Source organism: Manis pentadactyla, chromosome 2, assembly GCF_030020395.1.
Source record: "Manis pentadactyla isolate mManPen7 chromosome 2, mManPen7.hap1, whole genome shotgun sequence".
NCBI classification, from domain to species: Eukaryota; Metazoa; Chordata; class Mammalia; order Pholidota; family Manidae; genus Manis; species Manis pentadactyla.
In genome coordinates this window covers 175,193,928-175,314,946 of record NC_080020.1, presented here as the reverse complement: position 1 = coordinate 175,314,946, position 121,019 = coordinate 175,193,928, and the positions used below count along the sequence as shown (strand labels likewise).

The 121,019-nt window shown below is 47.5% G+C and overlaps 1 long non-coding RNA gene across 1 annotated transcript; it reads left to right on the top strand.

Moving 5' to 3' along the window:
* Window positions 1–3,569: 3,569 nt before the first annotated feature.
* On the top strand, window positions 3,570–88,839 carry LOC118923925 (uncharacterized). Its single transcript, XR_005029389.2, has 4 exons — window positions 3,570–3,727; window positions 3,993–4,077; window positions 80,362–80,413; window positions 88,429–88,839. It is a non-coding gene; the product is annotated as an uncharacterized LOC118923925 (long non-coding RNA).
* The last annotated feature ends 32,180 nt before the right edge of the window (window positions 88,840–121,019 follow it).

The following is a 121,019-nucleotide window of genomic DNA, read 5'->3' as shown; positions in this document are numbered from 1 at the left end:
CATAGAATTAAACGGTGGCTTCTTGCAGTAGGATCTCTAATCTTACCCCCATGAAGTTCCTGTGTCTTGGGCTTGGGCTTTAGCCAGTCCCTGCCACTGATTGGGTTTTGCAGAGTTCTGGGTTGGGCACAGAGATGGCAATTATTGTTCCAGTCTGAGCTGAGCCCCTGTGATCAGTGAGGTGGATGACGAGCATGGCTTCGGTGGCTAGGAAATGTCCGTGGCTCGGGGCCCAAGCAGAATTAGGACTGCACCAGGGATCTCTCACCTGGGAATATGTGTGAGACCAGGCACACCCCCACCCGCCCAGACCTTGCTTTCCCCTGCTCTGTGAGCTATGCGTGAGTGTGCTCAGGGGCACTTTCAGGAAGGGAATTAAAAATATTTAACTCTGGTAGGCACAGAGGTGGTTCAGTTAGAATGGTCACCAGGCAGAAGCTGTTATAGGTTAGCGCTGGGGCACCCTTTTGCTCTCCCTTCCCCACCACTCTTTCCCCTTCTTTCTTTTTCTGGGGTGCCACTGGTTGGGTGGTAACAGTGTTCTACTGCAATTGCCCTTCTATAGGTGGATATGGCAGGACTGGGCACTTGTGAAGAGGGGATGGAGACCTAGGCCATTGGCCAATGGGGGTATTTGAAGGACCTGAACTTGGTTTTGATGCTGGTCCTCCAACAGAAACCCTCTTTGGAAGTGACTCAGTGTGACCAAGGCCACTCTGCCACACACCTCTAGCAGGATTCTGAAGGGTCCTTGTTCTTGAACCATGTGCCCCAGGGTGGCTGAGCAGCAGAGTGGGCAGGGAAGTGGCTGGGACCTGACCCATGGCAGGATCTTGTGCCTGGCACTTTCTGCTGAGCCTTGCTGGGTTTCTCCATGTGTCTGAGTGTGTACCCCAGTGCATGTTTTTCCATACGCACAAGACATAGCCTATGTGGGCAAGCGTGTAATATATGCATGCATGAGTGAGTGAGTGAGGGGATCATGTGCTGTGCGTGTCCGTGGTCATCCAGGAATGTGAGTCTGTGTGGGGATTCCGTTCCTGTGTGTGCACACAGACAAACAGGAGGCTTGGCTGGGAAACCCAAATCTCCCCTTCCCAGGCCTCAACCCCTACTCCCTGGGGCCGTGATAGAGGAGAACAGAGAGTCCCCAAATCCTGTGATGAGACGGTGGCTTCTATCGGATTTCCCTCCTCCCTTTTTTTCTTGACACAAATAGCCTGTGGAACAAAGGGAGCTGGGGATTTCGATTATTTATACAGTCAACATTAAGCAACTTGTGGTCTATTTAAATTCTTCTTCATTAGGCCAGGAAATTCCATGGCAAACACTCAGGCAGTAAGGAAACCTCCAACACGGCAGCCCCCAGCCCTGGCCACTGCCATTGAATTCTTCATCTCCTGTCCCGCTCCTAACCTCTGACCCCGGCTTCTTCCCCATGAGCTCCCTGAGGCAGTGTCCAACACCCGCTTCCCATTGCATTCCCCCCTGAACTCTCTCCTTGTCCCTCCCATCCCTCTAACCTCCATTTCTCAAACCAACATCCCAGATCCCCCCGCCCCTATCTCCCTCCCCCATGCTTCCTTTAACTTTGGAGGGGTGGCCAGACACCAGGTCTTACACTTGAGAGTCCATTCTGCAGCCACAGTATTGGGGGCAGGGAAAGGAAAGACCAGGAGGAGGGCAGCCTCTGTCAGCCTGGTGCCTTTCAACAGTGTGCCCAGGAGCCCCAGGATGCCTCTACAGGCTCTCCCAGGGTGCCTCTACAAACCTTTGAGTGGCGCAAGAAAGGGTCCTACCAGCAGGAGGCGCCACTAGTGAATTCAAGCCAGTGATGACCTAAGACAAGTTGGAGGACCTGATGCTTATTCTGAAGATGGGGGACTCTGCTGTCACCTGAGCCAGCACTTGGGACCCTCTGACCTGGGGCTGCAGCAGAGGATTTGTCTGGGCCAGAGTGAGGGAGGTGTGAAGTGTTAGGTCAAGGGCAGTGAGGAGCCTTGGGGGTCAGGGTGGGGCTACGGGGCAGCCTTAGTGGGCAAGCAGGGGGACCCCAAGGCAGCAGGGCTGGGTGGGAGCAAGACTCCTGGGAAGGGGTCTGCAGCCTGAGCCCAAGGTAGCTGAAGCCATATTAGCCATGCTCTTCAAGATTTTTTCTATGAGTCCTCAGAGCCTAGAACTGGGACCTAGGGCTGAAGATTCAGGGAGGCAGATTCTGGCTCCTGCAGAGCAGGAAAGCTCTTATGCTCGCTCCTTCAGAGCTGTCAAAAGAGCAGCTTCTGGATGTCTTCAGAGCAGGTGCCTGTACCCCTGCAAGAGCTCCAGCAGCAGTTGGTAATGCCCAGAGGGGGCTCCTGGCATGGGTGCCATTAAACCAGACAGCCTTGCAAACCTCTCACACCTTCTGGCATCTGCAGTTTCACATGGAGCCAGACACGGTCTGGGACAGAGGAGGGTCTGAGGGTTGGGGGAGTGTCTTAAGGACTTCAAGGTCCCATCAGAGGCGACAGCCTCCGGGCAGAGGGTCTGCAGGGCCTGGCCTCTTCTCCCCTGTCAAGGGCTCTCCATCCTCCCTCCCCAGGAGGCCTGGCCCATCTCTATAGCTCTGAAGGCTCACCTAGAGGCAAACATGAAGCTTGGGAAGGGGGTGGTGAGAATCCTGGAGGACCCCAGTGGGCAGCTGGTGTCTCCCATTCCCGGCAGGGCCCCTCACCTAGCCCTCAGCTCCAGGAGAATCTCTTCTCACTGAACTTGCCTCTGTTGACATCTCATCATTCCTGATTTCTCTCTCCAACTAGACTGTGAGCCTCATGAGGACAGAGAACACATTTACCTCTTCACCCAGTGCCTGGTGTATAGGTAAACAGCAGGAGCTTAATCAATGCTTCATGAACTCAATGAAATGACACTTTAAGGGGTTCTGGCCTAGCCCAATCCTTGACCTTTCTCTCTATAACTTCAGCCACAGAACCCCTTCCCTCTCATGACTTTTCCAGGGGACAGAGCCTGTGTCCAGATGGAGAGGCAGTCCACTGAGGGTTCAGAGGCTTATCTCAGAACCGCTCATGATGGCAGGCTGTGTTTGGGGAAGGGAGACAGGTCCCAAAGGTTTGGGGAGGGCTGTCACCTGAGAAGGGGATTCCAGGGGTGAAGGCCACTGCACCCAGCTCCATCCTCTGGAGAATGGGTCAAGACTTCAGCTATTTGAGCTGATGTTAGGGTTACAGATGAGCAATGTGTTCCCTCCCAGGTAGACAGCACAGGGTTGGATAAGCTGCCCCTTTCAGATTGCAGTGTGACAAGCTCTGCCTCCAAACAGCAGCCAGGACAGAGGGAGGAAAGACAGACCTAGAGTTTGCTGCCACTTATCACCTCGCTGTTGGCCTGCCCTCCAGGCCTGTCCCTGCTGCCACCTCTGGGCCTGTGTTTCTGATTAGTGGGCCCCAGCTGTGCAGCATTAGTTGCATTTTTCCAGGATGAATCTTGGTTGTGACTTCCTGCCACGGGTCTGAACCAGCTGCTTCCCTTTGCCTCCTGCTTCTCATCCCAGTCCTTTGGGCTGCCCCAAATGCCCTCACTCCCAGAGGGCTCCTCCTGGAGGGGACAGGGAGGCCACCCCACTCATGGGTTTCTCTCCTGGGGCATAGGGAGAGGTCCCTCAGCCTGCCCAGGGAAGCTCAGGACACTGCCATTGCTCACCAAGCAGAATCCATTCAGTTTCCTGAAGGTGTGGCTGTCAGAGTGGGTCAAAGGGGCCCAGACCTTAGCATACATGCAGTTGCCAGCAGGCTAGGGCAGAGAAAGTCAAGGCCAGGATGGTGTGGGTGGAGGGCTGTGGGAGTTGCACCGGGAAATCTCCTAAGGCAGAGAGCATCCCCTTCTGGCTTTCTGGGGGCTGTCCTCTGCCTGATCGTGATCTTGATTTAATGGAGCCACGGTCTCTAGCTGAAGTCTTAAGCCAAGTCAGCCCCCTTGTTTCTCTGGTTTTCCAGTGTGCTTCTGATGAGCTATCCGTGAAGACACCAACTCAACACACTCAGCACCCACCTGACGGGTAGTGAGTTCCTTGTCCTGCAGGTATGTAAGTGTGAGCTGGGGAATAAAATATTTCACTTTCATAATGGCCTTTAGATCTCATGTGATCCTCACTACATTCTTATAAGGGGGCAGGGCAGTGGGGGTTCCTTACAGTTTTCAGAGGAAGAAACAGGCTGGAGTGAGTGAGGGAGTCCTGGAGTCTAGGCCAGAACCCAGATGTGAGGTCCACTTAATTCAATGTGAGTTTGGTCAATAAGCCCCCGAAACCCAGCCAGACTCAGAGAGAATTAAGCCCAGAGCCCAGCCTGGTGTATCCTCATCCCTCACTCCCTGCCTCCCAGCTTCCTGGCCAACACTCCCAAATTGTCTGACAAGCCCGGCCCTGACTGTCCCTCCATGCCTCAACAGCCAGCCCTTAGCCAAAGGCTTTGGTCGCCACCAGGGTCTGGGACCTGGGACGGGTCTCTGGAAAACAAAGCCTTAAGAGGATGCTTGAGGCCATGAGCAACCTGAGGCAGCTCACTTCTGCATCACCGGTTCCCAGGGCAGGCCTGGCACACAGCACAGCTTAGGCTGGGCCATGCAGATGGAGAAGTGGCCACAGTTGGCATTGGGAAACCCAAGAAGTCGGGGAGACTTGCTCACTCTGGGCGGGCGGCACAGGCTGGGGGCGGCAGTGGGAGCTCTCCCTAGGGAGAAGAGGCCTGTGTCCTGGGACCACCTGGCTCTTGAAAATGCTGAACAGAGAAGTGCTGGCAGCAGCGCTGGGTGCCAGACACCCCGGGTGGGATAGCTTCTGCCGTGACCTCAGGGTCAGGGCTGCTGGGAGGGGACCAGATGCTTCTGGGAGCTGGGGACTGCCACAGGCTGCCTTTTACTGGGCCACTGTGTTTCCAGTCCATAGCCCCTTTCAAGAGCCCCCCTTAGCAGCTGGCCTCCTGGGAGGTGAGCACATCACCTCCCTCAAAGGCCTGCAGAGAGTTTCCTGGCCCGGTGTGGTGAGTGGGGTCAGGTGGAGGACAGAGACTCTGCCCTGGGGAAGCCTCTGTCCCAACAGGGAAGACTCTGCCCCTGGCTCAGGGACCCTTTTGGTTTATAACATGTTGACATATAACCCCCAGGGATGGTTTTAGTCCCTCAATCCTTTAGTTACTTTTGGCAAATGTGAGCTGTCTCTTTAATTACCTGCAAGGAATTGCCAACAGCTACATTGGGCTAAATTGAGACTATGAATGGAACTTGTCTCTCTCACAGTCTTGGCTGGTTTTAGCCTTCACTGTCCCCTGGGTGGTTGGTGGCAGAGTGCTTTGTGTGCAGACTGGTCAATGGGAGCACAGCGTCTGTTTGCCTGAAACATGTCAACAGGGATCTTAGAGCAGGGTGGACCCATGTCAACCTTGCAAGTGAGAAAGGAATTCCCCAGTTAGAAGACAATTCCTTCAGCCTCTATCACATACCTGTGGACACAGGGAGCTAGCTGATTTTAGGCTCTGTCATCTGCTCGAGGGCTATAGGCCAAGCCAGGGGTCACTGAGGGTTCTCTTCTGGAAGCAGCTCTCCCAGGGTCCCCCGGAGCCCCCTGGTGGTCACTGTGAAGGTGTGCTGCTCTCCCCAGGGGCTCTCTGGCAGCCCTCAAGTGGACAGAGGAGCTTCTTGCCTTGGCAGGGGTCCCCTAGTGCTGGGTCTGTAGTTGGCAATGGCCCCAGAGATAGATTTTCCTTGCTGTCCACCAGGCATAAGGTCAAGGGTCGAGGTTAAGGTTTTTCCCCAGGGTGACTTACTTTGGGGCACCTTTCCCTGAACTCCTGAGCCCATCCAGCTAAGTCCTGGCACACACAGAACCAGCAGCCTGCAGAGAGCTCAGGGAGACCTGTGATTCCCTGCCCTGAAGGCCCCCTCCATTCTAACAGAGGCCCAGCCTTGTTTGCAGGGAAGGAGACAAGACCATCCACTGGGGAAAGACAGGGAAGGCGGGAAGCACTGCAATGTGGTCCTCACCCGTCATCAGGCTGGGGTCTCTTCCGCTATCTGACCAGGTAGCCTAGCTAGGAGCAAATCTGCCCTGGGCTGAAGAAATATCCTGGTCCCTGTTGGCCCAAAGGAGGTGAGGCCCTTTTCACACCGAGAGACTGGGGGAAAGGGCATAACTCCCCTAGTTATAACTGGGCTTGGAACATGGCTGCCTACCTACAGTTCCAGTGTGGGGGCCTGAAGGAGGACACTCTGTATCCCCGTCACCAGCCGCACCACTGCGGCCATGTCCGCCGGCCTCTCAACTGAAGCCTTCCAAAGCCACACCTGGGTGGGAGTTACAGGAGGCAGCTCCACCATGTAGTGGATTCTAGGCTGTGACCTTAAATTGAAACCACTGAACAGTGGGGGAGAGCAGAAGGGAAGCAGGGGCCAGTAGTCCCCTCATCCCTCAGGCCAGTTCTGTGAGACCAGGGCATTCTAGCCAGCATCTGAAGCTGTCCCCGCACCCTTGGCCTTAAGAGCACAAGGATGGTCTCGAGACCCCCGTCACGTCCTGTGTTCTGTGCCACCATAGACAACAAGCAGTGTGGGCTTGTGTCCTGGCTGTTGCATGGAAGAACTCCACGTCCATTCAGTTTGGGCTTTTCATCCTTTAATAACACCATGGTAGGAAGTCTGCGGGCCTGTCTAGTTACTTCATACAGCTTTCCCCAGCCTGTGCCGAAACCCCCGCCTGGAAGTCTTCCCTGCACCCCTTGGGGTTTCCTCTTCAGTCTTCCAGCAAAAAACATTCCAATGAAAACCTCCATAGCTCCCCAAGAACTTACCATAATTTATAGGCACAAGGCAGCCCAAATCCATGCAGAGAAAAGTAGCATTCCTCTTCCAGAAGCAACTCCGCCAGCTGAGGGAGAGGGAGGGAGGGGGAGAGACTCTGCTGAAACATCCACGCATTTACCAAGTGCACTGGGGAAGAGGATGGGGAAGGCAGGAAGCCAGCCACGTCCTTCTCATGGCAGTTCAGCCCAAGGGTGAGTGGTTATCTCCAAAGACAGAGGCTGCCTTAGGACAAAAAGATGGCTACTTGTTTCTACTTCTTCAAATGGTGGTTTTCCCAGAACAGAGGGACACTTTTTTCCTCCAAGGCAAGTCCAAGCCATTTCCATTAGAGAAGCCCAAAAGATCTGCAGCCTTTTCGTGAGCCTTTCCAACCCTTAGGCTGTTGCAGTGTTTAACCTGTACCATGAATCCAATCCGGGAGATCAGGTGCGATCAAAACCATTTTATGATAAAGAAACTAAGGTTTGGGGAGGTTACGTCACTTCCACCCTGAACGGTCACAAAAAGGGGCAGAGGCAGGGCTAGGTCTGCAGCCACGAGAGCCCCTGCTGGGGGCCGGGGCTCAGAAGAGGGCCCCCCAGAACTTAGAGGACATCAAGTGGAGAAAAAGGCCAGGCAGGGCCACAAGGGAAGGGGGGCTAAGCGCCACGCTGTGAGGCAGTCGTTTCAACACCACTCCTTCCCACTTTTCTCTCTTCCTTTTCCACTGAGTTGACCTTTAAATTATGGCATGTGCTGCCGCGCCAGACACGTTGTGATCTCCCCTTCTTCCATCTGCCTAGGCTTTCTCCTGGAGCAGTTTCTCCTCTTCCAGCTTTGCCTTCTGCGCTTCGTACTCACTCCTTTCTCCACTGCCCTGGCAGCTGCTTCCCTCTGTGTCCCATTCACAAATCCCAGCACCGAGGGAGGCGCTGCTGCAGGTGGGCACCGCCGTCATTCCTGCTCACTGCTCCAGCCCTAGCTCTGGGGTGCTGCAGTCAGGAGCATCACCTCTACCTGGTCCTGCTCCTGCCTCCCCTCCTCTGGCCCAAAAATCTGCACACCAGCACCCTCCCCACTGCCCATCCTGGCCCCTTTGCTCCTCCATCTGCCCCCCACCCCCACTCCCCAAAGCTTCCTGCAGCGATATACCCTCTGCTTAATGTTCATTTGCATTTGGCCCAACGCCTAAACGATATTTTTTTGGCCTACCACTATAGAATACAGCAGACATTAAATCTTATCAGTTTAATTTTCTTCCAGATAGTAGTACAGCCTTTGATTTTTTTCAAACTATGGAAAAAGTGTCAAAGAAAAGTGGAACATTAATCAAGGGACTTTGATGAAAGGAATGAAAGTGTTTCCCTAAGAGCCCGACATGTGGTGCAGCTGCTGGTGGGTATTTAAATGACATTTTTCATATGTTGCTGTAAAAAAAAAATCTCTTTGAGTCGATTCTGGAAATATATTCTAATTTGCTACAATGCCAGTGGTTTTAAAATTATTTAGAATAAAATGTGTTTATGATTTCTGCTCTACTTTGTGTATTTGTCTGCTGCAGGCCTCTTTCCTTTGGGGGGAGCCTAGCCTGTCTCTCCCAGAAGCTGCGGGGCGTTTTAGGACAGAAACATTCATGCTGTGGACCCTTCAAGGGGGGAACCATATTTTCTTCCACTGCGGCCTTTGGCGCCATACAGCACTCAGCCCCAGAGGTTTAAACTGCAACAGGAGGGATTACAGGTGAGGAAGATAAAAAGGGTGATGGGAATCCTCATATGACTAGGAAGGTCTGTGGAAACCTTATAAAAGGTGTGATTTCTCCTGTAAACGAGAAAGGAATGAACTCACAACTCCTCGAGCTCCTTAAAAGCCTGGCCACCTGAGCCAGGGAACCCCGGAGGCCTGAAGGCTGGGTGAGGCTTAGCGCAGTCATCACAGGAGCCTGAGGACACCTGAGTTGCAGCCTCATTTTTGGAGGTGACTGGGCTGGAAAATCTTCAGGAGGCTGCTTCCCTCCAACCCTGCTGTGATCCCTTCCTCAGAAGATCATTTAGAACTTTCCAAAACTGAAGGACCAACTTCTTCTCTCTTAACCCTGCCATCTTGGGAACTTTGCCGACCTTGATACAGGGGCGAAAGAGATACTTGGGAGAGGCCCCCTTTTGAGCACGCACATAGAAGCCATCCTCTGACCCCAGGGGCAAGGTCTAGGCAGCGAGTGGGGGCACACAGACTCGATCCTAGAGAGGGAGAGGCCCCACAGACCCTCCCCAGGGCCAGGAAGCCACATGGCCCGCAGGCTCACAGTCTTTCACTAAGTCTGGGCCACCCTTGGGGGAGGTGGACTAATGCCTGAGGCCTCTCTGGCCTGACCCGAGGGCCTGGCATTGGCAGCTGGTCCTGTCCTTGCTGACCAGTGGGGGGCACACTCTCCCTAGTTTTCTTGTCTCCACTGTAGTTGTCGTTTGGACCTGTGGGAATGTGAGGGTGCTGGTGCCTCTCCCCTGCCAGGGCTTTCTAGGGGGCTGGGGGCATGGGTGGGGCCCCTCTCCTTCACAGGCTGGCCAGCACCATCTCCAGACTCCCAGCTGGTCCCTCCTCCTGCACGGGCCTTTGGCTTCCCCACTGTGTCCTCACAGGGTCTCACCTGGAGACAGCCTTTTGTGGGATGCATGTGGTCTGGGTGAGGGAAGACCCTGCCCAGGTGCAGGGCTTGGATGAGCACCACTGGACGTCTGCAGCTGTGAGCTCAGATCCAAACCCAAGCCTTCCCTCCTTTGAGCTCTGCCCTCCCCTTTCCTCCTAATCTCATGCTCCCCTCTGGTCCCACTTTGCTCAGTTCCCCACTGTTCCACAAGTGTCCAGTTTATTCCTGCCTCTGCCTTTTGGCTGCGGTGAAGTGACTTCTTGTAGGCCCAGCTGAAGCCCTACCTTCTTCCTATGTCCCTTCTTGTCCCCATATCAGCTGAAGCTGGGAAAGGAACCAGTCAGGGTTCTGCCTAGCCAGGTGCCATCTAGATTGCTTTTGTCTTACATTCTTGTTATAGGGTGAGCCCCAGAGGCAGGATGGGGGGCTTCCTTTGTTTTCCCATAACACTGCTCTGTGCAGGGTGGGGCTGGGAGGAGATGCCTCTGGGTTTGGAGCAGCAACTTACAGAAAGCCTGAAGTGCTTACGGAGCCAGGGTCCCAGCTGGAGGCTTTCGGTAGCTATCATGATAATCCCATTCTCTTGCTTGTGGCTAATGTAGGAACAGGGTACAAGGAAGTCTGTTGGGGGCTGCCAGGAAATGATTCTTCATGCCTAAGGCAGAATCACAGGAAGACAAGTCCTTTGCCTTCCTCTGGCCATATTCATACCTAGATGGGATGCCAGGAATTCCTGCAGAATCTGGGGTTACAGCCCAGACATGGGGGGAAGATCAAGAACATCACAGAAAAACAGAGTGGGAGCCCTGGTGAACCTTCTCAGGGTGAGCAATAATCACCTGTTCTCATCCTTCAGTCTGCTCGGAGACAGGATGGCATGTTATTTATAGCTAAACAGCAGACACCTGGAGGGAGAGAGCTGGGTTGGTGCCCGGAGAAGCTCCACTGCTATGGCTGGACAGGGACTGTGTGACACCAGAGCTGTTCCCTCTCCCTCCCTCCTCCTTTCCAGAAGGAGAGAAGAGACCTGAGCTCTGCCTAGGACTACCTCTGAGACTGAATGGGGATAGCCAGGCCTGCTTCACTGGCCCATTCTGAAAACTCTCTAGTGTGACAGAACATACTCATGGCTCGTCACATGCTCCTGCCCTTCCCAGACCCCTGCTGTCTTGCTGGCAGAGACAGTCTGCATGTGTCTTCCTTGCTGCGCACTGAAGGTAGTCATTAATCTAGAAAGGAGAACTAGGGCTTGAGTAGAGGAATCCTGGTGTGTCCCCTCAACCGATCAGATCCAAGGGGCTTTCAACAGGGAAGCAACATGACAGAGCCTCACCATGTCCTGACCGCTGTATTTTATGGTTTAATATCACTGGGAGATGGATTGCATTTCACAGTAAACCTGGGAATGCAAGGGTTGCCTCTGCAGAGGTGCTGCATGCCTTGAGGATGGTCCCAATAGCCCATGCCATGCTGTGCTAGGGATGGGTCCCAGCAGCCCATGCCACGCCCCAGCAGTTGCCCTTGAGAATACTGGCTGCTGAGGGCCTGGCTGTGCCTGGTGAGAGCATGCCACGCAGGGTGAAGGGCAGAACCCAGGCTTGCCTGTGCAGTGCTCTTGGACTTCTGAGTGTTAATTAGAACTCGGTATAACTCAGAGCTCCAAAGAGTCAACTACCCCCTGTGGCCTTGCCAGCCAGAGCCAAAGAATGAAGAACGGCAGAAGGGCCCAAGTTTCACTATGAACTGGCAGGTAGAAACAAACAGGTAGCTCAAACTAAAGCCAGGAGGGTTTGGGTGAGTTGCAAGACTTCGGAAAAAAGTGGTTGGGCCACTAGTAGAAATGGGCCACCAGTAACATTTTCTCTGTTTCTGTTTTAGGCGTAGGTATCCTTGAAGGCAGGAGAGCTATCCAGGAGACAGTTTGGAGTCGGTGCTGTCCTCGGAGGCTAGGGCTAAGTGACCTCCTGCCCCTCTCCGGGCCTGGAGAGGGACACATGCCCCCAGTCTCACTCCTGAAACACAAGGACTGAAGTGTCCTATGGCCTGCCTCTGGTTGGCTGGGACTTTTGGGAAACCTGAATGCAAAGTAACTGGCGTGGGACTTAACATTCTTCAAATGAAAACATTTCCCAGTGGATAAATTCCTTTGTGGTGTAGGGTTACTTGTTAGCACTTTTCTATCCCCCATTCTTGTTGACAATTCAGTCATGCAGTTTCATGAACACACACATGTAGGATGAAAGTGGCTACAATTCTAGGTGTGATTCAATCTCTGGCAGGAAGGCTGAGGAGAGGACTGGTGGTGAGTCTCCAGTGAGAGCTGGACTCTGGGAGAGAAGAGAAGGGAGGCTAGCACACAGCTCAGGGTAGGACTCTAAGGTCAGAGAAGGGCAGGCAGATCATGTCCACCTCAGCCCCACGACTGGGGCTCTGTGTGGAGAGGTCGTCAAAGTCCTGGTTATCAAGGAGTGGCCAGGTGGTCTCTGGACTTGGGAAGTTTCATGCCCTTTGACTCAAATGTAAAACAGAGACATGACTGTAAGAGAATAATTTCAATATGTAGTACAACTAAGGATCCTTAGATTTAGGTCTGAGTGCTTGTGCAGGGCAAAGAGAAAAAAAAAAGAGTTCCTTTTTCCCAGGGAGCTTGAGCAACGGGGACTTGAATTCCTGGATCCTCATCTCCAAGCCCTGGCATCCTAGAAGTGGGTTACTGGGTTTTCTGGGGGGAGGGACATCTCTATCTCAATTCTCAGTAACACTACGAACAAATCTCTGTCAATTCTAGAGCTTTCTTTTGCTAAAAAGCATAGCCACTTAGCCCCCTGATGTCCTTGGCTTCCTCCTGAGACATCCTGACTGTGAACTACTTTAAGATGATGTCTTTGTTTGGGTTTCCTAGAAAATAGAGCCCAAGGCAAGGCTTAAATGGTAACGCATTATTTGGGAGGTGCCAATCCAGGGCAGCAAGAGGAAGGCAAAGTGGAAGTGAAGCAATACAGGAGAGGCGGCAACGCAAGATAGGGTATTATTGCGCTGGCGGTTGCTTCTTGACAAGTTGGAAAGAGACACAGATAATCAAGATGTAGATGCAGCCCATCAGCCAGGCAGGACCTCTCTGGATGGACTGGGAAGAAAAGAGGGTGCCTGAAAACAGTACATTAGAGGCAGAAAGCAGAGAGAATTTGATCTAAAGTTATTTTCCGTATTCCTTCTTTCAAAATCCATCTCATAGGAGCGGACTGATCTGAATCACTCAGCTCCTTCAGCAGCTGCTTAGGAGGTCAGATTCCATTTTGAGGAAGTCTGAAAAGGAGCCTGAGACTCTGGCAGGGCAGCTGGCCAACCTCAGATGCAGGACCATGCAGGCATGTAAGGTGTCTGTTGACCTTGGTGGCTGCTAAGGTGGAGAAAGCAGCTGAGAGTCTGAGAGAATCTGAGAAGCTTCATAGGACATGCTCAGTAGAAATGGAAAGAGCCCCTGGAAAAGGAGGATGGGAAGGGGTCCTAGCAGAGAGTCAGGGTCTGTAGAGATCAGAGAAATCAAAGAAGAAGGAAATCCGAGGAGAAAAGATAAATTTGGTGAGTTGAGGATGTCATGGAAAGTGAAGTGCACAATGTGGAGGGACTCAGTGATACTGGCTGGGACGTTTCTTCGTTTCTGGGAGCTTCTCCAAGGGCATTCCTCTGGATATTAAGGTACATTAAATTAGAGACATTTTAGCCACTGTTTGCTCTTGGTTGTAAAGAATAGGTGTCTTTTTTTTCTATGTCCACTTGTGTGGTAAATTGTGAAACAGCCATAAATTCTTCCCCTCCTGAATCCATGCCCTTTCAATGCGACTTTACAGATCCTCCCACCAGGAGGCAAAGTCTGTCTCCCTGCCTCTTGAGTCTGTGCTGACCTTGTGACTTACTTTAGACAATGGGACATGAGCAAACATGATGCAAGTAGAGGCTTGGAAAGCACCCTTGTGCATTGGGGCTTGCCCTTTCGCTAGGCTTAGTACCCGGAGCCCATTGTGTGAACGAGCCTGAGCTAGCCTGCTGGAGGATGAGAGGCCACATGAAGGAAACCTGAGGTGCTTCCTCACGTGTGGGTGAGGCCATCCTTGTTCATCCAGTTTATAGCTGACCTATCAGCTTACTACAGACACGTGAGGAAGCCTGGTGGCGATCAGCTGAGCCCACTCATACCAGAATAAATGCCCAGCTGAACCAAGCATCATATGCTAAATAATTAAATGGTTATGGTTTTAAGCTACTAATTTTGGGGGTCGTTTATCATGCAGCAAAAACCAACTAATTCAACCTGAATAATCCATTGTGTATTGAAGTCATAGACTGTGTTCCGTAAAGATTTTCGACTACAGCTGAATTTCGTAGAATGCGGTACACAGAAGGTCAACTGAATAAAGAGGGTAAGTGATGGGGATAGTGATGCTGTGTGGTGGTAACGGGTGTTGACATGGGCGATGTCACTGATGGTTGGCATTGATGGAACCGTCAGTGACAGCGATGTTGATGGTGTTGGTAATGTGTAACGATGTTTGTGAAGGAGATGGTGATGAGACAGTCGTGATGCTTGGGGATAACGGTGGTGGTGATGTTTTTGGAGGAGTTGGTGATTGTTGTGATTGTGATAAAATCATTATTGTTATAAAATGTTGCTGATAAAACTAGTGGTGAGGATGATGTGGAAGTTGGTGATGATCTTTGTGCAAGTTCTTATGACAACGGCAGTGCCTGTAGTGGAGATGTTAATGACAGTAATGATGATGGGCTGGTTGTGGTGGTGGTGGTAATGGTGGTGGGGGATCATTCATGTCAATGATGAAGATAATCGTGGTAAAAACACTGGAGAAGGTGAGAAAGATGGGGGTGATGATGAGTGCTGGTGTTTACTGGATGGCGGGAATGGTGGCAGGTTGTGATGACCACAGTGGTGGTGATGTTTTGACGGTAATAAGTTGATGTTGCTGGCTACTGATGTGTCCAGATCTTTATGGTGAGCAAGCCCCCTGGGCCCAGATTTCTACTTCCTATTGTAACTCAACGCCAAAGCCTAGCTCCCAAGAGAAGAGGGATTTTCTGAGTAAACTATTCTGTGAGCTGGGAAAATTTGAATCCCTGGCTTCAGTTCCTTTTCTGACAAGAACGGATGAACTAGAGTCAGGCTAGAGGTAGAAGAATGATGACAGACCTCCACTGTCAGCACCAGCTCCCACATTGAGGGCAGAATGGGAGAAAAGACATGCAGGGGCACACGAAGGCCTGTCAGCTGGTGGAGGGAAGGGAGCACATTTCACACCATCTTAAGTCGGAAGCCGTAGATCTGGGTGTCTAGGAGCTTGAAGAGCATGCTCCCTCTGTATGGGAGAGAGCTGTTAGCTATAAAGAGCAACATGGACAGCAAGAATGTCCATAGGCTGTATGTCGGGACAGCAAGAATGTCCACGGGAATGTCATATGGCCAGACTGGGTCACTGTGGCAATGTGTAGAAGGCCTTGAGGGACTGAAGGGTCTTGATTGGGCTTGGAGTGCTTATCATCTGCCGCCCGAGTTGGGAGGAGCCCACTGTGACTTTGCTGTGTCCCTGCCACTCTGGGAGTATGAGCTGTGGAGCACATTGTGAGCTGGAGAATGGGGAGAGAGTGAAATAAGACGCTGATGACAGACTGCTGGCTTGGGGGGCAGTGTGATCCTTGGGGCCATGTGGAGGTCAGACACAGGGAGGACAGGGCGGGCCAGAACTGTCCCAGCTGCAGTCCAGCTGCTCGCTGACCGGTCATCCAGACCTTGCTGAGGACTGGGAATGCTGTAGTGGTTTTATTGCCCAATGAGGGCCCTCCTTCTGGTCGGTTCGATGCAGTCCTGGCTTCTCTGCTTCTTCCCAGGTTCCTGCCCTGGGAATGCACACCTATGTTTCCTCCTGGCTGAGTGGACCCCTGCCTGAGCACTGTCATGAAACACAAAGGCACAGCTGGGGTTCAGTGGAGCACACAAAGCTGGAGGTTCCTTGTCCACATGGCCTCAAACATGACTCTGAGCAAGGCTCATGACAGGTGTCAGCAGAAGTGGGGAGAGGGGAGTGGGGGGGAGAGGATGGTGAATCACTGACTTGGGAAGAACCAAAGGAGGGGGAAGGGGCCAGAGCTTGTGGAAGGCCCTGAGATATCTACAGAACCAGAACCAGACTAGGAAAGAAAAGTCTGAGAGAGCTTTCAAAGGCCTGTCGAGTAAAAGGAGACACAACTTCTTGAACTCTAACTGGATCTTGAGAAAGCTACAGAGTTTCAGAACACAGCTCAGGGTCTTTGGCTAACTTGAAAATTAGCTAATTTCTGTACCTGGGTCTTAATCAATGTATGTCATGTAAAAAGGCACTTGCCCAGAGGGAGATGGAGCTGAAATGTCGCCAAGCCGCCTTCCACTCACCAGGGCTCACACCCTGCCATCAGGCTGCCCCTCCCAGAAGAAGGAGCATCTTTTCCTAATCTCCGGAGGACGCTGTACGGGCTAGTGGGAGCCCTGGTCTAAATGCTCCTGGCACTTTACCTCCAACCCAAATCGGTTCCATCCCTATTGCTCTGATACGGCACACAGGCATCATCAGCTGATCGGTTAGAAGGAGGAATGGACAGTGTCCTTTGAGCTCTTTCCCACAAGGCCTGGAGTTAGTTGGGTCAGCCCAATATCTGGAGCCAACATAGACAGGGTCCTTCTTTCAAGGTGCTTATTATAGTCAAGGGGAAGAGAGCATGATTACATAAATAATGGCTGAAGTGTCCTGATGTAGGGGTGGTGATAAGAGCATATCACAGGGCATTTAGTTTACCTGAAGGCCAGGTATGATGTTCCTTCCGGCAGACGTGACACTTACATTGAAGTGTGGATGATGGGTAACATTTGGTAAGAAGTGAGAGTGGGGATGGGGAGAAGTGTGGTGGGCAGGGGAAGAACACGTGTAGAAGTTGTGAGAAAGGCACATGGAAGCTGGCACATGGCTGGGCTGGAAGAAAGCCAGTGTGGCTGTAGTGAGAGGATGAGATGGGAGGATAGTCAGGGGCAGGGTGGGCAGAAATGTGTACAGCATGAAGGATGTTGATCACAAATCAGGATGTTGATTTAATTTGCATTCTGAAAAATCTCCCCGGCTGCCAAGTGCAGGTGGATTAGCAGCTGGAAGGTGGGAGGCTGGCTGGTGGTGGCTTCGTTGGGTGCACTGAGGCAGTAGAAAGGCAGGTGTCTGCCAGAATTCTAACTCAAAGGGGGTTCTGGGAACTGTCTCCTCTCTGTACACCAAACTCTGCACCCCACTCAGACCTGGAATGGATCCACTTTATCCTTGATCAGACCTCATCTTGGGCTGGGATCCCTGGCTTTACTTGGTAATCACTTTTTAAATGGAGAAAGAAGACAGAAAGTACCCAGCACTTTGTACATTGCAGGGTCTTGATCAGTATTTAGCAAATGAAGGAACACAAGATGGAGCTGGTGAAAAACAGCAGTAGAGAGGCCCCACCTCTGTGCCATTTAATGAAGTTCTGAAAAGATCACGGGGGTAGAGATATAAGGTCAATACGGAGAAGGGAAAGAAGGGCCTAGCCTTTGCAGAAGAGCTTGCATTAAAAAAAAATGGTTATTTATTTATTTATTTTATTAAGGTATCATTGATATACACTCTTTATGAAGGTTTCACATGAAAAACAATGTGGTTACTACATTCATCCATATTATCGAGTCCCCCCATACCCTACTGCATTCGCTGTCCTTCAGTGTAGCAAGATGCCACAGAGTCACTACTTGTCTTCTCTGTGCTATACTATCTTCCCCATGACCCCCCACACCATGTGTACTAATCATGATACCCTCAATCTCCCTCTCCCTCCCTCCCCATCCACCCTCCCCACCCCTTCCCTTTGGTTACCGCTAGTCCCTTCTTGGAGTCTGTGAGTCTGCTGCTGTTTTGTTCCTTCAGTTTTCCTTTGTTCTTATACTCCACAGATGAGTGAAATTATTTGGTATTTGTCTTTCTCCACCTGGCTTATTTCACTGAGCATAATATCCTCCAGCTCCATCCATGCTGTTGCAAATGGTAGGATTTGTTTTCTTCTTATGGCTGAATAATATTCCATTGTGTATATGTACCACATCTTTATCCATTCATCTACTGATGGACACTCAGGTTGCTTCCATTTCTTGGCTATTGTAAATAGTGCTGCGATAAACATAGGGGTGCATCTTTCTTTTTCAAACTGGGCTGCTGCATTCTTAGGGTAAATTCCCAGGAGTGGAATTCCTGGGTCAAATGGTATTTCTATTTTAAGCATTTTGAGGAACCTCCATACTGCTTTCCACAATGGTTGAACTAATTTACATTCCCACCAACAGTGTGGGAGGGTTCCCCTTTCTTCACAACCATGCCAACATTTGTTGTTGTTTGTCTTTTGGATGGTGGCCATCCTTACTGGTGTGAGGTGATATCTCATTGTGGTTTTAATTTGCATTTCTCTAATGACAAGTGATGTGGAGCATCTTTTCATGTGTCTGTTGGCCATCTGAATTTCTTCTTTAGAGAACTGTCTATTTAGCTCCTCTGCCCATTTTTTAATTGGATTATTTGCTTTTTGTTTGTTGAGGTGGTGAGCTCTTTATATATTTTGGATGTCAACCCTTTATCAGATCTGTCATTTATGAATATATTCTCCCATACTGTAGGATGCCTTTTTGTTCTATTGATGGTGTCCTTTGCTGTACAGAAGCTTTTCAGCTTGATATAGTCCCACCTGTTCATTTTTGCTTTTGTTTCCCTTGCCCAGGGAGATATGTTCATGAAGAAGTCACTCATGTTTATGTCTAAGAGATTTTTGCCTATGTTTTTTTCTAAGAGTTTTATGGTTTCATGACTTACATTCAGGTCTTTGATCCATTTCGAATTTACTTTTGTGTATGGGGTTACACAATGGTCCAGTTTCATTCTCCTACATGTAGCTGTCCAGTTCTGCCAGCACCATCTGTTGAAGAGACTGTCATTTCCCCATTGTATGTCCATGGCCCCTTTATCATATATTAATTGACCATATATGTTTGGGTTAATGTTTGGAGAAGAGCTTGCATTTTTAAGAAAATTACTATTATTCCAACAAAATCCCTAATAGGGACATTTTCCCCCCAGCAGTTGGGGAAAGGGAAGGGAAGGGATCGGGGCAGGAAATGAGGTGTTTGGCACTCTGGCCACCTCTGGGGTCATCTTGCCCAGTATTTGTGCCACAGGAGCCTCAGGATCCCCCTCTGTGCCCTCCACACCTCCTGACAAGCTCCAGGCCTTCCTCTCCAGAGTCCGTGGTCACCATACACAGGGGAGGCAGGGGGTAGAGGTCATTCAGGCATTGCTGGCCATTCTGGAGTCAACGTGCGCTTGGGACTCCTCTTTCAACCCTTTGCAGCCATTGTAGAGATTTGGACCTGTCTCATTAGACCAGGATATATACAGATGGGCCATGACTTAGCACATTGAGTTTCATAAGGCCACATGGGCTCAGGGACAAGATAAATATGAAAAAAGTGACATCCACACTTAAGAGAGACTCAGAGTGCTGCTGGGGATCCCGGTGAGGGTCCAGGGGGAGCCCCATGCAGACCCCAGGAGACCTGTGTGGGAGCAGAGTGTTAAGAGAGACCAAAGAGAAGAGCACAGCTGTAGAAGGGACAGTGCAGAGTAAACCGTGGGCAGCCTGGTGACTGATTAAGGGCATGGCAAATAGTCTATCGCCCTCCAAAACCTTGGCACTATTGGGGCTGCCATCTTGGGCCTTAGGGCTGTTGATGACAGTGGACCCAGATTCTAGTGAGACAGGAAGTTGAACTGTCCCCAAGGGCAACTGCTACCATCAGCTTTGTCTGCACACTTCATATAAGCCAGAGGGACCCAGAGAAATGGGCCCAGGATGAGTGCTCTAAGGGCTCAGGACCAGAAACCCCTCCTGGTGGCAGATGAGTTTCAAAGAGCAGTGAACTGTGGGAGGCCAGCCCCTTCCCATCCATCCAAGGTGTGCTCTGAGCAGGGTCCCCTGAGGCCTCAGACATCTGTTCTCTCATATGCCTCATCTCCCATACCTGAGGGTTGGCTGCAAGGGCCTGGGATCGCTGTGAGGGGACAGTTGGTGGTCCAATGAGAACCAGAGTTATGGATTGATCTGTGTTCAGGGTCGGGAAGCCTGAGGCTAAGGGGACAGCCCAAGGGAAGTCAGTCTGTGACTGGAGTGTGGTCTCCCCACCAGCTTATGGGTCTGCTGTGCTGGGGTGAAGGGGACAATGTAGAGGTGATATCCCTTAAATGGGGGCGGTGGGGGTGGGGGTTACAATTTGGGGCTCCAGCTTCTTTAGAACTTTTCTCAAATCTCTGGGCCAAGAGGATGTTTTCCGGGACAGGAAAGGGGAATGACAGGGACATAATAGCCTCCTGGGTGAGTGGGAGTACACAGGGCCCTGACAGAGAGGGAGGGGATAAGGTGGCCTTGGAGAGGAGGAGGCCTGGAAGGAGGGCTTGTAGAGATTTGGGCCAAGACTCCTGCAGGAACTGGACCCTTGGGAAGCCAGCAAAGGGGGAGTAGGGGCAGTTGCTGAGGATGTGGATAGAGCAGGGTGGTGGGCTGGGAGCACACATATGTGAGGGGCTGGAGAAATCACTCCCTGTGTAACAGTCATTAGGTTTTAGGAGCTGGGTACAGCCAGGACTCCACCACTGACAGCCCCCCAGGACAGGGGTGAGCTCTGAGAACCCACACCCCAGGTGGAGAGGACAAGCGCACCAGATGGATCCTGGTGTGTTCCCTGTGACTGGTGAGCCTGTAGCTTGAAGGATCAGGGGACCATCCCTAAGGCTGTGATGACACTGGGCAATCAGAAAGAAAAGAGGAACAGGAATTAACCTGGCAATGCAATGCAGAGCCTCAGGACCTGGGCTGGCAGAAGGAGGTGGGCCTCTGTGTCTGGTTCACTTTGGACAGGCAGCAAATTATGGGCAAGGAAGGTGAGCAGGTGCCCACCCCACAGTGGCTTCTTTTGTATCAAGTTTTAGGCTCTATTTTCTCACCAATCCTTTTATAGGGGGTTCAGGCCTCTGCACGTTCATTCAACAAATATTGAGTGTCTCCACCACGCTAGCACAATTTGAGGGTGAACACACAAGTGAGCAAGATACACCAAGGTCCCTGCCCACAAGGGGTTCACATTCCAGTGAGAGCCCAGGCAGTTGGCAGGAGTGGGGGATGGGAGATATCGGGAGTCTAGGAGCAGGGACGGGGTGCTGGCCTTTGGACTGGGTACTTGGGAGGAACTGGATCCCCTGGGAAGAGAAGCAAGAGCGAGGCCCAGGCCTGGGCTTCCAAAAGGTACTAATAGGTCCGAAGGCAGAGATTCAAACTTGGGGAATGGGTTTAGGTGATCCCAGGTCTCAGGTACAAGCTAGAACCTATTTATCTGGCTGCAGGTCCAAGGTCAAGACTGCTGGAGGATGGGTCTGGCTCTCCCCACGCTCCTCCTTCCTCTGGCCCCTGGGGGGCGGGGACAGACAGGTGTGTGCTGAGCTGCCTGGCTCTGCCTGGAGCCTGGGCTGCGCTTTCATCTAGGTGGGCCTCACACGGAGAAGTTGGCACAGGTAGCTCTGGCAGCCTCCTCTCCGGCTGGTGACGCATTCAGCATGCTCAGCAGAAGGTCCCGAGGAGAGGTTCAGCTCCAGCAATACTTCAGATGCTTCAGTTTGCTTCCTGTGTTCTCTGGCAGCTAGGGTGTCCTGTTAGCCCCACTGTGAGTGAGGTGAGGGGTCGGAGCTTGTCTCCAGTTTGCAAACGGGCATTCTGAGTCTCTGACCATTCACAGTGAGCACAGTGGCACAGACATGGCAGCTGGGGAGGACTGGGCCGGGCTGCTTTCTTCACATAGCTGGGGCCCAGAGTGCAGCTCACCGCGGACTCCTCAGATGCAGACAGAAAAGGCGATCCCGGGGGGCCCAAGCCCTGCGGTCTCAAGGTTATGGCCGTGGTTTGGGGGACCCTAAACGCGTAGTTGGGAGGAGGAAGGAGGATGTGTGAGGAAATCCCACAGTCTTTCCTTGCTGCCTCTGCCCTGGTTCCTTGGGGCTGAGGTGAGCTGAGAACCAAGACTGGGGCCCGGGCATGGCCCCCACCGTACGGCCAAGAGGTGAGGGTGAGCCGCACGTGGGATCCCTGCACAGGTCACTGACAGAATAGCACCGTGGTGCATGCGGGCAGCTCTGGCCTGTCAGAGGCCCTGGTGTGCTCGGGGCTGGACAAGCTCTGCGCAGCCTGACTCTGTCCACTTGGTTCTTGGCCTGAGGCTGGCTCCCCTCCCTGGTCCTTGGTCTACTCCATGGGAGCCTCTTTGCTATCTGTGTATCTGCTTCTGACTCCCCTTTTCCTCCTGATTATGATCTCCCTGGCCGATCAGTGGCCGATCTGTGTGATTATTGCTGCATCTATGTCACAAAGCTGGCCTCCACAGGACACTGGCTGGACTCCTTTGGAGGACCGTGACTGGCTGTGTGGAGGCGTGCTGTTTCTTCATGCTGCGGACTCTCCCAGCCTTGGAGCACAGCTCTTTGCCCTTCCCTGCGGATGGGGTGGCAGTCGTCCCCCGGCTCCAGCCCCTTTCCTCAGCTTTCTGCCTCCGGGCCGCCTGCACCCCTCCCTCTGCAGGCAGCCTCCTGGCTGACTTCACTCCCTGTCACATTCCTGGCTGTGAAAGGGACCTCTTCCAGGGCTCTGGGGAGATGACACGAGTTTGTTTGTTTTCCTCCTGTCTCCACTTCAAGGGCTCCACTGGCAAAAACAACGCCCTGATGACTTCCAGCTCTTCCCCTTCTTTGCCCTGAACATGGGAAAGATGGACCCCACTCTCAGACATGTCAGCTGAGGAGGAGGAGCACAGGGGCCAGCCTTAGGGTGGTTACTTGCTCCCACTGCCCTTTTGGGGAGCAGTCACAGAGTCACAGGGCACCCACAAAGCTCCCACTCTGGGCCCAGCCCCAGGAGCCCCTCAGGGGAGGCAGGAAGACCATTGTTTAAAAAGAAGGGTCTAGAGAAGGCAAGCTTCCACCCAAAGGAATGAACCTAACAGAAAAACACCGAACCAGACTTGAGGATCAGAATGCTCTCCTGACACCTCTTATGCAAAACTGTGCACAAACAGGCCTCCCCACTCCACAGTGCGGGTTCCTGTACAGTTGAACCATGCTGAACCTTTTGCCCATAAGAGACTTCCTTCCAATGGGACGGCTGTCACACAGAACCAGTAAGAAGGGACTATACTTGCGGCACGGGGCATACAGCCCTCCAGTTTCCAAAGACGAGCTGCTGAGGACCAGCTTTCCTTTCACAGGACAAAGAGAACAGCTGCTGTTCCCTTTAAGAGATAGTATTTGAGTCAAAAAGGCTGATGTTGAAAGTACAGTGGAAGGACAAGGCGAATAATGAAGACATCACTTTCCATAATCTTGGCATTAATGGGACCACCACCTTGGGCTTGAACCTATTGTTGAGAATGGCCTAGATTCTAGCGAGGAAAGAAGTCAAAATGTCTCCAAGGGCAGAGCACAACTTTGCTATCACCGGCCTTGTACATGAACTCCAGACAAACCCAGGGAGCCACAGAGAAAGGGGCCTAGGGCCAGAGAGCCCTTCCTAATACAGGAGTGTTGCTATGAAGCAGTGATGCCAGGCTAGCTCAAGGGCCAATTAGGAACTCTGAGAGCACCAAGTCAGAACTGTAGGACTGCCCAGTCCATCTCTCATGGATTTCTGGAGAGCAGAGGAAGACAGCGGGCTCAAGGTGGTGAAATAGGAGCTGATATAGGAAAAGACAGAGCAGTGGAGGGGAGATTCAGTTTCTTCAGATCCTCAAGGTCCAGGCCTATGTCCCCCACTTTGCCCAGGACCCAGCCACTTGCCCTGGGAAGAAACTGTTGCATAAAGCCCACTTTTGGTTGCAGAGGAGAAACAGTGTCATGGTGAGCTCTCTTGAGCATCTGCTTTGTGTCTGCCCTGTGGACAAGAGTTGATGAATTGTTCCCATAAGATCAAGATATCATAGTCCTTCCCTTACAAGCCTTTTGCAATGATAAGAAAAGAAGCTGGCCTTTGGGGAGCACCTACCTGTCCTGATTAGTAAAATAGAGTTCTTGTCCCTGGAGAGCCCAGGTCTTTTGGAGCCTCATCCTTGGGGATCGACTGATCACTCTGAAGGAGAAAGCCAAGTCATGGACATGAGACATATGCCTTGGAATCCAAAATGGGCAGTGACCACAGCCACCAAATGGAGCTCCTTGAAACTATTTTGTTTTGAGGGATGCCGGGCAGATCATGGAGAGTGGGACCAGCTGGAGTTGGTCAGGAGAGCCTTCTCGGGGGTTTGCAAGGACAATGGGGGGCATGGATTGGCAGAGAGGTGTAGAGAGGCATCACAGAGGAGAGGCGGGTAGGAATAGCAGTCCTGCGCAGCTATACACCAACATAATGGTGCTGTTGAAGGACACTGGCAACAGCATTCTAGTGTTTCAGCACACAGAAAGGCCACCCTGCCTACATGGAGTTGTCCTCTCTGTCTTTTCCTGCAGCATGTTTTCTCCTGGTCCCTGTCTTCGGAACATGCTTCATACAGGCATCTATATTCCTCTTGACATGTGGTGTCCAGGACTTACTCTGTCATCCACTCACTCAATCCACATGTATTTAGCCCTTCTATGTTCTAGGCACTCTGCTGGGTGCTAGGGGTTCAGAGATGAAGAAGACCCAGTCTGGTCCTCGAGGAGACCTTTGTCTGATGCAGTGCTGTTCAGTAGAACTTTCTGCACTGACAGAAATGTTCTGCATCAAGATGTCTCATATGGCAGTCACTGGCCACATGGGGCCATTGAGCACCAGAAATGTGGCCAAGGCAGCCGAGGCACAGAATTTTTGTTTTATTGAGTTTTAATGAATTTAACTTTAAATAGCTGCATGTGACTAGTGTGAACTATAGACAGCATGAATATAAAGGAAAAGAGAGACAAGTAACCAGGGGGTTACATTTTCAGGACAGCACCATTCAGGGCTGCCATTGTGGTCTGGTCAAGAAGGTAGAGAGGGGGTACTGGATGTACCTGGGAGTTAGGAAGGCTTCCGGGATGAGGTGACCTTTGAGCTAAGTCTGGGATGATGAAGAAGATGTGTATGGTGATGGGGAGGGCTGTGGGTGTGGGCAGAAGACTCAAACTAGTGATTGCTGCATTTTTCGCAGACTTCCCGGCTGGGCTTTTCCATAGATTAACCAGCAGAGCTGGGCTTGAACAAGGAGATACAGATGTGTTCTGCCTGCTGGCCTGGCTCTCTGCCCTCCTCAGTTCCCAAGGAGGTAGGTGATGACAGATGGACTCATGACTCTCCCTAGATTGAGGGATCCAAGGGGCTGAACTGACCCTAGGAATGATGATTGCACTCTGGGGAGAGGGTGCGGGGTATCTGGAGACCATATGGGAAGCTGGGAAGCATTTAGGGGAAGAGGATTGGCGCAGGGGGAGGAGGTTTCTGGGAGCCAATTTCCCAGTAGAGGCCAAGAGTCACTCCTAGGGTCAACCCCCAACCCCCTGTCCAGATGGAAAAATGGGGGCAGGGGACTTGAGGCCCCACGGGGCTGTTGGAGAGCACTTATCATAGAGCTGGGGCAAAGAGTGGGTGATGACATCTTCCAGGACCCTCCTGTGCACAAGTCCTTGTGCTGGCAGAGCCCACACCACCCCTATCAGACTAGGGTCTCCCAGGGGCAAGGCCCAGCATGTAGACCAAGAGAAAAGCGTTTGAAAAGTAGATATTTAATTTCTACATGCCTGAAATAGAACTCTTGATTTATCTTTTTAGACTCACTCCTCCCCGAGCCTCTCCCATCTCAAAATGGTATCACCATCCTACAAGTTGCTCCCTCTAGAAAGCTGGGAGTAATTATGGATTCTCTACTCTTCCTTACTTCTGACATTATCTTCATCAGCAGGTTCTATTGGTTCTCCTTCCAACACACATCTCTAGTTTACCTCTCTCCATTTCCATCGACACCATTCTAGCCCATGTTTCTGTAATTTCTCATCTCGGATTTTCTTTCAACTAGTTTCTTATTTCCTACGCTGCCCTTTTCTATGTATTTTACACATAGAAGTTAGAATGATTTTAAAAATCAAATTACTTTATTCACCTACCTAAAATATTTTCAATGGCTTCACATTTTACTTAGATAAAATATATACTCCTTAACATGGCCAAAGAGGACCTGCTTGACTTGACCCTGATACTTCTTCAGTGTCATCTCACATGAGTCTGCCGAGCCAGGATGCTCCTGCTACACTGGTCTTCCAGGTCCTTGAACAAGCCAAGCCCTTTCCTACTGCCAAGACTTCACCCATGTTGTGGTCTCTCTCCCTCTTCCCTAAGATGACTTCTTCTCAACCTTGATATCTCTATTGTATACCCCTTTCCTCCTCTTTGTGTGTGCTTTTTGGCCATTTGAACAGATACCCTGGAGAAGTATGTATTTAGATCCTTTGCAGTTTTTTCTTCTCCTAATTGTGGGATGGGGAAGACCTTCCTAGGCAATGCACAAAATTCAGAAGTCTTAAAGGAAAATACTGAAAGATGAATTACATGAAAAATTTGAACATCTATATTTTCAAAGACAAGCATAGTGAAATGAAACTCACCTTCCCTCTGCTTTGGAGGAGAAAATATTTGAAGCACATACAGCAAGGGTTAAAAATATTTTTAAAAAATCTAAAAATCAATAAGAAAAATATGTTAATAACATAAAAAAATTCTACAAATCAAACTAAAATATCAAACAACTCAAAAGCAAACTGGGCAATAGGCAAGAATGACCATTTTACAGAAGAGTCAATAGCTAATTAACATATGAAATGATATCCAAGCATTGTGCAGATCTGGGACTACAAATTAAATCAACAAGGAATTACATTTCTTTTCACCTTCAGTTTTGGTAAACCTTTTCTAAGATCAACATTACCCAGCATTAATCGTGCCTCTCAGGAAATAGGAGTCTCAAATACCCAGTTGGCATGTACATCTTTACAGCCTTCTTGGAGGTCATGGCAGGATCTATCTACATTGAACTCTCATGAGGAGAAATCGCAGAGCAGTAAGATCGCAGATGACTTTTGCTTTGTGCTTTTGTGTTCTTTCTGAGTATTCTGCACTACGTATGTTTCAGTTTTGTAGATGGAATGGAGGAATGTTATTTAAAATAACAAAGGGCAATTTTGTACAGCAGGTATCTAGAACTTATTGATCTTGCATAACTGAAACTTTATGCGCACTGAACAATACCTCCCCCATTTCCTTTCCCTGCAGCCCTTATCAACTACTATTCTACTTTCTGTTTCTATGTATGTGGAATCATGCAGTATTTGTCCTTCTGTGACTGGTTTATTTCACTTGTGATAATATCCTCAAGGTTCATCCATGTTGTCACATATGGCAGGATTTTCATCTTTTTATGGGTAAATAATATTCCAGTGTATGTATATACCACACTTTAAAATTCATTCATCTATCAATGGTACATTTGGGTTGTTTCCACATCTTGCCTATTTTGATTGATGCTGCAGTAACATGGGAATGCAAATATTTCTTCAAGATCCTAATTTTAATTCTTCTGTGTTGATACAGAGAAGTGGAATTGCTGGATTATATGATAGTTCTATTTTTGATTTTTTGAGGAATCTTCATACTGTTTTTCATAGTGGCTGCACCATTTACATTCTCACCACATTGCACAAGGGTTCTGATTTCTCCATATATGGTCAACACTTACCTTCTGTTTTTTAAATAGTGGCCATTCTAAAAGGTGTGAAGTGATACTTCATTGTGATTTTGATTTGCATTTTCCTGATGATCAGTGATGTTGACGATCTTTACATATACTTATTGGCTATTTGTATGTCTTCTTTGGACAAATGTCTATTCAAGTTCTTTGCCCATTTTCAAATACTCTTGCTATTGAGTTCCTTTTATGTTTTGGATATTAACCCCTTATGAGTTATATGACTTGCAAATATTTTTTCCCATTCCTTAAATTGTCTTTTTACTCTGTTGATGTTTCCCTTCCTGTGAAGAAGCTTTTTAGTTTGATGTAGTCCAACTTAGACAAGTTATTTCAATTATTCAAGATAAATAAGTTCTAGAGATCTTCTGTACAACGTTGTGCTCATAGTTAATACTGTGTGTATACTTCAAAATTATGAAGGTAGAACTTGTTACATATTCTTACCACAATAACATGTATATGAAAAAAACAAATAAACCTGTTTTCAGGAATTCTCAGAGAGAAGAATGGTGAGAACCTAGACAAAGAATTGGTAAAAATAAGTGTTTCTGACCCCTGCCAAGATGCAAATATTCATAGAGATGATGGCTCCCTCCCCCAGGTCAGCTCCAGACAACCTATAGAGAGAAGTACAGACTCCAGGAAATAAAACCACACCTATCACCAACACTCCACTCCCCTACATGCTCACAAACCCCCAGAGTCAGAAATATCCATGGACACTGAAGGCTGCTTTGAACTGGTGTGTTAGGTGTGGCAAAGGCCAAGATGGAAGATGGCTGATGATGAAATGAAAGGTTAAATTAAAGAAAAGTGCTTTAAGATTCATTCTGTCCTTTCCCCTATATTACACTGGGATTAGCATTTTGTGATCCTTATTACTGATTTTGGAGACAGTGGCCCAGGAATTTGGGCAAGCGTCCATGGGGGTAGTATCAGGGCAGTGCACAGACCTCTCTGGAGAAGGTAGTTGGGGGAAAACAGATTGGGACTGACTTAGCTCTGCATTCTAATCTCCCTTCTCCCATGCTTGGCTGGTGGCTTACCTCCAGGGAGACTGTCTCCCCTGATCTGAGGAGTTGCTTTGCAGTATAATGGGAAACAGGTGCCTGGGGCTCTCTGCCTTGTGACTAGAAAGTGGCCTTCACCTTCCACCACCACATATTCTGAGACAGTGGCTAAGGCCCCTGGAGAATATGTGCCAAAATAACTAAATTCCTGAGGGAGTGCTACCACCTCAAGAGGAAGAACACAAATGGACTGCACCTTCCTTGAAAATGCAAATTCTGGAGAAATAGATTAAAAACTTAAGCTAAATACATTTAGGGAAATAGGGCATAAAATATGCAATATGAAACAACAAAAAATCTTAAAAAGTGTCAAATGGAAATATTAGATAAGAAAAATGTAATAGTTGAAATAAAGAACATGACAGGTTAACAAAATAAATACAGATGAAGAACAAATTAGTGAATTAGAAGTTCAGATTGAGGAAGGCTCCCAGAAGGTAGTGGGGGAGACAGAGAAATAGAAAATGTCCAAAAAAAGTTAAGGAACACAGAGAATGGGGATAGAAGTCCTGATATCCAGATAATAGGAGTCCCAGAAAAAGATAAAAATATGTAAGAAGGAGAATATATCTGATGAATGATAGTGATATATTCCCCAGAATTAAAAAACCCATCATTTTAGATAAAAGGCTTGATAAACTGTAAATAGGAGAGCGAAGGGAAACCTTACCCCTAGATACACTATAGCAAATTTTAAGATTTCAAAGACAAAGAGGACATTTCTAAAAGCTTCCATAGAGAAAGAAGTGAACAGCTACAGAGGAATAAGAGTTGCTCTGACACTGAACTACTGAATAGCAACACCAGAGGCAATAAGACAATGGAATAATATGTTTTAACCATTGAAAGAAAAACTTGAAACTAAGAATTATTTATTTAACCAAATTTTCATTTGAGTGACAATGCATAATAAAAATATTCTTAGTGATACAAGGGCTTGGATGACCAGCCATAAAAGACCCACATTGAAGACTTTTGGAGTGTATTTGAAGAAGGGAACTAAATTCAAGCAATACTGCAAGATATACTAGGTGCAAAGGTGATAAAAAAAATCTTGGTACATTTATTGATTTGTTTGTTGTTATTGATAGAACCAAAGAAGAAAAAGAAGAAAGAACCTACTACCACATAGATGAATCTTGGTAGCATATTTCTAAGTAAAAAAAAGATGTCTCAGAAGGCTCTGGTACTCAGCCATCATCCCCCAAAGTTTGAAACAAGTAAAACTAAAAAAAAAAATTATATTTAAACATACATATTTATATCTGATAAAACTACATTGGAAAAAATAAGAGAATGGTAGACATGATATTCAGCACAGTTACTCTGAGGGGATGAATTCAGGGAACAGGATGGGAGAATAGAGGTAGTTGTGAGTTATCTGTAATGTTGGGTGGTGGCTGGTGAATGTTCCCTTTCTTATGAATAAACAAATACAAAAATTAAAAAAATAAAAAGAGGGCTACATATGAACCAGTGATGATAATGTGCCATGAAGCGAAATTGGTATTTCTGTAACTTTGCGCACCTGAAGTCCATAAGCAAATTAAGTTAAGGGAATGCATGGTGTCCCATTCATGTGTCTTCTTGAGGTTGCAAACTACTTCAGAGTCAGTGTCAGGAGTTTCTGCACCAAGTTAGCCTGGAACAGAATGGGTACATATGTGCCCCCTGGCTGGGCCTTGCCCCCACCTTAGATGTTTTGTGTTAAAAAGAAGGATATGGACACATGGCCAAAGAAGGCAAAGTAGCGGGTGATCAATATATAGGTTTTGGGGCTAGACAGCCTGGCTCAATTCCCATCCCTGTCACACAGGAGTTACTGTGGGCAAATTATTTAACCCCTGATAAAATGATGTAAATACACATTGATCGAGCCAGATTAAATGATACATGATCACGTTGCAGAGTGCTTGGCACATGGCATATGCTCAAAAATATTAGCAAGGAGCAATAATGAGAATGAGGATTAGAATAATAAAATAAGAATAAGAAATATGAAGCACTTCTCCAAAAAAAAAAATTCCTGGGGGATTTGAATTGGATTTTGTGACCCAAGATTTTTGATAAATTCTGGAATTCTAATAGTTCCTCAGCCTCCATCACTTGCCTTCAGTTTTCCTTTGTTTGTTTCTTAGTTTCCTAGTAAACATTTTGAAAAAGTCCAACTTTATTTTGGCTGAGTGAAGGGGGAAAGAGACTTAGCTGGAAGAACAAGAAGGATGCTATTGAAGTCCTGGTGAAGGCCGACACCCAGACCGCCTGGGATGCAAGTCTGGGCAGGGACAGTGAGTGGACTTCATGGTCATCGAGCCCCTACTCGGAGCCAGGCACCATGTGCAGTGTTCTTACAGAGGTCAGAGCGAGGCTGGGTAATATTGCATCTGGTCCTAAAATGCCCAAGTTCTATACACAAGGTCTCCTAGGTCTGAGGGAAGGGAACTGAGAGAGGCCCGATGCTAGCATTATTAAGTCTGTTGCTCAAAGGGGTTTGAATGGCTATGCCCTTACAGGTCATCCCAGCAGAAGTCCACCTGTCTGGCTGAGCCTCTGAATGCTCTACGGTCTCCTGCCTGGTACCCTGGAGGTCTGCTCTGAGCTCTCTGTCCCCATCCCTATGCCTCTGCTTCCACTGCCTGTAAGGACACAGAGATGCAGAGATGCTTGCGCCAACTTCCCCGGCTTTTGGAAGCCAGCAACTTCTGGGCCTTCATGAGGTCATATAGGCCTCTGTGGATCACCCAGACTCTCTCTGCAGTTTGTGGTGGGGTTTCTGGTAGTTTCCCGGATTGTCTCCAGTTTGCCTGTAATACAGCCTCTTCCTCTCCATCTCGCTGCCCCTCCAGCTCCCTTCCGGCAAACCCTTGGGAAGGTGCCAGCCTTCCCTCTCCCAGCGTGCGAAAGCTCAGATCGCTGAGGGCCCTGGGTCCTGACTGGCAGCTAGCACTGTGTATATGGACAGCCCAGGGGTGGGGCTGGTGTTGGGGTGGGTGACAGCTCCAGGAAGTGGGTGCTCATAGACTGTGGTCCGAGCCCCATGTTGACTCCTTGGTGACATCTGAGTCTTCGTTGTGTTCGACGCGTCATCTTTTGTCTTCCTGCTTTTTTGAAATAAGGAATGACAAACAATCCCAGAACCAGAGCCACATGTCCCCAAATGCGTGTGGCTCAGCGTTGGTCATGTTTTTCCAATTATCCCTTGTTCTAAATGCCGCAGTTAATACGCGCGTGCACACTCACACACATACCCAGGACAATTTTTAGCCAGACATTCAGGCTCCTCTTTTCCCAGAACACCATGGCCCTTTAAGGCCATGCCCCACCCAGCCCCTCCATCCCTGCTCCATGCCCCCTGCAGCCCCCTGGCCTCTGGGCTCACCCCTGCTCTGGGAAGGCCTCTGTTTCAAGACAAGATGTACTAATTTTTATGTTGCCTGGAACACCCTCCCACGCACCCCAGAATTTCTAAATCTTACCCATCCTTAAGACACAGCACAAGCAGTCCACTGTGAAGGCTTCCCAAGGGCAGCCTCCCCACCATCTCCCTGAAGTCTGAGCCTATAGCACATGAGGGTCCACATGAGTACCACCCAGCCTTTTTGAATCTAAGAGTACTTATCATTAAGTTTTAAAATATAATACTTGGGGCTGATAATGAATGGAATATAGGAAATACAAACAAATTGCCTCATTCCTTCTACTTAGAGGTAGCCACCATTCACATCTTCCTGAGGGTCTGAAAAGAAGCTCTTACTTTAGACACACACACACACACACACACAACTTTTTTTTAAAGAAAAAGAATTGAAGTCATACTTACATATGGCTTCTTAACTGCTTTTTTCTCAACAATGTAACAGCCTTCCACAAAGTCTTTTCTAATGTCAAAAGATTCCATGAATGACCACATAAGAGCATTTACACTTTAAAAAAAGTGGCTTATTATGGAAAATTTCAAACATGCTAAAGGAAAGACAACAGTATGATAGCCCTGCATGTACTCATCATCCAGCTCCAATAATTATTAACATTCTCTCCTTTTAGTTTCATCTACCCCCTGCCCTTTTTCCCTTGAGTGTCTTAAAGGAGAGCCCACATATAATTTCATGTCATTGTAAACAACAGTTGTCTTTATAAGGTCCGCTGTTTGAGAAAAAGCATAGTAACCCAAAGGCAGTCTGCGTGCAGAGCCGCATTCAAGCAAATCTGTGTTTCATTCATGACAGCAGCATTGATGATTTGAAAAATAGTCATACACATACATGCAAGTTGTATTATTTATTCAGCCTTCAGTCAATGCTTGTACGGCATATGGATGTACAGCTCCCTTGCAGGAGTTCCAGCCCACAAGCCAGGCACTGCTGGTCTGATCTACTCACTCAGGCATTCAATCAAACTCTGCCTAGCATTTGTCCCATCGTTGGTTCACACATGTGAGTTTTCTCTCCTAACTCCACCACTCCACCATTAAGTTCCTTCAGCTTCTGTCCTGAACACAAAGCTACAGGCACCAAACTGAATTCTGATCACAAAGTTGCTTGACGTGAGAGGCTGTGAGGGCTTCCACGGTCTTCGGGACCCATCTTCTCATTCTGCACAGGAAGAAACCGAGGCCTTGCAGGAGGAAAGATTCCCATCAGAGGCAGAGCCAGGATGAAATCTAGTCTCCTATCTCCCAGCCTCTTCACCTTATCACACTGCCCTCTGGGCAGAACTTACGGAATGGACAGGACATGGGCAAGGCATGGCCTCTAGGATGGCATTCTTGGCATCGTTGCTTAGTCACTGGCTCTGTGTTGGAAGTTCCAGGGAGGTTTGAGGCCTGCATCCTACTGCTCACCTCCTTTCCTTCCAGATTTCCTGCTGAGGGCATCTTGAATATAAGGATGAAATCCCAAAGGGAAACAAAGTAGTGGCTCCCTAATCTCTGGACGAGTGCCCAGCATCTCCTAAAAGCAGGACAGCTCTGGTCTGCTAGGTGGGACAGCAGGCTCTGTCCAGAAGCCCACGGGGACCTTCCTGCTCCCAAGTCCGTGTGCCAGTCCTGTGTGGCAGACTTCACGCCCATCAACTCAGCCCTCTGGCGGCTGGGGACACCTGGTGCACCCAGCCACAGGCAAGGCATGAAGGATGCACTTCCTCATCGCTGGGAGCCCTGTTGGAGTAGGAAGTGAGAATAGGCAGGAAGTGGGCCGGGCCTGCCTGGAAAGGCTGAGTCCCAGGATGTGAGGGAGGAAGGTGTCCCCTGAGTAAACTCCTCCATGGTGAAACCTGGCCAGGGAAGTGTCCGGCTCTGACCAGGTGGGCAAGTCTTCTAGCAAGGGGCAGATAGGAGGGAGATGAGGTTTACTCCCTCTAACATTCCCCAGATAGGAGAGAAGTTGGGGTGGGCACCCCCACCTTTGAGACAATCTGCAGTATCAGGGTCAGGACCTCATGCCTTTCTCTAGCACATCCAAAGGTTTAATGTGTACTGTTTTGACTATAATCTATAGTCACTTCGTTAAAACTGAGATCAGCTGATGTTTTTGTGAATCACTGTGCTAATTGTACTGCAGTTATACCAAATTGTGCTACAGAATGTATGGCTGTAAGAGATCAGTGTAACCTTCAGGATTTGAGTGAAGGACAATCCATCTGATGGTGGATGGTGTGGTTCAGCTTCCTGGTCTAGGGGACTCAGAAGTGGGATCTGTCCTGACATTGGCAGCTTAGAAGACTCCCTGCAGGAGGCTCGAGATGAGCCCTGGGTGAGCTGGAGACAGGCCAGGAAGAGGCGAGCGGTGCACCAGGTGGAGGGGAGAACGTAGGCAAAGGCAGGAGGGAGAATTGAGCCAAGCCTGCTCTGGGGATGGAAAGGAGCCAGACCTGGGTGGAGGACAGGTGTGCAAGCCAGAAAAGAGTGTGATGGAGAGGCTGGTGATGGAGCGGCTGAATGCCGGGGCCTGCGTCAGACACATTTGTAGGACACTCTGCCTGGAATTTTTCCGGAGAGGTAGGGAATTTGGGTCTGCATGTATTTTTAGCCTTGTCTTTTCCGTCCTCTTCTGAGCAATGATTCTAAGAGCTTTCAGCCTGAGGTCATCTGTTTTCCTAGTCCTGTTCCAGCGAGGCAGATGCCAGCCCCACCACCTCACACGGAGGCTGCTGCTGCCCCAGTGCTGACCCCAGGAGAGCGACGTGTCCCCTGGACCGCAGGAGCAGCCTGTGGGAGGCCGCCCCGTGGCAGGCTCAGCAGTCCTGACTTCTGCCAGGAAGTGACCCCTGTGTTCTGGCAGGACCCTAGAGTAGGGTTTCTCTGAGGTTGTGAGAAAGCCCCAGATGCCTGCCCCCACTCCCTTTCATGACCCACATGGGCAGCCCTCAGGCTGGGAGGCTATGGAGGGACATGGGGTATCATAACCAGCCTTCAGGACTGTCCTGGTTATAGGGGTCTCTGCTCTTCTTACCTCCCTGCTTCCCTGCTGACCCCTCTCCATTGCCAGTCCCCTCCATCCTGCGCTGCCACCACTGTGGGCATTTCCCAAGATCTGCTCTCCCCACTGCCACATTGTTGCCCCCCTCAGGCACCCCTGGAGGAAAGCACACTTGCTTCTTGGCCTTCTCAGCCCACATCCCTGTCCACAGTCTCTTTTCTGAGCTCTAGACCCACATTTTCAAGACCTGGTGGACATGACTAGTGGAACAAAACATGACCAAACCCAGTTCCTAATCTGTCCTCCAACATAAGTCCTTTCAACTCTCTTGTTTCTGTCAGAGATACCACCGGACTAGAACCCCCATCGGTCCTTCACCTCCTCTTTAATGCTCATGTCCAGTGGAACAAGATGGATCATTCTGTTTTAACCAGTCCTGTGTTGATGTTTCATCCCCCACTTCAAGCCCAGCTCCCATGGATGCTTGGCTGGATCGCTTCTTTCCTGCAAGCCCTCCTTACTCATTAGCTTCTTTTCTCTTCCACTCCAGTCATTGGGGATTGCTCTTCATCTTGGAAAATATCAACATTGAAATGTTCCTATTTCAAGGTCTTTGTCCTGTGGTTTCCCCCAACTTTCTCCTTCTCTCCATTCTATTTCAAGTCCCTAAGCAAGGATTTAATCCTCCAAAGACAAACTTCACTTCATTTCTTAAAGCATACCTCCCATCCCATCCTGGAATTGTCCTCAGAGACAATTTGCAAGTCATAGAACATCTGTCTCATTTTAAAATGCTTTATCTATAATTTTTATTTGCACCAGACTGGTATTACTCAGCTTGATCACTCAGGTTTATGAGTTTGGGTCTTCTGTAAAGCACAGAGCAAGATGTGAATAGACATGAAAGAGATTTAGTGAGGGGAATGCCTGTGAGGGGTAAAAGAAAGGGAGCTAGAGAAGGCGAGGAGAGCCGTCAGATGGCCGGGCAGGTCTGCCCCTGTGAAGGACAGAGGGAAGGAAGGAGGATGCGGGAGGAAGAGGCTAACGCTGCACTGCAGTTCCAAGAAAGTCTCAGCCATGAGGAGGAGTTCGATGGGGAGTCCCTGAGCTAGTCACCTGGCTGGAGAGTCCTGCAGCTCCAGGAATGGGCCAGCATTAGTACCCCTGCGTGCTCCTTCACTGGCCAGTAGCCCCAGGGCAGCATGCCCTTGGCAGAAACGCTGTGGGGGATCCAGAAGGGCAGCAGATGGAGCTGTCTTTCCATATGCTCATCAAAGCAGGAGTTCTGAGCAGTGCATTCTCATAGCTGCCTCACGGGGCTTACTTTCTGCTGCTGGGAAGATTAGAGCAAGGCTCAGATTCTGAATGATTCCGAAGTTGAAGATTAGATCCAAAATTATTGGAATGATCTACGCATTCCTAAAGAGAATTCCTTGAGAGAAGGGGGATTTGTCTTCATTATCACATCAAGGCATTATCATGGTCATTAACACCATCATCACCGCCATCTCCACCATCATCACCGCTACAGCCGCCTTAACCATCACCACTACCGCCATCGTCATTGCCACGTCATCACCATCACCACATCAACAGCTTTACTGCCATCATCACCACTATCACCACCTTAACCACATCACTACCAGCACCACCATCCCCCCTCCCTGCTGTCAATGCCACCACTGCAGCCACTACCATCATCACCGTTGTCACCATCACGTCACCACCATCACCACTATCACAGCCTTAGGGAGCCAGAGAGCATGGTAGTGGGGGAACGGAATCTGATTCCAAGACCTAACACCTGGGCTTTAACCCTCTGTTTGTCACCAGTTTGCTGTATGACCTCGGGCAGCTCTCTCCATCCCTGTGAATTTTTATTTGATTTTTCCATTTAGCAAATAACTACAGTGCATCTGCTCTGAGCCAGGCAGCCCTGTGTGAAGCAGAGAGGAGGCTGAGACTGTTGTCTTGTTAACTGCCAATTCTGAAGCCAGAGCACCAGTGCCATTGCCTAATGGGTGACCACACCCAAGGTTTCATGAAAACAGGGGTCATGGTAGCTGCAGAATGGGATGTGACCTTGCCCTGGCTAGAATACCCAAGGGCAATAAAAGAGGTTTAATATTTTATCCAGTTCCTGTGGGGAGCCAATAAATGCATCACTAAACTCAAGGGCCTCAGGATGAGGAAGAAACTCAGTACTGAACTTAGGTCTCAAGATTTAGTACATATCTACTGAGGCCCAGGGAGGGTAAGGCCCCCCTCACTGGTGGCACAGCATGGTATGGCTGAACTGGCCTATGATTCATGGCTGCCAAGTGTTCTCTGGTGCTGCAGGAAGAATATGGTGGTTGGGGTGGGGCCTGTCTGAGATGGGGACAGGAATGTTTCTAGAATACAGCTCAAGGGTGAAATGAAGGCTAGAGGCCCTGGGCGATGACAGAGACAGCTGCCGCAAGCCAGAGTCCCAGCCACATCTGGACTGCTGATTGCACAACCCAGCTGTCGGCTGGGCCTTCTGGCTCCCCCATCGGATAGGCTGGCTGGGGGACTGGAGGAGGGTGGGCTGGAGGCCTTGGGAAAATTCAGCACCTGCAGATGGGCCTGGTGAGTGCCTCCTGCTTTCAGAGGATGCCCTGGCTGAGGATGAAAGTGGGTGGCAGGAAGCCAAGCGGTCCTTCTTAGTTTTCAGCATTCCCTTTGTTTCTACTCCCTCCTGCTCTCTAGGTCACCCCCATGTTCCTGTAAAGGGAATTTCCATAGTTCCCTTCCCACCCATCCTGGGGACTGGGCAGGGGTTGAGGGTGAGCTGAGGGGCAAAGGAGATATGGAAATTCCCTTAAAGTTGGTGAGTGGGGGATGCCATGTGCAAGACTGAAACTACTGATCTCGGGCTTCAAGTTCATTCCAGGAAGGCTGCGTTCTCTTCTCCACCCCCTACCCTGCATCCCCTCCTGGAACCCTTCTGCACCCAAGGCCCTCTGTTCCCTAGAACCTGAAATAGGTCCACCCTTTCATCAATCTGTGCCCCTCATCCAACTCTTCCCCATGTATGTGTTAAGGCTAGGACCTGGCAAAAGGCAGGCAGAACCCTGAGACCTGTCTCACACTGGGAAAGGAGTTCCCCGTGTCTGTCCCGCAGGACTGGGATTCCTGAGGGAACGGGTGCAGAATGCTCCAGGGAAAAGGAAGCTGTAGGGGCCTTCCTTCTTCACTATCAGGAGGATCTAGGCTCTATGAGGAATGGGACACTGTTGCTCATTTTGGTGCTCCATTTTTTTTTTCCTGAGAACTGGCACAAGAGCCCAGAAAATACTACATTTCCTCAGTCTAAGACTATTGATTGTGAGAAGCACTACTGATGTAAGTACAGGTTTTTGTTGTGTTGTTGCTGTTTGGTGAAGGCGACCCTTAAGATGGGCCTGGAGATGAATTGCCTGGCAAGGACTCAAGGTCCTTTATCATCAGTAATATAGGCTTTTCAAGGTGGAAGCAAAATTTTAACTGTCCAGGTTTCTTTCTGCAGCTGTGGCTCGGATGGAGGTGAGAGAACTTAGTGAGAAAGCTGAGTCTTCTCTCTTCTTTCTGTGACCCTATACCTAACTCACTTCCCATGCAAGGGGCACAGTCTCTGAGGGCCAGAAGGACTTTACAACACACGGTCAGGCTGTGTGCAGATACATCTAGGGTCTGGGATACCCCAAAACTCCCAAAGAAATCCATCCTGTCTCAGGACCTCTCGGAGGGTGAAAGATTTCTCCTTCATGTGAAATTGAAATAGATTCCCTTGGCTTTCTGTGGCTTGAGTTCTTCCTTTAGGGACCAGAGGGAATAAGTCCCATCCTTTAAGGAAGTGGTATATCTTCTTAGATTTTTCTCTTATTTTGGTTAAATTTTCATGCCTAGTTCCTTCCTTTTTAAACATGCTTTCTAGATCCCTTCCCATCCAGATGTCCTTTCTATCTGTCAATATCCTTTTTAAAGTATTGAACTTGAACCCATGGCTGAACACTAGGCAACCATGATGTGGAGCCTGCAGGCCCTTTCTTGACAACGTGGCACTTTTGTTTCTCCATTCCAAGCCTGCACATTTTTTTTTTTTTTGCATCTCTTTGTTTATGTGTTTCCTAGTGAGGCTGTAGTCAATTAAAATCCTTAGCCCCTTTACATATTAAAGTGGTCTCCTATATCCTGCCATCTGGATTGGGTCTTCATTTTGACCTCAACATAAAATTTTGCATTAAATCTGTATTTTTCAATTCTTTGTTTTGTTAGGCCATCTTATAATTTCAGCCAATATATTAGTTACATTTTGCTGCTGTGACAAATGATCATATGTGCAGTGGCTTAAAACAACACAAACTCACTATCCTATAGTTCTGGAGGCCAGAAGTCCAAAGTGGGTTTTACTGGCCTAAATGCATGGAGCAGACAGGGTTGCCTTCCTCTGGAGATCCTAGGAGAAAATCAGTTTCCTTGCATCTTTCCCTTCTGGAGGTTTTCTCGTTCCTGGTCCCTCCCTCCATCTTTACAGTCCGCAGTACAGCATCTCCACGCTTCTCTCTGACTGTGCTTTCTGTCTTCACATCTCTTTCTTTGGCGCTTGAAAGGATTCTTGTGATTACTTGGGACCCACTCAGATGATGCAATGGAACTCATTCACAGGTGCCAGGGAATACTTGGACATTTTGGTGGGGGAGGGATATTGTTCTGCTTACCATAGCCAGTCAAGACTTTTCTGGTCCTGATTCTATCACCTAATGTATTAGTCATTTCTATTAATAGTTTTAGCATCTGTCAAATTGATTGACATCCAGTCATCATTCTCATCCAAACTATTGATACAAATATTGAAGAACAGAGACCAGTATATATTGAGCACTAAAATACTTCTTCAGGATGACACTGTTTCATTAATAAATATTTTTTTATTATGATGATCCAGGTAGTAAAGTCTACAGACAGCATTCCTTTTTCCCTCCTGTTCTTCCTTTTTGTCTAACTTCCTTCCCTTCTTTACATGAATCCAGTTTGTACAGGCACTGTGCTAAATTCCAAAATATAGAGGAGAACAAAACAGAAAATTTCCCTTCCAAATGACATTATTATGGTATATTGCTAGAGTAATATATTTTTTTTTTTCCCATGCAAGAGACTTTATTATCTGAAGGAGAGAGTGGCTGCCCCAGAGGGGGGTGGGGGGAGAGAGACAGAGAGAGACAGAGAGACAGAGAGACAGAGGGAGCAGCAGAGAGAGCAGAGAGGACAGAGAGACAGAGAGGGAGCAGGGAGAGAGAGAGAGGGAGAGAGAGCAGGGGGACAGACAGAGAGAGAGGGCAGTGGGACAGAGAGACAGAGAGCGAGCGACAGAGAGACAGAGAGAGAGCTAGAGTAATATTTTTAAATAATTATACCAGTTAATATTAGACTTGACAGTGCCTACTGGATATCCAATTTCAATGCCTTGAACAAAAAGCTGTTTACTTTCCTCCATGAGAGAATCCTAAAGGATGGTAGCTCAGAGTTGGCAGATACATTTTATTTGAAAGATAAACATTTATTTCTGCTTTTATGGGGTTTACTTTTTTTACATTATTATGTACCAAAGTCTAAAGTTAGTTGATATACTGTTTTTCTAAACAGTATAAGGACCAAGGACTCCTTAACTTTTATTAACATGTTATTTCCCATGTTTCATTCCCACTATGTAATACCCGAATACTCTTTTAGATTTACCTATGCATTGATCAATCTCTTTGCTCATTATAGTTTCTCACATCCCATTACTAACTTCTGGATTCAATTTCTTTCCTCCTGAAAAGCACCCTTCTGTTTTTTGTTTCAGTGAGGACCTGTGAGTAGTGTACTCCCTCTGTCTTTATGAAAATATTATTTAATCCTCACTTTTGAATTATACATTAGCTGGGTATGGAATCGTAGTTGGCAATTACCCTTGTTACTTTGAAGGTGATCCAGTTGTCAACTGACCTCTGTTTCTGATGAAAAGTCTACTGCCACATTAAGTGTTGTTTCTTTGTGAGTAATCCTTTTCTTCTGGCTACTTTCTATATCTCGTCATTATCATTTGAGTTTTGCAATGTCACCATGATGCATCTAGATGTCAATTTTCTTAATCTTCTGTTTGAGATGATTATTTATTGAAGTCATGTCTCATCAAGAATGTGTAAAGTTCTTAGCCATTATCTTCAAATATTCCCTCTCCCCCATTTTGTGTTTTCCTATTCAGAAACCTCTATTAGAAGCATGTATTTTCTCACTCTGCTCTCCACATTTCTTTAACTCTCATTTATATTTTCCATTTGTGTTTCTCTCTGTCCTGCAATTCAGGTCATTATTCTTGAGCTGTCTTCTAGTTTATCAGTTCTCTCTTCAGCTGTGCTTAATGTGTCCATCTATTGAGTTTTTAATTTTGATGATTCTATTTTTCATTTCCAGATACTCTACTTGGTTCTTTTTTCAGATTCACCTGATAATTTTTAGAAAGCATTAAAAAATTTTTTTCTCATCTATTTTATTTTTTTATTTTGATAATTAAAATGTTTATTTACAGCATCTTTCTGATAGTTCTATTATCTGAATTCTTGAGTCTAATTCAACTACCTGTTTTGTTTACTAACTTTTACAGAATTTTTTCCTTCTGTGTTTCATCTTCAGAGGGTCTTTATTCATGGGAATCCGGTGCTATCTGTGTTGAGTATTTGTTCTTCAGGATTTTCTGTTTGCTTCTACCAGGCATCCTAGAGATATCACTGGAATGGAACTATTTTTCATGAGAATCCTTCAAGGAGTGTAAACATGAAGCTCAAACCTTCACAAGGGCAGGTGAATGGTTAAATATTCTCAGGTTAATATTTTTCCACATCTAGTCATAGAGAAAGTAGGTATTTATTCTAATCTAGTCTAGCACTAAGGGTATATCCCAAGATCCTGGTATTATGGATGATAAAATCCAACTCCCTAACTTTCATGGGGCCATGTCTACTCTCCTGTTTCCATGTGAGCATTAAAACTCAAGCTTCTTAATTTCTGAGTTTTATAAACCCCTATATATTATGAGACCATCCAAAACATAACCTTTTACCTTGGAGGAAACCCAACCAACCTCTTTCACATGATGGAAAAATAGTCAAGTAGAGAAAAACAGTGTTTTTGAAGATAACTTAGGCTTTCTGCTGAATACTGTATAGTACTATTGCATTTAATTCTCAGAGCATCTCTAAAAACAAGTAACATTATCTTCATTTTTGCAGATGATGAAACAAAGGCTCAGAGAGGTTAAACAATTTTCTCAAAGTCACACAGCAAGTAAGTTTTGTAGTTTTATAATCAGTTTTATAATCCTAAACTTTATAGATGTCACAACCCAGACTATCTCTCACTTTATAATTATTATTTACATTTATATATATATTAAAAATGCTACTTTCTTCCATTAAAAAAAATGGCTTCCATATCTGTGGTTCCCTCAACTAATGCCTTAATATTCAACCTAATTATAAAACAGAGGTTCTTGAAAGATTGGTGGACTGTGATCCCAAATCAGGCCTTTTTACTATCAGATTTCCCCTCCTATTGTACCCCAAGACCACTTCTGCTCTGGTCTCCAATGAACCTCCTAACTGCTATGGCTATGACCCTTGTCTATCTTAACTTTGGCAGAGTTTTTTTACAGGTCCTCAGCAACTTGTTAGAGGACTTCCTCTCTTGGCTTTTTACATTCTGCTGATTCTTCATTTCTTTCTCTGCTATACATCTTTTCCACTTCCAAAGAATAGGTATTTTCCCACATCCCCTCATATTCCCCTTGACTCCTTTCCTCCCTTCTCTGCCTGATGGTCTCACCAATCCTATGGCTTTAACCTCCACCTCTAAGCAGGTGACTCTTGAATTTCCAGTCTTTCATTCTGCTTCCCACCCCATTTGCAAAACCACCTACCAGACATCTCCATCTGGATGCCTCACAGGGACCTCACATTCAATGTGCCCAAACCTCTACTCATCATCTTCCCCCTAAAACCTGCCTTGGTCCCAGACCAACACAAGATCACATCAGTTCCCATTCATACTTAGATTTCTGATCTTCCCATACCTTCTATAGTTTGTATATCACCTTACAAAAGTTCTCAGCTCATGACTCATCCTAAGATTTCACAGTTTCTGTGGTCTCACTTCCATGACACTACTCTTGCTGTTTCCCTTTCCTTGAATGCCTCTCCTTGTTTCTGGTTTTCAAATCTTAATTTCCCAACCTTCAAAGTCCACCTCAAATTGAACTCCTATGGGAGCCATTCCTGATATGTGCTTCCTTTAAACGAACTCCTTAGTGCATTGTAACACCTGCAGTTTGCCCCATATCCTCCTGCCCTTTCCATTTGGTGCATTCTGCTCAACTTCTAACCAAGAGTACTAATGCTTATTTTCCTGCAGGGTTTCTCTGGTTACTAGTAGCTCGGTCCTCTGTGTAGCAGGCTAGAAGTATGGGGGTATTAACACTCCCTGAAAATAGCTCTCAACTGATAAATACCCAGCTCTCCTACTCTTGGGTAAACTAACTGAGGGTCTCATTTATTCCCCAGAAAATACCCAGTAGAATTAAATTCTAGTTGCCCACAGTAGTATCTGGCATGTTATAGCACCTGTTGACTGCCCTCTATTCCCTGTCTCACGTACGCACTCCAGTACTAGTGTTCCCTGAAAACACCTCTCAGATAAACTACTTCACTCAAATCCTTGTCTCAGGGTCTGCTTCCAGGAGACTCTAAGTAGGATGCATGCATCTCAGCCAGAACTGCTAACGCCCTGGCCCTGGACCAGGTTTGGGATATGTCAGAATTTGCCAAGGTGGAAGCAAAGCTAGAAGGATTCAGAGGACCAGGCCTTGGGGCCAACATTTGGCTGGGATGCCTTCCTATTGTCCCAGAGACAGGGACCTCCATCAGCTCTCACCCAGCTTGCTCAGGGGAGGGACTGGGAATTCCACAGGAAGGTTCAAGCTCTATAATGATAAGCAGTGCTAGCAGGAGGCAGGCAGGGAGCACTGTGGGAGAAAGAAGGTTGCCAGGCTTTTGAAAATTTGTCCCTGGCCACTCCATCCACAAAACCCAGAGCTTTAAACCGGATAGGAGCTGCATGGATTCAGGCTCGGCACCAAGAAAGGACATTTCTGAAAATCAATTTAACAAGGCAGTGTTGGCCACTTGCTCTAGCCCACTTGTGTCAGAAACAAGGGAAGAAGACATCCTTACCCACAGGAAGGAGACACCATTACTGTCTCCCCCCACCCTCGCTAACCCTTCTCCCTAGATCCCTCCCCCAACCCTCACATCCCTGAGGTCAGAGGCAAGGAGATCCTTCTCCTGGTAAAGGCTCACCTCTCCTTCTGTGTCCCTCACCCAGGTCACTCTGGTTCCCTACTGTCCCTTAGGTCTCTGCTTGGACTACATCTCCTGATGGAAACCCTGGGTCTAAATTGGGTCCTCCCCAATACCACTCTGTCCCTTTATCACCCCCTGGAAATGATACTGCTTATTTACTAATTCAATTTCTCTTCGTCCTCCTTGTTTTTAAACCAGAGATCAAACCTGTGGTCTCTGGATCTGCAACTAGACTGCATCCCAGGAAGTCAGCCCACAGGGTTTGACCAGGAAAGCCAGAGGGGAAGAGGCACCACTGGATGTGGAATAGTATGCATGGGAGTGGAGGGCAGGAGGAGGCAGAGGCTGGGAAGGGCTGCAGCAGGGGTGGGACTGTGATGGGTGACCCAACCCGGCAAGCCATCCCCTCCGAGTTGCTCTTCCTGGAACATCCCCTCAGCAGGGACAAGGTTTGGGTGAGAGGACCCCAGGGAAGGAGCTCAGGCCGCAGGCCCTGGCCCCAATCCCACAGACCTGAGTCGAAAACCACCGGCCTGGGAGAAGTGTGACAATGCTTTTCTCCCTGGTGCTGACTATGGGGCTGTGGTTACTCCAGGCTCCTGGTAAAGCTCCTGGAAGAAATCACAGAAGCGACTGGCGTGGTGATTAGAGTGACTGAGTTCAGTTCTAGGGTGGAGCTATTCTCATTGTTCTGTTTCTCATCTCTCCTCAGCACAGACTGTTCCTCTAACAGCCTCAGCAGGCCAGAGTTTGACCCCAATTCTGGTGTGGCAGGCATCAACACTGTGCCCCAATATAGTCTCCTTGCCTTCTAGGTAGGGAGGAATCATCCATCCCCACCCCCTAGAAATCAGAGTGGTCAGGTGGCTTGTTTTGGCCAATGAAACATGGGCAGAAGGGATGTGCACCCACCTTCTGGTGGAAAAATTAAATTGGCCGTGCTGAGCTCTGTGCCTCTCTTTATTTTTGGTTGTTGTGGGGGCTGCAGAGGCACCCACTGAAATGGAGGTACAACAGTAAGGCAATATACAGAAGGAAGACCCTCCCCTAGAGAGTCACCCAGAGCTTTGCTGTTTCAGTCGCTGATATCTGAGGGATATTTGTCACTGTTTTATGACCTGGCCTGTGCTGACCGATACCAAGGGGAGCACAATGTGCCTTCTGTGTGGGGGATGAGAAAAGGAGAGAGGGTAGAAGAGTCGTCTTCCAGAAGTTCTATAAAGCAACAGGGGGAAGTGGAATACCCTCTTGGATTTAGTTCTGTTCAAGCAAGAACAAATTAATCAGAAAAATGAAAGTGAATGGAACCTTGATGATTAGTGACTGTGACATAGCCAGGAAGATTTCTAAAAGCTCTGAGAATAATATTAACTTGTCCATTCAGGCATTTCTTTGATTTTCCCAGCAGTTCTTTAGTGAATGCCAGGCCTGGTGCTCTGATGGGAGACACTGAAATAAAAATGTAAGCCAGCACCCTCAGCAAGGTCATACAGAGCATAGGCCTTTACAGTCCTGAATCCTGATGAAATGCTGCCAGGAGAATTTTGAATGGTCATGATGAGGAAATGACCATGATGAGGAATTTTGAATGGTCATGAAAGTGAAAGAGCTTAAGCTTAGATGTGAGAGGTACAGGTGGATGCAGAGTTGGAAAGAGGATCCCAGCCCAGGTTGAGAAAACTCAAAGTTAGATCACCATAATCACTAATTCCACAGACATTTATTGAGCATCTGCCTGTGGCAGACATGGTTGCAGATGTTAGGAGGATGCAAAGGTAAACAAGGCCTGGGCAGAATCAATATGCAATATTGGTTTGACTAATAGTGCAGTATTGAACATCAATGTGGTAAGTGTGTGCTAAGTGTTCTGAAGCAGGGGTTAATGTGGACTGAGGGGAATGCCTAGGCATTTGGGAGAGGCCTTGCTGTGAGAAAACTGACTACCCTTCACCATGCAACCTGGAAGGGGGTTGTCTGGGAGGGGCCATGCCCAGACGCAAGAGCCCAGGGTCAGGCTGAAGCAGGGCAGGCATAGCCCCAGGGCAGGGGCAGCACTGGCCATGGGAACCATGCATCCTGGTATAGGAAAAAGCCACCAGTCAGAGTGAACAACAGGTTGAGGGGTGAGGTGAGGGCTTTGGAAGGAGACAAGTCACAATGTCAAAATCCTAAAAGACTGTGGTTGGATCTGAAAGGTTGAACAAAGGGGGTTTGGGGGACTTCCATAGGGGAGGCTGAGCCATGTCCAGAGCCTTGATGTGGCTGGTGCTGGTTGCAGAAAATGGCAGAGGCAATTGCTGACCACAGTGTGCTGGACTGATTTGGACAAAGAAAATGTTGTTGAATTTCAAAGCCACAAAAATAGACTTGCTGTTGCTAAAAAGGGAAAGAAGAAAAAATCTGAGCGAAAGATCACCTACTTCTCCAGAATGGGCTTTGTTCAGCACCAGGGAGCATCGACCATCATCGCTCTGGAAATGGGCAGCGGGAGGCTGGGTCCCAAGGTGTGAGCTCCAGGCTCTGACAGTCCAGTCTGGATGGTTATTAGGAAGCTGCTGGGACCTGATCTTCCCTGACCGAGGCTGCCAGACTGCCCACCTCACACCGTAAGAAGGGCTGAGAGCCCCCACACCTTCTGAAACTGCTGTGGACAGTGTTGGCCCCCACAGGCCCAGATTCCGGGGGCCCTGGAGTCCTGGGCCCAGACTTCCCTGCTCTCTGGCCAGGGCTCCAGGCCTGTCACGGCACTTTTCACATGTGTATGTGATTTCTTGGTTTATATTGGTCTTTTTCTGTCTTTAATTAAATTCCTTTTGGAAAAAATCCATCTCCACAGAACCAAGGGATTAAAAGTTTTCAGTTTTGTTTTTGATTTTTGTTTTCACCCCATCTGTGCCATGGCTTGGGGCCCTTAGTGACTGATTTTCATGTAGGAGACAGCAGGCACCTGACTGAGCCGTGTGTGTGTGTGGGGAGGGTGTTGAGTGAGGTGACAACATGAGGCCAGACAGGGAAGCAAGCCAAACAAAATGTCTTCCTCTGAAGCTTACATACACCCACCCTAAATGCCCACCCTCAGGAGCTTCCCAAACACCAGAGCCCCATCACCACTGCCAGCCCTGACCTTCCCACCCCCAGCTCTCTGGCCCCCTCCCTCCTGGGCCCTCCCCTCTCCTCCTGTGTGGCCAAGCCCCAGCCTGGACACTCCATCTTCAAAAGGAGAAGACAAAGCCTGCTTGTTGCTCCATATTTGTCTTGGGAGCTCCTGTTCTTAGGAGAGCTGCCTGGCCTCTCAGGCCAGGAATAGCACTGAGTCTATGCAGCCAGCCTGCCTGCCCCGCCAGACCTTCTGAATTGCTTGTTTTTATTAAAATTCTTCTGCACGCGCAATCCCGGACGGTGTGTGGATCTTGGATGAGGTGGTGTGGGGGACCTAGGGAGAGGAAGGCCTTAGGCTTTTTCGGCCTGGTGTTTATTTGACTTGCTTTTCCAGAGTAGTAGGGAATGGAAGTCCATAAAAGTGACCCAAGATTGGTACCCCAGAGGGTGGCAAGATATGACACGTGGTCTGTGGCAGGCCTGGGCCTGGCTCTGCGCTGCTAGCCCCCAGGCCACATAGGAAACACTCTGTGGGGCCTCAGGAGCAGGAAAAGGACAGGGCCCAGCTGCTGCCCTCTCGGCTCTCACCTGCAAGCTCCTGCAGGGTAACGACTGGCTTGGCTGCGCTGCCAGGACCACAGGCGGCACTGGGAGGCAGGCAGGGGCTGTCTGTGGCACCTCCAGCAATGGAAGCCTGCTGGGAGCAGGTCTGGTCTCTGGGTTTCCAGTTTTTCTCAAGGGCTGGCCTGGTTCCAGGCTCTGAGCCCCATGCTCTTCAGGGCTCTGTGTGTCACCTTCCTGGGCCCTGACACTCTGCAGCACTCCTTCCCCTGGCCTCAGAGGGTGGCACTGGCCCTGAACTCCAGAGCAAAACCTGCTCTGCGTAGCTGGAATTAAGCATGGAAACGATGGCCAGCATTCTACCCCATCTACCTGGAGATCCATCTTTTTGCCCCATTCATCTCCTCTCTCGCGACCTTGAAGCTAGTCTTTCTCTTGGGAGGCCTTCCATGCAGCAGACAGATGGTGGCAGACGGGGGCATGGGAGTTTCCAGCCAGAGTGCCCTTCCCAGTGTTCACAGCTGAAGACCCAGGCTTGTGCTCCCAACAGTCTGGGCTCCAAGCCCCTGCTGAGGTGACCACCCCACAAGACTTGTGGGGCCATGGTGGAGGGTGTACGGGTGGGGGAGCAGTTTTCAAGTCAGGAAATTGCAAAAGTTCCAGCGTCTTTAGCCAAAGGCTCAGTGTGGAAAATTTCAGGCTCCAAGCAGGGTTTCAGAGGAGGGGGAAAGAGCCGTGGGGCCAAGATGCTTGTCCTGGGCTTCCCAGACCTGGGCCCTCCCCCGACAGGCAGGAGGTGTGGAGAGGGTGCAGGCAGTATCCTCCGGCAGAAACCAGAGGATCCCGAGGTGCTGGCTCATGCACCTCCCCTACCAGTGGGGAGAAATATATACAAACGTGTCCCAGTTCCTGGAGGAGTGCTATAGAGGAAACCCAGCCCTCCGTGTGCATGGGGAAACTGAGGCACAGTGGAAAGAAACTTGGTCTAGACAAGACCAGAGTTTCAGTGTAGAAACTCTCCCCCCCACCAGGAGTGAGCATCCTAATAGGGTACAGGAAGAGGGGTGCATCCTTAGGGGAATATCTGGGGTGGGAGTGATGGTCAGGGTGGATATCTTCCCCTCCATCCAGATTCATTTTCGGGGCTTCCTCTAGGAAGAGCTAAGGGTCAGGGTAGCCAGGACAAGGAAGGGATGGCATGAAATGGGGGTGGGGGTGCCAGGCATAGAGGCAAGAGTGTCTGCAGCCCTGGCCACACTGCCAGCCAAGACTTCCTGTCTGCCTGGCCTGGCCTCCACTGCCGCGTCCCCTGCAAGGGCCCCGTCAGCTCAGTGACCAAGCTCCAAGTGGCAGAGCTCCCACCTGTCATCAGGAATCACCAGGAATCACCAGGGCCCCACAGGCACCCTGCTGACCCCACGTCCGGGCCGGGACCATTTGACTGGGCCTGGGGGACCAGCCTGCCGCCACCAGCATCCTTGCCGCCTGCTCCGGCCTCCTTGGGGCTTCTGGAGCTGGGCCGAGAGCGTGCAGCCTGCTGGCTTGTGGCTGGGGATTTCACTTGGAGCTGCTACATTTGGAACCCATTATTTAATCATTAATTTCCTCCTCTCGTCGACCCCTTCCACCCCGCTTTAGCTCCGCGCCCCCGCCCCAGATTAGATCTCCACGTGGTGCATTGCAGTGATCCCTGACAGGGCTTCTGTGCTGGGGACCGGGAGGTGGGGGGGGGGGGCGCCAGGAGGCAGCTGGGGCTGTCCCAGGCCTGCTCAGTCATAGTGTTGGGAAAGGAGAGGGGGCAGCCCAGGGCCTGGATCTGAAGGACTGGAGGGGGCAAAGTATCCAGACCCTGACCTCAGGAACTCGGGTTACAAGCTGTGCCTGTCTGGGGGTGTCAGAGCAGGGGGGCCTTCTCAGAGGCTTGGGGGCACGGCAATCTAGCTGGCCCATCTCTGGTGCTTTTGGAGGCCAAGGACCCTGAAGCGCCTCTCAGCCTCTATGGTAGGATGAGACACAGTATGCCCCTTCCTGCCCCAAGCTCCTTGATGCCTGCTCCCTTGGGACTTTGTGGAGGTGGAGGGGAGACAAGTGGAAGGTGAGACTCATGCTTGGTAAGCTATGGCCGGTGCCCTCCACTGTGCTGAGAACTGATCTCCACCCCTCACCCCAGGAGGTAACAGACACGTCCTCCTCCTCAGGGAGCTCCCAGTCCCTGTGAGGAAGGTGTCAGCAGGGCACACGAGCACTGGCCCAGCCCTGGGGAGGCTGGCGAACTGGTCCTCTGCTCGGCTTTGTGGGATGGAAGAGCAGGCGAGGCCGAGGATGCACATCCTTCCTCCACGCTCTCCACATGCCCTTGATTACATGCTCAGAGGTCGGAAGGATGCCCATGACCACCATGGCCAGTCCTGCTCCTGGGGAGGGGTGGCCCGAGGCCACTGTGCAACTGGGGAGGAAGAGAGGGCACCGAAATCAGGGAAAGAGGGGAGGAATTTCACTGGGTGTCTGCTATGCACCTTCCCAAAGTGCTAGGCTTTTTCCTGTGTCATCAGCGCTGCTACTGTCACGAAGCCTTGTATGTGCAGACAATGTCCTTAGCACTTTACTGCAAGCCTCCAGCAGATCTAAGAGGGACGTACCACTTTTATCTTTACTTTAAAGATGGGGACATTGAGGCGCAGGCATGTGAAGTAACTTGCTCTAAGTGAGAAGAGGCAGGCCCAGGATCTGAAGGCCAAGCTCTTTCTGGTGCCCAGACAGCTTCTAGTCATGGTCATCACTGTTTGCTGGGCTTGGGTCTGAGCATAGACACCTCTGGCCTGCCTTGTCCCCTGGCCCTAGAGAAAGCTGGCCAGCCTAGGGACACACTGGTGTATCTCAGTAGAAGATGGAGAAAAGGAAAAGGAACTCATACTGCCCACGGCCCTTCTCATAGCAAAATGCCCTCCACCTCCCCGAGTCCTGAAACATACACCCGTTCTCAAGGTCAGCTCAGTGCCAAACCGTCCCTGACATTCCCAATCCCTTCTCTGAAGTCTTACCAAATCTTTAAGTCTGAGATCTATCGCTTGCCCTGTGCTGTTCTCTAGAAATTCGATGGGGGTGAGACCTTTCCTCCCCTTGGCCAGGAAATCCTGGAAGGCAGAAAGAGCATCAGCCTTTCTGAGGACCCTGTGGCAGCGCTGAGGACCACTCAGGCCCAGATGCTTGGGCTCCAGCCCTGTGTATCCCCAGAAGTGCAGGAAGCCAGGGGGCAGGCTTCCCTTTCCTTCACATACTTACTGACTATACTAGCTTCTGGTTGCCGCTGAGGGACTTTTGAAAGACATTTTGCCTTTTTGTTTGTTTGTTTATTTGCTTCCTAGCCTTCGAACCCTTTCCTGTGCTTAGAGGAATCCCTAATGAGTAAGTCCTGGTGGAAGACAGATCCCATCACTACAAATACTGAAGTCAGATGCTTACCTTCCGTGCAGCTGGCTCATGGACACCTGACGCAGGCTGGGCCAATTGGAGGCACCTGGCCTGGCCTTTAAATTCAGAACAGGGAAGAATTATTCTGTTGGTGGCTACAGCAAGGCCAGCAGATGTTAGGACCCCTTTCTATGGCATGCTCTGGGCTGTGCTCTGGCTTTTCAGCTTTTCCTGCTTCCACATGTCTTCTAAGCCTGTCTTTCCATCCACTGGGCAATGCTGGGAAACTGAATACCTTTCCCTGCTAGACTAAGTTTCTGTTGCTTATAACCAACACCGTCTGGATTCTTAGAGCCTTTCTTTGCCCACCTTCCACCCATACCTTGGAGTCTACTTGGCCTGCAGTCAGCTATCCAGTGAAAAGATGCCAAGCTGACATTCTTTCCAGTGCTGGTTTCCAAGTCAGACACCTGTTCTTTTCCAGAAGACTCTAGGAAAAAAAATATGGCTACATGATGTAATGGATGAGGATAGGCTTTGGAGCAGCCAAAACCAGGGCTGAGACCCTGCCCTACCCTTTCATAAGTAATATCTTACTTAACCTACTTGAACAATAGTTTTTTAAAATATGCAAAATAAATGTAAGAAGACCTACTTCTTGTCAGTTGTTGCAAAGTTTAAATTAGATGATTAATGAACACAAAGCAACAAAGATGGTGCCTGACATATAATAGATAATAGCAAGTATTTTCTAATTATTGGCTCCAGTTCTTCACTCTCCTTATATCCATGCTTTTTGCCATGTGGACCTGTGGTTCCTCCCCCTGGAGGTATAGTGTACTCTGGCAGCTCTCAATTGCGTGAATTCCATTATGTTACTTGCTTTGGCTAATGGGCTGTTAGCAGAGGTGATGTATACAGACACTTGAAATGTGCTTGCCCAGCTGAGCTCGCCCTCTTGATATTCTGTTCCCATTATGGGAAGAACATGCTCCTGGTAGGTGCTAGTTGTAGGAGGATGAGAGACACATGGAACCGACCCAACCTACAGTTTCCAGCCAACACCAGCTGATCCTCAGATGCATAAATAAGAATCAACGATTGTTGTTTTAAACCATCAACTTTCGGAATGGTTTGTTATGCAACACTGTTGAGGCAGTTGTTAATCAACATACACTCACTACTGAGAAGCACAAAGATAGGCAATCCAGGGATGGCATGTGTTTTCACCTCCTCTGCTTTGCTATCCTTAATGTATGAAATTTATCATCATTGTTGCTAGCTGATTCCTATACCTCTGAACATCATGTCCATGTTCCAAGCAGGAAGAAAGATGAAAAATGAAGGATGAAGAACAAAAGCTGAAAAGGAAAAGACCAGCTCAGTCTGCTCCCTTAACAAGCTTTCCCAAAAGCCCCACTATTTTATTTTACTTTATTGTCCTGCTTATGTTTTATTATCCACAACACTGTCTTAATGCTATCCTAGCTGCAAAGGATTCTGGGAAGCTGAATACTTTCCATGAATCACATTGCTTCCCTGAACAGATTTGAGGTTCTGTTAGTACTAGAGAGAGGAGAATAGCTGCCTCAGATTTATCGAGAACTTACAGTGTGCCAGGAAGTATGCCAAGAGCTGGAGAAGCAGCTGGCATAGGGCTCCTGGCCTAGCATGGAAGAGAGCTGAGTGTAACAGGGATGTGTGTTCTTCCCGACTGTCCTGCCTTGAGGAGCATCTTAAGCGGGCTTTGTCCTGCCAAGTGTGAAGTGGGTGTGGGGAGTTTTCCTTCCCCGACATCCCTTCCCCACTTCCCCTTCAGCGCACATCCCTGGTATGTTGCAGAGTTGGTGGGGGTCCACCCTGGGTGAGTTGGATGGGGATAGAGTGGACATGAAGCAGGAGAGAGGCTTCTCCCTCTCCGGATGGTAATAGGCAGCATTCAGACTGCTGCCTGGAGCAGGTGCTCTCCAGATACCAGGGAGGACATCCTGCAGGTTCACTCAGGTAGAGATCAGGGAGTTTGGGGTGCTTCCAACATGGCTCCCACCTGGCTGCCTGGTGTTGGTGATGAATGATGCCTGCTGAAGAGGGTCTAGGCATTTCCCAATGTTGACCCTGCCACTGGGTACATGGTTTCTCTGGGTGCCGTGCTTTCTTCCTGTCCAGGCCCCATTCCTCTCCTCATGTCTCCTTTCCTCTCCCTTTGCCCTAATCTGGAGCATCTTATCGAGACCCATCATTTATTCTATCCTCTCAGGTTCTATGCTCTGAACTCTGTAACGTCTTTTTCTGCCTTTCTCCTGAAACAGCCCTTCCTGGAAACGTGGATCCTTATAATCTAGAGTGACTGGGTAAAAGCCATGGGATGAAAATAAACACTGGGGTGAAAAAGCACAACAACAAAGATGTTATAATCCCAAGATCTACCTAAGTGGCCAGGCTATTTCAATATAATGTGGTGAAAGCTAGGGTGCCCTTAGCTGCCTAACCCAGCTAAAGATATCTCACCTGGCCTGGGGGAAGGGAGGGAGGGCAGAATCTGAAAGACTAATTTGCTCATTATTTTTTGGCACCTCCTTGGTACTAGGTGCTGTCCTTGGTACTGGGATAAGAGGTGTTAAACAGGTGCATGGCAAAGGGTACTGTACTGGCACGGGGTGCAGAACACCCAGGGAATTATGAGTGGTGTGAAGAACATGAGAAAGGTAGGGGTGTCAGGACATGGTGTTGGAGTGGTGTGAGGGCACCTGGTCAGGTAAGACCTATGGGGACACCCTTGGCAACTTGACCTCTGTGGGGAAGTTGGGGTTCCTATGGGCAGGATCCTCACTGAACTTAAATCACCTGATGATGGAACTGGCCTGTTGCTGGGCTGCCACTTCCACACCTTTAGGCAATAAGCTATTACTGCACTATATAGAGAGCTTGGCCCAGTGCTCTGGGTGGAGGCAGAGACACTAGTGCTTGACCTACCACCAGAAGAACAAGCCGGGTAATAAACCCTTTCACCCCAAAGAACGTTTTGCTGTCAATTTCTTTGGTCACACTGAATCCATAGTGAACGTGCCTGGGGCTGAAACCCATTGGCAAGACAACGTCTATCTTGAGAGCTGAGGAAAAGCATTGGTGGCTGTTAATGAAAGGCAGGGGTTGGTGTCTGAGGAGAGGAAGATGACTCTGGCTGAGATGTGGGGAATGGCTTGGAGGGGTCCTGGAGTACCTACAGCAGGATCAGTCAGGGCGCATGGCCCTTGTGGTATTTCAGGGTCCCACCCCAGCCAGAGCAGTGGGCATGGAGGGAAGGGGATGGATCAGAGTAAGAGGTAAAGGTAGAGAAGCTATAGATGTGCACCTTCTCCTTTTCAGAAAAAAACCAATAGGGCAGCGTAACTGCCCCTCCCCCAACACTCTACCATATTTTTTCCTTCTTGGGACCCAGGCCTAATGTCAGGGGAAGACTTAGCCCTGCCTGGGGAGATGCGAGTGAGGGGAGGTACGGGAAAGGAGCTGTGGGTCCAAGTGAGTGCTAGGCTAGGATGAGCAGGGGCACGAGCCTGGGGAGCAGGGCCAAGCCCTGAATGATGCCCTCAGCCCACCAGGCTGGTCCACCACCCTCTCCCTCCTGCCCTCCGCCAAGCCTAGAGAGCTCTTGCTCCCTAGAGGAGACCTAGGAAGCTCCATCAGGAAGGATCACCTGTGCTCTGGCTGCCTGTTTTCTGGCTCTAATCTCCCACTGATGATCCACTATGGGAGACCCACCCCCTGTTTGCCTTTAACCCTGATCTGAGGCCAGACGGGCCTCCCTCCCCTGGCCCCCTAGTCTAGGGCCTCCTGCAGATCCCTGCCCACGGCCTCCATCTGGCCTTCAAGGCATCACTTCATTTTCTTTGGCTGTTGCTTTTTCCTCTTTCCACATACCTGGTTGGCTTCCAGGATCAGCCGAGGCTCAGACTTGGCTATATGGAAAGGGAGATAGACACAGTCCCTCTATTATTTAATTTAGTAAAAAAAAAAATAGAAAAGAAAGAAAGAAGGATTCTTGGCTAGGGTGGCACCTCCCAAGCAAGGAGACCCCACCAAAGACCCTGGTGGATTGGACAGGAAGTGGCAGGCAAGGATCTCCCTTCCAAGCTCAAATGGCCTCCCCACCCCCACCTCAGGTCTTCTACTCTGGCAGGCTCCCTGCTCCCCGGCTGCCCTCTGCCTCCCACCTCTCAGGCCTTCCTTGCTCCCAACCCCCGAGGGCTGAAGCCCCTGCCAAGCCCTGGCAGGGACACATTGCTTAGTCCCTGCCTGGGGCCCTCCCAGCTCCAGCGACCTCTGGATGCACCCCTAGGCCCACCACACACTATGGGCTGTTCCAGCCGAAATTCCCTTGCTCTGGGGAAAGAGGAAATGAGAGCAGGGGTGGGGGCAAGGGATAGCGGAAAAAAATAAAATGAGATGAAACCGAGTCCTGGAAGGAAGAGAGAACTGCAAGAGGAAAGAGGCAGGATTAGCTGGCTTGGCCAGCAGCTGCTCTGGGGCCATGGCAGTGGGTCCTGTCGGGTCACACTCAGAGGGAGACCAGCCCACGCTCCCTGTGATAGTGTCTGGAGAGGGATCTCACCTTGGCCTGGGGCTTTTCTTGAGTAGGCACTGCCGTCCTTCAGAGCAGGCTAGAGTACCCAGGTCCATCTGGGGCCCCCAAGGAAGCTGGGGGAAATGTGTGGGCTGACTGGCCCCACAGGAGGAGCTCCAGGACAGGGGCCTTCGCCACAGTGTCCCGAAGGGCTTGGCATCCCCCATCACCCTTCTGGGATCCCCTTCCTCACTCTAACCCCTGATTCCCGGCACGCTTCTCTCAGGGCCTTTCACACTCCACTGCCTTCTCCCTGCCCTGAAAACAACATCCCACACTCTAAATTTCATAGTGCACTGTCACTTTCCACCTTTATGAACCCACTAAGTGCTTTCCAAAATGCATCATGGTGATTGTGTGAATACTGTAGTCTCTACAAAATCTCAGCTCTTTGGGAATATGCTCTTAATACCTGTCTCTGTTTCCAAGTGTGGGATGCCCTGCCTCTTACTTGTGCTGAGATAGAGCCACTGGAGAATGACCCAAATCCTGAGGGGTCCACGTGGACATCAGACAGTCACCAGCCTTGCCAATGTAGAAACCATATTAAACAATTGCCTAATGATTAAATGAATTTATAAAAACAATGCATTAAATTAACCCACACTTAAAGTATATATATAAATAACATCAATTCTCTCCCCAAATAAGGTACTCCCCTTTATGATGAAAATGCTCAATAGACCAGGAAAAGAGAGAAACCTCAACCGAGAAACTTCATGGACTGATGGAAATCTTCTAACCCTGGGTCACGGTGATGATTGCACAGTCTATGAATTTATTGAAATCATTGACAATAGGTGAATTTTATAGCACATAAATTATACCTCAATAAAACTAAAGAAACTAAAAAGATGATGCTTGCTAACCTGGGGTGATTTCTGCCAGCATTATAGAAACTGGGGGAGCAGGTGAGGGGGGACTGTAGCGAGAGCCTGATGGGTCCCCTGGGCCACTCAGCCAGGGGTCAGTTCACTGTAGGTAGGAGGTAGGATGTCCTGCTCTCTTCCTGATCCAGCCACTCCAGGGAATGCTGCACTTGGGAGTTACTGGGATTCCGATCCCATGCTTGGATCCCCACTTGACTTCCAGTTGATTAGAAACCGAGGGTATATGTGTGTATATGTGAGTGTGTGTATTTGCATGTGAGCATATATGAGCACATGTAAGGGTATGTGCCTGTATATGCATGAGTGTGGATGAATGTGTGAATGTGTATGTGTGTTCATGTTTGTATCTACACCCTGAGCCTCCAACAGTAGGGACAATGAGCAGGTGGACTGGATGGCAGGGAGGGATGATTAATGGTTGACAGCAGCCTGCAGCCAGCCTAGGAGAAAAGGATGGTCTGAGGTCTTCTCCATGCCCAATACACCTTACCCTCTGCACACACTCACACATAGAGTCATGCTGTTCAGGATACTGAGACCACAGTCATGAAGAGGGCCACAGCCACTCTGAGCCCCAACACACTAGGAAGCAGATCCTGAATTCTTCTCTTGGCCCTCTCAAGGAGGACAAGGGGAGAGAGTAGCAAATGTGTGGTTCTCAAATCTTTCAAATTTGATGCAAAATACACCTTTAATTTAGCATATAGGAGAGAAAAAGCAGTGGACACATCACTCTGAGTGGGTCTTAGCCAGAAACTCTTACTCCCACCCCCATCAAATTGAAGCATAAATTTCAAGGCCCAGACCCTCTTTCAACCATCCAACTGTCCACCCACCATTTGCTCCGTGAACACTTATTGGGCACCTACCAGTTGCCAGGCACCAGGCCAGGCTATGAGAACAGTGATGGAGAAGCACAGGCTGCTGCTCTCACAAAGTTCACAGCTTGCTGGGGACGATGCAGAGGAACTAGACCTACCCAGTCAAGGAGGCTAAGTACGTGTGCAAATGTACACAGTGAGAGTGGTGGGGGTGGACTGGGAGTTCATGTATAGAGCCATCCAGTTCAGCCTTAAGAAGGGAGGCTGGTCAAATTATGATCCCCCCAAGAGATGGTGCTAGGTGGGTAGCAGTTTTTCCAGAGGACAAAGGGAAAGGCTGTGTCGGGCAGAGGAGACAGCTTATGCTAACCCTGCCCATGAGGTGAACCTTAACTGTTGCAGGGGCCTGTAGTCAGAAGAGAAGGATGAATGGCCTCCACAGACTCCAGGAAGAGGACAGGCTTTGGGCTCAGCACCAAGGCAATAATGCCACACAAGTGCCCTTGCCCCATGGGAGTCCCAGCCAGACTCCCTGCTATGTGGAGCCTGGGAGCCACTCGATGTGCTTCAATTTATAATGCTTAGGAGGGAAGAAACATGGGGGAGGAAAATTGTGCAGACCAGTAAAAATCTGCCCTGGCCCTGGGCCTGTCCGTGGACTGGTGGTTGAGAAACACTGGGCTAGAGGCTCTCTAACATTCCATGAAGTTAATGTTCCAGCTTTCCTGGTCAGCAAGCTGCGTGCTAAGTCCTTTTCACCAAAATGTCAGGGAGCTGGGGGTGAAAGCATGCCAAGGAGTGTGGGAGAATTCCGACTACATGCCTTGTCAGGAGCCCCAGACAGCGGAATCACAGTCCTTGCTCCTGGGGCACCGCCACTGATGGGACTGGCAGGGGCTTCAGCTGAGAAGATGTGAAGGTTGGGGGAGGCCCCGCCTCTGAAGTATGAGGTGTGGGCTGAACAGTGGCCTATGGAGCTGGGCTTGGAGCCAGAGGCACCCACACAGCTCCACCCTCAGCTACCAACATGGTCACAAGATGTTTTAAATCTTTTAATCCCATCAAGTGTGTCACCAAAAATTTTTTTCAAAAGCATGCCTCAGACATTGGCAATAGCTAGAGTACTATGCAGTGTGAAGGGTGGTGGGAAGCAGAACTCGGGGGTGTTAGAGACACCCCATTCTGTGCAGGTGTCTCTGAGAAGGTGAGCGGAGAGCCCTGTGATTGTGGGAGCATGGCCGTACTCAGAAACAAGAGAATCCACATGTCTGAGGTGCCCAGCAAGATGAAAGCAGTCAACCTCAGCTCAACTCAGGGCTGTAGATAGTCAGCATTGCACTCATCTCAGCTCCCAAGCCTCTGTGCATGTCTCTTGTCCAGCTGGAGCACTGTCCCTGCTCTGTGCCAATCCACCCTGTGAAGTCCGGCTCTTGTCCTCTTCCCCCCCAACCCTCTCAGACTCCATATGGCTCTTGCCCCAATGTGACGGTTTTTACTAAGTTACTAGGAAGCTGTGCCAGCTTCTCTCTAAGGGCTCTTGTAGGGCAGGTGGCCACTTGTTCTCTAAATCCCTGGTGCCCACCTGTTGCATGCTCAGTGCCAATATATACCAGTGATGCCCAATGAACATTTGTCTGGTAGGATTAGGCAGAGGCTTTCATATCCCAGTCCAGATGTTTCATGTTCCCCTCCAGGTGGACCAACTGTTATCTTCTCCCAGGTTGCAAACCTTACCAACACCTGGGGATAAGAACAGAAGCAAACTGAGGGCCATGTTGCCTTCTCCTGTTTCTTAGACTCCCAGAAGGGCTGAGCAGAAAGGGTCCCTCAGAAATCATTGATGGCTTCCCAGATTTGCTCAGAGAAAACCAGAGCCCCACTGCAGAGAAGTGTGGTGGAGGGAAGATTATTTAGGTGTGTAGCATCAGACCTGGTCTTAATGCTGTATTCATTAAATATGTGATGTTTTCCAAAGCATTACACACTCCAAGCTTCATTTTCTCATCTGTACAAGTAGGAATTAATTTTTATCCCCAGGTGTTGGAAATACAAAATAAGGAAACAGTTGATGGTCCCCAGATCCTAAAAGGTGGTCAGTTTGACCTGGAGACAAACATTGTTGATACTTTGATGCATTTTACTTCCATCCTTTTGCTATGACATTACTTAACATAAAGTGATCATATGGTATGTACAAAGTTAGATATAATTGACTTTGTCATTGTTTCCTTAAAAATCTGTAATTGCAGAATTGATTTCCTTTCTATCCCAAGATTACTTAGAAGACTGAGTGTAAATTCCTAAGTAGCTGCAATTTTTTGTTTCAACTTTTGTTATTGATGTCTAGTTTTATTGCACTGTGGTTAGAGAATATGGTCTGGACAGTCTCTGCTTTGAGGGTTTTATTTTGAGGCAGAGTTTGTGGACTAGAATATGATAATTTGACTGTATTATGAATGCTTGAGAGGGAGGCATTTTTGGTTTGTCGTATGTGAGGCCTGTAAGTGTATTAATCCTGCTTTATTAACTATATCATCCAGATGCTCTATATTCATGCTTTATCTCTTTAGTTAAATGGTGACATGGGCATGTTAACTCTCCCATAATGCCATGCTCCTGTCAATTTCTCCCCCCGTGTTTAGCAGATTTTGCTTTCAAGTTCAACAGTGTGTTACTAGGTGCATAAGGGTTTGTGCGTACTGAAGCCAATGTATCCTCTAGCATTTATCAAATGATCCTTTGTCCAATCAAATTGTTTGGTTTGGTAGTCTTGGGACTTCTGCTCTCTTTTTCCTTTTCTTCATTTGTTTGGCATCCTTGTACTTTGAAGTCTTTTGATCTACCTTGGCATAAGTGTGTCTTTTGTGATTGGCATATAATTGTACTTTTATCCTATTCTGTTATAGATAGGCATACTTTATTCACATTGTTTACAGTTCCATTTGGGGCTCTGTTTCACAATCTCTATAGCTTTCATTTGTCATATGCTCTCTATTTCCCTGCCTTTTCCCCCAGTTGGCTTCAAGTTGGTGTGGGAAGAAAAGAGAGGCTATCTGGGGAAGACAGTTCATATCTTTGGGGGCACGCTTTGGAGGTTTGCCCTTTGGAGGTTTTTTAACCTTAAGCACAGTACTCAGATGTGGCACAAATTAAATTGTTATCCAGGAGTGTGTACTCACTACAAAGCCAAACTCTCAGACACTTGATGCCTGGAGGAGGAACTAGCCTCTAAGAGCTGCTGGGGCCTTAGAACCCACTTCAAAGTTGTAGGGAAGCCAGGAAGCTCTCTGAGCTTGATTTACAACCTGTGGGGGTGGCTCCCTCCGATACTGGATGCCTTAGACAGAGAACTGAGGTCATGCAGGGTTATGTCAACTCACTAAAGTAAGTCTAACAGAGTCCCTGGTGAAAATAGCAGGCCTTGATAGATAAACAATTTCTTTAAAAATTAGAGCCTTTCCTGGAAGGGGAAAGGAGATCCCTGCCAGATTTCCTTTAGCTTCCATGCCCCTGCTTCACCTGCTGACATGCTTCTCTGATCCTGGGGATCTGGTGGAGGGTGTGTGCTTCCAGAAACCTGGGGCCCCACCATCACCTTCATGGGCCCAGGTACTGTTGCCTTCGTGGGGATTTTCCTCCATAAAAAAGCAAACACACACATATACATATTTTATTTTTTTAAAGTACATTTTACAACTGTATTGGTATTAAGGTTAATTCAATTATTCCATGTCATTATAATTATATTCTTTTTTCTTCTGATTTTAAAAGTAGATAAAATTAAAATATTTTTATGATCCTCTAGAATTATCATGAGCCCTTGGCGCTGGATCTGTTGTGCCTCCTGGGTAAATGGGCCCTGCAGAAATCAGGGGATTGGCTAACTCGGAGGAGTGAGAGGAAGTGCTCCAGGCTGTGGTTATAACTCTGAGATGCTCGCTTCAAAGCCAGCGAGCTCAGACTGATAGAAGGTCTGACAGGCTCATCGGACAGGAGGGGCATCAACAGTCTCAAAGCCACAAATGCCTCGCCATCTGCAGCAGGTGCATGGCCTGCCAGCCCTTGCATGGGCACGTGGTGACATGGGAAGGTGCTGGAATGCACTCACGGTTTCTGCCCACAGCCAACAAGAAGGAGAGAAGGCCTCCACACCATGTGTTGGGACACCTGAGATTCTGTTGGAGCCACACAAGCAGGTGCTGGGGGCAGAGTGCACGTTAGGCCCCCTGAAGCAGGTTGCATGTCATGGGGAAGCCTTGGTGCTGGTCTTCTTCAGAGGTGACCCCACTTTCTGAGTTAGGCTTAATTCTGGTTCTTTTAAAACAGAGTCTCAACCTCGACACTGCTGACATTTTGGGCTGGCTAGTCCCTGGGGAGAGGAGACCATCCTGTGCATTGTAGTTAGAGTTAGCAGCACCCTGGTCTCCACTCCCTAGATGCCAGTAGCAGTGCCCTTTCCTAGGCTGTGACAACCAAAAATGTCTCCAGGCCTTGCCAAGTGTCCCCTGGGGCAAAGTCATTCCCAGTGGAGAACCACTGTTTTAACATAAGCAACGAGGAGGAAATTTCAGGACACCGAGGAGCCTAAGATTAGTTGGTTATCCCAAATGCTCCTTAACATTTAGATATTCTCACAGCACCTGCTGGCAGCTTCCCTCCCTTCCTCCCTTCCCTCTCTCAAATAAGGTTTAAGCAGAGCTCTCCAACTCTGCACGTTCTGTGGGAAGATGGGCTCACACAACTCCACACATAGTGGCCATTTGCTTCCAAGTGGGGAAGTGCTCTGATGCCTTTTGTAACTTCTCTTGGGGCTGAAACGATTGGCCATGGTGAGCATCAATCATAACTCTGGGAACCCACTAGAGGATACTGGGTGAGTCTCCCTGTGTTCTGTGATCGCCATATCTAACAAATGGCACAAACGTGGGCAGAGGAATTTTCCACAGGAATTTTGTCCATCTACCCGTTTTGCCACCATTTGTAAAATTCACCTACCTGTAGGAAACAGTGCACATAAATTCTAGGGCCACTGACCTCTTTATGATAGACAGTATTTAAAATTTGTTCCATTTATTCCTTGACAGAAATTAATTAATTTATTATGTTATAAGAATTATGGGGCTTTAGACCTCTCAAGCAAAATGAACACCAGAAAATCCTACAGCTCATAAGAGTAAAGTTGTTCTCAAATTCTTGTAGTTAGTATCATTCATTTAGAAAAAGAAAGAGAAAGATAGAGACACTGGCTGCCCTTATGGGACAGACAAAACAGGTGGGGATGGGTGGCACCCGGAAAGACCTGGGCACTGGGACAGGAGGAGTGAACATTCCCATTCCAGCTCAGCAGGTTTTCCACACAAGCCCAGGGGTCCTGTGGAGATTATGCTCATTATTGGCTTCCTATGTTCGGGTACCTTGCCACAAACAGGATGGGGGTGATCAGCCATAGAATCATCCCTACCTGCCAGAAGGCCCCAGACATGAAGATAGATTTAGGAAATGACAAGGGATTTCTGAGCAGTTGTATAAGGTGGAAGTCATCCACTCATTTCTGGCAATTGTAGCAAGGATACCAAGGAACTGAACTAATGCCATCTAACGCTAAACCTATGGCAAACTCTGTGGCGAACTTCCCCTGTGCAGAAAAATGTACCATACTACTTCAGAAATTAAGTTTGGAAATAAAGAATGGGCCAGTGTTGATGAACTCTGCCAACTAGGCAAGGAATAGCCCAGTAGCAGTTGGCTCCCACTTCAGGTAGAGGCAGAGACTGAGCAGGGAGCAGCTGAGGCAGGCAGGGCTGTCAAGGCTGGACTGTAAGTTTGGGCAGGTCGTGTACTGCAGAAGTGAACCACAGCTAAGGGGATATTATTTAATCATATCCATCAAAGACATGTATATTTATTAGTACATATTTTAAGAGATGGAAGTAAAGGATCTTGAGAAAAGGGATGCCATTTTCTAACTTGCACAAAGATGTCATGTGGACAGCTTAATGGGCACTTTTTTAGTGATATTTCTTCCTGGTGATGGGAATTCCAATTCCAATTCTTCTGATATAAGTGTATTTCTTTTCATTGTGTTTATTTATTTTTAACTGAAGCATAACTTATATGTGATAAAATGCATGGATCTTAAGTATACTTAAGAACTTTTACATTTGGGTAGACCCATGAAAGCGCTGCTTTCATCAAGGTAGCACATTAATGGCTTCAAGAGTTCTTTATGGTCAAAGAATTAATGAACCTAAAATAGAAACTCTAAATAGAGAAATGGCCACCTGGGTCCTATATTATCTTCTTTCCAATACTGGACAGGAGCAGTTGTTTTTCTTTATACCACATCGACCACAACTATTTAGATCCAAGTCTATGTTTAACATCGCTCACTGTCAGTCTATTCTACAGCCTCCCCTTTCGTGAGTTTATCGGCTGGATTATGTCTTCAAGTGGTTATGTCTTATATATACTTGAAATAAATATGTAATATACAAATTACATATATGCATGTGAATTCCTTCTAGGAAAGGTACGTGGTTGCAATATTAGGAGCATTTTCATATCTGACAATGGCCTTCCCACATGGAGGGTGACTTGACTGCTTTGTGTTTCCAGTCACAGACTCTCCAGGAGACCCTACCACCTTATTTTTTACATTAAACAGAAATCTGAGGTTGACTCTACTTCTTTTGGAAGTAATCTATTTTCTGTTTCATCATGATGTTTCCATCTCTGAAGTCTGGAAATTTCCTTGGAAGTGTATTTCATGTGTTGATTCCCTTTCAGGTCTTTCTTCAATTCAGAAAGTTTTGTTTCTGTTGTGGTGGTGGTGGTTTTCCTTGGTTCTGATTTCTTCCTCAAGAATATTAATTGTTTGCACATTGGATCCCCATTCCTTACATCCACAATGTGTTCTCTTTTTTTCTCTCCCTTTTAAACAGGCTTGACTTTTCAGAGCAGCTTTAGGGCACAAGAAAATTGAGCAGAAAGTACAGACAGTCCCCATATCCACCCTGCCCCTGCAGTCTCCTCCCATGCAGCATCCACACGGAAGTGGTACATCTGTGATAATACATGAACCTATGTGGACATCTCATAATCACACAAGTCCATGGTTTACATTAGGGTTCACTCTTGGTATTGCATATTCTCTGAGCTTTGACAATTGTGTGATGACATGTATGCACCATTATAGTATGGTACTGTTACATAGCATCATAGGCAGCTTCACTGCCCTAAAAATCCTCTGAGCTCTGCCTGTTCAGCCCTCTCTCCAGCATAACCTCAGATCTTTCTGCTGTCTCCATAGCCTTGCCTTTTCCAGAATGTAATGTAGTTGAAATTATACAGGATATAGCCTTTTCAGATTGGCTTCTTTCATGTAGTAATATGATTTAAGGTTCCTCCATGTCTTTTCATGACTTAATAGCTCATTTCTTTGTAATGCTGTATAATATTCCATTGTCTGGATGTAGCACAGTTTGTTTATCCACTTACTAATGGAAGGACATCTTGGCAGCTTCCAAGTTTTGGCAATTATGAATAAAGCTGCTCTGAACATTAGTATACAGGTTTTTGTGTGGACATAATTTTCAACTTATTTGGGTAAATACCAAGGAGTAAAATTGCTAAGTCATATATAGTGAGAGTATGCTTAGTTTTATAAGAAACTGCTAGGCTGTTTTCCAAAGTGGTTGTACTATATTGCGTTCCCACCAGCAGTGAGTAAGAGTTACCGTTGCTCCACATCCTAACCAGCATTTGGTGTTGTTAGTATTCTGCATTTTGATATTCTTTTACGTGTGTAGTGGTGTCTCATTGTTTTAATTTGCATTTCCCTAATGACATATGGAGCATCTTTCCTTATGCTTATTTGCCATCTGTATATCCTCTTTGGTGAGGTGTCTGTCAGGTCTTTTGCCCGTTCTTTAATCAAGCTCATTTTTTTCATTTTGAGTTTTAAGGGTACTTTGTATATTTTCAATAGCAGTCCTTTATCAAATACGTCTTTTACAAATATTTTCTCCCCATCTGTGGCTTGCCTTTTCATTCTCTTGACAATGTCTTTCACAGTGCAGAAGTTTTTAATTTCAATGAAATCCAGTTTATCAATTATATTTTTTGTAGATTGTACCTCTGGTGTTGTGCCTAAAAAGTCATCATCAAACTCAAGTCATCTAGGTTTACTCCTTTGTTATCTTTCCAGTTTTGCTTTCAACATTTAGATCTATGATCCATTTCATTCATATTTGTGACGGCTGAAGATATGTGTTTAGATTCCTTTTTTTTTTTTTTACAAGTGGATGTCCAGTTGTTCAGCACCATTTATTGAAAAGACATTTTGTTCCATTTGTATTGCCTTTGTTCCTTTATTAAAGATCAGTTGACAGTATTGATAGGTGTCTGTTTCTGGGCTCTTTATTCTGTTCCAGTGATCTATGTGTCTATTCTTTCACCAATTCCACACTGTCTTGATTACTGTAGCTTTACAGTAAGCCCTGATGTCACATAGTGTCTCCTCCTACTTTGTTCTTCTTCAGTATTGTGTTGGCTGTTCTGGGTCTTTTGCCTTTCCATATAAACTTCAGAATTAGTTTGATATCCACAAAACAACTCACTTGAATTTGGTTGGGATTGCACTGAATCTATAGGTGAAGTTGGAAAGAACTGACATCTTGATGATATGGAGTCTTCCTTTCCATGAAGATCTGTGTTCTCTTTTAAGCATTCTATCTTCTTCTTTTCCTTGACATGCTGAGAAAATTTCTCAGCTGTCCTTCACATTGTTGATTATTTTCTTCAGTGTGAAGTTCCCCTTTCCATTTCTAATGAAGATTTCAATTCTTCTATGGCATTCCCTGTTTCATCACTCTCTTTCCCATGATCAAACTCCTCTTTCCTCTTAAATTCTTAGACATATTCCTTTATGCCTCAGTCTAATATTCCATATCTTTTTTCATAAAATTCACATTTTCTTGAATTATTTGAGAACACAAATCAGCTATATCATAACACTTATTTCCTGTACTAGATATTTGACAGAAGCATATGTGTTATCTATGTCTTGATTGTGGTTCTTTAGTTTGCAGAATCTCTTTAGTCCATGCTGGGTTCTTTGGCTTCCTCCTGAGGGTGTATAGACAAGACCTGGTGTTTGCCCAGCCTGTATAACCAATGAGTAGATTGTTCTTAGTTCTATCACTTCTTTTTGTTTTCTCTACAAATCCTGCTGCCAGATCTTAAGCTGGAGAGATGGCTGGTAACAATTTACACAATCATTTCAGAGTGGAAAGGAGGCAGAGTAGTAAGCAGTCCGTGCAGGGGACTGTGTGTCTGGGACTCTGGCTCAGTGTTTGGGGAAGCTGTTTTTCACTTCCGTTTTCCTGTTGAGTCTGGCCTTCATACCGGGTGTAAACCACAGCTGGACCCAACCTCCTTCCATGGATCATTGCCTGCTCTACCAGGGGCAAACTCCATTTCCCTGCAGGCTTTCTGTGGGAGGTTGCTGCCATTCAAAACTTGGCACCTCCCTGCGCCTCTGACACAGGCTGCTGCTCTGGAGTGTGGAGGGAGCTCATGAGGGTTGTTCCTTCCTGGCTCTCATTCCTCCTTCTCTAACCCTCATCCCTTGACTTCGGGAGTGGTGAGAGTGTCTGCAGGCTCTCTTCTCCTCACTTCCCTGTAAGGGTGCTGCTCCTCAGGTGGGGTCTCTACAGACTGGTTTTGCTGCTGTCCTTCAATTTGCATGTGGACAGAGCCCCTTGATTTCCTGGCTGTGAGTCGAACTCCTCTGTATTATCAGTGGTTCTACACACTTCCTATTTCCATGCATCTAATATTTTGGTCATTTAGTGAGAATATCAGGTCATATGAGTGGGTGGTAAGGAAGACGAGACATCTGTGCTCACATCATTATCTTACTCAGAACTCAGTTGGCCTGTCCATCCATCCATCCGTCTGGTTAGTTGTCCAGTAGGGTCAGATATAATAAACTTAGACCCAGTCTCATCTTCCTTCTTCCTGCTACTTCCTTCTGAATGCTCACTTGGTCTCCCTTTCCTCTGGTAATCTGACTCCATAGTTCCAGACTTGTTTTCAAGCATCTAAGGGTTATCTGATGATATATTCCTGCATGACTGGCTAGCCCAGAGGAACTAAACCAAATTCAGTTGTAACCAATGGTATGAATGGGCTAGAGACATTTCTTTAGAGAGGAAAAGCCACAGTCTTGAAGGGGTAGGGTACTCGTCAGGCCTTTAGCTCCATTATTAATAGGCAGAGATGCCCAGTAAAATACCCTTCCTTTTATGGGGCCTCAACCTTCCTCCTTTGTTAAATGAGAGCATTGAATTTCTAAGCCCTCCTTCACTCTGGTGTTTCAGGATTTTGCAGTGAGCTGTACTCTGCTGTGGAAGAGAAAATGTAGCTCAGATTTCTGGTGAAAGAGGCAAGACATGTTCTTGTACCATTGTGAGAAGTCCAATATGTCAGGTGAAACTAAACTTTGCCAACAAGTATAGGACGTGCACTATTTTTAGCTGGGAAAAGGAAGGGAAGGGACCAAATAGCAACACAGAGAAATTGGATGAGCAAGAATGATCAAACATAAGAAACCAATGAGAGGAGAATGAGAGAGAGAGATGGTGAGTGTGCAAGATGTAGAATGAGAGGGAGGCGGGAGGTGGCCCAGCAACATGATGGGTGGCTGGATGAGGGGCTGGACTGGTGAGGGAGGGGGATGAAATGAGGAGGGTTTTATTCCTTCAGGTCACAGCCTGAGGTGAGAGGAAGAAGCTGCAAAATTCTGCTGTGTCCTTGTACCCACAACACCACTCAAATGCCCAGCTCGTCCCTGAGGACGGAGGAGAAGCAACTGATGCAGTTTCATCCGGGCCCCGCTAGGTGGCCATGGGCCTCCTTTGAACTTCAGGTTTAGCCAAGAATTCCTCCCCATGTAACCTGAGATCCATTTCCTATTTCCTCTGTTCCCTGGAGAAGATGGGATGGAATTGTGATGAAAGTAATGTTAAATAGAATAAAGGAAACACACACACGTCATTCTTCATGGAAGCAGTTACTGTGTATGAAAACTATGGCCACTGCAGAGGGGCTGAGGTCTGCCACCATGATTTCTTGCTGGTTTTCCCTAGCAACTAATGGCTTTTCTCTGAAACCAGCAGATAGAGTTGGGGGTTGAGTTCGAGTCCAGGATTAGGGTCTATCTTTGGTTAGGGTCTGACTCAGTCCACAGTCAGCATTGGGATCAATATGAGGTGAAGGCCGTGGTTGAGGTCAGAGTTAGAGTTGCTCTGCCACTGGAAAACAGACTGACAAGCTCACGTAAAAACCGAACCCACAGCATTTTGAGCTCTGCTAAGGGAAGAGATCAGGGATGATTTCCTGGAGTGAGTAGGCTTCCAGTGAGACTTTGAAGAAGAAACCTGGCAAGCCAAAGTGAAACCTTGAGGGACTGGAAAGAATGGCTGGATGTGAGTGAATGGAATAATAGGGGAAGTTCACAAGTAGTGGTGTCTCCTGCTCAGGGTCCAGCCGTCATCAGATACTGGAACTCCCAGGTCATCCTCCCTTACCCTGTGGGGGAAAAGGACTCCACTGCCTTGGCCAAGGGCACTTCACATATTCCTGGCCCTGAGTGCCCCTGAGCCCTGGGTCTGCACTTGGGGCTGCCAGAGCAGGGGCACACAACCTGGAAACAGGGAGAGGCTGTGGAAACAATGTGAGTCTGGCACATACCTGCCAGCCGCTCCTAGGCTGGAGATGGGCTGGGTCATCACTAGGGGAGCCAGATCCTGGGATGGGGCGCTGCAAGGGGCTGCCTCCCAAGAGCCACCTTCTCCAGGAGCCTTATCACCATGGCTGCCCCAATCCTGCAGCTGTAGCAGGCCTGAGGTCCATTCCACTGTTACCTGGTACTTTTTAGTATGGGTTTTGGTATGCATCTTAGCTGTTCTCTCAAGAGGAACCTCAGTAACGCATCTCCCTTCAGGTACTGCTGCCCCTGACACAGTCTCTGGCCTCCACAAGGGGAGGGCCTTCACCTTAGTCACAGGCTTTCCTGAAGAGAGCCACCTTAGTCAGAACATGGCTCTGAAAAGGCTCTCCCGTCAATGGGGAGGGGACTGCCTGGGAAATGCCTCCCCACGCAGTCTGGGAATCCCTGAAGAAATTCCTCCACCCTCAGTCTGGAGACTCCTTTCCCATCAGTCTAGGGGTTCCCTAAGAGGCTATCTCCCCCAGTCTCTCCATCACTGTGGTTAATCAATGAAGGATCTTCTCCAGATTGGAGTCCTTGAGAGTATGTCTCCCCCAGTAGTCTGGAGTCCCTGGGGCATCCATCACCCTCAGCAGATCAGCAAGGTCCTGGACAATAGCAGTCACAGCAGGTGGAGGCACCAGCTAAGAACCCAGGTCAGCCTCACATGGAGGTCAGGGTGGAATGCCAGCCCACGCCTGTGCAGATTTTATACAGGAAAAGATGGCAGACAGAATAGTACCTGTGGTGTTGGTAGGTAAGGGAGCAGTGACAGCTGGTGGTGCTAGCGTGATGGTGTGAAGGTGGCAGCAGTGCTGAGAACCTCGGGGTGGGGGGTGGTCCTGGTATGTCCATGTCAGCAGCAGTAGGCAGAAGGTGCCAAAATCACCACGATGGTGGCAGTAGCAGGGACATGAGGTGATGAGGGCCTCAGAGAGGGCACTGATGGTGGCGGGTGCAGTGGGAGTGGCTACAGCACCTGGGGGCTTGGTGGTGGAGGCAGTGGAGCCTGCAAACCCATCACCACTGTCCTAGCAGAAGCGGCAGAGAGTTGGGGGAAGAAGGAGGATATTGATCTAGAAGAGCTGGGAGGAGAGTCTACTCCATACTTTGAAAGGGCAACAAGAGCTGTGTTCCAAAGTGTTCCAGTTAGATCTGAAATAAGGCCACCAATTACAGAGTCGGAAGCTGCGGGTTTCCTTTTGAGGTGTGACTGAGAAGTCAGCAGAGGCAGAGCCTGTAACACCAGGGCAGTAACCGTGCGGTGGGAGAAGTCCCGCTCTGACGAGCCCCTTGCTGGGCTGGGCCTGTGGACCTGAGGCCAGTGGCGAGGAAGGGGAATCCCAGAGGCCACCATGCCTGCAGACGATGCAGAGGAGGCCGAAGTCGAGGGCCACTCCAGGGCTGGCTGGCTGGGGGAGGACAGCTGGCCAGGTCTGGGAACCTCTCTTGTCCCTCAGACTCTTTGTTTCCAACTCAAGGGGAAGGTGGGGCTGTGAAAAGGGCATCAGAATCATCTGGTGAATGTTAAAAATATAAACATTCTTTTTCACAACATGTTTTGGGTATTCTGACTCAGTTTCCAGGGTGGGGCCTGGGCATATGTATTTTTAATAAGCATCCAAGGTGATGCTGATAAACACACACACACAAGCATGCACATGAAGATCCGTGACCAGAGGCTATATTCAGCAACTCCCACCTCTGCCGCTGGCCACTGGCCTGGGGTGTGTATTTAACTGGAGGCAGTAATATTTCCCTATCAGCACCTCTTCACCTGCTCCACCCAAAGTGTCTTGGAGGCTGCAGGTGATTGGGTACCAGTGGCTGTGAGGTGGGAACAGGCCTAATGAAGGGCTGACACTGGCCTCAAAGAGGAAAGGGAGGGTGTTGGCACCCACATGTGATTCCACACTGTACCCCCAGAACTTCCAAGACGGGAGACCTGGGCGGGAGGGATTGGAGGCTGGGAGAAGGACATAGGAGCCCTCAGAGGATCAAAGCCTAAGGAAGAAAGAGGGCTGAGGCCAAGGTAGTGCTGAGAGGAAGCTCTCCAGGGTGGGCTGCGGCCCAGTCTGCCCTCACTTTGAGGAAGTTGTGCTTTCTGCTCGTGGCGCCCGCCACACCACTCGCCAGGCCAGCCCTGGCTGTTCCAGGCCATTTCCCACCCGGTCTTGTCCATGAAGCTCTCCCAGGGCCCCCCTCCTTAGCTAGGCTCTCAGAATGTGTCCTTCATGTTTAGGATCAGACATGCCCAGTTCCTGTATTTTACCCATCCTGACAGACTTTTGCAGTGCCCTCACAGCTGGCTTTTCCCTTAATTGATTTATTTTTCTCGGCCCTCAGCCACCAAAGCCCCATGGTAAGTATAGGAGAGCATTTATTAAAACATGCAGACTTGATGTGAGGTGGGGTGAGCTCCCGCTGAGAAGCCAGGGCCCTTGGGTTCTAGTCCCAACTCCGCCTCTTTCCTGGCTTCTGATGGGAAAGACTCAGAGATAGCTTATTCCTGCATCTCTGTTCATCAAGGCCTGGTGATTCTGCATCCCTTATTCTGATGCAGCAGCCTGGACCTGCCAGCAACTGAAAGGTGAATACGCCTTCCTGAGGCCCAGCAGTTCAGACAGTAAGTGGAAAAGGGGAAACCGAGGCAGCCTCTGGGCCTCAGTTCTCTCTCCTTGAGGCTCTGCAAGGAGGCCACCTCAGGTCATGGGCTTTGTGAAAAAGGACTAAGTTTGGCAAATCAGGTTGAGAGAGTGACTTGAGCTGATCAGAGGCAACTTGTTGAAGGAGAAGAAAGTGAGAAAGGCCTTGGGAGTGTGGCCCAAGGACAGAAATGGTTCACTTTGAAGATGGAAAGGACCTGAGGAGAAGGCAGGGGCGTCCTGTGGCAGAGTGAGCTAGGGGCAGGGAAGAGTTTGAAGGTGGGCTTGTCTATGGGACCCCAACTGGGGGAGAATGCAGGGAGGGCCAGTGTGGGAGGTTTAGGGGCCAAATGTTGCTGGGCTGAGGTCCAAGGGGAGGAGATAGAGCTACAGGATTAAAACCAGCTCGTGTACCAATGGGGTTTTCAAATTCCTTATATGCCAGCTGCTCCCTCAGTGGCCCTCAGTCCCTCGAGGTCCGGCCAGAGCAGTGGCTCCCAGGTGAGGGCATGAGCCGGTCCCCGCCTGGAAGCCTGCCTCTGGGGCCCGAGGGGCCTCTTACCTTCCAGGCCCTCAGCCCCACGTCTCCTAGCCCCTCTGCTTTCCCATGAGCCTCAGAGGACTCTGAGTATGTGTACAAGAAAGAAAGAAAGGTGTCAATTGTGGGAAGGAAGGAGATTTCCCATCCTCTGCCCCAGTGGGAATAGAATGTGCCAGTAGCTACTTCTCCATCCTGAACAGGGCCTGAGTAAAGAAGCCTCTAAAACTACTTTCCATCACAGCTGCACGTGGAGGCAGAGACCCTGGTAATGACCAGCCAGCAGCCTGACTGCGGTGTGCCGGTGGCGAGGAACCAGCCCCTCCCTGGCAGCCACAGCCCCCCTCTCACTGCCCCTGGGGACCTGTGGCAGGGCCTCAGCTGGCCGGGCTTGTGTTGGCCCCACCTTGCTTCTCGCCCCCTTCCCCCTCAGGATGGCCTCCTAACCAGGCACCCGGCCCCATGCCAGAGGAGTTGGCTCCCAAAGGCAGGTAGAGAGGGGAAAGCCTGCCCCCGCCCACACACAGGTGCTGGGCAGCTTTCTCTGCAGAGCCCCAAACTGGGAACAACCCAAATGCCCCCCAACAGGTGCCTGGAGAGACAGCTGCTGGCATATACATCCAGTGAAATGCTAGTCAGCAATAAAGAGGAAGGAGTTGCTGATTTGTGCCACAACTTGGACAAATCTCAAGATAATTATGCTGAGCACAAGAAGCCAGGCCAGAAAACAGTACATTCTGTGTAATTCTATTTATATAAAACTCTAGAAAGTGCAAAGTAATGTATAGTGACAGAAAGTAGAGCAGGGGTTGCCTGGGGACAGGGAGTGGGCTGGGAGTGGCGGGGTGGTGGTGGTGCGGAATTTATGAGAGGAAGGAGGAAACTTCTGGAGTTGATGGCCATGTTCGTTATCTTGATCGTGGTGATGGTTTCCAAACTGGTGCGTGCAGACGTCAGAAAGGATCCAACTGTATACCTACATAAGAATGCTAACTGCATGTCGGTCATACCTCAGTAACACCGTGGGGACGATGATCATGCAGGTGGTGGTAAAGCTGGAGCCCAAGCTGCTGGCGGGCGCGCCACAGGTGTGCAGGAGACGGCTGTTTTCTGACAGTAGTGTAGGTCCTTGCCTCTCTTGTGGACTCAGGGGAGGAATGGGCTTCTTCACCTCTGTCCCCAGCACCCTGCACTGGGCTCACAATGCAACAGGCACTAAGCAGGCCATTTGTTCATCTCGGTGATGAAGGCCTCCTGGATGGGGGCCGTGTCTGAGCCAAGGCTGGACAGGCAAGGAGGGGTTTGCCAGGCAGAGGGCTCAGGTTGGCGAGGAGCAGCCGAGCGTAGGAGGCGGATTGTGTCAAGGTCTGGGAGCTTCCCAGAACCGAAGACACAAAGGGTGCTCAGTGTGGCAGGAGCCAGAGTAGGATAAGGAGGAAGCAGGATATCCGGTGAGCTTATTAGTGGGTGCGTGGGGGGGGGGGTAGATAGGTGAGTTTGCTGTATCTACAAAGCCAGTGGGAGCTCCTACGTGGAGTGGGTACAGAGATAGGCATTGGAACGTGACAGGGTGTCCCAGAGGTGCCCTTCAGACATGAGAGAAGCTTTTGCCCTCTAGATGTCCCTCTGGTCCAGTACCATGTGCCCAGCCTGGTGTTTGCCCATCAGAAGCAGGGACAAGGATGCATGGGTTGGCAGAGACACCCTCCAAGCCCCTGCTGCTGTCTCCCTCACTGGAGGATACAGTCTGTGACTCTGGGAGTTGCTGAGGAGCGGGTTTCCTCCTAGGCAGTGCAGGGAGGCCCCCTCCAGGCTCTCCCCTCCAGGCTGCCACCTTCAGGTCTGGAGTGAAGGCAGCAGTGTAAACAAAGGCAGGCCGGTGGGGGCTGTCAGTTGCCGCGACCTGGGCTGGCCCTGCCATCCCTGGGGGCAACAGGAGTGAAGTGAGAAGGATGCAGATTATGCTGGCCTGTTCCAGGCAGGCCAGCTGTGCTCCCCACACATGGGTGGCCTTGGGTAGCACAGCCAGACCTGCCCTGCCAGCCTGGAGTAAGCCAGACAGGCAGCCTCCTGCCTGGCTCCAGCCATCCCTGTGTGTGGCCCTGGCGACCCCAACACACAGCCTGCCTGCTGCCCCAGCTCAGCCTGGCTTTGGCAGGGCGCAGCCACCCACCAAGGCGGGATCCACCCTGAGGATTGGTGTTCTCAGCACTCAGGGACTGGGGGTGCAGAGACCACATGCCCATGGATGAGGAGATCCCAGTGGGGTGGATTTGTCTTGACGCTCTGTAGTGCGTTGCCCTCCCCTCTCCAGTGAAGGTTCCCATCCTTCCTTTCTCATGACACTCCCTCCTTACCCCTGACATTACGCAAAGCCTTCTTGTGCCCACCCTACTCCCTACCCCATGGAGTGGCAGAGCTCCTGTCACCTCCCAGCTCAAGCCCAATGGCTACCACCCATGGCCCTGTGTGATCAAGCCCCTCACCCAGCTGCAGCATCTGTTCACATTCTGTATTGATCTTTATAACTGTCATTTTCTAAGCCATTAGGGTTGTTTTGTTTTGTTTAATTAACCTTTGGGATCCAGGGCAGAATGTCCCTGGGACGTTGCAGCTGCACAGATGGATCTTGCCTCCCGCTGGCCTCCCTCCGCCTTTGCCTGGCACCAGACACAGGCAGGAGCAGGTACACATTCTCCCTGCCCAGGCCCACCCTTAGCTTCCCCTGTTCCCCTGCCTCACTAGAGGGGCAGCACTCAAAGGCCTGCTCCCCCATGGCCCTGGGCACCTCTCCAGTCCTGGGGAGGGGTGCATCACTCTTTGTGCATGGTGGCCCACTAAATGGTGTATTCCAGGCCCCTGGTCCTTCCAACTATTGCATTCACCGTTCATGGCTCCATGGGGGCCACATCTCCACCATGTTCTTAAAGGAGAAGAGGAGAGAAAGAAAAAGGGAACATCGTGGTTATCACTGTGTCACCCCACTCTAGGGACTTTGAAGCTTTGGGGGAAATAGCCTATCTGAACCAAAGTCAATGGGCAGCAGGGACAGAGCAAGGGGACAGAGCAAGGGCAGAAATCACAGCTTCCCCAGGAACTCACCTCTCCCTTCCCCCTGCTTCTTCTCTCCTGTCCCCTGGAGAGGTCAGTGTTGTGCTTCCCCAGGAATTGACCTCTCCCTTTTGATGGGGGTGCGGGGGGGCCTGATGGCCTTTGCTGCCTCTTCATAGATTTCTCCGGGATGCAGATTAGGAAGGGAGTTTAGGAATAAGATAAGTATCTACTTCAGACCTAAGCCAAAGCTGTGTTTGAAAAGGTCAAGTCGGGTCTAGAAGAAAATGCATTTGAAAAGTAGCTGGCTCTGGAAAGGTGGTGTGCAGACTGAGGCGCTAACAGGCCATCTGGTACAAAGGCCCATTTTACAGATGGGGAAATGGAATTCTGCCAGCCCTGATCTGGGATTTCTGAAGGCAGGGCCCTGGGATCTGTATGGTATGGCATATGCAGGCTTGTGCTTCAGTTCCCTTCCCTGTGCTCACACACACACTGAGACATGTGCACACACACATACACAGCTAATTTATGTGGTACTCACTCCTCCGTGGCTTTAAGACTGTGACAGTGACATGAAACACATAAACGGTGCATCCCCTACACTTGCATTGAGGCCATCACACCTCAGAGGCACCAGTGAAAGCTGAAAAGCTGCAGCAGGGTGTAGGCAGCTGGCTGTACCAGGCCACCTCCTAACCTGGAGTTTCCCTCCGAAGCAGAAAAAGTGGACTTAAGCCCCCTGGGAGACTGGGGAGGATGGATAAGATGAGACAAGGTTTGGGGAGCATCAGAGTGGCCCCAGTAAGGGAATCCCTGAACCCGAACCAGCTTCCCGGTCACTGTAGGTAGCCCAGGTTCTGAGACTGGGAAGTGGGAGTCCACACTGCAAAGCCCAGGTGGTTGGAAGCAGAGGAAGGAAGCTGGCAGCTGGGGAAGGGCTTTGGGCCAATTTTTTTCCACTGGTGAATCAGAGGAGAGTGGTAATGGGAGCCAGGCTGGCCTGACCCCGGTCAACTCTGAGTCATAGCTGAGGTCCCTGTGCTAATCTTAACCCCTCAGAGAGGACTTGCTGGGACTTGCCCCCAGGTCTTGACCAGCAAAATATTCTTGGAGCTGACGTCATCCTGGGAAGGCTTGGCCCACTGGGGCAGGATCAGAGCATGGAGCCAGGGGGAAGGGCTGGCCTAGGTGTTAGGCTCTGCCCCTAACTCACCTGCGACCCCCAGCAAGTTGCGGTGAGGAGTTCAGCCAGATGAGCTCCCAGGTCCTGCGACTCAGACATTCTCCCACACCAGACCTGGGCTGGGGCCTGCAAGGGAAGGGACCAGGCCAGAGTGGGCAAGAAGCCTTCCGGCCAGGCCTGGACCTGCCCTCACCACAGCCATTCCTCACCAAGGACCTGACTGCTAAGGATGGACAGCAAGTGAAGGGTTGTGAGCCAGCTGCACCCCAAATCTGTTGTGTGATTTGGACAAACTGTTCCCCAAATCCCTGTTCTACACTGAAGGCAGTGCAGCTGGGGGTTTAAGCCCTTGCCCTTTGAAGTAAGACTTACTTGGGTTGCAGTCTCTGTTCTAACACTCAGTAGCTGGGTGTCCTGGGGTAAGTCATTTAGCCTCACCAAGTCTCAGTCTTCTTGTCTGTAAAATGAGGATAATAATAGTACTTTTCTCAGTGGATGGTTGCAAGATTAAATGAGGCGATACATATGAAATGCTCAGCTCAAGGTCTTTTGTACAGGAAATATTCAGTAAATCTTAGCTACTGTTATTACCAGCTACTACCTCTGAGCTTCATTTATGTACCTTTATAGAAAGAGAGACTGACAAGAATGATTTCTAAGTCCTTTTCTCTAATCAGCTGCAACTCTGGGCAATCAATCTAGTTCTGGAACTTGCAGGAATGAAAAGTGGTGAGTTGTGGAAAAATTACCAGGACTGTAGAGAAGGGACTTGAGATGCAACCGAGGGATTGCAGTGAAATGAAGGTGAGCTTCAGGAAGGCTGAGCATGTGAGGAGAAGCCCAGCCACACCCAGAAGCTCAGGGGCAGGGAGCCCAGGCAGGAGGCCCCTGGTGTCTGGGGGGAACCTTCATCTTCATGTTCAGGCTGATGCTAAGGATTCCACTCAATTCCTGCAGATGGAGCTTTCTTTTCACACTGTTCCACATGTGGTCTTTTTATTGTGGTCTTAACCACAATTGTGTCCACTGTGTGTTGAAAATGCTGTTGTTAGAGGAGGTGGGGTATGACACTCCCCTCCTTTTCTCCTTGCATGCTGGTGTGTGTGTGTGTGTGTGTGTGTGTGTGTGTGTGTGTGTGTGTGTGTGTGTGTGTGTGTGTGTGTGTGTGTGTGACAGAGAGAGAACAAGGGAGGCTGTATTTGTCAACTGAACACACAGATAAGGGCATTACTGCTGCCCACCAGGGAAGCTGGAACTGGGGCCTGATGCTAAGGGGAGGACATGAAAGGTCCAGAAGGCCTGGACAGACATCCCTACATCCCTAAACTCTCACTCAGACCAGAAAGGGGTCCTGTTCCTTTCCTACCCATCACCAGGACCTGCCCTCTCTCCCAGGAAAATGGCTGTGGGTTGCTTAGAGGTGCCAGGGCCAGGGTGGGAGGAATGAAAGAAGCCTTTCTTGGGAAGATGAGGCCTGTGGGAACTCTAAAAGGAACATGGTGCCTGGGATGGGTGAGGTGTTGAGTCTGGAGCGCCTCATACGTGCAGGCTTATCAGACTGTCTTCTTCCAGTCAGGAGGATTTCGGAGCACCTGAAGGCTTGGAACCCTGCTCAGGGAGACCAGCTGCATGAATTTGGGAAGCCGCATGGTGGGGGCCCAGTGAAGACCTGGTGAGTAACTTTCATATTGTTACCAAACCCTGGAATCCAGAGAGGCTGCTAAGGAGCTGGGGCTGAGAGAAAACTGCAGTGGAAAGGCAAGCCCAGGACGCTCTGGGTTCCTGCCCTGATAGGAAGGGGGAGGGCTCGAATGGAAGGAGTAGGAGGACCAGGGGCAATCCCTTGAGAGAGGTTTGACTCCAGGGTCAAGGGAACAGCTGGGAAAGCCACGGGCACATCTGGCAAGGGCTGGGCTGGAGGAGGGCGAGCCTGTGGCCGGCAGGGAGCCAGGGATGTGGTGCAGACAGACAAGGGCCTGTGTTTACTGTCCCGCTGAGGTGTTGCAACAGGAAGAGGCTGGGGGAGGAGGAGGCAGCTCAGGCGGAAACAATTTATCAGGAGCAGTAGGAACAGCTGGGGAGGGAGGCCAGCTCTCCAAGGCCAAGGGGCTTGTGAGGAAGGGATGCCAGGTGCCGCAGCCGCCTGCCATCCTTGTCTCCTGCCTCCCCCCACCAGCCCCTCCCTGTGGCTGCAGAGCCCAGCCCCACTGTCTTTGCCCAGAGCACAGCCTGTTGGTTAGCCATCCCCACTCCTAGTTCCCAGTTTGGGGCTGCTTTTCCCAGGGGATCCAGATTTTATCTACTGCCAAACATGTGATGCTCACCAGGCATTGCCTGACCTGTGAGACAGGTGGATTCTCCATTTCCTAGGCGTGAAAAGAGAGAAGTCATAAGAGATTAGTCCAGGGCCACACAAAAAGTCAGGGCTGTGGAAGGAACTCGAGCCCATGTCTGTCTTCCTTCCACAGTCACTTACATGTCACTGGGCACATGAAGGTGGGCTGCGGCCCTGCCCTTGGCCCCAGGGGACAGCCTCTCCTTCCTCAGCCTAACCCCAGGTCCCCTCACCTCCAACCTAACTTGCAGTTGACCCCCTGAGACATCAGTAGGCCTCAGTAGCACCCCTCTTCTGCGGGACTGATCAGCTGTCATCTGCCGCTCCCAAGTCTCTGCATCCAGCTGGACACATGGAAATTGCAGCAGCCTCAGAGCAAAGATTTCCAGATCGCAAGCAGAGAGGAGGACCCGGTGCTGGCACAGTTCTCCTGACCTCCCCCTCACCTCTTGGGATGGGTTTACAGAGTGATGGACAGCTGGGACAGCCATGAACTGCTGGCTTCCCTCCTGAAGGAGACCTGGAGAGGTGGGAGGCAAAGGAACAAAGCAGATGCCACTAGGAAGACCTCTGGAGTTATATCCACATTTGAGAGGGGGAAGAAGAAGAGGTCTGGGGAGTCCTGCCAAAGCAGAAAGGGCAGACTTTACTTCATCCCCACTTTTGAAACCTACCAGTTGGAAAACTGGAATGGAGGCTCCAGTTCCTTGTTCTGTGGATTCTCAGGGAAGGTCATTTCCCATCTGGAGGGATGTCACACACCCCATCTCATTTTGTGCCCTGAATCAGACTCCAGGTCAGGGTCTTTGCCTCCTACTTCTTTGGTCTTATTCATGGAAGGGGAAGTGAAATGAATAAGATTTGTATGTGTCCCACAATGAGCCACAAAGTGTCACATTCAGTCCTTACAACAATCCTGTAAAGCAAGTGTAATTGCTCCCATTTTTCAGATGAAGAAACTGAGACCCAGAGAGGAAAGGACAGGCCCAAGTTTATATAACCAGTAAGTAGCTATAATTTAAATGGATGGATATTGAGCACATACAGTGTACTGGTAAAAATAAGTGAAATCATGCCACAGTTACAAACAGTCCCCCAGTTTTAATACAACCAAGACTTATTTTTCTCTCAATCAAAGTCTGCAGCTGGATTCTCCAGGGTAACTATCTTCCGCTGTTTTTCAGGCTCCTTTGATCTGGGGCTGTGCCGTCTCATCAGAAGACTTTAAGGCACGAGGTAAGACAGTTCCTAATGCACTGGTTGGAACTAGCCACATGGTCCTGCTCCCCTGCAAGCGGATTAGGAGCCGTAGGGGCAGGTGGAGTATTGGTGGGCACCACTGCCTCTGCACAGCTGTGCATGATGCTCGTCTGGTCTGGTAGTCAGCACTGGGCACCGCACAGTTTCCCGAGTCCCCAGGGCAGTGCACCCACCATGAACGCCCTCCAGGGTCCTTGGGCTCTGCGTCAGGCCCTACCCAGGCTGAGCTCCTTCAGCTGGTGTGAGCTTGGGGCTCAGCTAGAATACTGTTGATATAATTCCAACTCACCCAAGTCTATTTTGAAGCCATACTTCTTGAGAGGCTACTTCTCTAGGTAACATTCTTTGGTTACCACCAGAATTGCTTTCAAAGTGCCTGGTGAAGGCTCTTACTCATAATTTTTCCTTGAATCCCTTTCCTATAATAGCTTGGGCAGCGGGTTTCCCCAGGATGAGGACCTGCAGTGCAGAGACACACAGCCAGACGAGAAATCCCGCCCATTGTCTCTATTCATCTTGTCCCCAGGCAAGAGGGGAACTCACTCGTACATTTCTCCTGGTCCTATCTTTGCTTTCTCCCTTGGCCCAGCATCATAGCTACTTGTCTGATTCCCAGGTTCCCGGAGAAGCTCTGTCTTTCACATCTGGGCTCCAGGTCTCACCACGTGTCCAGGGCTGTTTCCCCAAGCACCTCACCTAAACGCTAAGGCTTCCTCCTTACTGCCTTGAATTTCACTGAATCAAGCTCTGCTCTCCCATATGGACACAGGCACCAGAGAGGCTGTTTGTACTCATCTAGGGGGGAGGGACCCTATAGGAGTGCTGGGCTTCTCAAAGGCATTTTCCATCCACTCCGCACAGGAACAAAGCCAAATCATGGTCTCAAATAGCCTCCAGTTGCCTGAGATTCAAATCCCCCTAGGGCATTAGGAAGAGTAATGAATAATTATGTAAAGTGCCTAGCACGGCATTCAACAAATATTTTAAAAACATATATAGCAACATTATCTTTAAAACCCCTGAGATGGAATGCTCTCCCAAGTGTGAGTCCTGCCTATGTGGCTTGACGTCTCTACTGGAGGGCTTCACGGGTAAGCCTGGCTGCGGCCTCCCCAACACCCATTATTCCCTCACTGCCCTTTTTTCTCTGTCAGAGTCCACGTCCCACACAGGGGTTGTGAAGGCCACGTGACTGTCCTCTCAGTCGCCCTTGTAGCTAGGACATGGACATATGACCTCATTCTGATCAATGGACCTAGGGGCTTCTGGGAAAGTTATCCTCTCCATTAAAATTAGGCTCATGAATGGAAACTCTGCTCTTCTTTGGCCAGAAGTTACTATCTAGAGGGAGTGGCTGGACATTCAGCAAACCACTTGGTGACCATTAGGGGACAGGCCCAATGGGCTAAGGATGGCAGAGCAAAAGTATAGATGAATCTTGCATCATTGATTATGTGATTGAGCCAGTGAAATAGCCCTAGGACCTCTGGGCTTATTGCTATATACGATAACACACGTTTTTACACTAAGCCACTTCCAGTTACCTGTCCCTGTTCTAATATACACTTCATAACTAACAGATCCATAAACAAACTCATCAACTCCTTCCCAAATCACTTGTCCTCCAAAGTACCTCATCTCAGTAAATGACAGTTTCTTTTGCCAGAAATCTGAGGAATCTCTGCCATCTTCTCCTTCATTTCTCTCGTCCAGACTGTCACCAAACACTTTGACTTCCCTCCCCAATTTTTTCTGGCTGCTTGCCTCTGCCAGGATGATAATGCCCATGTCCCACTGGCTCTCCAGTTTCTTCTCCAGTTCATTCTCCACCATCCGCGGAGGGTCTGCGTCTTCCCTGGGCATGACGTGCTAGCTACCACGCCCTTGCCCTTGCTGTTCTCATCACTGGAATGCTCTCCTCACCCCCTGTACGGGGAACTCCTGTTTAGCCTAAAACATCAGCACAAGGTGTTCTTTTTTCTGGGAACCTGTTATTAACACACCCTGCCAGAGCTAGTCGAGCTTGCTTTTGTGTTCTACCGTAGCTCAGTTTTAGTGCTTAATAGACAGTAGTGTCCTCATTGCCCGTATATCTCCCCTACAAACCTTCAAGTAGCTTGAGGTAAGGGATCATGTCTTAGTCACATCTGAACTTCCAGAATCCAGCAATGCCAGGCAGAAGCTTCTTAGAAATTCTTAACCCAGTGAATGAACAACTACGTAGAATAAATTAATTTCCTCCTCAACATGGGCACTTGTCCTGGCTATCTGTTGCTATGTAAAAAACCTAGTGGCTTAAAACAAAAATGGCATTTATTTTGCTCACAAGTCTGAAATTTTGGCAAGACTCAGTGAGGAGAGCTCATCTCTGCTCCACCTGGCATTAGTTGGGTTGGATTAAAGGCTGGAGGCTAGCATCGCCCCAAGGCCCATTCACTCACATATCTAATGGTTGATTCTGGCTGTTGGTTGGGACCTTGGCTGAGGCTTTCAGCTAGGAAACATATACAAGGCCTCTCTATCTGCTGGGCTATCCCACAGCGTGGTGGCCAGGCCCTAAGTGAGAGCCTTTTAGGAGAGCAGAAGCTGTATCGACTATTAAGGCCCAGCCTCAACAGTCATGCAAGTGTCACTACCCACCAGCGCTGTTGCAAAGGCCTGCTCAGCTTCAACAGGAGGGGATGTGGACCCCCTTCCCCTCTGTCCCACGGTTTCGGGGGAGCAAAAAGTTCAGGAAGAGAATGTGGGGCCAGAAATCGCTGTGGTCATTTTTTGGAAAATGCAATTTGCTTCAGGACCCCTTTAAGTATTGTTTATGGTCCTCCCCAAATTGTTTTTAGTCTTCCTTGTGAGACCCTGCATCCAGGCCTCCCTGGTCCTCTCCTTGTGATGTGCTTCTCTGAATGTGGTTTAGGCATGTGGTTCAGTGGCATGAGCAGATTACAAGCTGTTAGGAGAACTGAGTTTGTGACCCAGCTCTGCAGCACTCTGATCCTGTGATCTTGGTTAAGTCATTTGAATTTCATGGGCCTCTCCGTTTACCCCAGTAAACAAGGAGCTGATGATACCTGCCCTACTGACCTGAGAGGATTGCGCTCAGGGATAAATGTGGGTGGTGGTCTTGGAAGGCAGGGCAGGGCAGGCAAGCAGCTTGTGCCAATCAGGTTTCAATTGCAGGAAATGGAAGACACTGAAGATATATTAAGCAGGAAGGGATTTAACACAGGCAATTAGGCACTTACAAAAGCACAGGAGGGGCGGGAGGAGCAGGATCAAACCTGAATTTCTGAGAAATACTTCCCGGATATGGCCAGGGGAGTCTGTAATCTGCCACAACCAGGATGGTGAGGAGTCTAGAGGCTGTGGCAGGACTGGGACCGGGAAGTCACCACCACCCCATAAGTGCATCTCAATGTTCAGGAAGTTGATGACTACTGTGGTGGTCATTAGGGTTTTCACCAAATATTCCTATCTCTCCCCTAGGCACATGGTAGGATTAGCCTTCTCAGCCTAATGGAGTTAAGTGACAATGTGACTCAGTGAGATATGCGTCAGTCACTTAGTGGAAGCTTTAAATGCTATTCTGGAATTTTTTGCATTCTTTCTTTCCCTGGTTGCAGTGGTCCACAATGCTTGGGAAAGACGGGTCAGTACCCCCAGCCACATGTGTGATGAGATTGTTAGTGAGCGCAGTGCAGCCCATTGTGCCTGCCGTCACTGGACACTGGACTGTTGCTGGGCCTAGCGACGCTTGCCCAAGCAAGAGCCCGAGGAGTGGGAAGATGGCCTTTGCTGCCATCCATCTTTCAAATCCCTCATCCAGTTGGCAAAACCCAATTTAAATCCAGAATTATAGTTTTAAGGGAGCCTAGGAAATATGTTTAGTTTTCCAATCTCTACAACACATTCTCAAAAGATTGACTCTGAGGGCCAACTTAACACACCACCATCACCTACACATACTGGAATTCTAAGGGTGCACCAGCTCAAAGCCAGATTGAGAAGGATCTACAATCTTACAATCTGAGACTTGGGCCAAACAGGACTGGATGAAGGGAATCTAGGTCAAAAACACATGAGATTGACTTGGAAGGGCAGGTGGAGGAGAGGAAGTCTGTATTAACTTTCCACCTCAAATGAAGACCACTGGACTAGTGTGTAGTGCAAGCATGGGTGTGACATCTGTGTGACTCCTAAGAACATATAAAGGATCCCCAGCACAGCTGACAGAATATATTTTGCTTTACTAAGTTTGCTTTATAAATTATTTAATGTTATGTGAAATACTGAACACCCCTGGATGTCACTAGAGTGTGAGCTCAGTGTATGCAGGGAGCATGTCTTGTTTATCTACAAATCCTTTCCATCTAGCAGTGTTGGGCATGGAGCAAGCATTCAATAAATGCTTTATGAAGGAATGAATTTGTCAATGTTCCACTGAGAAACTGATTTAGAGAACTCAACTCAATGTTCCCAGTGTGGTCTGATTAATCAGAGCCTGGTGGGAACGCCCCCTCCCCTGTTCTTAATATTATACTTCTCTTAACGTGGCCCAAGATTATATTAGTTTCCTTGGCAGCCACACCACACAGATGATTCACATTGAGCTTGAGGTCAACTGTAGTCTCTGGGTCTGTTTCACATGAACAACTATTAAGTAAGGCAGGGCTTCCCCATTCTGTCCATATGCAGCTGATTTTTTGAACTACATGCCTTATGTAACATTTCATCCTGTCGAGTTATAGTCCATCCTTCTAACTTCTCAAGATCTATTCGGGTCTTAAGTCTTTTAACCCAAGGTATTATTCATCTCTCTTAGAATTGCTTCATCCACGGTTGTGATGCAAAGGCCATCTGCATCTTCATGTGTGTTCACGACAAAATTGCTGAACAAATCAGGCTGTCAGAGACCTCCCCATGTACAGATGTCAACTTTTTACTCAGGGTAACTGGGGAATGAGGACTTAGCTCGGGTCCTGTCTGCACTCCCGTCCATTTTATCTACAAAACATGAGCAGCGACTGTGGTGAGCTGCAACAGCAAAGTATGCAGAAGTCCCCCGCTCTCTGGCACCCACACCAGAAGGGAGAAGGGCTTCAGCCAGGAATTACTTGTTCTTCCATAAAGCGACGTGGGCTCCTAAGCATCTCCACTTTCTCTTACAGGCTGTTGAAACATTTCTTTATTTTGTCAATATGCATCAAGAACCATGAAGATGTTCAAATTCTTAGACCTAGTAACCCCACTGCAATGTTAACTGCTGTGATCTAAGAGTCCCAGTGCAGGGAAGTGCAAATTCACTTGTGGCATACATGAAACAGTGTGGACACCATTAAAACAATAATTATCTTTTGAAAACATATGTGATATCACAGGGGGAAAAAACTTAGGTATAATGTGAACTCAAAAAAGCAAGCTACAAAATTATATGCACCCCATGAGGGTAAATGTGTAAAATAACATGTACCCACGAGGGGCCCCAAATGTTGTAGAAGTGGGGTTAGGAGATGGACTATGCATGATTTATCCTCTCTGTTTTCTAAGCTGTCAGTTACTCTGCAGAAAGCAGCTTCTGAGACAAAGGTTAAATGAAGGTATTTTATTGAGGAATGTGCCTAGGGAGTAGGAGAGAGAGGATGTAGTGGGGACGGAGGGAGGGAGCTGAACTCCACTACAGGCTGTCGCAGGTTCACGGGGCTGCCCAGGAAGCCAATGTGCTCCAGGCCTGCTGGACTGTGGGGGAAAGCGGGAGCATTATCAGCTCCAGTTTCTCACCCTGGGGTGTTAACTCTCCTGCACTTCCGGTTCTGAACACAGGGGTACCCAGAAGCCCCCCAGTGCAGCCTGGTGGGGAGCGGGCAGGTAGGCACCATCAAGTGACGTCCACGTGAGCATGTCTGGCTGGGCAGCACAATCCTGCTGTAGGCCTGTGGTCAGAACCAGGTGGGGCTGAGAGAGCCCACCAGCCTGCTGCACAGAATGGGTCTGATCGGGCTCTGCTAATGGCTCATGATTCTAAAAGCCCACCTGCTTCTATGGCTGGAGAGGGACTTCACTGCTTCTAGCTTCCAAGCTCCTCCTGGAAGAGCAGGAGGACCTTTACCCACCTCTGGTTTTCATGTTTCCTTCTCTCATCAAGGTGCTTTCTTCACAATTCCCCCAGAGCTGAAACCCACCCCAGCAGGGTCTGTCTGACACCCGAGCCCTCCACACCTCTCCCTCTCCAGCCTTCTCTGGACTCAGGTTGCTGTCCCTGTCATGCAGACAGTTCTCCTGATGTCCACCTCCCAAGGATGATGGGAGTGTTTTTAGGAGGCAAGAGTTCAGCTATGTCTCTTGTCAAAGGCCTTTTTAAGCTCTGACACCCTCTGGTGTGGGGTTCCTGACACACTTTTTACCCTCAGATTTGATGAAAATTTTTGGGGGTGTTGAGGGGATTGTTCTGGTTCTTAACTGTATGCTGACCCACCCCCTTGTATGCCTTGTTTGTTGTTGGTAGTGATAGTTTTGGGGGATGGATTTAATTTTTTCATGGGCCATGTTCATCTTGTGAATCATCTTCTTAGAGCCACTACATTTTCTCCATTTGAAAACTAGCTACTTTCTCAAGGTCCACCCTCCACAACCGGCTCTGCCCACTCCTCCCTTCCTGTGACATGTGAGTGTCAGGATGATAACGTCCTTTCTTCCCAGGTCCCTGTCACTTGCATTTTACCACTACGTGCCTCTTAGTTGATCAGAATTTGGTGTATCCTGCCAGTTCTGCTTGTTGCTTTTTGAGAGATTAAATTGTCAGCCAAGCAAGAATGTAGCAGGCGTCCTCGCTTCCGCAGATGTCCTTGTAACTGGAGTCCCATCACTCCAGCCAGGACCTGGCTTCTGCCAGTTTGGGGACCCAGATCTTGGACTTGGAGACATACCCTTCCCCCTCCACAGAGAGCCAAGAATCCCTTCAGCCCAGGAGGGGCCTGGAGAGGAAGGTGGGTGAACATGGCTGACTTCCTGGAGCAAGTCTTGCAATCCACTGGAAGTGGAGAGAAGAGAATGCCAGGCTTTGGGCAAGTCACTAAAGTTCTCTGGACATCAGTTTCCAAACCTATAGATGCTGGAAATATCTTGAACTTTCTAGAAAGTATCAGAGGAAGGTTTTCCACATACAGCCACCCTGACTGCTGCCTAAATGACAGCAACTGAAAAATGTCATTGACTAAATTCTCCTTTCAGAGAGGCTAAAGTGTGAAAAGAAAACATGCGTCTTGGAACTGATGAATTGGATCTGTGTCTACTCACAGAGTATCTATGGGTAGCTCTTGACTTAAAACATTCAAAGCACTGAGAGCAGCAACTGCAAAATAGCACCATTTGGGTGTGCGTGTTAGCTGTTGGCATGATGAGGATGTCCAGCAGGCAGGCAGTGTGGGGAGAAGGCACACCCCCTTTGGAAGCCCCTTAGCTAAGAGTGACCATTCCCGTCTACCACCGGTGAGTTAGTCACCTAGTACACAGTACATCTGCATGAAAGCGAGGCTGGGGACACACAAAGGGACCTCAAGGCCCTGTGGATGATGGAGCCCCAAGGTGGAAGAAGTGGAGGAAATCACCACCTGCAGGAGAGTCACAGGCGAGTCAGGAACACTCACCCACGTTGGACTGCCAGGCAAGTGAGTGGCAGAAGTGCCACATAAGCCACAGTTGAGTAAAACCACTTTAGGGTTAATTTACAGCAGCACCTGGCATTACCTTGACTGGATTCAGGACTGGTGGGGAGACGTGAGGAGGAAGGGCACCTGGGGAGGAAGCCTGGGAAATGGACAGGTGTTTCAGAGGAATTCAGGGGGCAGAAAAAGTCAAGTCTCACTCCCTGTATTCTAGTGCCCCAGGAAACAGTGGGCAGCAACCAGCCCTCCGCTCGCCTCCCCAGGGTGCTGACCTCACGTTGAAATTTCCATCAACTGACAGTTTGTTCAATATGTAATGCATCTCTACCACAGGTGAGCACAGAGTGCCTGCAATACCGCGCTCTGCTGGGTGTGGCCCCTGCACGGCCAACCCTCCTGCGGTCAGGCCCACGCCTGCAGCCCGCTCATCATCCTGACGTCCAGAAGAGACCCCATCAATCACAACACCTCACTGGCTAATGTGACTTCCCTCAGCCGCACTCCACGCAGGAGGGCGCCCCGCTGCCCTGCCCTGGGTGGGTGAAGTTGGGGACAGCGGCCTACACCCCGCAGACCCACAGCAGGGTTTCCAGGCCCCAGGGCCAGGACCCCCAGGGCTTCTGTCTGCGGTGGGGTCACCACGGCTGAGCCGCAAGGTCGCCTCCAGGAAGCTGTCGGGGCCCAGGGGCCAGGGGCCAGGGGCCACGTGCACTCTGCCTGGAAGGCTGCCAAATCCAAATCCCAGCGCCGTTACCCGAAGTGAGCTCTGAGTTTTCTTTCTTTTTCATTAAAAAAAAAAAAAAAAAATTCCAAACCTGAACCGTTTGTCTGCATTTTCGTTCAGTATGTTAGTATCAAGATTAAATAGTCTGCGGCTGCTCCCCAGTTCACCTCTCAGATCATAAAACCTCTGTAGTGACTAAAAGCAGGAGTCCATCAAGTGGCCTTCTGTTCCCCTCCTCTGTCCCCCCAGGCTAGTTACAAGGAATCCAAGTTACAAAGTGCAGGCGCCCCATAGCCTGGCCCCAGGTGGCCTCAGAAGCCCCACTGCCTGGGATGAGGTTCTCATAACCCCAGGCCCACAATTGGCTGTGACAGGTTGACCCAGCTTGACCCAGGTTTTCCAAGGCGCCTCTCCCAGGCTCACAGGCAGGGGTCCCTTCCCCGGAGCTCTAGCCTGGCCCAGTGGGTGGGCTCTGGCCCAGAGGGCAGGGCATGGAGGAAGCTCTGCCCTGAAGAGAGTGGTGGGACAAGCCTTCAGCAGGGCCGCTCTGTCTCCTCAGCTCTCCGCAGAACTGCTTTCCTGTAAACCCTTCACCATCAAGGAAACCCTACGAAGTAAAGTATTTGGGACCCAGGAGCTCTCCTGTCAAAATGTGGCAACCTGGGGAAAATGAATTTGCTCCAAAATACAGAAGAGCAAAATTGGAAATAATAAATTTTTAATGAATACACTCAACCATCATTAATTGTTCTATTTGGTACTCATGAAAATGTCTTTACATTTGAAAACAATTTGTACCTTCAATTTTTTCACCTTGTACAGATTCCTGAGTATGTGTGATGATGGCTGGGAATCAGAGCCAATCATATGCTAAATGAGTAAACTTCAGCCAAATAATTTCAAAAGCAAAATTATAAAAATTCTTTCCAAGTATTTTATAGCAAAATAATTCTACTTAATGTGGGATGTGGGTGCATTTTAATTCTTTTATATACTCTGGGGTGGGACCTATAAAAGTAAGCCTGTCTAGTACCAGCAGGGCCTCTCTCCTCCCCCCCTCCTTTCCTTTCTTCCCTCTCTCCCTGCCTCTCCTCCTGGCCTTTTCTTTCTTCTTCTCAAACACCTCCTTCTCTGCAGTGTCGAGGAAGCATTCACAGAATCTCCTGCTAAAAATATTAATTTTTATAAAGACAGTGATTCTTAACATTCTGAGGCCTCTCCTTGAGGGTGGTACATGCTACACAAAGGGGTTGCTCTCTGCGTCTTCCTGTAGTCCCTTACCTGTCCCCAAGGACAACATACTCAGCTGAAATGGGCACTTCCTTACAGCAGAGGAACTGGCTCCTCCACAGATGCTCGCTCTGCTCACTCCGACCGGCTGAGTGATATGCTGTCATTGTGCTCCATGGATTCTGTGATCAAACCTAAAGTTTCAGCCAGCAAACTAATAGGTGCTGCAACCTGGGCTTTTGCTGAAAGGTCCTGTTTCAAACAGACATGTGGGTCATCCCACAGCCTGGCACCTTCTTGCCAGAATGCTCAACACCACTGGGACTCACAGGTGGCATTCCTGTGTCCTGGGAAAACCTCCTTGAGCACCTGAGTGATGCGTGTGGTGGAGGACGCTCTCAGACAACACTTCAGAGGGCGTTGTCTCCGCCTGGGGGAGTGTGTTCTAGAACGTCCTCAAGGGCCCTCCCAGTGGCCAGCCTCCCTGACTCTGTAGCTTCTCTCCTACTCCTGTCATACCCTGCTCCCCAAATGGCAACTCTGAGTAGCCCCTGCTCTGCTGCCTCAGGCCTAAGTCTGTTGGGGTGGCCACTCCTGCACCTGGCCAGCTCCCCAGTCACCTTCAAGACTGAGCTAAGTTACCCTCCCTCCCAGGAACCTTTCCCCAACAATCCTGCCCTCCCAGATGCTCTGCTGTTCACTGTGTCAGACAGATCGATAGATACACTGTAGACACATAGGGAGATAGATGATACGTACCTAGATAATAGATCCATAGATCCATGGGGATATAGATACATAGAAACATAGGGAGATAGATATAGATAGTTAATTATAGATGATAGATAGATAGATAGATAGATAGATAGATAGATAGATAGATAGATAGATAGATAGATAGATAGATAGACTTCACTGTTGCCCTGTCAGGCACAAATGGAGCCTTGTTCACCACTTCCCACCCCCATTCCTAGCACAGACCTGGGTACACAGCAATGCTTAATGAGTGAATGAATGGGTGCATAACAGCAAGGTCTGAATGAGCAGAAAGTCGAGGTAGATACCCGTGGGGTCAGAACGAGCCACCAGCAGCTTCTATCTGTGGCATCACATGAGGCCCAGAGATGAGGATGGGGTGGGGGTGGGGGGCTGATCACAGCGAGTTTTGTTCTGCCCCTCTTCTGTCATCTCGAGGGTGACAAACATGAGTGTGCTGTCATCTAGCTGGGAAGCTGGGGCTCCTGCCCACCTGCCAGGCCAGCAGAAGCTCTGTGTCCTGCTCCCTGCCTGTGGCAGGGTAGGGCCCACCACGATGGGTAAGAACCAGACCACCTGAGCTCAAGCCCCTGCTCTGCTGCCTGTGGGATCTGAGGCAAATGCTTCCACTTCACAGCGCCTCCTGAGTCGCTGCCTGGCTGAGTTGTGGTGAGATTTAAAGAAATTAATCTATGGACAGTGCATAATTAGAATATCACCCAGCAGGTAGGAGGGGGTGCAAAAGTATTAACACTTGTTAGGACAAACCAGCCCTCCCCCAATGCCTGCCTCAGGCACCCGTCTGAAGACAGGCCAGGGTCCATCCGAGGTCAGTTAGGGTCAGTCTGAATTCAGGGTCAGGATGTGGCTGTGGTTTCGCTGCATGTGGTATGGGGACCCTTGAGACGTTCTCAGCACATACTCATGAAGCCACCAATGGCCCCCAGTTGCCTCAGGAGAAAGGAGGATGTGCTGAGGGAACCCTGCCCTTGGGGAGTGCAGGGCAGAAGCCGTCTCTGCCTCACAGTCTCCTCCATGCCCCCTCACCACAGGTCATCCTCACGCCCGGCTCCTCACAGTCACGGGCACTGGGCATCGTCAAGGGCAGCCTGGTCTAGTGCTGAGGCCCACGGGAAACACTATGCCCACTGCCATTTCCTGCCTGGCTACAGGGCCCAAAACAACAGAACATCACCCCAAGCCCAGCGCCACTGCCCGCCTGCCAGGAGGGAGACTCCCAGGGTGATGGGGAGGGAGAAGGCCACGGTCTGTGTTGGAAATGTTGGCTTGTCTCCCTGTCCCTCAGCTCTGCGCAGTGCAGTGGCTTCCCCAGAGGCCCGGGCAGCCCTGCCTCGGGCCCCCACCTCCACGGGCCTAAATGCAACCCTGGCGCCTAAGCAGAAGTACAGCCTCCTCTAATTGTCCTTCCACCGGAGCACAGCCAGGACTTCTGGGAGAGGCAGAAATGCTCATGGGGAACAAAGACACAGTGCCACAAGGAAGGGGGGCTTTTCTGAGACTTACTTTATAGGAATCTGGGGGGAAAAAAAAGAGCCACTCCATCCATACATTGAACCAGGCCAGAGTTTCCAGGCCCAGTTTGGTTCCCTCCTCCAGAAAGCCCTTCCTGATGGTCCGAGCCCCAAATCCCTCCAGTTTCTCGGTTCTTTCTGCAGCTCTTCTAAACTGCACACATAAGTAAGCAGCTTGACTGGCGTAGTGGGCAGGCTGAAGGTGGGCCTGTGGCCTGGGAGTAGACACCCCTCTGAGTACTAACACTGCCCTCTGATGGTTCCTGCAGCTGCGGCTGGGCCCAGGGAAGCGGCACGCTCCAGGGAAGGATGGAAAGCAGCTGGCTGCCCAGCACAGCTGGGGTCCTATGTCGAGGATCACTTGTCAGCACCAGTCTTTCCAAACATAGACTGGGTTGGGGGACAGAGCTTCAGAGACCAGGCAGAGCTGAAGTCCACTGGAGTCTGCAGCTTGCCTTTTCTCTGCCCACCCAATAGGCACCCTCAGACTGGTACTTAGAGGGTCTTGGAGAGGTGCCTCCTCTGTTCCCTGCCTCCTGATAGCAAAACTCCAATCCACTCAGGACCCTTGGGAGCTGGCCCATCTCTTCTCAAGGCTGACCAAGCTGTGTCCTCACTTGCCTGCTTACATCTGGAGAGTGTTCTCTCTACCTGGTGCATTTCCTCAGGCCCCCTTCTCCTGAGAGGGGGGGAACAGGTCTCCCTCCTCACAGAGCTGTCCCTGACTCAGTTTCCTTTCAGTCACTCTCCTTCCTGAACTCCCTAGTGTGTGGCCAACTCCCCCTTGCCCATGGCCAGCGCTCGCCAGCCAGGAGCCACCCAATGGATTCCACTGGCACCTGAAAGCCCCTCCCTCCCCCCAGGGGAGGTTTGAAGGGCTGCCTATGAAGGGGGAGGCAACCACAGCCCCCTCCTCCCTGGGCTTCTGGCAACCTCCTGGGGCATGCTGTCCCCTCTGGAGAACTCGTGGTCCGGCCTTGGGGCTGCGTCTGAGGGGCCCGTGCTATCATCACCTCTTTCTCCCTTTGCTCCCTCCAGGCCTTCCCTACTCCCTGCTCCTCACCCCACCTGTGACACAGACAAATAAGGGTTCTGGCTGACTCCTGTGATTCATGAGGTGAGGAGTGGGACATGTCGTGAACCCTTCACAGGGGTTCTAAACCCTCAGTGGGTGTGGCTGTTGCCCAAAGGGCTTGTTGTCAGAGCAGATTCCTTGGACCCCTGCTCAGTGATTCTGTTTCTGCAGGTCTAGATGGGCCCAAGACTCTGAATTCCTGTCACCCCGATCACATCCTTCTCATCACTGAGCCCTGCGTCCAGCGGCGCTGTGAGACGGGCATGTGGCCGGTACCCCCAGGAAGCTCACCTGCTGGCCTGGTGCACACATGAAAGCCCTCAATCAGGTAGCACACGTCCAATAGCCCGGCCCCACGTGGAGCAGTGAGTTAAGGCATTCTCAGGGGTGGGCAAGATCAGGGAAGCATCTGGAGGGGGTTTCTTTGATGAGGCAGGACTTGGGCTGGACTTGAGGGCCCAGTGAAATAGAGGGAGGGCCCAGAGCCACAGAGAGGAGGGCAGAGCATCCAGGAGGGCAGAGCACCCAGGAGGACAGAGTTCCATCCAGGAGGGCAGAGCACCCAGGAGGGCAGAGTTCCACCCAGGAGGGCAGAGGTCCATCCAGGAGGGCAGAGCACCCAGGAGGACCCAGAGCATCCAGGAGGGCAGTGCACCCAGGAGGGCCGAGCACCCAGGAGGGCCGGGTTCCATCCAGGAGCAGTGGCTCCAGGGAAGGCAGTGCCGGCAAAGCATTTCAGACACTGGTGGGCTGACAAATGGGCCAGTTATACCCTCCAGCAGGATCTGCCTTTGGAGGGATTAGCAAAAAACAGGAAATGGAGGAGGGACTAGAGAAGAAGAAAGAATGCACTCTAAGAAAGGTTGGATCTAAATTTCAAATATCTAGGTAAGCCCTAAAGTCTGAATTCTGATTCCACTTGTCTCTCTAAGTCCCTTGTCAGGGTTAGAGTGCAGATGAAGCTGGCCCTTGGAAGCAGAACACAGCCAGGTCTGGTTCTGGGCCCAGGAAGGGTGCCCCACAGCCCCAGGCCACCCTTACCTTGGTACTGTGCCCAAATGTCAGCCTTTCCTGGCCAGGACACTGACCTCGGACCATAATTATCTTGCTTTGATGGTTTGAGACTGGCTGCCGCCCACTTCTCTGCCCTGGCAGCTGGCTCAGCGACCTGGCCTTGGCCTCCCGTCTGATCCCCTGCCTGCTCCCCTCCTCGTGTCATGCTCCTTGCGGTTACGCCTTTTGGCTCTGTTCAAGAATCGCCTCTCCTGAGCAAGCTTGGTGAATGTTGCTGAAGCCGGTGCTGACAAGGGGCACAGAATGGAAGGTGAAGCAATGAGGAATGTACCCAAGACCCCCAGGAGAGGGAGCTGTGGCCTGGGAGGCCCAAGGTCTAGGATCTGACCTTGGCTCTGTAACGTGGTCTTGTGCTGGCCCTTTTCCTCTCTGGTCCTCAACATTTCTGTAAAATGAAGGAGTTGAAAAAGCTCATCTTGCTCTAGGAAGCTGTGCCTGGGGAAAAACATGTTAGAGGACCATTAAATAGATGCTAACCCAAGACCAGACACGGTGAGGTGGGCAGCCTACTGGGGAACTGGCCTGGGCTAGACACAGAAGGACGGAGTTGTGTTTCTGAGATCGACCACAGCTCAGACAGTCCTGAAGAGAAGAAAGACGGATACTGTCCACTGAAAGCTCACTGTGGCCTGCTGCTGGTACTGTGTAGCAAGTTTTCAGTGATATGTCATCATATCCTCAGAACAGTTTGGAGATCTAGGTGTTTACATTCATTTCAGTTGTGAGGAAATGAACTCAGATGTACCATTCATGGCCCAAGGTCAAAGAGCTGTGGGCTGGTAGAATGAGGTCTCACAGAGTCCTGGCAGTCCAGGCAGAATTGGATAACCAATTCAGATGTTCAGCGGCCATTGGGACAACTGCTTTGTGTGGCCCTCCCAAGAAGGCCTTGCACCCCTTAGGGACTAAGCCCTCTCAGCCCACCCCCCTCCCTGGTACCAGGAGCTGTGCCTAGCTGTGTCTGCACCTGGGGGAGCCAGTCACTTCACTCCACACCCCTGGTATGTAGCAGGCCCTGTGGACTTGGAGGAGGACGTGCAGCCTGCAAACAGAGGCTCCACTGACACCCCAGGCCAACCAGTCACTGGCCAAAGCACAGCTCTGGTGTCTCAGATTAAACCGGCCTCTTCTCTGAGAAAAGGAAACGATAGCAGAGAGGCCCAGAATGGCTAGACATTGGTCAGCTTCTCAACTGGTAGCTGAGCTCGGGAGAAGGACTATTGGGGACAGGAATGATGTTTTGTGTCTTTTTCCAGAACAGTTTTTAAATGAGTGAAGCATAAAGTAGAATTTCAAATAATAATTAACATTTGGGGATCTTTAGTGTGTGCCAAGAACTACTTTAAATGTTTCATATGAATTAGCACATTGAACCCTCACAATAGTTCTCTGAGATAGACACTACTATTACTAGCCTACTTTACCAATGTAGAAACTGAGGCACAGAGAGGGAAGTGGCTTGCCCAAGGTCACACAGCTGGCAAGTGGTGGGGCAAGGATTCAAGTGGAGCAGGCTACCCTCCTGACCAGGACCTCATGGAGCCCTGACAGCCCTCGGTGCCCTGTCTTCTGGTTTCTGCAGACCCAGCTGGCCTCCAAGGACAGAAAAGCTTCCCTGGCCTCTTGCTGGTGAGGAGGGGCAGCTGGGGTGTCTCCTGGCACTCACAGAGCTGGACCTCATTTCAAGGGCTACCTTACTTCTTACTGGCCCAGTAGAGTTCCCCTCAGACCCTTGACAGCACTTCGCTTAAAACACAGAATGGCTGACTCATCTGCAGGTCCTTGCAAAGCTTTCTCGGACACTTGAATCCTTTTCCTGAACCCTTTCTATCACTTGCTGCTTTATTCTCAAAGAATAGGTGTGTCATTATATTTTTCTTTTATAAATCACCTGTTTATATTTTCTGTTCATTTTTTCCTTTTGAAGTATTTCATTGTTTGGCATTGATTGATAAAAGTACTCTCATATTTGCAAACTTTTCATGATTGTTGCCTCTTGGTACAAGATTCTCATTCTTGCAGTTTAAGTATAAATCCTGAGCAGCAAGTATATTTAGGAGATTATGCTGCACAGCAGTTAAGAGAATGTTCTCTGTAGATACTCTGCTTGGATTCAAATCCTGTCTCCACTACTCATTAGCCTTGTAATCTTGGGTGAGTTATTTAACCTCTCTGTGCCTCAGTTTCTGCATACATACAATGGGATAATTGTAGTACTTCCTTCACAGTGTAATTAAGAGGATTAAGTGCAAAAATCTATGTCAAGTGTTTAGAATAATGTCTGATGCATAATTGCATAATAAACATTCAAGTGAGAACTATTATTTTAATATTAAAAATAATGACCCTTTGGCTCCCACTTGTTACAAACAATAGAAATCAATGACTTTCTAAGATTGGAGGGTCCTGTTAGATGGTGGGCTCTCAGTTTTGCCGAGTTTCTGTAAGGATTGGGGTATTTTTTATTGAGATAAGACAAAGCAAGAAGAGCTGAACTGGTCTGCAGGACAGAGGGAGAGTTTGGAGTTGGAGGAATTCTGGGACATAGTGTGAGATAGAGAGGTGGGCATGAGAGCAAAGGGACTGCAGGTGTAAGAACAGCGTGGTGGGTTCCAGAACATGACCCTTCCCCATGACCCTCAGACCCTCAGAGAAGTCCACTGGGGTAGTGCTTGGGTGTAAAGGCAGTTCATTTGGTCTGATTCTGCATCCCAGCTGACATGAAATGGCTGTCTTAGGCCAGGAAGTCAGGGGACATCAGCACCAGTGACCCCCTTGCTCCCTGAACTGGCAAACACAAACCACTAGATACCCGGGAGCACCAAAGGTTAATATTTGGATTACACGCATCTTTTAAAACCCAGTTTATCATGTGGCTATATGCTTCTTTATGGTTGGAATGGACAGTATGATACCCCATTCCTGTCTCTTATTAGGACTGTAGGGCTTGATCTCCCAGCTGCAGAGAAGGCTGCCAACAAAACCCCTCAGCTGTCAGCTCTCAGAGCCACCTTGCCTAAGACCACAAGTATAATAGTTATCTGATGCTCTGGAATGGTGTCTTGCCAATGGGTTTCAGCCCCGGGCAAGTTCGCTATGGGTTCAATGTGACCAAAGAAAATTGACAGCAGAATGCTCTTTGGGGTGAAAGGGTTATACCCAACTTTATTTCCAGGTGGCAGGTCAGTCACTAGAATCCCATTCACTCAGAGTGAGTCTGCATGCAGCAAGCCAGTCTCTGCCTCTGGGCCCCTCTGTCCGCACAGCTGTCCTCTGGGCCTCTCTGCACAGTCATCCCACACAGTCATCCTCTGGGCCTCTGTCCTCGGTGCTGCCACCACTCCAGCCTCTGCTCTGCTCTCCTGCAGCCTTACAGCCCTGCCACTGTGTTGTGCCCAGAGCACTGGGTGGAGCTCTTTTTATGGAGTCAACAGCCATGTAGTGCCCACAGGTGTGCAGTGTGCTAGTCAACAACAGCCAGGTGAGAATCCTGGCCACAGGAACTCTCATTTTATCCACAAATGGATTGCTCCAAAATGTGGGAGCTTAAAACAACATTCATTATCTTGCTGAATCTGTGAGTTAGGAACTGGGGGCCACTTAGCTGGGTGGTTCCTGGCGTGGGGTCTCTCATGAGGTTGCAGTCAAGATGTCAGCCAAGGCTGCAGTCATCTGAACCCCTGACTAGGGCTTGAGGATCGGCTTTTAAAGATGACTCTAGAATGGCTGTGGGCCGGGGGGGGGCCTTGGTTTCACACATGTGGGCCTCTCCATGGGGCTGCTTGAGTGTCCTCACAATATAGTAGCTTTTTCTTCTCTCAAGAGAGAAGCCCAAGAGGCCACGATGCCTGGTATGACTTAATCACTGCTGCCGTATCCTGTGGGTTAGAAGCATCTCACTGAGTCCAGCCTTCATTTGAGGGAGGGAAGGTAGGCCCCACCTTTTGAAGGGATGAATGTCTGTTAAATAATTCATGGACGTATTTTTAAACCACCACAATGCCACATTCCTGGAGGAGCCCACATCCAAGGATGCAAAGGCCAGGCCCCTTCCCCCAACTTGGGACAATGCTGAAGGTTCCCTTGCTCCCCATGGGGTTAGCCCAGCCTTCTCTGAGATGTAACACAGCCCAGCTTTTCCCTGTGAATTCCCACTTGCATGTGTGACATTCCCAAGAACACCCCTAATAAACCCCATACACTCTTCATCTCAGAGTCAGCTTCCCAGGGAACCCACCTGTGAGAATTGTATATTCTGTTAATGTGCTAGTATTTTCCTACATGTTAAACCTATCTACCTCTTTGTGGAGTCCACTCATGTGTGTGTTTTTAGAAAGACTCTCTAATCCTGAGATGAGATAGATACCCAGATTTTGTTCTAGGTTATCTATGATTTCAAACTCTTATTTAACATAATTGGAGTTTGTTTTAATATACCTTGTGAGACAGGGATCTACTTTCACTTTCCTCCAATGTTTCAATAGTCTTAATGCCAATTAAAAAAAGAATCATTATTTCTACTAATTTGAAATAACACCTTTACCCATGTGCTAAATTCTAACATGTTAGTGGATTGGTTTCTGAGCATTTTATTCTACTCTGTTTTATTCTATTCCCTAGCCACATTATTTTGATGATTATATTTCTGAAGTAGATTCTAATGTTTGACTGTACAAGTCATTTCTCCTGTCAATTCTTTATTGATGTTGTCATGAGTTAATTTTTTCAGGATAATTTCACAGTAAATTTGACAATTGCTTCACCTCCCACAATCACACTGAGATTTTGATTGGAATGTGTTGATGTCCATTCTTCCAAAATATCTTTACAATATTAAAACTTCCCAATAAATACATCTATTTATTAAATATCTCAAAGTTCTTTCTGAGTATGGCTATGTGTGTAGAGGGTATATGTGGGGAAGTATGTGTATGTATGAATATGAGGAGGTTTTGTGTGTGTGTGTGTGTATGTTCCCACAGGCTTCACTAGTCTTATAAAACTTATTCACAGAACAGTTTTTGTTGCTCCTGGTAATCTTTTTTTCTTCACTGTGTCTCCTAGTTGGCTATTTTTGGTGTATATGACAGACACTGAGATCTGCATATCTATTTTTTAATAAGCCACTGTCCACTTTACCTGTTTCTAATACTTTTCTAATTGATTTGCTTTGGTTTTCTTAGGCAAATAGTACTATCTTCAAATAATGATAATTTTCTCTTCATCTACAATATTTAGACCCCCAAGGAGGAAAGCTTGACCCTCAGGATTTAGAGGAAGGATGCATTCCTGCCTTGCGCTAGCTTTATTTCCTTTTCACACACAAGTAATATATAAGCATAGTACAAATGTTAGAAATTTTTTTTAAAAAATCAAACATCTGAAATGCAGCTTCCTACTCTTAACACACCCATATTGTTTTTAGACTGTTTTCTGTGGAAATGTATGTGTATGTGTGTGCATGTATAAAACCACAGATGAATCTATAGATATTGTAAAAATAGGCACTATTTGTAATGTGAATTTTAAACTTTCTATATCATGAAAGTATTTTCAGGAAAGAATATATCATAATTTTATATTGCATGATGTCTTTGTATCATAATTTATTAACTCAAGTTTGTATTTAAGGATATCTAATTTACCTCCAGTTTTCGATGTTCTAAATTGTCTTTCAGTAAGCATCCTTTTTAGGGTAGGCTATTCTTGTCCACTCTCCATTAGAATAAATCCCTAGAAATGGAATAGAAACAAATCCCTAGACAAATGATGCATGTTCTTAAAAAATATTTGACTTATGCTATTGTCCTACCAATGGTTATAAGGGATTTATCATCCTGTTCATTTCTTTAGTGTCTCTGTCTTCTCACCAATGCTGATTTTATCATTCCTTTTCATCTTTACCAATCTGAAAAGAAAAAAAGACAGTAACATCTCAATTCAATGTTTCTTTGATTGCTCAAACAATTAGAAATAACATTCCTTTGAGACCTGCCTTTTTACATAGTTTGTCTAGATTTAGATTTTGAGAGGAATCATTGTATGATTTTGTTTTTGAATTTCAAGTATTCTATATATTAAAACAATATTTAACCCCTTTTTGTCATATATTTTGCAAATATTTTTTACAGTTTGCATTAGGATATACAGATATATATGGTATAATATCTGAGTATTCTTTCCAGGGCCTTGTGAAATATCAACAACTTGTCAATTTGCTTTAGACTTTTTAAAGCAACAAAACACTTCCATCGCACTTGATGTCCTCTGCTCCTCTGCACAGCGCATTCTGCTTCCTCTCTTTCCAAACCTAATCCGTATGCAAATTTTTTTGCATATCATTCCCAGGCATGTTTTAATAGTGACACTATGTGTGAGTCCATAAATGATGTGTATTCATATTGAAATAGACAGCTGTAATTCATTCATTTTAATGGCGGCGTGGTATTTTATAAACCCACCATAGCTTATCCATTTTCCTATTTTTGAGCACTTAGGATTTTTATTCCTCTAAATTTTCATTATAAGGACAACATTTACTGATGTTATTGTACATGAGTCTTTATGTGCATGGGCAAGAGTTTTTCCGGGTACATGCAGAGATGCGAACTATCTGGGTAACTAGTGTGCACATTATTAGATTTTCTGGGTGGTGCCAAATAGCTCACCCAATCAGTGGCACTATTTTACTCTCTCCTGAGTATTGTTTCTCTACTCCAACTCATAGTATTATCAAACTTATACTTTTTGTCAATATGATGAGTAACAAGTGTTATCTCATTGCTTTATTTTTACATTTTCCTGACTCCAAGTTCATTTGGTTATCTCTTCACCCATTTATTGGCCATTGGTATTCCCTCTTCAGTTAATCCTCACCGTTTGCCCATTCTTTATTTTTCTAATCAAATTGTAGTATTCCTTTGTAGTTACACATGCTGCAGATTGTTTTACAGTCTCTGGTTGACAGTAAATTTGTATGGTGTCTTTACTGAGAAATACCTTAAACTTTAATGTAATCTCACTTATTGATCTTTTTCTTCAGAGTTTGGCTTTGTGTGTTTTTTTACTATGTCTTTCCCTATCCGAAGATCATGAAGATAGTCCCTATATTTTCTTCTAAAAGTTAAAAACATTTGCTTATTATATTTAGATCTTCAGTATACCTGGAGTTTATTTTTTATATGGCATGAAGTAGGGATCTAATTTTTTTTCCATATGGGTAACCTGCAATCCCAGCACCATTTATTAAATAGTTCATTGTTTTCCCACTGTTTTGTTATTGCCCTATCATATTAACTTTCTGTTTATGAGCATGTTTCTCTGTTCTCTGTTCTGTCCGTTGGTCACCTTGTTAGACCCTCCAGCAACAAGACATATATTAATTTTACCTTTATAATGTCTTGATACACAATCAAAAAAGTCTCTGTACCAGCTTTTTAAAATTTGTTTTTAAATGTAGTTTAATATGACAGTTTTCCCCCTTGCCATTTCATGTTTGGAAAGGTGCCCCACCCAAGATTGCATAAATGTCAGAGGGACAATGTGTATTTGATAGCTTCCCCACCTTCCTCCATGCCGAAGAATATTCTGTTTGTTTGCTTAGACCCCAGATGTTTTCTGTTAGGTTTTTAAGTAATTGGTAGAAATAGCTGCAGAGTAAGGAAAAGCAAGAAGAGGGGCCAGAGACTTCCACTTGGGAAAGACAAATAATTCTAGCAAAAGAAAAAGGTAGAGCCATGGAAGGAAAGGAGTGGAGGAATTGAGCCATGCATTCTCAGTTTCAGAATGAACTTTGATTGGGAGTTTGTGAGTGGGAGAAATACCAAATTTTGTAACTACCAGCTGTTGCACATGTGGAGGATAGAGAATGGCAGAAATGGGGAGTTTTGTGGTTCATTAAAAAATGTGCTTCTCTCACACATGTGTGCACTGTCACTATAGCCCATGGTGTTTACTCAAGAGAGAAAAAATTTATACATCTTCCAATTCTATTTTTCTCTATGGATTCTATTTAACTATTATTCCATGTTAGGTTGAACTATGGAACTACTCAGGTTTTATTTGAATAAATAAATAACAACCTGTTTATTTTCTAGTATTTTCATAATTCTACAACCTATTTTCATAAGTAATAAATGCACATGGTAGAAAGCAGATGTCTCTTCCATACCTGTTCTGCAGTCTCCAACCTGTCTTTTTCAGAGGCAGATCATGTGACCATTTCTTAGGGATCCACAGATATTCCAGTATAAACCATACGCATACTGTACATTCCCCACCCCCCACCTTTTTTTCCCTACAGAGCAGCACACTACATAAAGTGTTCCTTACCTTTCTTGTGTCCCCACTGAACACATTATTTGGAGATCATTCCTTACTAGTGCATAAATATCTTCCTTGTTATTTTTAACAGTAGCATAATATTCTATTATATGGACACGTCAGCATATTTATCCAGTCTTTTTTTTGGTGGGCGGGTAAGTTTTTCCAGTGTTTTCCTGCGATAAGTGGTATGTTGAACAAGCATGCCTCATAACATAATCAAAGTAAAACTTCATTTTTTTCTTCCCTCATTCCTTTAAAAATATTTCTTTAGGATACCACTTCCTGCTTTTGTCTGAAAACACTGGCTGTTCTCATTTCATTTCATTCTTCTTTTTTCTGGATTTCCATTTTCAGCAAAAAATGTAGCCTTAATTTAGAAATCATAATCTTTATTTCCAAGTAATAAACCAAACCCCTGAATTTGACTTAGGGTTGCTGAATCTTTTCCCTTCCCCTGAGTCGGACCAGCTACCAGTCAAAAGCCAGCAGAGGGAAGGGCCTTGGTCTGTCTGCCTCTCTTCCTTACATCATCCCCCCACTAGTTGCTCACCCAAAGGTGGGGTGAGGACCCAGAAAGGCAACAGCTCTCTCTAAAAACCCCTTCCCCAAAGCCCTCTCCCTTGTATTCTCAAACCTTGTCATCATCCTTGGTGTGGCTGAGCAGTCCCAGAATCACTGATAGATTCTCGGCCAAATTTCTTTGTCAATCTACAGAGAGGGAGAGGTCTATGGCCCACTCACTGTGGTGACTGAGCAAAGAAGAGCTCAGTCCTAATATTTTGTTATGCTACCATAAATAATGCTGCCAGTAATATCCTTGTCTAAGGATATTTATTTGTGCACATGGACCAGTATATCTACATGAATTACCAGATGAATTAACAAAAGAGAAATCAAGGAGCCAAAGTATATGAGCATCTCTTTATTTTAATAGCTATTGCCAAACTGTCCTCCAAAGAGTTATGCAAATTATCCTGAACCAAAAATATATGATAGTGCCTATTACCCACCCCTTCGGTAAGCTTCAGATTTTACATTTAAGCCTTTAATCTACCTGGATTTATTCTGACACAAATTATGTTTCAACTCCTCAGATGTCCCCTGCACCCAAATATATTAGGTAGTAAATTCAAATTTATTTATGAATAAACTCCCCCATTCCCCACTGTCTTAAAATGCTACTTTTATCTTGCAATACATTCTTGAATATTTTTGGACTTCTGTGGGCTTTGTCTTTTGCTCCACTGATCTGTTTTGTCTATTCCTGCACTACTTCCATCTGATTGTGATTATTGTAACTATATTGTACATTTTAATATCTGGTAGGAAACTCCCATTTCACTACTCTACTCTTCCAAAAATTCTCTGGATCATTTTTTCAGTGATTTAAAAAATCATTTTGACCTCTTTAAAGAATCCCATGTAGATTTTGATGAGGATTGCAAGCAATTTATAGTTTAATTGGTGGGAAATGGACAACTTTCCAGTATTAAATGTTCCCAAATCAGAACACTAGGTTTTCTAAAAATTCAAATAGCTTTGTAATTTTCTTCATACAATTTATTTCCATGCATTTCTTTAAACTTAATTACACATATATGTAACAGGCATATATTTGTTGCTTTTATAATTAAGATCTTTTCCCCATTATGTTTTCTAATTAGTTAGCATTGGCATACAAAAAGTCTTCTTTTTGAAAAAAATCATACTTTTTCCAGTCATTTTGGGTTTATTTTCTTGGGCTTTCTAAATAGGTGATCCTATTTTCTGTAAGTGATGATAACATTAATAATTCCATTCCAAGACTTATACTACTTATATTTTATTTACTGTTGCTTGTTTAGTTACCAAAGCTTCACCATACACTACCAGGTAAACCCTCATCTATGGACATCACCAAGTATAGACAAAAGTTGTGAAGACATGATGAACTGTTAATTGTGATTAGTTTCTTTATCATGATTTCTGTATTTTGGTAATATTTGCAGTAAACATCAGTAAAATCAACAAAGCTACTTTCTGCAACTTATTTAAATCTCTATTTCTACAATTATCCAAGATGAGAAGGAAAAGAATATTTATCCTTTCACTCCCAGTGATGATGGGCTAACAGGGATAGAGCTTAAACAACTAGAAACTAGAAAAATGCATGAAATAATTTCTTCCAGATATTGGACAAAGGCAGCTCAGGACTGCGGCTCTGGGGTGGGGTGGGGATTGTGGAGACCCCTATGACTGCATTGGCTGTCTGCCTGGCGGCACCTTCTGGGTCGGGTTGAGGAAACAGAGATTGGGGTTCAGGGAGTCTGAGGCAGCTGAGCTGTGAGGGGAAGAACTCCTAGGTGGATAAGCAATGCAAACTATATGGGTGAAAAAGAGTGAAAGAAGACTGGGCCAGGGGGACCGAGCCTTGGTGATTTGTGAGGTAATATAAGGTATCAAGGGCATAACATGCTCACATGTTACTGGGACCTCAGAAGGAAAAAAGCAAGGGGCAGAAAAGTTTTTGAAAAAATTGTGACTGAAAAATTTCCAAATTTGATGAAAATTATAAACCCACAAATCTGAGGGGGTCAACAAACTCCAGGAAAGATTAATGCACAGAGAAAACCAGTATAAAATTTCTGAAAACCCATGTTAAAGAGAAAAATCTTAAAGGCATCCAATGAAAAATATACATCATATATAGATAAGCAAAGATAAGCATATAGTCACAATCTTCTCATCAAAGACTATGCAAGCCAGAAAACAATGAAATGACATCTTTAAAGTGCTGAGACAAGGCATCAAATTAGAATTCTAAATCCAGTAAATATTTATTTTTAAATTGTAAATACAATGAAATCTTTTCCAGACAAAAGCTGAGATAATTCATCACTTATAACTTCTCTACAGGAAATGTTGAAGGAGGAAGCTCAAGTGGAAAGAAAATGATACCAGATGGAAATAAGGATCTATATAAAGGAATGAAGAGCACTGGAGAGGGTAAATATGTGGATAAAGTACATTTTTTCATTAAAAACAAAGATTTGAATTAAGTGGATTAGAAGAATTAATACTGTGGAAATGTCAATACTACCCAAGGCAATCTACAGATTCAATGCAATTTCTATCAAAATTCCAAGGGCATTTATCACAGAAATAGTAAAAAACATCTAAAATTTGTATGGAGCCACAAAAGACCATGAATAGCCAAAGCAATCCTGAGAAAGAACAACAATGAAGTCATTATATTTCCTGATTTCAAGCTATATTACAAACTGTAGTTATTGAGACAGTATGGTGCTGCATAAGAACAGGCACATAGACCCGTGGACAGAGTCTGTCATAAACCCATGCACAAACAATTAAGTTTTTGACAAAGGCACCAAGAGCACACAGTGGGGAAAGGACAGTCTCTTCAGTAAATTGTGTTGGGAAAACTGGACAGCCACATGCAAAACAATGTAACTGGATCCCTATCTTACACCACTCAGGAAAGTTAACTTAAAATGGGTCAAAGACTTAAATGTAAGACCGAAAACAATAAAACTCTTAGAAGAAAACATGAAGGAAAAGATTCTGACATTGGTCGTGGTGATGATTTCTTGGATAAGACACCAAAGTTTAGGTAACAAAAGCTAAAATAGACAAGTGGGTCTACACCAGATTAAAGAGCTTCCGCACAGCAAAGGAAGTGATCAACACATGGAAAAGGCCCCTATGGAATGAGAAAATATTCTATACGGTAGTATAATGATGGGTACATGTCAGTACACATTTGTCCAAACTTTTAAGTACAATACAACAAATGAACCCTTATGTAAACTATGGACTTTTGGTGCTTATGTTATGTTAATGTAGGTTCATCAATTATAACATCGGAATCATTTGGTGGGATGTTGAAAATGGGGGAGTCTAAGCATGTGTCTGGTAAGGGGTATATGGGAAATCTCTTTACCTTCCTCTTAATTTTTTTGTGTACCTAAAACTACTGTAAAAAATTGAAGTCTTTTAGTATTTTTTTAAATGCCTGTATTTAAAATATGTCTATATTTAAAATCAACCTATACCTCACATAATACTTAATGATAATAAACAATACTCTCTGAAATGAAAAATAGACAAAGATATTCACTCTTACCTCTTCTATTCAGTATTTTACTGGAGAGTCTAGCAAGAGAATTTTTTTTTTTGTATTATTGATGTACAATTACATGAGCAACATTATGGTTACTTGACTCCCCCTATTATCAAGTCCCCACCACATATCCCATTACAGTCACTGTCCATCAGCGTAGTAAGACGCTGTAAAATCATTACTTGTATTCTCTGTGTTATACTGACTTCCCTGCGTCCCCCAGCCCACTACATTATGTGTGCTAATCGTAATATCCCCTTATTCCCCCTTCCCCCTATCCCTCCCTTCCCACCCATCCTCCCCAGTCCCTTTCCCTTTGGTAACTGTTAGTCCATTCTTGGGTTCTGCGAGTCTGCTGCTGTTTTGTTCCTTCAGCTTTTGCTTTGTTCTTATACTCCACAGATCAGTGAAATCATTTGGTACTTGTCTTTCTCCACCTGGCTTATTTCACTGAGCATAAAACCCTCTAGCTCCATCCATGTTGAAAGCAAGAGAAATTTTAAGAAATGAATACAGTTTGGGTAAGTTTAGTAAAACTCTGTTTATCAATGACATGATCAGGTCCACAAAACATCATTTGGAATCAATCTACCAAAAACCCTACTAGAAGGAATAAATGAATTTGGAAAAGTTACAAAATAAAATGTCCATAAGAATATACATTATATATTTATATACTAGCAATGAACAAGTAGAAGTTAAACTTTAAGAATACCATTTACAGTAACATAAAAAAGGATCATTTTGGAATAAATCAAACTACATAAAACATTGCTGAGAAAAATTAAGGAAATTTAAGTAAATGGAGAAAGAGAGGTCATGTTCTTTTATTAGAAGACTCAGGATCATTAAGATGCATATTCTGCACAAATTAATCTACAGATCAGCTGCAAACTCAGTCAAAATTCCAGTAGGCTTTTTAACAAGAGTTGACAAGCTGAGTCTAAAATTTATGTGGAAAAGCAAAGGACCTAAGATAGTTAAGTGATTTTGGAAAGACTAAAGTTGGGGACTTGATTTCAAGGCTTGCTATATTGTACTGAAGAAAAGAAGTCAGGCCCAAAAGACCATGTGCTACATGATTCCATTTATATTAAACTCTAAGAAAACTCATCTAAAGAGGTAGAAAAAAAAAGAACAGTTTCTTGAGGTCAGGGATGGGGGTGGAGGACAAAGATGAACTGGCAAGTGCCACAATTAAATGTTCTATAGCTTGACTGTTGTGCTGATTACAAGGTTGTGTATATTTGTCAAATGTTATTGGCCCATACACTTCAAATGTGTGCATTTTACTGTAGTAAATTATACTCCAATAAAATGTATCTTTAAAAAGCGTATGTATTCAGATACCCTTATGTAAGATAAAGAATTGGTATATATTTACTCCATACTTTTCCTAAGTTATTCCTCTTTATTCCTCTCAATTTTTGTCAAAATGATTTAATATTTTTACCCCAGTTTTATCATGGTCAAATCATTATTGTTTTCACATTTTTATATTTGTAGAATACAGCAAGATATTTAAAAAATACAACCAAAAGCAGTCTGCTTCAAAACAATGATGATAATAATTTAGACTTAGGTCTGTGTCCACATTGCTTAATTATTCACCACAGTTATTTCTATACCATGACTCCCCCATTTGTGAACTCTTTTGTTTATCTCCTTCTTAGTTGGATTATATCTTTAGGTAAGTTTTCAGAAAGAATAGATGTGTGTTATTTTTCCTGAATATGTATATAATGAAGAATTTCTTTCTGTTGCCTTCATACACAAATGGCACCTTACCTTGAATGTAGAATTTTTGTATCTCAACTTTTCCATTTCTAGTTTTTTTTAAGCTAGCTAATGTGACAAAGAAATATGAGCCCAGTTAGATTACTTTCAATCTTGAAAAATCTCTTTCGTTGGTTCCAGGCTCTTACAGTCTCCTGGTTCTCCCTGTTTCTTGGTATGTTTCTTTTCACACTCCTTTGTAACACTTCTTCTCCTCGGCTTTTGAATATTGTTGTTCCAAGAGGCTGTTCCTTGGTTCTCCTTCCTTCTCATGCTATGCCAAGAGTTACAAACTCAGTCAAGACTACATTTTAAAGCACTAACAAAGATAAAGTATTTTCTTGAGAAATACAAATCGCCATAAAGAATTAAAAAAATAAAGCCTTAAAAGACCAATAACTAAGGAATAAATTGAGAACATTGACACAGAATTACCCACAAAAATGTTGCAATTATCAGTTTTATCACTCAAATGTTCATGGAATTGAGGATTTCCATGATACATAAACTTTGACAGAGAACAGAAAAAGATAAAAATTACAGTTGGTTTTATAAACCTAAATTAACAATACAAAAGCATAAGACATTTAGTAACAAAACAAAACTATCAACCAATGTTAGAAAATCAAATTTAGCACCAAAGTAAAAGAATAATACAACATGCGACAATGGGCATTATTAAAATAATGTAAATATGGTTTAATAGGAAAGCCATTAATATAATTCACTACATCTTTAGGTCAAAGGAGAAAACCTATGATCATTAGACAGATGTGAAAAAACAAGGAAAATCTGCTTCCTCTTAGGATGTAGAAACGTCATAAGGAAACATCACTTGCTATTTAACATAACGAAGTTTTTAAAGAGCCAGATAATCTCAAAAGTTTTCCTGAACCCATCAGAAAGCTGGTCACAAAGTTGCCAGATGAACCAGATTTCAAAGTGTGCAAAGCCCATTTGAGGAACTATGGAACACGTGATTTCCCTTTGGAAGAGCACAAAAGAAACAGGTAGTCATACATGGCAGCAGTAGCCGATTTCTTACAAGAGCAATTTGCAAGATGTGATACTGTGAAGGTAACAGTGGTAACAACCATACCCAAACCCAGTTCAAATATTGGCTAGATTAACTCAAGACCCCGGCCACCACCACCACCACCACCACCACCACATACACACACACGCACACATACATGGTCTCATAGAAAGAGTCACGTCCACTTTAGGGCAAAAGTACTATTTATCTCAGTTTCTGCTTTTTTCACACTGTGTCCAATATTCAACAAAAAAATTACAAGATACACAAAAAAGCAATACAAAATTGTCTAGAGATAAGGCAGTCAACAAAACCACACACAGAGGTGAGCTAGATGTTGGAATGATCAAATGGGAACCTTTAAATACCTGTGATTAATATGTTAAAAGATCTAGTGGGAAAAGTGGCCAATATGCTTAAACAGATGGGGAATTACAACACTGAGGTGGAAACTATAAAAAAATCAAGTGTAAGTACTGGACAGAGGGGGGGGCAGGATATCAGAGATAGGGAAGAATTCCTTTGGCGGGTTTATCAGCAGATAAGATGCAGAAGAGGAAAGAATCATTGAACTTGAAGGTGGCTCAACAGACATTTTTCAAGTTGAAGCAAAAAGAGAAAAAAATTAAAAATCAAAAAGAACCGAAAACTATAGGAAAATATCAGAGTCCCAAAAAAAGAGAGAAAGAACTTGGAAGAAGAAATTTGAAAGATATAATGGCTGATAACTTTTCCAAAATTATTGAAGGACAGCAAATGACAGAAACTCAGAAGAAAAAAATATAAAAAAAGAAACAAAATAAAATCTAAACCTATTTTATTCAGACTATTGAAAATGTTCCCTATATTGATTTATAGTTTCAGTGAAATCCTAGTAAAAGTCCTGGGATAGGGATTTTGGTAGAATTTGACAAACTAACCCTAAGATTTATATGGAAAAGCAAAGGAAATAGAAGAGCCAAAATAATTTTGAAAAAGAAAAGTTGAAAGACTCATACTATCTGATTTCAAGACATAATATAAAGCTTTAATAATCAAGACGGTGAAAAGATAGACACTTAGATCAATGGAACAGAGTCCAAAACAGACCCTTCACAATATGGTTGACTGAATTTTGACAAAGGACCAAAGAAAATTTATTAGAAAAAGGATAGTCTTAAAACAAATGGAACGGAAACAATTGTACATTCATACACGTAACAATGAACTTCAACCCATACTTCACTCCATATAAAAATTAATTCAAAATGTACTTTAGGCCTAAATGTAAATTCTAAAACTGTAAAATTTCCAAAAAAAGCTTTGGAAAAAGTCTCTGTGACTTTGGGTTGGGCAAAGTTTTTGAGCTATGACCTAAAAAACACAATCCATGAAAGAAATAAATTGATAAACTGGACTGCATCAAATTTAAAAATTCTGCTTTTCCAAAGACACAGTTACAGTGAATGATAAGACACAGGTTCGGAGACAATGCGTATTTACAAAATACATTATATAATAAAGAATTTTTATCCAGAATACATAAGGAATCCTTACAACTTAATAATAGGAAGACAACTAACCCAATTTAAAGATGTGCAAATGCTGTCAGGCATGTAAGCAAAGAAGATGTATGGATAGCAAACAAGCACATGAAAAGAGCCTCAACGTCATTAATCGTTAGGAAAATGTGAATTAAAACCACAATGTGATACCACTACACCTCTCTTAGAATGGCTAAAATTTTTAAAACTGATAATACCAAGTGCCAAGAGATGAAATTAATTGGAACTCTCAAATATTACTGGTGGAAATGCAACACAGGAAAGCCTCTTCAGAGAACAGTGTGACAGTTATTATATATATACATTCATGACTCAGTAATTCTATTCCTAGGAATTTACCCTAAAAGAATGAAAACATATGCTCATCAATGATTGGTATGTTAATTTTAGGAGCTTTATTCATAAAAGGCCCAAATTGGAAATAATCCAAAAGTTTATTAACTAGTAAGTAGATGAGAAAATGATGTTATATCCAAATAATGGAATACTGCACAGCAAGAAAAAGGAATGCAGTGCTGATACAGGCAGCAACATGAATGACTCTCAAAAGCATTATGGGAAGTGAAAGAAGCCAGTCACAAAACACTGTATGCTGTATGATACCATTTATTTGACATCCTGGAAAAGGCCAAAGTACAGGGATGGAAATCCCTTTTATATCCCCAAAATTCATAGGCATAAATATTCTCCAAGCTCATTCTCTCCATGCAAATTAACTTATGAAAAAAGAAGCTTATGTGGGAAAAACTCAGACTCAGGCTTGTACCCTCTTCGAATGAAAAAAGATGTTCGTTATAGTGTTATTTCTAACATTATTTAAAGGGAAAGGTTGGATGAATAACCTGTAATGCAGCCATTTAATCATGTTCTAGAGAATATTAATGACATAGGGAGATGATGTCATATCGATATAAGAGGAAAAGACAGGATACAAAATAGAAACCTGATAGCTAACAACTGTTGGGTGGCTACAGTGCACGGTACACTCCCCTAGGTGCTTTATGTATGCTATCCCACTCAGTCCTGGCAAATGCCATATTGCTGTTGTTATCAGTCTGAGATGCAGGATCTGAAGTTTAGAAAAATTCATGTAACATGCAGCAAGTGATGCAGCTGGGATTTGAACCCGGTAGTTGACTCTAGACTCAAAATTCTAACCACTGCACTTTATTGTCTCTGAATCTGTATTTTTGTCAAAAATGTTAACAAAGACACCTCTGGGTGGGGGTGATAGGTAGCTTTTATTATTTTTATTTTGCTTCACTGTGCTCTAAAGATATATACTAAAAAAAAAAAGAGTATGATGTTTATAATAAACTAAAGTAATGCATGTGATTTAAATAGATGAAGACACAGTATTGTCTGAAAAGTTGCCTGGTCATGAGACACTATGTTCTAAGACTGGAGTCTAGTACCTATAAATCCAAGTGTGCCTGCGGAGGGCCCTGTACCCTTCCTAGCTCTGCCCTCCCCCTCTGGGTTGCCCCACCTCAGAAGTCTAGGATGAGCAGCTAGACACTGTCTCCGGAGAAAAGGCTTCCAGCGGCTGCTGCCAGGCATCCTGGCCAGCAGCCGGAGGGAGGCTGGATGCGTCCAGCTCCCCCTCAGCTGAGCACAGGCAGCAAAGACCCAGGTCTCCCCCTGCCCTAGGGGTGGGGTGTAGGCAGACGATAAAGGATAGGGAGCCATGGGGCAGTGGCAGAAACGTGAATAGAAGGAAGAAATGGCCTGTTTGATGAAGCCACATCTCTCCTCCCCAGACTCCCCCTTACCTCCTTGAGCTGTATTCAAACCCCGTTGCATTTGGAGGGAAAGCCAACCCATGTGCATTTGGAGGGAAAGCCAACCCATGTGTTTCTGATTCATTTACACTTAACTCATCAAAATCCTGTTTTGAAAGAGGCCATTGGATGGTCTACAAAGTCTGAGCAAAGCTCCCTGCCGCTGCAGGCTGGTCATGGACTCACCAAATACCCCTTCTAATCCACCAGGCCTGGGCGCAGGTCTGCCTCAGGGTGAAGTCTGTCTCCGTGTCTGCTCCCCAGCCATGGCCCCCTTGGAGCCCGTCCCCACTGCCTCTTTGGGATCTCCCAGACTGCGGAGGGCCTGAGGAACAGCCCCACAGAGAGGCACGGAATGTGCCACCCTTCCTGGGGCAAGGCAAGATTTGAGATGAACCTGTAAAAGAAAACCCAAAGGAAAGAAACTCCTAGTGAGATCTCAGGCACAGGGAATGCATTTCAGGGCAAAGAGGCCCGCTCAGGCCCGGGGTCCTGCGTCACCTCAGAGCAAGCCATGTGACTTGCTGCCCAGGCTTGTCCCTCACACCCAGAGTCTTAACCTCATGCTCAGCCTCATTTCTCAGCCTCAGATCTTCTGGGATTGGATTTGAACAAAGGGCCAGTCTTCCGTCAAGAGCAAGGCACCTAGTTACCGTCTTTGGAGCACAGCAGATTTTCTTGGGTCATTGTGGGGTGGTGCTTAGCGTCAACTTGTAGTACAAAGGGGAGTTCTTCCAAGCAGACATTTGGAAGTCATTAAGTCAAAACTGGTTGACTCAGACACAAAGCACGCCAGAGCTAGAAAAGACCTTAGAGAACTTTGTGGTTCAACCCCCACGTTACCAGATCAGTCCCCATGAGACCGCCTCCAGGAGGATTTGGAGTACCGCAAGCTCCTCCAGCGTGCTGCTTGGGAAGAGCACGGGGTGTGGTCTGGAGAAACGAGGAAGACTGTCCCCTCCCAAGCAAGGCCTACAGTGAAACACGTGGGGAGCAAAAATGGAACCAAGGGAGCAGGGAGCTGGGTTCTTGGGCATCTCCATCACAGTGGGCTTCAACATTCATGGTGCACTCCTCCCTGCTGCAGGTGGCTCCCTCCTGCCTGTGCTTGCTAGTGGGGAAAATTATTCTGACCCTGCCACGAGCATATGAGCAACTGGGGACCAGAAGGACCAGCAGGACCCTGTTGGGTGTGAGAGGGGATTCCAGGGGCTGGCTGAGACAAGGGACAGAAGATGAGTAATGACAGTAGTGACCGTTTATGGGCATAATCCTTCATCATGAAGCTCAGAGAGGTTCAGTAATGTGTTCCATGTTGCACAGCTACTAACTGTTGACATCAGGGTCCAAATCTACATCTTCCTGGCTCTAAAATCCATGCAACTCAAGAAATGATTTAGGGGGTGGGAGGACGAAGGGGAAAAGCTAGATATGACTCTGTGCTCTCTGGTTTGCAGGGCTGATAATCAAGGAAGCTCCCAGAAGGAGGTGTTGTTGAGCAGAGTCTGGAAGGAGAGGAGGAGCATGGCTTATTGCGGAGGGGAGGATGGCCCAAATGGAGGAATCAAGGTGAGTGCCAGAGGGGCTGTTCTGCTCTGGGCACCACTGATATGTAGTGGTTGCACCTGGAACCTACCAGCAGGTGGCAGTATTTCAGAACAAGAAGGTGAGTCAAGTAAGTTGGGATGGTGGTAAAATGAGTTACTGAGCTTGTTCTATGGTCCACGTGATGTCATAAATAATTTAGAGCATCTCACTGAAACTTCACCACAACTCCAGGAGGAAAATATATTATTAATCTCACTTTACATATGAGAGGGGCTTAGTAACTTGCTCAAGGCCAGAGTTAGTAACTACTGGAACAAAGATTCTCACCCAGGCAGCCTAACTCAAGCTTCTAAACTCTGTACAGATGTAACACCACGCCTCAGTCTGCAAGCATATGCTGAGTTTCTGCTATGCATTTAGCATTCTGCTGGGTGCTAGAGACTCCAGGTGATCTAGACAGCAGCCCTGCTCCAGGTGTTCCACCAGCTGAAGGTTCTGGTGCCCTGAGACAATGGAGGCAGGTTCACACAGGCAGCAGGAGTGGAGCTGGCACTGACCATGTGCTCAGACCTGGTTCCTTCACTCACTGCTGGGTGGCCTTGGAGATGTTCATAGATGTCTCAGGGCATCAGGTTTTTCATCTGTCTATGGTTGGATATAATACTGAATACATGATAATGTTTTTATTTTGGTATTATTAATATACAATTACATGAACAACATTGTGGTTACTAGATTTCCCCCATTATCAAATCCCCACCCATGCCCCATTACAGTCACTCTCCATCAGCGTAGTAAGATGCTATAGAGTCATTACTTGTCTTCTCTGTGTTATATTGCCTTCCCCATGCCCCCCCTTTACATTATGTGTGCTAATCATAATGCCCCTTTTTCCCCTTATCCCTCCCTTCCCACTCATCCTTCCCAGTCCCTTTCCCTTTGGTAACTCTTAGTCCATTCTTGGGTTTTGTGGTCTGCTGCTGTTTTGTTCCTTCAGTTTTTTCTTTGTTCGTATACTCCACAGATGAGTGAAATCATTTGATATTTGTCTTTCTCCACCTTGCTTATTTCACTGAGCACAATACCCTCCAGCTCCATCCATGTTGTTGCAAATGGAAGGATTTGTTTTCTTCTTATGGCTGAATAATATTCCATTGTGTACATGTACCACATCTCCTTTATTCATTCATCTACTGATGGACACTTAGGTTGCTTCCATTTCTTGGCTATTGTAAATAGTGCTGCGATTAACATAGGGGTGCATCTGTCTTTTTCAAACTGGGATCCTGCATTCTTAGGGTAAATTGCTAGGAGTGGAATTCCTGGGTCAAATGGCATTTCTATGTATAGTTTTTTGAGGAACCTCCGTACTGCTTTCCACAATGGTTGAACTAATTTACATTACCACCAGCAGTGTAGGAGGGTTTCTTTCTCCAAATCCTTGCCAGCATTTGTTGTTTGTCTTTTGGGTGGTGGCCATCCTAACTGGTGTGAGGTGATATCTCATTGTGGTTTTAATTTGCATTTCTCTGATGATTAGTGATGTGGAGCATCTTTTCATGTGTCTATTGGCCATCTGAATTTCTTCTTTGGAGAAGTGTCCAGATCCTCTGCCCATTTTTTTAATTGGGTTATTTGCCTTATGTTTGTTGAGGTGCTTTAGCTCTTTATATATTTTGGATGTCAGCCCTTTATCAGATCTGTCACTTATGAATATATTCTCCCATACTGTAGGATGCGTTTTTGTTTACTGGTGGTGTTCTTTGCTGTACAGAAACTTTTTCATTTGATATAATCCCACTTGTTCATTTTTGCTTTTGTTTCCCTTGCCTGGGGCGATATGTTCATGAAGAAATTGTTCATGTTTATATTCAAGAGAGTTTTGCCTATGTTTTCTTCTAAGAGTTTTATGGTTTCATGACTTACATTCAGGTATTTGATCCATTTTGAGTTTACTTTTGTGTATGGAGTTAGACAGTAATCCAGTTTTATTCTCTTACATGTAGCTGTCCAGTTTTGCCAATACCAGCTGTTGAAGAGGCTGTCATTTCCCCACTGTATACCCATGGTTCCTTTATCATATATTAATTGACCATATATATTTGGGTTAATATCTGGACTCTCTATTCTGTTCCACTGGTCTATGGGTCTGTTCTTGTGCCAGAACCAAATTGTCTTGATTACTGTGGCTTTGTAGTAGAGCTTGAAGTTGGGAAGCGAGACCCCCCCTGCTTTATTCTTCCTTCTCAGGATTGCTTTGGCTATTTGGGGTCTTTTGTGCTTCCACATGAATTTTAGAACTATTTGTTGTAGTTTGTTGAAGAATGCTGTTGGTATTTTGATAGGGATTGCATTGAATCTGTAGATTGCTTTAGGCAGGATGGCCATGTTGACAATATTAATTCTTCCTACCCAAGAGCAAGGGATGAATTTCCATTAATTAGTGTCCTCTTTAATTTCTCTTAAGAGTGTCTTATAGTTTTCAGGGTATAGGTCTTTCACTTCCTTGGTTAGGTTTATTCCCAGGTATTTTATTCTTTTTGATGCAGTTGTGAATGGAATTGTTTTCCTGATTTCTCTTTCTGCTAGTTCATCATTAATGTAAAGGAAAGCAATGGATTTCTGTGTATTAATTTTGTATGCAACTTTGCTGAATTCAGACATCAGTTCTATTAGTTTTGGAGTGGATTCTTTAGGGTTTTTTATGTGCAATATCATGTCATCTGAAAACAGTGACAGTTTGACTTTTTCCTTATCAATCTAGATGCCCTTTATTTCTTCGTGTTGTCTGATTGCCATGGCTAGGATCTCTAGTACTATGTTGAATAAAAGTGGGGTGAGTGGGCATCCTTGTCTTGTTCCCGATCTTAAGGGAAAAGCTTTCAGCTTCTTGCTGTTAAGTATGATGTTGGCTGTGGGTTTGTCATATATGGGCTTTATTATGTTGAGGCACTTGCCCTTTGTACCCATTTTGTTGAGAGTTTTTATCATGAATGGATGTTGAATTTTTTTGAATGCTTTTTCAGCATCTATGGAGATGATCATGTGGTTTTTGTTCTTCTTTTTGTTGATGTGGTGGATGATGTTGATGGACTTCCGAATGTTGTACCATCCTTGCATCCCTGAGATGAATCCCACTTGATCGTGGTGTATGATCCTCTTGATGTATTTTTGAATTTGGTTTGCTAATATTTTGTTCAGTATTTTTGCATCTATGAATATTAGGGACATTGGTCTGTAGTTTTCTTTTTTTGTGGTGTCTTTTTCTGGTTTTGGTATTAGAGTGATGCTGGCCTCATAGAATGAGTTTGGAAGTGCTTTCTCCTCTTCTATTTTTTGGAAAACTTTAAGGAGAATGGGTATTATGTGTTCTCTATATGTCTGATAAAAATCAGTGGTGAATCCATCTGGTCCAGGGGTTTTTTTCTTGGGTAGTTTTTTGATTACTGCTTCAATTTTGTTGCTGGTAATGGGTCTGTTTAGATTTTCTGTTTCTTCCTGGGTCAGTCTTGGAAGGTTGTATTTTTCTAGAAAGTTGTCCATTTCTTCTAGGTTATCCAGTTTGTTAGCATATAGATTTTCATAGTATTCTCTAATAATTCTTTGTATTTCTGTGGTGTCTGTTGTGATTTTTCCTTTCTCATTTCTGATTCTGTTTACGTGTGTAGATTCTCTTTTTTTTCTTAATAAGTCTGGCTAGGGGTTTATATATTTTGTTTATTTGACCACGTGATAATTAAATGAGAAAAGAAGCAGACCTGGAGTCGGTCATGTGCTTTACTGAAATGACCATAAATATCATACACAAAAGGTACCAGGAGCTCAGAGGAAGGACTGTTGAAATGAGCTTCCAAAGCTGAGTAGTTGGCTGACAGGACAGTGGGGATTCCAGTCCAAGAGAGGAACACTGACATGGACAGAAGGCATGAGGAAGGGCTGAGTAATGGAGCTCAGTGAGCACCCCAACATTCCATGGAACCAGGGCCCTGGGGTATGTTAGTGGAGGGTAAATACAATCTTTGGAGGTGAACATGAGCTAGATTTAAACAAAGGAGTAGAGGTAGAGGACTTGAAAGACCCCAGTGAGCATGCTGTCTTTCAGTAAGCATCTCATGACCCTACTAAGGGCTGAGCACCAGTCGGGAGTTGGCTTAGTCTGAGCCTTTCTTCCTGCCCTGTAGATGTGTCCCTGGGGCTGCTCACAGCACTGTCTGTGTCCCTGGGGCTGCTCACAGCACTCTTTGTGTCCTAGGGCTGCTCAGAGCACTGTCCGTGCCCCTGGGGCTGCTCACAGCACTGTCTGTGTCCTGGGGCTGCTCACAGCACTGTCTTGCTGTCTGCTGGATCAAGCCCACTCAAGCCCTACCCAGGCCTGCCTCCCAGTTCTGTCCAGCACCTCTGTGAGCAACCTGGCTCCAGAAGTTCTCTACATCTTCTGCTAATCCTCTCCACCTGTGACCCCATCAATCACACCCCAGGAGAAGAGGGTACCCCACTAGGACAGGGGGTGGCAAGACAGTCTCCATCCCCTGGGGTGGTTGAGTCATTCAGAGATGGGGCGAGCCCTGGGGCCTTGTGGGAGGTGAGGGAAAGTGGGCAGGGATGTGGAGTGGAGCCCCGTAGGCCTGCAAGTACAGGGCCACCTGAGACTGACTGAACTGGAAGAAGTGGAGAGGCCCTCAGCAGCAGGGCCCACCTCTCCCCTCGCCTCCATTCCTCACTTTCAAGTCTTCAAAAGCAGCCGAGAGGACATTCCCCTGCTCTGCCCCAACAACACCGTGCCTCCCCCGTACATTCCCTGACATGCTCCCAGCCTGTCTTCTTACGGTATGTCAGGAACAAAGGCTGGTGGCCCTTCAGGGTGGGTGGGGGTGATGGGAGTGCGCATCTGGCTCTGCGTTATCTGCGCAGAGGCACATTCCTTCCCCAGACAGTCCCCCACCCAGAAACATCATCGTTCATCCATCCTGCCCACAGCTGGGGCTAGGGGCAGCCAGGACAGGTGGGCTGGCCAGGGAGGCAGGGATGGCCTTCTCCCCATCCCCCAAACAAGACAGATACGTCCCCTCTGAACATGCTGGGGGAGATTATTTTAACAAGCACTTTTGTACCAGGAAATCAGTGTGTTTAACCTAACAAGCAAAGAACAGCCCAGTGGGGCCCATAAATCTCGTTCCCACCTATTAATTTTACGGCCTACATAAAGCAGTGTTGAAGTCCAAAGTATATGTGACCTAAAAAAGCATTGCTCATTCTGACACATATACGACGTGGCCAGGACTCGAACCCTGACCCTGACCCTCACTCCAGGAAGCCAGCTCCCAAGCCTCACAGGGGGCAGGGGCTCACACTGCAGAAACCCACCCCACCTCCTCTGGGAAGAGCAGGACAGCTGGAGGAGACCGCTGGGGAGGGGGCTGGAGGATATGGCCACTGCTGAAGCTCGGTTACGGGAACTCCCTACTCAGAGACCCCAACCACCCCCAGGGCTGCTACATGGAGCTGTGCAGGTTGGTCACTGCCAAAGGCACCCCGACTAGAGGGCAGGTGAAGGCTGAGATCCAGCCTGTGCTCTGTTCACCATGTCTGCCCCCTGTATCCCTGCAGGGTGGCATCTGCCCAGAGATGGGCATTAAAAATCCACAGGAAGGTGCTGTATGAATGGGCAGCTGTGCTCACAGTCCCCTTGGATAAATTTTGATCCTGACTGCTTCAAATATTGACCCCCAAATCCATTGAATCAATGCACCCCCAAATCAATTACACAGCCCTCCTGCCAGGGAAATCCATGACGACTGTGGCTTCTGGAGATCAGTTACTTGCCAATCCCCCCAATCAGCAGGCTTCAGTTGTCCCACTCATCACATAATGACCCAAACTGGGCCACCCCACAGCAGCTGAATATTGGCCCCCACAAAGTCATCAGGATAGGGACCACCCTAATATCACTCAGCCCTAAACCAAGACCCCTCAATCCTCCACCGACCCTACAACTGAAGACACAGCATAAGGAGCCCAAATCCCAACAGCACACTTATTCCACTCCGGCCACATGCCGACCCCCGACTCAAGTGCACAGCTGTGCTCAGCACTTCCTGTTCTCTCCCCCATCTCTCAGGTCCATGCTCCACCCTGCCTGAGCCTGGGATGCTGACCTAGGGGCTGCCTCCTGCCTCCTGTGCCCTAGGGCTTTGAGCCAGGTTCCCAAATTACAGCCCTTTTAGTGAGGTGAAGGAGGGCACACCCTCTGCCAGAGGCATGCACCCTCTATCATGGATTTTGCTTTATCTTGAAAAGTCTTGTGGAATTTGTGCTGCATAATGTATCTTTGTTAGTTTTATTATAAAAATGTTTCTCTTAGGTCAGTTTCCCCAGAAGCAAACCTGAGACAAGGACAGGAGGG